The sequence below is a fragment of the Macaca thibetana genome, chromosome 6 (assembly GCF_024542745.1).
Source record: "Macaca thibetana thibetana isolate TM-01 chromosome 6, ASM2454274v1, whole genome shotgun sequence".
In the NCBI taxonomy this organism is placed as follows: Eukaryota; Metazoa; Chordata; class Mammalia; order Primates; family Cercopithecidae; genus Macaca; species Macaca thibetana.
The window spans coordinates 110,315,628-110,455,075 of NC_065583.1; the positions used below are offsets into that span (position 1 = coordinate 110,315,628).

A 139,448-nucleotide genomic window follows, 5' to 3' on the forward strand; every position below is an offset into this window, starting at 1 on the left:
GATATCTATATATCTATATATCTATATATATATATTATATATATATATATATATATATATATATATATAAGCCAGATATGGTAAAGCAAGCCTGTAGTCCCAGGTACTCTGGAGGCTGAGGCAGGAGGCAGAAGGATCACTTGAGCCCAGGAGTTCCAGGTTGCAGTGAGCCATGATCTCACCACTGCACTCCAGCCTGGGCAACAGAGCAAGATCCTGTGAAAGAAAGAAAGAGAGAAAGAGAGACAGAGAGAGAGAGAGAGAGAAAGGAAGAAAGAAAGAGAAAGAAAGAGAAAGAAAGAAAGAGAGAAAGAGAGAGAAAATGAGAACGAGAAAGAGAAAGAAGTACTATACTTTTACATGTATATAGTCCTTAGTCCTTATCCTTTCTTTTTCTTTCTTTCTTTTTTTTTTTTTTTTTGAGACGGAGTCTCGCTCTGTCGCCCAGGCTGGAGTGCAGTGGTGTGATCTCAGGTCACTGCAACCTCCGCCTCCCGGGTTAAATGATTCTCCTGCCTCAGCCTCCTGAGTAGCTGGGACTACAGATGCCCGCCACCATGCCTGGCTAATTTTTTGTATTTTTAGTAGAGACGGGGTTTCACCACGTTGGTCAGGATTGTCTCGATCTCTTGACCTCGTGATCCACCCACCTCAGCCTCCCAAAGTGGGGGGTTACAGGCGTGAGCCACTGTACCCGGCCCTATCCTTTCTTAAATACTTTTACATAGCTCATCTCAGGATTGACAGACCTTGATAGTGCCTTAAATCCTGGCGAGAGAGAATTCCCAAGAGGGTATAGTAGAATGGAATGGTCAGAACATTTCTGAAAAAAAAAAGACCAGATAAGACTGCAACCAGGCATGGTGGTTCATGCCTGTAATACCAGCACTTTGGGAGAACGAGGCGGGAGGATCACTTTAATCCCAGGAGTTCAAGGCTGTGGTGAGCTATGATCACACCACTGTGCTCCAGCCTGGGTGACAGAGTCAGACTCTGTCTCTAAAAAAATAAAAATAAGGCCAAAGCGGGCAGATCACCTGAGTTCAGGAGTTCGAGACCAGCCTGACCAACATGAAGAAACCCTGTCTCTACTAAAAATACAAAATTAGCCAGGTGTGGTAGCACATGCCCATAATCGCAGCTACTCAGGAGGCTGAGGCAGGAGAATCGCTTGAACCTGGAAGGCAGAGGTTGCGGTGAGCTGAGATCATAGCATTGCACTCCAGCCTGGATGACAAGAGCGAAACTCTGTCTCAAAAAATAAAAATAAAAATAAACATAAAAAAATAAAAATAAAAATAGTACAGGGTGGCCGGGCGCGGTGGCTCAAGCCTGTAATCCCAGCACTTTGGGAGGCCGAGGTGGGTGGATCACGAGGTCAGGAGATCGAGACTATCCTGGCTAACATGGTGAAACCCCGTCTCTACTAAAAATACAAAAAACTAGCCGGGCGTGGTGGCGGGCGCCTGTAGTCTCAGCTACTTGGGAGGCTGAGGCGGGAGAATGGCGTGAACCCGGGAGGCGGAGCTTGCAGTGAGCCGAGATCACGCCACTTCACTCCAGCCTGGGAGACACAGCGAGACTCCGTCTCAAAAAAAAAAAAAAAAAAAAAAAAAAAAATAGTACAGGGTGCAGTGGCTCATGCCTGTAATCTCAGCACTTTGGGAGGCCAAGGTGGGTGGATCACCTGAGGCCAGGAGTTCAAGACTAGCCTTCCCAACATGGTGAAACCCTGTCTCTACTAAAAATACAAAAATTAGCCAGGTGTGGTGGCAGGCCCCTGTAATCCCAGCTACTTGGGAGGCTTAGGTGGGAGAATTGCTTGAACCCAGGAGGTAGAGGCTGCAGTGAGCCGAGATCAAGCCACTGCACTCCAGCCTGTGGGTGACAGAGTGAGACCTCGTCAAAAAATAATAATAATATGGCCGGGCGCGGTGGCTCAAGCCTGTAATCCCAGCACTTTGGGAGGCCGAGACGGGCGGATCACGAGGTCAGGAGATCGAGACCATCCTGGCTAACCCGGTGAAACCCCGTCTCTAGTAAAAAAATACAAAAAAATAGCCGGGCGAGGTGGCGGGTGCCTGTAGTCCCAGCTACTCGGGAGGCTGAGGCAGGAGAATGGCGTAAACCCAGGAGGCGGAGCTTGCAGTGAGCCGAGATCCGGCCACTGCACTGCAGTCTCGGGGACAGAGCAAGACTCCGTCTCAAAAAAAAAATAAAAAAATAAAAAAATAATAATAAATAATAATAAATAAAAATAAACATAAACAAATGTCTCATTTAAGTGTACTCTGTTACCTAATATATTAGAAAGTCTTATCTTAAAGTTTTGTTGTCTTGAAGATTTTGTGTGGGGTCATAATTAAAATAAATCTTCCAGCTCCTAAGTAAGTTCATCCTAAGTAAGTTACCTCCTATTGTTCAGGTAAGATAATTTTGAAGTCAACAGATTGTTGCTCTCTTACCTGACACAGCTGGGATCAGTAATTAGAATGTCAATTCGAAAAAGTAGATTAAAGCTGAACATCAAAAAGTGACATATGAATGCCATAGTTTGTCTTAAATTTTTTTCATTTTTCATTTTTAATTAATTAATTTTTTTTAGAGACAGGGTCTCGCTTTGTTACCCAGGCTGCAGTGCAGTGGTGCAAACATGGCTCACTGCAGTCTCAACCTTCTGGGCTGAAGTGATCCTCCCACCTCAGGCTCCTGAGTAGCTGGGACCACAGGTGTGTGCCACCACGCCTGGCTAATTTTTGATTTTTTCATAGAGAAGGGGTGTTGCCATGCTGCCCGGGCTGGTCTCAAACTCCTGGGCTCACAGGATCCTTCAGCCTCAGCCTCCAAAAGTGTTGAGATTACAGGCATGAGCCATCCCACCTAGCCAACAATTTTTTTTTCCAAAGCAACATCATTTTGAGTCTTTTAACAATTAACTTGATTTTTATAGAAACACCTTTTGTTTGTTTGTTTGTTTGGGACTTAGTCTCAGTATGAGTCCCAGGCTAGAGTGCAATGGTGCGATTGCAGCTCACTATAACCTCTGCCTCCCGGGTTCAAACGATTCTCCTGCTTCAGCTTCCTGAGTAGCTGGGATTACAGGTGCATGCCACCACGCCTGGCTAATTTTTCTGTTTTTAGTAGAGACAAGATTTCATCATGTTGGCCAGGCTGGTCTCAAACTCCTGACCTCGTGATCCACCCACCTCACCTCCCAAAGTGCTAGGATTACAGGCATCAGCCACCAAGTCCAGCCTAGAAACACCTTTCTGTTAGGGGTCATCATATTTTATTTTATTTTATTTGTGTGGTTTTTGTTTGTTTGTTTTTATGGGAGGGTTTCACTCTGTAGCCCAGGCTGGAATGCAGTGGCACAATCTCAGCTCATTGCAACCTCCACCTCCCAGGTTCAAGTGATTCTCCTGCCTCAGCCTCCTGAGAAGTTGGGATTACAGGCATGCACCACCATGCCCAGCTAATTTAGTGTTTTTAGTAGAGACGAGGTTTCACCGTGTTGACCAGGCTGGTCTCAAACTCCTTACCTCGAGTGATCCGCGTACCTCGGCCTCCCAGAGTGTTGGGATTATAGGCATGAGCCGCTGAGCCGCCGCGCCTGGCAGTATGGCTATTTATTAAAAGAGAGAAAGAGAAAATAACAAGCGTTGGCAAGGATGTGGAGAAATTGGAGCCCGCATGCATTGCTGGCGGGAATGTCACAAAGAGGAAGAGGACTTTCTACAGTACAGTCATTCAGTACCAATTCCTCCTCTTGAGAACAGGCGGGAATCAAGGAACTGTAGGGAAAGAGTGACTCTCTGAAAGTGACTCATGAGTTACTCACAGACATTTGGCACATTGACATCAAACACCTGCAATAATGTTCTTATAGTATGTAATCTCTCATATTCTCTAATTTCAAACCCTTAGCCCTGAGGGTTTCTTTTTCTTTTTTTTTTTGAAATGGAGTCTTGCTCTGTTGCCCAGGCTGGAGTGCAGTGGCGCGATCTCGGCTCACTGCAAGCTCTGCCTCCTGGGTTCACTCCATTCTCCTGCCTCAGCCTCCCGAGTAGCTGGGACTACAGGCACACCCCACCACACCCGGCTAATTTTTTTGTATTTTCAGTAGAGACGGGGTTTCACCATGTTAGCCAGAATGGTCTCGATCTCCTGACCTTGTGATCCGCCCGCCTCGGCCTCCCAAAGTGCTGGGATTACAGAAGTGAGCCACCGTGCCCGGCCAACCCTGAGGGTTTCTAAGAAAATCCTGGGTATCACTATAAACTCTATGAACAGTGGCAGTTTCCACCGCATTGTTGCATCTGGTCAGCTATATCACATGACATGTACCTTCCAAATACTTGGGAAGCTAGTTCTGAGTAACTTTGTCTTTTAACTTGGCTTTGCCCTTTGGCAATAGCAATCCCCAGAGTACCCTTGAATATTAACACTGGCAGGCTTACTGGTCACAAACAAGATTTAAATTGGGAAGGGCAACTATTGTTCACACATTAACTAACAGCATTTTCCCCACCTGTCATACACCCTTCAGCCTCCTGCCCTATACACAAAGGGAACTCATAGGCTTGAATCCAATGATGTTGAATAAAAGCATTTAAACAGGTATAAATCATCTTTAGGCCCATTCACTTGCAGACTTTTTGCTTTAGAACCACTCATAGGGGAAAAGGGGACAAAATGGTTATATCTACCATCTTAGATGTGGGATTTGGCTTAAACTCATACACACACACACACACACACACACACACACACACACAGGCTTGGGTTTCAAATATGGCTCATGAAACCAATAGTTGTAAGATTTTTGTTTCTCCAGAGCTTTGTGAATGTTTTCCAAAGATCACTAGAACACTACAGGCAGTTCCCAATTTATGAAAGGATTGTATTCTTAAATTTACATTTTCTTTGGCTGGGCGTGGTGGCTCATGCCTGTAATCCCAGCACTTTGGGAGGCTGAGGTAGGTGGATGACCTGAGATCAGGAGTTCGACTACAGCCTGGCCAACATGGTGAAACCTCATCTCTACTAAAAATACAAAAATTAGCCGGGTGTGGTGGCTCACACCTGTAATCTCAGCTACTCAGGAGGCTGAGGCAGGAGAATCACTTGAACGCAGGAGACAGAAGTTGCAGTGAGCCGAGATCACACTCCTGCACTCCAGCCCAGGTGAGGGAGTGAGACGGTGTCTCAAAAACAAAACAAACCAAAACCAAAAACAAAAACAAAAACAAACCCCAAAAAAACAACAACAAAATTACTTAAAAAAACAAACACTGGGAACATACTTTTGTTCAAACATGTATACAGTAAAACTTAGAAATTGAGGGCCAAGCACGGTGGCTCACACCTGTAATCCCAGCACTTGGGAGGCCAAGGAGTTCGAGACCAGCCTGGCCAACATAGTGAAACCCTGTCTCTACTAAAAATACAAAAAATTAGCCAGGCGTGGTGGCGGGCGCCTGTAATCCCAGCTACTTGGGAGGCTGAGGCAGGAGAATCACTTGAACCCGGGAGGCAGAGGTTGCAGTGAGCTGAGATCGTGCCATTGCACTCCAGCCCAGGCAACAGTGCAAAACTCCGTCTCAGAAAAAAACAAACAAGCAAAACAAAACAAAACAAAAAAACCATTGATATATACCAGCCTGGGCAACATGGAAACCCTATCTCTTAAAAAAAAAAAAAAAATTAGCTGGGCGTGGTAACTTGCTCCTGTGGTCCCAGGTGCCCAGCTGCCCAGCTGCTCCAGAGTCTGAGGCTGGAGGGCTGCTTGAGCCTGGGAAGCAGAGGATGCAGTGAGTTGAGATCACATGACTGCACTCCAGCTTGGGAGACAGAGCAAGAACCTGTCCGGGCACAGTGGTTCACACTTGTAATCCCAATACTTTGGGAGGCCGAGGTGGGTGGATCACTTGAGGCTAGGAATTCGACACCAGCCTGACCAATATGGTGAAACCCCGTCACTACTAAAAATACAAAAATTAGCCCGGCATGGTGGCACATGCCTATGATCCCAGCTACTCGGGAGGCTGAGGCAGGAGAGTCACTTGAACTCTGGAGGAGGAGGTTGCAGTGAGGCGAGATCTCGCCAGTGCACTCCAGCCTGTGCCACAGAGAGAGACTCCATCTCAAAAAAGAAAGAAAAAAATTGAGGTAAAATGCATGTATAATATATGTACAGTAAAAGGCACTAGTTTTAAATACTTAGCTTGATGGATTTTAAAATATGTATATATCCTGGTAAGCAATGAACCAGATGAAGGTATAGTACCCAGAAAGCTCCCTCATGCTCCTTCCCAGCCAATAAACATCTCTCACAGGTAACCCCTATTCTGAATTCTATCATCAGAGGTTGGAGTTTTAAAATAACTTTTTTTTTTTTCCCCAAGACTGAGTCTTGCTCTGTTGCGCAGGTTGAAGTGCAATGGTGCAATCTCGGCTCACTGCAACCTCTGCCTACCAGGTTCAAGTAATTCTTTTGCCAGCCTCCCGAGTAGCTGAGATTACAGGTGCGTGCCACCATGCCCGGCTGATTTTTCTATTTTTTAGTAGAGACGAGGTTTCACTTTGTTGGCCAGGCTGGTCTTGAACTCCTGACATCGTGATCCACCTGCCTCGGCCTTCCAAAGTGCTGGGATTACAGGCATGAACCACCGCACCTGACTAAAATAACTATTTTAAAACAAAATAAATCAAATGTAGTTTTATTTATTTATTTATTTATTTATTTGAGACAGGGTCTCACTCTGTTGCCCAGGCTGGAGGGAAGTGGCACAATCACGGCTCACTGCAACCTCAACCTCTTGAGCTCAAGTGAACCTCCCACTTCAGCCCCTCAAGCAGCTGGGACTACAGGCGCATGCAACCACACACAGCTAACTTTTTTTTTTTTTGTAGAGACAGAATCTTCTTACTTTGCCCAGGCTGGTCTTGAACTCCTGGCCTCAAGCAACCCGCCCACCTCAGCCTCCCAAAGTGCTGGGATTAAGGGCATGAGCCACCACCTGATGAGTGTTAAAATATAAACAAAACCTATTTGATCTAGCAAAATCTTTTTATTTAAGATTAACTCAGTTTATTGTTTTAATAAGATGACTCAATGTCTTTCATAAATATGGACATTTATAAATGTGTTCATTGTGCATGTCAAATGCTTGGGTAAAAAAAGTAGAAAAATAGGAAAATAAGGAAAAAGAAAACAAATTAAGTGAACAAACAAAAAAATAAATGTTTTTATTTGAACATAGAAGATGGAGTTTATTTTTCTCAATGTCTTTTTTTTTTTTTTTTTTTTTTTTTTGAGACGGAGTCTCACGCTGTTGCCCAGGCTGGAGTGCAGTGGCGCGATCTCGGCTCACTGCAAGCTCCGCCTCCCGGGTTCCCGCCATTCTCCTGCCTCAGCCTCCTGAGTAGCTGGGACTACAGGCGCCCGCCACCGCGCCCGGCTAATTTTTTGTATTTTTAGTAGAGACGGGGTTTCACTGTGGTCTCGATCTCCTGACCTTGTGATCCGCCCGCCTCGGCCTCCCAAAGTGCTGGGATTACAGGCTTGAGCCACCGCGCCCGGCCTTTTTTTTTTTTTTTGAGACAGGGTCTCCTCTGTCTGTTGCCCAGGCTGGAGTGCAGTGCTGCGATCTCAGCTCACTGCAACTTCTGCCTCCCAGGCTCAAGTGATCTTCCTACCTCAGCCTCCCAAGTAGCTGGGACTATAAGCACACGCCACCACGCCTGGCTAATTTTTGTATTTTTTGTAGAGACAGAGTTTTACCATGTTGCCCAGGCTGGTCTCGGACTCCTGAGATCAAGTGATCTGCCTGTCTCAGCCTCCCCAAGGGCTGGGAATACAGGCATGAGTCACGGTGGCCCACCTAAAATTTAATTATTTTTAAAGACAGCATATATATGCCAGAAAAGTAGGATCCTGAAGTAATAGAAAAATACTTCAAATGCTCCAAATAGCATTTGAAGCACAAGTTACTTGATTAACATATAAATTTATAATGCTTAAACATATTTTCCTTAATATGAGGTATTAAAACATATCTTTAATCATTCAATAGGTTTCTTATATAAAGAGAATGTTTTAAAATACATATTCAATAATTATTTGCTTAATAACTCATATTGTGTTTAAAACACTAATAAAATACTTTGTAATTGATATATAACAGGCACATGTTAAGTGCACAAGGATGCATCTCAAGGATAGAGTTCTACCATGTTTCATATGTATACATCCCGTAGCTGGGCATGGTGGCATGCACCTGTGGTCTCAGCTACTTGGGAGGCTGAGGCAGGAGGATCACTTGAGCCCAGGAGGTTGAGGCTGCAGTGAACCATAATGGCACCACTACACTCCCAGCCTGCACAAAAGAGTGAGACACCCCTCTCAAAAAATAAAAATAAAAAAGTATGCATCCATGTGACTTCCATCCAAAGCAGTATAGAGCCCTAGAGGCTCCGTCATGCAGCTTCCCAGTTCATACTTGCTCTTCCAAAGCAACCTCTATTCTGACGCAAATCGCTATCACTTAATTTTACCTATATGGGGTTTTATATAAATGGAACACTTTCTCTTTTTTCATTGTTTTTGTTTTTGTTTTTCTGAGACAGTCTGGCTGTGTCGCCCAGGCTGGAGTGCGGTGGCACAATCTTGGCTCACTGCAACCTTAAACTACTGGGCTCAAGTGATCCTCTTGCCTCAGCCTCCCCAGTAGCTAGGACTCCCCAGTAGCTCCCCAGTAGTTCAGCCTCCACAGTAGCAGACAAGGCGCCACCACACCCAGCTAATTATTTTATTTTATTTTTGTAGAGACAGGGTCTGGCTATGTTGCTCAGGCTGGTTTCAAACTCTTGGTCTCAAGCAATCTTCCTCCCTTGCCTCCCAAAGCATTGGGATTACAGGTGTGAGCCACTGAGCCCAGCCAAAATGCATTTGTCTAGCTTTTGTTCTAACCAGATTATGTTTAAGACAAAACATGATGTCATAGTTTACATTTAACTGCAGTTCATTCTTTTTTATTGCTCTGTAGTATTCCACAATGTGGCTTTACCAGAATTTATTTATCCTTTCTACCACTCTGCTATTGATGGACATCTGGCTTATTGCCCATTTGGGGTTATCATGAGTATAGCTACTATGAACATTCTTGTGTATGTATTTTGGCAAACAATTGTACTCATTTTAATGAGAAGTACAGGTGTATAAGAGCATATAATAGGAAGATTTTTTAATTTTTGAGACAGCGTCTTGCTTTGTCACCCAGGATGGAGTGCAGTGGCATGAATGGCTCATCACAGCCTCAACCTCCTGGGCTCAAGCGATCCTCCACCTCAGATCCCCAGGTAGCTGAGACTACACGTGTGTCCATCATGTCTGGCTAATTTCTTGTTGTTGTTGACAGGGGGTTTCACCATGTTGTGCAGGCTGTTCTTGAGCTCCTGAGCTCAAGTGATCTGCCTGCCTCAGCCTTCCAAAGTGCTGAGATTACAGCCTCTCCTAAACTGGAGAGGCTGAGAAATTACTGTACTGCAATGCTTTTGGGGTGATAACGTTTTCTGAATCTCAAAGCTGGAGGCCAGAAACACATCTTCTGTATCTATGACATCAGGGGGGACCCTTTCTGCCTTTCCTCTCAGCCCTGGAAGCTTTCAATTTGGGGATGTTCTGGCAGTGGCTGTCATTTATATATCTGACCCATTCATAAATGAATAAGATAATCCCCACCTACACTCATAGTTAGGACAACTAGTATTCTGTAGGAGATATTGGTTATTCTTTTTGGCTGTCAGCATAGAAATCCCGTCATCCTTTTGGGGAGTTCCCTACTGATGAAGCCGATGGGAAGCCCCGCCTAGTAACTGAAGCTATAGAGGCCCTTGCTCCCTGAGCCTCCCTTGCAACCGGAGCATGGCACCTGACCTCCATCCCACCAAGCCATGTCTCACATTGGATCACTCGGAAGCTGAGTCCTGGGGGCTTCCAGGATCCGAGGGAGACAGGAGGCTTGGTGAAGCACTTGGCATACTGGGTAGCAGGAGCAGGGGAGCTGTTTTCATCAGAGGGCCTTTTAGGTATGATTTTGGACATTGCACCTGCTGCATAGTCCCCAACTCAGAACTCCAGCTCTCCCAGCAATTCTGTAAGCTCTATGATGTGTGTTAATAAATTCCTCTTGCCTGGATGCAGCGACTCAGGCCTGTAATCCCAGCACTTTGGGAGTCCGAGGCTGGCAGATCACTTGAGGCCAGGAGTTCAAGAGCAGCCTGGCCAACATGGTGAAACCCCGTCTCTATTAAAAATACAAAAATTAACCGGACATGGTGGCACACGCCTGTGGTCCCAGCTACTTGGGAGGCTGAAGGAAGAGAATCGCTTGGACCTGGGAGGCAAAGGCTGCAGTGAGCCAAGATCGCACCACTGCACTCCAGCCTGGGTGACAGAGTGAGAGACTCTGTCTCAAAAGATAAATAAATAAATAAATACATTCCTTTTTCTTTTTTTTTTGAGACGGAGTCTCGCTCTGTTTTCCAGGCTGGAGTGCAGTGGCGCGATCTCTGCTCACTGCAAGCTCCGCCTCCCGGGTTCACGCCATTCTCCTGCCTCAGCCTCCCCAGTAGCTGGGACTGCAGGCGCCCACCACCACGCCCAGCTAATTTTTTGTATTTTTTAGTAGAGACGGGGTTTCACCATGTTAGCCAGGATGGTCTCTATCTGACCTCGTGATCCGCCCGCCTCGGCGTCCCAAAGTGCTGGGATTACAGGCATGAGTCACTGCGCCCAGCTTTACATTCCTCTTCTTAAATCAACCAACTTTGGTTTCTGTGGTTTAGAACTAAGAACCTCAACAGATAAATCCTCCTACCCAAATTTCCCCATAACTGATTATTACAGATATTTATTGTTTATTGATAGCATAAAAGGGTGCTTTGTGCAAAAAGATCAACACCTTGTATACCACTTACAATTCAAACTGTCTTGGTAAATGCCTATTATGGGTGTAATATCTTGCAATAACTTCAGTTCCTCCATAACCTTTAAGTGGTGGGGTTATCTATTAAACAAATTACAGGGTAAATAGAATTAAGTTTTTAAATACATGCCTGGAGGTAGAGTGCCTGATAAGCTACTTATATTTGGGGGACTTTAAAGAAGAAAGTAAGGTGTCAATTATTTATTTATTTATTTATTTATTTGCCACGGGGGTCTCACTCTGCTGCCCAGGCTGCAGTTCACTGGCACCATCTCAGCTCACTGCCACCTCTGCCTCCTGTGCTCAAGCAATCCTACCCCCTCAGCCTCATATGCCAGCCTCATATGCCACAGACATATGCCACATGCCTGGCTAATTTTCGTATTTTTGGTAGAGATGGGGTTTCAGCATGTGCCACCACACTCCACTGTTTTTTAGTTTTTAGAAGAAATGAGGTCTCCTTATTGTTGCCCAGGCTGGTCATGAACTCCTGAGCTCAAGTGATCCTCCTGCCTCAGCCTCTCAAAGTGTCATAACACGCTTACAGGTGTGAGCCACGGAGTCTGGGTGGTGCCAAATCTTTATTCTGTTTCCCAGCCTTCTCCTCTTTCCTCTTTTCATGCTGGCATATGAAGTTGTGGCTGTGGTCAAGTGAATCAATTGAAATGGGAATGTCATGTGAACGTGTGAATGCCATCATGGATCTAGTAGACTGTACCGGTATGTACAAACATCCAAAGAAGGCCCGATGATGTGATAAACACTCAGGCCATCAGTTATTAATAATGAAGCATACTTCTGTTAATGAAAATGTATCAGTAACATTAGCAAAACAGAAACTGTAAAGCTAAATGTAGGGAATTTCATTGAGTTTTATGGTTTACAGTATGATTTGAGATACTTTTATCTCATGTGATTCCGTTGCATGGAAGAGTTAAGTGACTTACCTGAGGCCACACAGCTTGAACCTAGACCTATCTCCCATTCCCTCCTCTTTCCACCATACAGTATGAACATCATAACTAAAGCAATGATAATACAATGGAATGAAATAAATAGAAAACAAAGACTCAGAATTCAGAAAAATCACATGATCTAGTTTTAGCCAAGGAGAATAAAAACAGAATACAAAATTAGTTTTAGTAATTCTTAATTAAAACACAAAACACAATGTACTATACAATTTCACTTTTGTAAATGCCAAAACTCACTCTTTAAGTGTATTAATGTTTGTATAAATGTAAACATGTTGTTAGAGTTTGGGTGTTTATCCCCCCAAACCTTAGCTGAAATTTCATCCCCAATGTTGGGGATGGGGCCTAACGGGAGGTGTGCGGGTCATGGGGCAGATTCACCATGAGTAGATTCATGCCCTCCCTGGGAAGGGGAAGATTGAGTTCTTGCTCTGTGGGTTCCCTAGAGAGCTGGTTGTTTAAACAAGCCTGGCACCTCCCCCTTGCTCTCTTGCTTCCTCTTACCATGTGGACTCTCCACACCAGCTCCCCTTTACCTTCTGCCGTGAGTGGAGGCAGCCTGAGGCCTCATCACACACAGATGTTGGCGCCATGCTTCTTGTGCAGCCTGCAAAGCTGTGAACCAAATAAACCTCTTTTCTTCATAAATTACCAAGCCTCAGGCATTCCTTTATGGCAACACAAAGCAGACTAAAACAAATGAGGAAGATAAGAATGAAAGGATGTGCTCCAATATGTTAACAGTGACTATTTCTGGGGGGTGAAATTATGGACAATTTTATTTGAGTGTGCTTGGGAGGAGAAGATTAATTCATCTTTGGCCCAGTATGGTGGTACATGCCTGTAATCCCAGCACTTTGGAAGGCTGAGGCAGGGGAATTGCTTTAGTTCAGTCATTTGAGACAAGCCTGGGCAACATAGCGAGACCTTGTCTCTATAAAAAATACAAAATAGGGCCGGCAACGGTGGCTCACGCCTGTAATCCCAGCACTCTGGGAGGCCGAGGTGGGTGGATTAACTGAGGTCAGGAGTTTGAGACCAGCCTGACCAACATGGTGAAACCCTGTCTCTACTAAAAATACAAAAATTAGCTAGGTATGGTGGCAGGCACCTGTAATCCCAGCTACTCAGGAGGCTGAGGCAGGAGAATCACTTGAACCCGGGAGGCAGAGGTTGCACTGCAGCTGGACAACAGAGTAAGACTCCGTCTCAAAAAAAAAAAAAAAAAAAAAATAGGGCCAGGTGCAGTGGCTCATGCCTTAATCCCAGCACTTTGGGATGCTGAAGAGGATGGATCACATGAGGTCAGGAGTTCAAGACCAGCCTGGCCAACACGGAGAAACCTTGTCTCTACTAAAAATACAAAAATTAGCTGGGTGTGGTGGTGCATGCCTGTAATCTCAGCTATTTGGGAGGCTGACACAGAAGAACCACTTGAACCTGGGAGGCGGAGGTTGCAGTGACCCGAGATCGCACTACTGCCCTCCAGCATGGGTGACAGAGGGAGACTCCACCTTAAAAACAAACAAACAAACAAACAAATACAATATAATTAGCCAGGTGTAGTGGTGCACACCTGTGGTCCCAGCTACTTGAGAGACTGAGGTGGGAGGACTGCTTGAACCCAGTAGGCAGAGACTGTAGTGAGCTGAAATTGCACCTCTGCCCTCCAGCCTGGGCAACAGAGTGAGCCTCTGTCTCAAAAATAAAACAAAACAAAACCCAAAAACTTCGTTTTCTAAACCTTCCTTTTAAAAAATTTTTATTATTTTAAAAAATTTATTTATTATTCTAGAGGTAAGGTCTTGCTGTCACCCAGACTGGAGTGCAGTGGTATGATCATAGCTCACTGCAGCCTTGAACTCCTGAGCTCAAATGATCCTCCTGCCTCAGCCTCCCAAGTAGCTGGAACTATAGGTGTGTGCCACCACACCAAGCTAACTAAAAATTTTTTTTTGTAGAGACAGAGTCTCAATATGTTGCTCAGGCTGGTCTCAAACTTTTGGCTTCAAGTGATCCGCCCACCTAGGCCTTCCAAAGTGCTGGGATTACAGGTGTGAGCCAGAGCCACTGTTTCCAGCCTATTTTCTCAATTTTCCCTTCCTTCCTTTCCCTCCCTCCCTCCCTCCCTCCCTCCCTTCCTTCCTTCCTTCTTCCTTCCTTCCTTCCTTCCCTCCCTCCTTCCTTCCTTTTCCCTTTCCTTTTTCTTTCTTTCTCCTTCCTTTCCTTCCTTTCTCTTTCTTTTCTCTTTTCTCTTCCTCTTTCTTTCTCTCTCTCTCCCCTCCCTCTCTCCCCTTCCTTTTTTCTTTCTTTCCTTTCTCCTTCCTTCCTTTTTCTTTCTTTCCTTTCTTTCTCCTTCCTTCCTTTTCTTTTTCTTTCTTCTTTCTCCTTCCTTCCTCTTTCTTTTCTTTCTTTCCTTTCTCTTTCTCTTTCTTTTCTTCTTTCTCTCTCTCTCTCTCACCTCCCTCTCTCTCCTTCCTTCCTTCCTTTATGCAGAGTCTTACTGTGTCACCCAGGCTGCAGTGCAGTGGCATGATCTCGGCTAACTGCAACCTTTACCTCCTGGGTTCAAGCAATTCTCATGCCTCAACCTCTCAAGTAGCTGAGATTACAGGCATGCGCCACCACACCAGGCTAATTTTTGTACTTTTTTTTTTTTTTGAGACAGAGTCTTGCTCTGTCACCCAGGTTGGGGTGCAGTGGCATGATCTCAGCTCACTGCAACCTCCACCTCTGGGGTTCAAGTTGTTCTCGTGCCTCAGCCTCCCGAATAGCTGGGACTACACTGTGCGACAACACGCCCAGCTAATTTTTGTATTTTCAATAGAGATGGAGTTTCACCACGTTGGCCAGGATGGTCTCAAACTCCCGGCTTCAAGTGATCCATCCACCTTAGCCTCCTAAAGGGCTGGGGTTACAGGCATGACCCACTGCCCCTGACCTGATCAATTTTCTATAATAAATATATTACCTATATACTTTTTAAAAAAGCTTTTTGTAACTTATTATTCAAAACAATAGTCACTTTGAGAGTCTATAGCCACCTTATTATTTAACACAATGGAAATATATTTTGAGTATCTAGCCACCAGTTATTGAGCAAGGACCTTTGTGGTGTTTTACATTATTTAATTTTCACAACAATTTCATCAGGTATTATTATCGCCACGTCACAGTTAAGGAGGCTGATGGTTGGAGATGTTAATTTGTCAAGGTCACATAGTAAGAAATGGAGTCTTGGTTGTGATGAGCTCAGAAGTTCACCTTCTCCTTCTGCGGGGCTAAACCATCCCTCCTACCTTCTGCCTACCCCCAGTTTGTCTGTCTATTATAGGACAGGTGGTCTATTACATGCTGGAGCAGATCTGTCATAACCTCCTTTAAAAACCCATTGAAAGCAGCCGGGCACGGTGGTTCACGCCTGTAATCCCAGCACTTTGGGAGGCCAAGGCAGGCAGATCACTTGAGGTCAGGAGTTCAAGACCAGCCTGGCCAGCACGGCGAAACCCTGTCTCTACTAAAAATACAAAATTGGCTGGGCACGGTGGCATGCGCCTGTAATCCCAGCTACTCAGGAGGCTGAGGCAGGAGAATCACTTGAACCCAGGAGGTAGAGGTTGTGGTGAGTGGAGATAGCACCACTACACTCCAGCCTGGGCAACAGAGCAAGACTCCATATCAAAACAATAACAATAAAAATCCCCAAAAAACCCATTGAAAGCATTAAAGTAGACAATTTTAAAGTGATTTTACAGCCAGGTGTGGTGGCTCATGTCTGTAATCCCAGCACTTTGGGAGGCCAAGGTGAGTGGATCACTTGAGGTCAGGAGTTCAAGATCAGCCTGGCCAACATGGCAAAACCGCATCTCTATTAAAAATACGAAAATTAGCTGGGCGTGGTGGTGCGTGTCTGTAGTCCTCACTACTCAGGAGGCTGAGGTGGGAGGGTCACTTGAACTCAGAAGGTGGAGGTTGCAGTGAGCCAAGATCATGCCATTGCACTCCAGCCTGGGTGACAGAGCAACACTTCATCTCAAAAATAAAATAAAATGTCTAAAGCCATTTTTGTAAACAAATAAAGTAATTATACACATCACAAAGGTCTGGGAAGGTATACTCCAAACAGTGTATACTGCCAGGGAGCAGAATTGACACTGGTGGGACATTTGTTTTCTATTTTCTAAGCTTTTATACTCATTTTTTTTTTTTTTTTTTTTTTTTTGAGACGGAGTCTCGCTCTGTCGCCCAGGCTGGAGTGCAGTGGCCGGATCTCAGCTCACTGCAAGCTTCGCCTCCTGGGTTCACGCCATTCTCCTGCCTCAGCCTCCCGAGTAGCTGGGACCACAGGCGCCCGCCACCTCGCCTGGCTAATTTTTTGTATTTTTTAGTAGAGACGGGGTTTCACCGTGTTAGCCAGCATGGTCTCGATCTCCTGACCTCGTGATCCGCCCATCTCGGCCTCCCAAAGTGCTGGGATTACAGGCTTGAGCCACTGCGCCCGGCCTATACTCATTATTTTTAAAAATTATAATAGTTAAAAAAAATGAAGGTTAGAAAAAATTGTAGACTTTTCCTGTGTTGTATCTTTCAAACTTCGATGCATCTCAATATCAGAAACAATTTCTGATATGTATTTCATTAGCATCCCCAAAGTCTCCACCTGTTTCACTGATTTCTGTATCTTTAATGCTAACACATCTGGCACAATAAAAGCATTTGACACGTAACTGGCAAATACTTTTTTCAAGTTTTAGATTTACTGACATATCCTCATGTTAATTTTCAAATTAGAATACATGTTAAAATAATATGGAAGGGCTGGGTGCGGTGGTTCACACCTGTAATCCCAGCACTCTGAAAGGCTGAGGCAGGGGGACTGCTTTGGGAGGCCGAGACGGGCAGATCACTTGAGGTCAGGAGTTCAAGAACAGCCTGGCCAACATAAGATGAAACCCCGTCTCTACTAAAAATATAGAATTTAGCTGGGTGTGGCAGTGGGTGCCTGTAATCCCAGCTACTTGGGAGGCTGAGGCAGGAGAATCGCTTGAACCAAGGAGGCAGAGGTTGCAGTGAGCTGATCACACTACTGTACTCCAGCCAGGGTGACAGAGTGAGATTCCATCTCAAAAAATAAAAGAAAAAATCATATGGAAGAAAGAAAATGTACAGGGAAGTACTTTTCCTTCTGAATCTTGTAACTTGCCAAAGGTAGCTATTGTGGCCTCTCAAAAAGATAATGCTGAAGTTCCTAACCTCCAGTATCTCAGAATGTGACCTTATTTGGAAATAGCATCCTAGCAAATGTAATGAGTTGACAGGAGGTCGTGCTGGAGAAGGTGGGCCTCTTATTCAATATGACTGGTGTGGCCAAGACAGGGAGAAGGCCATGCGAGAATGGAGGATTGGAGAGATGCATCTACAAGCCAAGGAATGTCAAACATGGCCAGCAAACCACCGGAAACTAGAAGAGGACTCCCCTACAGGTTTTCGAGGGAGCATGTCCCAGCTGACACCTTGCTTCCAGACTTCTAGACTGCAGGTCTGTGAGACAACACATTTCGGTTGTTTTGAGTGACTCAGTTTGTAGTACATTGTCATGGCAGCCCTAGGAAACTAATACAGTGGCCTGGACTTTGAATTGTTGCAAATAATGGGGGAAGGGAAACAGTGAGTCACCTGAGCACTGTGACCTACAGGTTTTCAATGACTTTCCAGTTTATTATCTGACAAGTGAAACTATTTTCAAGAACATGCACAGTGAACACAGGAATGCTAGAAAGGCAAACATAAAAGGGCACACACACACGACAGGTGACTGAAACTTTAACGCACCTAAGGAATTGACCACAGCATTTATAAATCAGTGTTACTACACTGGTTTTTCAAAGATTAGCATTTACATTTATAAACTTTATTTTACACGTTTCACAAAATTCAATTTCCTTAACACTTCGACACGAATCTAACTCTACAATCAAAATGGTAATATTTTACCTCTTTTTTTTTTTTTTTTAAAGCACTAGTGCTCTTAAGTGAAATGTTAACACAGGGCTCAATACATAAAAGAGAAAGTGAAGTTGATCCATTTGGGGGGTCCCATAAGGGGCCTCATGCTTCCCTAGGTGTTACCCCTTCAGACACAGTACAGCCTGAGAAGCCATGGAATTAAAATATTAACAATGAATGCGTAAAGATTTCACTGACAAATAAAAACTAGGGAGTGTATTCAGTGACCACAACTTTCTAAGCTTCTGCTTTTCCACATGCTCTTCTTTGGTTTCATCACTTCAGAAAACTCTTTGAACATTAATTGTTTGAATAGCAGCTATATTAGTCAGAAGCTGTAATGCTACACCTGGGAATTTATCTACATGATAGATACTGCTGAATAAAATCCAACAAGAACGATTTTGTTTAAAAAAAAAAAAACTTTGTTAAGTCGGTCTATTGTTCATACTAACAGAAATAAAACATTTCTCATGAATAAAGTCCAAAGCCAAGATAATTCTTAGAAAGATGAAGCATCCCTGCTGGGCATGGTGGCTCACACCTGAATCCCAGCGCTTCGGGAGGCCGAGGTTGGTGGACCATCTGAGGTCAGGAGCTCGAGAACAGCCTGGCCAACATGGTGAAACCCTGTCTCTACTAAAAACACAAAAAATTAGCTGGGCATGGTGGTGGGTGCCTGTAATCCCAGCTACTTGGGAGGCAGAGGCAGAAGAATTGCCTGAACCCAGGAGGCAGAGGTTGCAGTGAGCCGAGATCATACCACTTACTTCAGCCCGGGCAACAAGAGCGAAACTCTGTCTCGAAAGAAAGAAAGAAAAGAAGAAAGAAAGAAAGAAAGAAAAGAAGAAAGAAAGAAAGAAGGAAAAAAGGAAAGGAAAGGAAAGAAGGAAGGAAAGAAGGAAGCAAGGAAGGAAGCAAGGAAGGAAGGAAGGAAGGAAAGAAGCATCCCAAAAATTCAAAGGAAGTTTCCAAGGAAATGCCACATCGTGGGACTGTAGCACATATGTCCAAAGGGGATAGAAAAGGAATAACAGCTGGGCGCGGTGGCTCACGCCTGTAATCCCAGCACTTTGGGAGGCCGAGGGGAGCAGATCATGAGGTCAGGAGATCGAGACCATCCTGGCTAACACGGTGAAACCCCATCTCTACTAAAAATACAAAAAATTAGCCAGGCGTGGTAGCGGGAGCCTGTAGTCCCAGCTACTCGGGAGGCTGAGACAGGAGAATGGCGTGAACCCGGGAGGCGGAGCTTGCAGTGAGCCGAGATGGCGCCACTGCACTCCAGCCTGGGCAACAGAGCGAGACTCTGTCTCAAAAAAAAGAAAAGAAAAGAAAAGCAATACCATTCATACAATTCAATGTGTCCAGGGCAGGCTGGACTATGGGGAGATGGAGAGATGTACAATCACACTGAAGAAAGACAGGGAGGCCATGTGGAACCCCAGGGGCCACAGAGACACAGGGAAGCATCAGGCTAAGGCCATGAGTTAACACCACAAAACAGGAAGGCACCAGACACTTAGGCTCTTGGTTAAGTAAGTTGGGCTTGCTCATTAAGGACCTTTTCTTGAGACTCATTCTTTATAATTTATTCATTTCACAAACACTTCCATAGATTTCACAAACACTAATATAGTTCTTACCATATTAGTAACTCCTTTAATTCTAACAACTCTATGAGGAAGGGACTATTATTAGTCCCATTTTACAGAAGAGGAAACGGGCACAGAGATATTAAGCAATTTGCCCAAGATCAGGATGTCTGAAAATGTTGATGTGGGATTCAAATACCTTTCAAGGAAATAAATAACACCTCTGAAAGATGTCACCCATTTTCCCTTAGAAAAATCCTTTAGAAATCCCCTAGGAATTTCTCTAGGAAGAGAAATTTGTCCTAGAAAAATCCTAGGAACCTGCCTGAGTGAAAAAGGAAAAACTAGCACCAGAATTGATAGTCCACTTGCCCATCACACCGCCAGGATACAATCTCTAAAATGATGACACATTTAAATGCGATAGACGAATATGAAATTGGTCACAGATGAACACAGGATTTTTTCCATTCTTAGTAAAGGCCCTTGGTACATCTGAATGTGTTTAAAAATGTCTGAGTAAAATCGTTAATGTTGCATACTGGTTAAACCAACTGGAAGCTGATTCAGGAAGCACTTGCTTATCTACCACAGAGGCTAGCATCAAAAAGGCAGTAAATAAATAGTAAACCTGCTATTTAAAAAAAAAAAATAGCCTGACCAACACGGTGAAACCCCCTCTCTACTAAAAACACAAAAATTAGCTGGGCGTGGTGGTGCATGCCTGTAATCCCAGCTACTGGGGAGGCTAAGGCAGGAGAATTGCTTGAACCCGGGAGGTGGAGGTTGCAGTGAGCCGAGATCGTGCCACTGCACTCCAGCCTAGGTGACAGAGCGAGAGTTCATCTCAAAATAAAATAAAATAAAATAAAATAAAATAAAATAAAAAGTGGTTTCAAATAAGGGTTAAGAATAACCTTGTACATCCCAATTCATTACTTTATCATATTCTTGAATTCTTTGCTTTATGTGAGAAAGTTTATTCTTTAGGTAATCACAGCGTTCTTTTTTTTCCAGAAATGTAGGATCCTGTAAATGAAATATAAGCATTATTTTGGCTCTTGGCTTCCTCAGTAAAAAAAAACAGAAACATACATTGTCACACAGGAAATGATCATACACAACGAAAGTCTCTATAGCAGATTCCAAACTCAGAGTAATAGTTAAGCTCTTTACACACTTTTTAAATGTACTTTTTTTTTAGAGCAGTTTTAGATTCACAGCAAAATCAAACAGAAGTACAAAGAGCTGAGGCACCTTTCATTTTACTATCTGATGTACATAAAAAAGTAAATAAAGCCAGGTACAGTGGCATGTGCCTGTAGTCCCAGCAACTCAGGAGGCTGAGGTGGAAGGATTGCTTGAGCCCAGGTGTCTGAGGCCAGCTTAGGCAACATGCCAAGACCCCATCTCTTTAAAAAAAGTAATAAGTATAGAAAATATTAACAAATGGTCTCTACAGCCTTGACTGATTTTTTTTTTTCCTTTTGAGACAGGGTTTCACTTTGTTGCCCAGGGTAGAGTAGAGTGGCGTACTCTGTCTCCCAGCGCAACCTCTGCCTCCGAGGCTCAAGTGATCCTCCCATTTCAGCCTCCCAAGTAGGTGGGGCTACAGGCGTGTGCCACCATTACCGGCTAATGTTTGTATTTTTTTGTAGAGACAAGGTTTCGCCATGTTGCCCAGGCTGGTCTCAAACTCCTGGGCTCAGGCGTTCCACTCGCCTTGGCCTCCCAAAGTGCTGAGATTACAGTCCTGAGCCAGTGTCCAGCCACCTCTACTGATTTTGAGATTAAGTTAGAGCTGGAAAGATGTAAAATCAGTTCATCTTTTTGAAGGAACAGGTGGAGAATTCCTGATCAATGCTCATTTCCCTAGGTTGCTAAATCAGGACACAGCAAAATGTATTCAGAACAGACATGACAAGAAATGGCATCCAGCAGCCATTTTCCCTTAAAAGGAGCATCTCACGAAATACAAAAAGGAACTATTATAGCTAACAGAATCTAGAGTCTGTCAATTATCACATATGTACCTGGATAAGAATACAGTTTGAGAAAGAAAACTGTTTTACTCACATTCTTTTTTTTCTTAAACTCTTCATGGATTCTTGAAATTCTCTCATGTTCCTAAAAATAATATATTGTATACTTAAGTTAAAACATTTGCATTTACTCAACTCATATCTCAAAGCACACTGAGAATTAGAACAAAAAACAATTTTAACTAAGAAAATAATGAAAACAGTGACACACAAAAATTCATTTCACAGGCAAATATTTGAGGGCTTACTATCTGCTAGGCCCAGGCAATAAAAGAAAGGGCCCTGACCACATGCAACCAGACCCAAGCCCCAGGCCCTTAGGGAGGATACACAGCTTGCCCAGGGTCACACAGCTGGCAAGCTCAGTTTCCTTATTGGAAAAATGGAAATAAAACCATAATGACCTCAAAGGGTTGTAAGAAGGTTCACTTATTTGAAATGATCCTTATAAAGTGCTTGCCACATAATAACCACATTAGTTATGATTATGTACATCCTTTTTGGAAAGTTCATCCCCTTTGGAAAGTTCTTTTTCGAGTTATTAGGTGTTGGGGTTAAGCAGTTTGACAGTATGTAACTTTTGAAAATAGCTAATATAAGGCTCCTTGTAACTTTTTCCTAAGTTTTATAATAAATATGAACTTTGTTAAGGAATTGAACGGTCTATCCAAAGGGAACAGATTACTACAGCAATGCCCTCATTCATCCATGCACACCTATGCATAGAGATTGTCAGACAAAGCAAACCTAATAAATAAATATAATAACTTATAGGTTTTTTTTTTTTTTTTTTCCCAAGACAGTCTCCCTCTGTCACCCAGGCTGGAGTGCAGTAGCATGATCTCAGCTCACTGCAACCTCCCACGTCTCTGGCTCAAGCTATTATTGAGCCTCAGCCTCCCAAGTAGCTGGAACTACAGGTGTGCGTCACCATGCCCAGCTAATTTTTGTATTTTTAGTAGAGATGGAGTTTTGCCATGTTTCCTAGGGTGGTCTCGAACTCCTGGCCTCAAGTTATCTGCCCACCTTGGCCTCCCAAAGTACTGGGATTACAGGTGTGAGCCACTGTGCCCAGCCAATAATTTATAGTTCTAAAAGCTTGTCCTACACCTGTAATCCCAGCACTTTGGGAGGCTGAGGTGGGTGGGTCACCTGAGATCAGGAGTTCGAGACCAGCCTGGCCAACATGGCAAAACCCCCTCTACTAAAAATACAAAAATTAGCCAAGCATGGTGGCTCACACCTGTAATCTCAGCCACTCAGTAGGCCAAGACAGTAGAATCACTTGAACCCAGGAGGCGGAGGCTGCAGTGAGCCAAGATCACACCACTGCACTCCAGCCTGGGCAACAGAGTGAGACTCTGTCTCAAAAATAAATAAATACAATAATAATAAGGCCGGGCACGGTGGCTCAAGCCTGTAATCCCAGCACTTTGGGAGGCCGAGACGGGTGGATCACGAGGTCAGGAGATCGAGACCATCCTGGCTAACACAGTGAAACCCCGTCTCTACTAAAAAATACAAAAAACTAGCCGGGCGAGGTGGCGGGCGCCTGTAGTCCCAGCTACTCGGGAGGCTGAGGCAGGAGAATGGCGTAAACCCGGGAGGCGGAGCTTGCAGTGAGCTGAGATCTGGCCACTGCACTCCAGCCTGGGCGACAGAGTGAGACTCCGTCTCAAAAAAAAAAAAAAAATAAAATAAAATAAAATAATAATAAAATAAAAGCTTGCCCTGAGAACCTTTTCCATCACTGATCCATATCCTTTTCCCAGTATATTTTCTTTCTTTCTTTTTTCTTTTTTTGAGACAGGGTTTTGTTCTGTTGCCCAAGCTGGAGTGCAGTGGTGCAATAGCTTACTGTAACCAAAACTTCTTGGGTTCAAGTGATCCTGTCTCAGCCTTCCAAGTAGCTGGGATTATACGGCACATCATCAGGCCTGGCTAATTTTTATTTTAATTAATTAATTTATTTATTTATTTTTTATTTATTTTTGAGATGGAGTCTCATTCTGTCGCCCAGACTGAAGTGTAGTGGTGCGATCTTGGCTCACTGCAACCTTCCCCTCCTGGGTTCAAGCGATTCTCCTGCCTCAGCCTCCCAAGTAGCTGGGATTACAGGTGCCCACCACTACACCCAGGTAATTTTTCGTATTTTTAGTAGAGATGGGGTTTCACCACGTTGGCCAGGCTCGTCTTGAACTCCTGACCTTGTGATTCACCCATCTCAGCCTCCCGAAGTGCTGGGATTACAGGTGTGAGCCACCATGCCCGGCTGCTAATTTTTATTTTTTTATGAGTAGACGTGGTCTTGCTATATTGCCCAAGCTCATCTTGAACTCCTGGCTTCAAGCAATCATCCTGCCTTGACTCCCAAAGTGTGGGCATTACAGCCATGAGCCCCCTTGCCCGAACAATTTTAATTCTTCAATCTCTTTTACAGACTGAAATCATCAGTATGTTTGTGTTTTCAATGCTTGCCAGCAGTTTTGAAAATAAACCTGGTGATTTAATTGCAATCTGTAATAACAGATCCTGGACAAGGAATACTTACTGCTGGGGTTAGCACTGCTGTGCTGGAGATGCAGGCAGAGATGAGCTGTAACATCCATCTAGAGTCTGTCACTGAATTTAAGGAGTGGTGAGGACCAGAGGGATTGTTTGGGGCAATATTTCTATTTTATGGGCTCAGAAAAGTCATGTGACTATTTTTCAGGGGTGCACAACCATGTCTGTGAGAGAACTTGCCTCCAAACAGGCCCACTGGACTTTGAAATGCCTCACATGCTTCCATGGGGACATGGTGGGAAAATGAATGAGCCTGTGGACTCCTGCCCAGGACAAAGCTCAGCCTGTGGCCAAGGAGAAGCTAACTTTTGTAATATGGTTAATATTTCTACTTTAGATAAGGACTGGAGGATACACTGATAATAATAACCACGGGCCTGCCATTGGGTTACTTACAAGCCCTGTCTTGTTAAAAATCACAGGTAATGGCTGTTGTTGATACTGGGTGGAAACATCATGGGAAGACTTGGTCTCAGCCTGTACTGTCATCAGGACCCTCTTGATTTCCCAACTGCAGACCACGTGCTGCAGCCCTTGTCCATTTTAAAGCACACAAACCAGATACCACTGGGTGTTGGCTCAAAGATTACAGGTTAAGATTTTCCTTTTTTTTTTTTTTTTTTGGTGAGACGGAGTCTCGCTCTGTCACCCAGGCTGGAGTACGATGGCACAATCTCATCTCACTGCAACCTCTGCCTCCCAGGTTCAAGCCATTCTCCTGCCTCAGCCTCCCGAGTAGCTGGGATTATAGGCACCCTCCACCACGCCTGACTAATTTTTTGTATTTTTAGTAGGGACGGGGTTTCACTATGTTGGCCAGGCAGGTCTCGATCTCCTGACCTAATGATCCACCCGCCTCGGCCTCCCAAAGTGCTGGGATTATAGGCGTGAGCCACCGCACCCCGACTGTTTTTTTTTTCTTTTGAGACACAGTTTCGCTCTTATTGCCCAGGCTGGAGTGCAATGGTGAGATCTTGGCGCGCTGCAACCTCTGCCTCCAGGTTCAAGTGATTCTCCCACCTCAGCCTCCCAAGTAGCTGGGATTACAGGAATGCGCCACCACACCTGGCTAATTTTGTATTTTTAGTTGAGACGGAATTTCTTTTTTTTTTTTTTGAGATGAAGTCTTGCTCTGTCGCCCAGGCTAGAGTGCAGTGGCGCGATCTCGGATCACTGCAACCTACGACTCCCAGGTTCAAGCAATTCTCTTTTCTCTGCCTCCCGAGTAGCTGGAATTACAGGCACGTGCCACCATGCCCGGCTAATTTTTGTATTTTTAGTAGGGACGGGGTTTCACAATGTTGGCCAGGCTGGTCTAGAACTCCTGACCTCAGGTGATCCACCTGCCTTGGCCTCCCAAAGTGCTGGGATTACAGGCATGAGCCACTGCACCTGGCCGAGATGGGGCTTCTCTGTGTTGGTCACGCTGGTCTCAAACTCCCAACCTCAGGTGATCCACCTGCCTCAGCCTCCCAAAGTGCTAGGATTACAGGTGTGAGCCACCACACCCGGACTTGCAGGTCAGGATTTTCTGCATTATTTCTCCCAATAAGCCTGCTCCTCCCAACCTGTGCTGATCCAGATTCCTGGGGCCTCATGGCTTCCTGCACTCCTTTGACGGCCTCTAACCTAGGTCACCCTTCTTAGACCCGTGGGCCTTGCTTATTTTCCAAATGGTACTGACATTCAACCTCAATATTTGCTGAATTTCTCTTGCTTCCTGTACTGGTGTCTCTTAGCCAACACCATTCCATTGCTCCAGGGTTAGGAAAACGTCACTGCAATACACATTTGGCTTAGTTAACTCATAATGATAAGTGATTTAAATGTACACTTAACAGAGTCTGTGGTCGAAACAAAGATACCCAACTTCTCAGGTAAAAAAATTATATGTGTGTGTGTGTGTGTGTGTGTGTGTGTGTGTGTGTGTGTTCCCATACATAAATTTGACATTTAGTTTTTTTGGTTTGGTTTGGTTTGGTTTTGGTTCTGTCGCCCAGGCTGGAGTGCAGTGGCACGATCTCAGTTCACTGCAACCTCTGCCTCCTGGGTTCACGTGACTCTCCTGCCTCAGCCTCCCGAGTAGCTGGCACTATAGCCATGTGCTACCACAGCCAGACCAACATTTAGTTTTTACAAAGTTTTTAAAATTTAATTATACATGTAATAGATTAATACAGCCTCTTTTAAAAAGAGAATATTACACAAATATATTCCCACCAGCATTATTCATAACAGCCAATGAGTGGAAATGTCTATATAGACATTTGGAAAAGACCAAATGTCTATCTCTTGATAAATAGATAAACAAAATGTGGTATATCCATATAGCAGAATATTATTCCACCACAAAAAGGAATAAGTATTGACTTATGCTAAAATATGGATGAACCTTGAAAACATTATGCAAAATGAAGAAGCCAGACACAAAGGATTTATATGAAATGTTCAAACTAGGCAAATCCATTCAGACAGAAAGTAGATTACTGGTTGTCAATGGCTGGACAGAGCTGAGAATGGGAAATAAATGCTAATTATTAGCAGTTATGTAATGGGTAACAGTTTCTTTTCTTTTCTTTTTTTTTTTTTGAGACAGGATCTCGCTCTGGTGCCCAGGCTGGACAACCTTTACCTCCTGGGTTCAAGTGATTCTCCTGCCTCAGTCTCGCAAGTAGCTGAGATTACTCAGCCCGCCAATGCGCCCAACTAATTTCTGTATTTTTAGTAGAGACAGCGTTTCACCATGTTGGCCAGGCTGGTCTCAAATTCCTGACCTCAAGTGATCTGCCTGCCTCAGCATCCCAAAGTGCTGGGATTACAGGCATGAGCCACTGCCCCCCGCCAATACAGGATTTCTTTTTGGAGTGATTAAACTGTTCTGGAATTTGAGTGGTGCTGATTGCACCACTCTGTAACTATACTAAAATTCACCGAATTGTATACTTTAAAAGGGTAGATGTATTATATGTGAATGAGATCTCAATTAAAAAGAGTACATCTAGGCCAGATGCAGGGGCTCACGCCTGTAATACCAACACTTTGGGAGACTGAGGTGGGCGGATCATCTGAGGTCAGGAGTTCAAGACCAGCCTGGCCAAAATGGGGAAACGCTGCCTCTACTAAAAATACAAACATTAGCTGGGCATGCACCTATAGTCCCATTTACTTGGGAAGCTGAGGTAGGAGAATCATGTAACCTGGGAGGGAAAGGTGACAGTGAGCTGAGATTGCGCCACTGCACTCCAGTCTGGGTGACAGAGCAACAGAGCAAGACTCCGTCTCAAAAAAAAAAAAAAAAAAAAAAAAAGAGTACATCTGATTTAAAAATGGCACAGGTGGCCAGGTGCGGTGGCTCACGCCTGTAATCCTAGCACTTTGGGAGGCTGAGGCGGGCAGATCATAAGGTCAGGAGTTCGAGACCAGCCTGACCAACATGGTGAAACCCCATCTCTACTAAAAATACAAAATTAGCTGGGCATGGTGGCACATGCCTGTAATCCCAGCTACTTGGGAGGCTGAGGTGGGAGAATAGCTTGAACCTGGGAGGTGGAGGTTGCAGTGAACTGAGATCATGCCATGGCATTCCAGCCTGGGCAACAAGAGCAAAATTCCATCTCAAAAAATAAATAAAAATAAATTTAAAAATGGCACAGGTTATAAGGCATTCCTATTTCAATAATCCTATTTCAAAATGTGAAAAATGTGGGGGGTGAGGAAGAGCACTACAAAAAAGCTTAAGTCCCCTCTAACTACCATTTCTACTCCTGGTTTTCCTCTATGTCATAATCACAGCTACCAGTCTGATGTGTGTGCCCAGCAGCTCACATCTGTAGCATATCTCATATCTGCTCTTTTTTTTGTTTTGTTTTTTGTTTTTGAGACATGGTCTCACTCTGTCCACCAGGCTGGAGTGTAGTGGCAAAATCACAGCTCACTGCAACCTCGACCTCCTGGGTTCAGGCAATCCTCGCACCTCAGCCTCCTGAGTAGCTGGGTCTACAGGTGCATGCCATCACGCCTGGCTAATTTTTATATTTTTTGTAGAGATGGGGTTTCACCATGTTGTCCAGGGTCTTGCATGCCTGGGTTCAAGCAATCTGCCCGCCTTGGCCTCTCAAAGTGTTGGGATTACAGGCATAAGCCACTGTGCCTGGCCATTTCTGCTCTCCACTCTTACTCAGTGGGTGCTCTGCCTTTGCGCCTGGAGTGCTAACTGCTGGGCTCTGGCTTAGCAGGGGAATGCAATGCCTCTGGTGGCTTCCCTACACTCACTTTCTGAATAAACCTTTGTGAATTATCCTAGTTTGAATGTGCCATCTGTCTCCTTTGGGACCCTGCCTGACTTGGTATGTATCTTAGGCAAATTTATATTTTACTTAAGAAAATAAAATATGGGTAAGCACAGAGTGAAAAACAACAACAAAAAAAAATACTGTTTAATAATTAAAGACAAAAGATATTAAGTTACATAATTTGAATTGTCATCTTGACTAGACACCTTGAGGATCTCAAATGCTTTCCTAGACACAGAAAGCACATGTAAATGGTTATAAATTTTTTTAAAAGCCAAATTTTGGGGGCCAGGCGTGGTAGCTCACGCCTGTAATCCCAGCACTTTGGGAGGCCGAGGCGGATGGATCCCGAGATCAGGAGATCAAGACCATCCTAGCTAACATGGTGAAACCCCGTCTCTACTAAAAATACAAAAAAATTAGCTGGACATGGTGGCGGGCACCTGTAGTCCCAGCTACTCGGGAGGCTGAGGCAAGAGAATGGCATGAACCCAGGAGGTGGAGCTTGCAGTGAGCTGAGATCACGCCACTGCACTCCAGCCTGGGTAACAGAGTAAGACTCCATCTCAAAAAAAAAAAAACCCAGATTTCATGCTGAATGCAGTGGCTCATGCCTGTAATCGCAGCACTCTGGGAGGCCAACGTGGGTGGATTACTTGAGGCCAGGAGTTGAGACCATCCTGGCCAACATGGCGAAACCACATCTCCACTAAAAATACAAAAAAATTAGCTGGGTGTAGCGGCACATGCCTGTAATCCCAACTACTCGGGAGGCTGAGGCAGGAGAATCACTTGAACCCAGGAGGTGGAGGTTGCAGCAAGCCAAGATTGTGCCACTGCACTCCAGCCTGGCAACAGAACAAGACTCTGTCTCACAGAAAAAAAAAAAAAAAGCCAGGTTGTATTCATCCTCTAGATTTCAGTGCTCCTCCTAGGCAGCTGCACACACTAACCTGTCGGCTTTCCGAATGATGGGGCAATCTGCTCATCACTGCATCCAGCTCATCGAACTTCCTCAGGACGGCCTGAACTTCTGCAGACAGCTCTTTGTACTCTGAAAACTGGTCTTGGAACACAGCTTTATAGCGTTCTCGCTCATCATCTGTCTGAATCACAGGGTATTTTCTGGGGGAAAAACATAAACCAAAGATATAATCGTTTCACTAAAAGAAGCTGAATGGGAAATCGGCTTAGCTTATTCCTTACTGATCATATTGTACCTTCAATTCAATACATTACCTCTCAGGTAACAACTATTTACATACATGATTTCAAGCACAGAGTATTAACTTGGAGACAAACTGGAAAATGAAAGGACCAAATGGGGCCCCTCAACTTCTACCTTGAGGAAGAATTCAGACTGATACTCACGCCACATAGTCGGGCATCACGATAGGCTTAGGAATGTGGCCTGGGGGGATGTGTCCACTCAGTAGTTCAGGTTTCATTTTTGCTGTTCTCAATTCCTTGAAATTAACTTCTGAGTCTCTTTGTCTGTCACCACTGGTGGCCATTTCACACTGCAGTTAGGGAGAAAAAGAGGATTTATTAATAAATATAGGTAGAAAAAAATCCTCTGAATTTATTCTTAGAAAATGGGGAGGAAGATCAGGTGAGCTGTCTCAAACCTATAATCCCAGCACTTCCGGAGGCCAAAGCGGGAGGATCACATGAGGCCAGGAGTTCAAGACCAGCCTGGCTATCATGGCAAGACTCTGTCTCTATAAAAAGTTTAAGGCCAGGCACAGTGGCTCACGCCTGTAATCCCAGCACTTTGGGAAACCGAGGTGGGCGGAACACTTGAGGTCAGGAGTTCGAAACCAGCCTGGCCAACATGGTGAAACCCCATCTCTACTAAAAATACAAAAATTAGCTGGGTGTGGTGGTGGGTACCTGTAATCCCAACTCCTTGGGAGGCTGAGGCAGGAGAATTGCTTGGGCCTTGGAGGCGGAGGTTGCAGTGAGCCAAGATTGTAGCACTGCACTCCAGCTTGGGCAACAGACTGAGACTCTGTCCAAAAAAAAAAAAAAAATCTGGCAGGTGCAGTGGTGTGTGCCTGTAGTCCGCTAGTAGCTACTTGGAAGGGTTGGAGGCTGAGGTGGGAGGATTGCTTGAGTCCAGGAGGTAGAGGTTACAGGGAGCTGTGATTGCAGTACTGCACTCCAGCCTGGGTGACAGAGTGAGACTCTGGCTCAAAAAAAAAAAAAAGAAGAAAGAAGAAAGAAGAAAGAAGAAAGAAGAAGGAAGAAGGAAGAAGGAAGAAGGAAGAAGAAGAGGAAGAAGAGGAAGAAGAGGAAGAAGAGGAAGAAGAGGAAGAAGAGGAAGAAGAGGAAGAGGAAGAGGAAGAGGAAGAGGAAGAGGAAGAGGAAGAGGAAGGAAGAGGAAGAGGAGGAAGAGGAGGAAGAGGAGGAAGAGGAAGAGGAAGAGGAAGAGGAAGAAGAAGAAGAAGAAGAAGAAGAAGAAGAAGAAGAAGAAGAAGAAAATGGGGAGCAAGACAGGAGGAAGAAAAGTGGAAATAAGAGTTAACATTTCACATCACAATTACATGTTTTATAGTCACAAAGTTGTTCTGAACGTTTCTATAATAGCTAAGGGAAGCACATTTGGGATATGGTAATACATAGTAGGTAAAACACACTCCAGCCCCAATCATGTACATGTCAAAGGTAGATGATGCAATGCCAGACACGCAGTCTTAAGAACTTACCTATTTGGAATTCACACCCCAACTAACCATAAAAAAATAAAAAATGTAATTCAAAAAAATTCAAGGATAAAAATGGAACAAGGCTACTTAAATAGAAAGAGAAAGTAATGATACTGGCAATTTGGGATGATTTAATTGTAAGTAACCACTGAGTGGATTAGAAAAGGAAATGAGTTGGCCAGGTGCGGTGGCTCACGCCCGGAATCCCAGCACTTTGGCAGGCTGAGGCCAGCAGATCATGAGGTCAGGTGTTCGAGACCAACCCGGCCAGTATGGTGAAACCCCATCTCTACTAAAAATACAAAAATTAGCCAGGCGTGGTGGTGCCTGCCTATAATCCCAACTACTTGGGAGGCTGAGGCAGGAGAATCGCCTGAATCTGGGAGGCAGAGGTTGCAGTGAGCCGAGATTGTGCCACTGCATTCCAGTCTGGGCGACAGAGCGAGACTCCCTCTCAAAAAAAAAACAAAAACCGAAAACCAAAAAAACAGAAAAGGAAACCAGTTACATTGTTTTCATTATATGAAGAGGGAAGCAAACAAATTTACTATCAGAAAGAAACGCTTCCTGATGTTCAGTATTTTTATAGTATTTTCATTTTTTAGTATCTTTCTTTTCTTTTCTTTCTTTTTTTTTTTTGAGATGGAGTCTCGCTCTGTTGCTCAGGCTGGAGTACAGTGGCATGATCTCAGCTCACTGCAGCCACCGCCTCCCGGTTCAAGCAATTCTTGTGCCTCAGTCTCCCAGGTAGCTATGGTTACATACAGGTGTGTGCCACCATGCCTGGCTAATTTTTGTATACATATTTTTTTCTTTGAGATGGAGTCTCGCTCTGTCGCCCAGGCTGGAGTGCAGTGGCGCAATCTCGGCTCACTGCAAGCTCCACCTCCTGGGTTCACGTCATTCTCCCGCCTCAGCCTCCCGAGTAGCTGGGACTATAGGCTCCCGCCACCACGCCTGGCTAATTTTTTGTATTTTTAGTAGAGATGGGTTTTCACCGTGTTAGCCAGGATGGTCTCAATCTCCTGACCTTGGGATCTGCCCGTCTCAGCCTCCCAAAGCGCTGGGATTACAGGTGTGAGTCACCGTGCCCAGCAATTTTTGTACTTTTAGTAGAAACAGGGTTTTGCCATGTTGGCCAGGCTGGTCTCAAACTCCTGACCTCAGGTGATCCGCCCACCTTGGCCTCCCAAAGTGCTGGGATTACAAGCGTGAGTCACTGTGCCAAGTCACGCTGGTTTCTTAACAGCAGAGCTCTTAGAGGCCCTTTTAGTAAAAATTGTGTGTTCAAAAGAGAGAAAGAGAACACAAGGTGAAATGGCCTAGAGAGGAAGTCTCAGACAGAAAGGAGATAGGATTGGAAGATCCAGTGGATTCTACTCTAGAAAGGGCAAAAATGGATGCTCAGCTTTGGGGTTGAGAAAAAACTTTCAGGGACTCCATTGGACAGTGCCTAGAACACCAACCAAGTTGATGACATTGGTGGATGCCAGAAGAGGTGTTTTCATTTTATCCATAAAGAAGTGCCAGGCCCAGTGGCTCACACCTGTAATCCCAGCACTTTGGGAGGCTGAGGTGGGCAGATCACGAGGTCAGGAGATCGAGACCACCCTGGCTAACACAGTGAAACCCTCTCTCTACTAAAAATAGAAAAAATTAGCTGGGCGTGGTGGCGGGTGTCTGTAGTCCCAGCTATTTGGGAGGCTGAGGCAGGAGAACGGCATGAACCCATTAGGCAGAGCTTGCAGTAAGCCGAGATCGCTCCACTGCACTCCGGCCTGGGCAACAAAGCGCGACTCTGTCTTACAAAAAAAAAGAAAGAAAATAAGTGAGGTTGAGGCCAGGTGCAGTGGCTTACATGTATAAGTCTAACATTTTGGGAGGCTGAGGTGGGAGGATCACTTGAGGTTAGGAGTTCAAGGCTGCAGAGTGCTGTGAATGGTCCACTGCACTCCAGCCTGGGCATCAGAGCAAGACCCTGTCTCTTAAAAAAAAAATCAAAAACAGAAGTGAGGTTCAGAGAGGTCAAGTCAATTCTCCAAGGTCACGTAACTATCAAGTAGAAAAGCCACAATTAAAACCCAGAACTGAGCCGGGTGAGGTGGCTCATGCCTGTAATCCCAGCAGTTTGGGAGGCCGAGGCGGGTAGATCATTTAATGTCAGGCATTCAAGACCAGCCTGGCCAACATGGTGAAACCCTGTCTGTACTAAAAATACAAAAATTAGCCGGGTGTGGTGGTGGGCGCCTGTAATCCCAGCTACTCAGGAGGCTGAGGCAGGAGAATCGCTTTAACCTGGGAGGCGGAGGTGGCAAGGAGCTGAGATCGCGCCACTGCACTCCAGCCTGGGTGACAGAGCGAGACTCCGTCTCAAAAATAAATAAATAAATAAATAAATAAATAAATAAATAAAACCCAGAACTAGACCAGGTGCAGTGGCTCATTCCTGTAATCCTAGCACTTTGGGAGGCCAAGGCAGGAGGATTGCTTGAACCCAGATGTTTGAGACCAGCCTGGGCAACATAGGGAGATCCTGTCTCTACAAAAAAAAAAAAAATATATATATATATATATATGTGTGTGTGTGTGTATATATAGTTTTTTCTTGAGACACAGTCTCGTTCTGTTGCCCAGGCTGGAGTGCAGTGGCACGATCTCGGCTCACTGCAACCTCCGCCTCCGGGTTTAAGCAATTCTCCTGCCTCAGCCTCCCGAATAGCTGGGACTACAGGTGTACACCACCATGTCTGGCTAGTTTTTTGTATTTTAGTAGAAATGGGGTTTCACCATGTTTCCCAGTCTGGTCTCGAACTTCTGAGCTCAGGTAATCCACCCACCTCAGCCTCCCAAAGTATGGGATTACACACATGAGCCATCATGCCTGGCCAAAAAATAAAAAATTAACTGGGCATGGTGGCATGCACCTGTGGTGCAGGCTACCTGGGAGTCTGAGGTGGGAGGATCACTTAAACCCAGGAGGTCAAGGCTGCAGTGAAGCCTGGGTGACAGAGTGAGACCCTGTCTCAAAAAAACAAAAAACAAAAAAACCCAGAACTATTTGGTTCATTGATACTTTTTTTTTTTTTTTTTTTTTTTTGAGACAGTCTCGCTCTGCCACCCAGGCTGGAGTGCAGTGGTGAGATCATAGCTCACTGCAGCCTCGAACTCCTGGGCTCAACCTATCCTCCCTCCTTGGCTTCCCAAAGTGCTAAGGTTACAGGTGTGAGCCACGGTGCCTGGCCTGGTTCATTGATACTTTAAATGAATAACATAAAGAAACTTGTTTACTTAAATGTATATTGTTCATATCCTAAAGTTGCCTGAAGTTTTCTAGTAGCACACTAGAAACGAGCTTGTGATGGACAGGGCAAGCAATGCCATACTGCTACTGGAAAGTAAGATCGTGCTTGGGAACACGATTCCTCTTTGGAGCAGTAACCTCCCTCCCCTCTACTGACCCCTTAAGCCTTCGAGAAATGCTTGCTGAACTAAACTGAGAGAGGCTTGGGAGGGCCCCTACTTCACTGCAAATAAAAAACAAAACAGGATTTTAAAACCTTAATCTTCATCTTGCCAGGAAGCTTTAAAAATCTTTTGTTTCCTGATTTCCTTACCCTGAAACTGGCTTTGGTTTAACATTAGCTCATTCTAAAAACCACTAGCACTTAACTCACTATTTAAATAGCACACCCTTTAGATTAGATCAGGTGTGGAGGCTGCTAACCAGCCCTAGGGGAAGGTTATGAAAAGGAAAAGTTCTCCAACCATGGCTCCAGGTGGGACAGAAGCCAGATCACCTAGACGCAGAAAGCGTGCCTCGCCACTCGGTCCCCAAATCTGCAAAAACATGAGTGACAAGCAGAGTACCCTGAGGAAATGAAATTAAGCCAGGATATTTTTAGGGAACACATTTTGAAGTTAGTATTTATTCTGCTGTATTTCTTGCTGATTACGATGCCATTTCTTCATCCTAATGAATTCCTATATATTTAGTCTTGAAAATGAATAATGGCATTAAACATTAGGGGGAGCTTTTTTGGCTTGAATAAATGAATTTCTAGTTCTCTTTAACTTCTGTTTTCTTTTTTTTGACCCCCATATGGACACATGGTTTAACTCCTAAATGTTTAACAATCCAGATCTCATGGCACTGAGGAAGCTGCTATGAGCTTGTTGATCCTCTGGATCTCAGCAGCAGCCCCAGCATCAATCTCAGATCTCCTGGTCAAAGTTGCTTTGGGCAGAGGGTCCATCATTAATTTGTTTTCTACGTAACATTTTTTCAAGGAAGAACTAATCATTTTTCTTACTTGCCCATCCCTAATTCTAAGACTTACCTTTTAATATAGAAAGAGACCCTGAAGAAATCAGAATATTTCCATGTAGACATTTCATCTGCTTTAAATTTATTTTAATTAATTAATTAATTTTTTAGACAGAGTCTCGTGCTATTGCTCAGGCTGGAGTGCAGCGGTAACGATCTCGATCTCGGCTCACTGCAACCTCCGTCTCCTGGGTTCAAGTCATTCTCCTGCCTCAGTCTCCCAAATGGCTGGGATTACAGGCTTGCGCAACCACATCCGGCTATTTTTTTGCATTTTTAGTAGATATGGGATTTCGCCATGTTGCCCAGGCTGGTCTCAAACTCCTGACCCCCGGCGATCCACCCACCTTGGCTTCCAAAAATGCTGGGATTACAAGTGTGAGCTACCATGGCCGGCCTAAATTTTTTTTATTTTTATGGTCTTAACTTTTTCTTCTGCTCTTTTTGGATGAACCTTCCTGATCATCAGTTTGGAAAACTCTTATTGAGAAAAAACTTTTTTTTTTTGAGACAGAGTCTCGCTCTGTTGCCCAGGCTGAAGTGCAGTGGCATGATCGTGGCTCACTGCCACCTCTGGCTCCCAGGTTCAAGCCATTCTCCTGCCTCAGCCTCCTGAGTAGCTGGGATTACAGGTATGCACCACCATGCCTGGCTAATTTTTGTATTTTTAGTAGAGATGGGGTTTCGCCATGTTGGCCAGGCTGGTCCCAAACTCCTGGCCTCAAGAGATCCACCTCCTTTGGCTTCCCAAAGTGCTGGGATTATAGGCGTGAGTCACCGCACCCGTTCTCTATTGGGAAGAAATCTAAAACCACATGAGACAAAGAATTAAATCCTCATTAGGCTTTTGTGGGAAGGCTGCATTAGGCTCCAGAATGGGAAAGTCCACACTTAGACAGTACTCTTGATGACAGACATGTCAAAGGAAAGGGGAAAATGGCCCAGCCCAGTGCCCCAGAGTAACATGAATAGTTCTGCTTCTAGCAAAAACTAGTCTAAATAATGTTATGAATATAATTATTAAACTTTTCAACTTAAAAATGGGCTGAATGAATATCTGTCAGGTTAGAAATAGAGAGAAGTAAGGGAGGCTGAGGCAGGACAATCGCTTGAACCAGGGAGTTGGAGGTTGCAGTGAGCTGAGGTCGTGCCACAGCACTCCAGCCTGGTGACAGCGAGACTCCGTCTCAAACAAACAAACAAACAAACAAACAAAAAAGGGAAAAGAAATAGGGAGAACTAGCTATGTGTTTCAGTATGCATTTATTTCTCCAATTCTTGATTTTCTCTCCCTTTGAGTGTGTAATACAATAATGCACAGGGCCATGACCTCAAACCCATACCATCACGTTCCATGCCCACATTAGATTCTCACTTTTCTAGCTTATAATATAAACCTGCACAGCACTTAAAGCACAGCTTTCAGAATTTGTTGCTGTCTCTATGTGATCTTATCTTCTATTATTTCTTTTAAAAGTGATCTTGGACGGGTGCGGTGGCTCAAGCCTGTAATCCCAGCACTTTGGGAGGCCGAGACAGGCGGATCACGAGGTCAGGAGATCAAGACCATCCTGGTGAACACGGTGAAACCCCGTCTCTACTAAAAAATACAAAAAACTAGTCGGGCGAGGTGGCGGGCGCCTGTAGTCCCAGCTACTCGGGAGGCTGAGGCAGGAGAATGGCGTAAACCCGGGAGGCGGAGCTTGCATTGAGCTGAGATCCGGCCACTGCACTCCAGCCTGGGCGACAGAGCCAGACTCCATCTCAAAAAAAAAAAAAAAAAAAAGAAAAGTGATCTTATTTGCTTTTAAAAAATTACATTAATTAAAACAAAATAAGAAGGCACCCCCTAGTATTAGACCAAACAACAGACAGGAAACTGAAGTTCAGAGAAAGCAAGCAATTTCCCCAGGACCACAGAGCTAGTAAGTAGCTGACCTAGTACTCAAATTTGGATTGTCTGATTCTAAAGTTCACTTGCTGGCTGGGCGAGGTGGCTCACACCTGTAATCCCAGTGCTTTGAGAGGCTGAGGCAGGAGGAGCACTTAAGACCAGCCCGGGCAACATAGTGAGACCTCTTCTTTACTAAAAATTATTTAGAAATTAACTGGCATGGTGGTGCATGCCTGTAATCCCAGCTACTTGGGAGGTTATGGTGGGAGGATTGTTTGAGCCCAGGAGTTTGAGGCTGCCCTCAGCCTGGGTGACAGAGGAAGAACCTGTCTCCCCCTCCAAAAAAATTATATAAATAAAATAAAGTTCGGCCGGGCACGGTGGCTCAAGCCTGTAATCCCAGCACTTTGGGAGGCCGAGACGGGCGGATCACTAGGTCAGGAGATCGAGACCATCCTGGCTAACACGGTGAAACCCCGTCTCTACTAAAAAATACAAAAAACTAGCCGGGCGAGGTGGCGGGCGCCTGTAGTCCCAGCTACTCAGGAGGCTGAGACAGGAGAATGGCCCGAACCCGGGAGGCGGAGCTTGCAGTGAGCTGAGATCCGGCCACTGCACTCCAGCCTGGGCGACAGAGCGAGACTCCGTCTCAAAAAAAAATAAATAAATAAAGTTCATTTCCTCTTTGTCATGCTAGTCTGCCAATTCTTTCCTGCTATGAACTAGGAAGGACGCAGGTGAGAATTACACCCAGTGAAAAGCTGGAGGCCCTGATATTTTCTTTCTTTCTTTTTTTTTTTCTGAGTCAGGGTCTCACTCTGTCACCCAGGCTGGGGTGCGTTGGCATGATATCAGCTCACTGCAACCTCTGCCTGCCAGACTCAAGCCATCCTCCCACCCAAGCCTCCTGAGTAAATGGGACTACAGGTGCGTGCCACCACACCTGGTCCTGATATTTTTGACAAAGTTTCTCATTGGTGAGTCCAATAGAGATTCGTTGATTAAGTCATGAAGTTCCCTCTTATAGAGGTCTTCTTTTAGAGTATCCACAGTGATCCATCTCCAGGAAAAGACACCTCTAAAAGGATGCTCTTTGGTTCAGCTCCTATATCTTGAAAGACCAGAAGTTAACTGGATTGATATGATATCCAGTGGAGTCCTAGGAACGGGAGTTCTTGTATCTGCTAAGGTTATTCCCAATTATTCTGGGACCTCTCAGTATCTGGGAGCCTACAATACACCCTGGACATTCTGAGCACCAACCTTCCAGGACAGCTGGAAGAGGTACCCGGAAAGAGGTACCCTAGAACTGTCTGGCAGATCTTCCTAATCCTGCCCCACCTACGGAGCCTGCATCAGGTACATGCTTACCAAACAATGACCCTGACCACCCTATCATTTGGGGCAACTTCCTCCAACTGATCCAGGCCATTCAGGTTGACTATGTACTAATCCTACCTAGAGGGAATGCCCAGGTAGACCATAAATTCTACTCTGGCCAAAAATGACCTCCATTTCCACATCATTGCCACAATGCAGCCCAGTGAGACAGCCCTGTCCAGCCTAGTGCTGAGCAGTCAACATCTACAAAGTGTAGACTTTTAACCTCCTAAAGCAAACAGATTCTTCTCTTCCAACCCAAGGATGTGTGAAACACACTTTTTAATGTTAGTACTCTGGGCTGGGCATGGTAGCCCATGCCTATAATCCCAGCACTTTGGGAGGCCAAGACAGGCAGATCACTTGAGATCAGGAGTTTGAGACCAGCCTGGCCAACATGGTGGAACCCCATCTCTACTAAAAATACAAAATTAGCCAGGCATGGTGGTGCATGCCTGTAATCCCAGCTACTTGTCAACACATTTTCTAACAAACTGTATTAGTCAGGGTGTGAAGAAACCTGTAGCACTGCTGGAAGTGGAAACTGGTAAAACCTCTACTGGATCGTTTGGCAATCAAAATAAAAAGATACATCCTTTTGATGCAGGAATTCACTTCTCAGGATTTATCTGTCAAGTGTACTTGTACATATATGGAATGAAGTACGTAACAATATGTATTTGTATGTATAAGGTTATTCACTATAGTGTTGTTTTTAATAGTGAAAGACTGGGCCAGGTGTGGTGGCTTATGCCTGTAATCTCAGCACTTTGGGAGGCCAAGGCAAGTGGATCACCTGAGATTAGGAGTTCGAAGACCAACCTGGCCAATATGGTGAAACCCCATCTTTATTAAAAATACAAAAATTGGCCGGGCACGGTGGCTCAAGCCTGTAATCCCAGCACTTTGGGAGGCCGAGACGGGCGGATCACTAGGTCAGGAGATCGAGACCATCCTGGCTAACACGGTGAAACCCCGTCTCTACTAAAAAATACAAAAAATTAGCCGGGCGAGGTGGCGGGCGCCTGTAGTCCCAGCTACTCAGGAGGCTGAGACAGGAGAATGGCCCGAACCCGGGAGGCGGAGCTTGCAGTGAGCTGAGATCCGGCCACTGCACTCCAGCCTGGGCGACAGAGCGAGACTCCGTCTCAAAAAAAAAAAAAAAAAAAAAAAAAAAAATTAGCTGGGTGTGGTGGCGGGTGCCTATAGTCCCAACTACTTGGGAGGCTGAGGCAGGAGAATCGCTTGAACCTGGGAGGTGGATTGCAGAGAGCCGAGATTGAGCCACTGTACTCCAGCCTGGGTGATAGAGCGAGACTCTGTCTCAAAAAAAAAAAAAAAAAAAAAAAAGTGAAAGACTGGAAACAACCTAAATGCTTATCATGGTTAAATAAGTTATGATACATCCACATAATGCAATACTATACAGTTATAAAAAAATACGGAAACTCTTTACATATTATTAAGGAAACATCTTAGAAATGTACTGTTAAGTAAAAGTAAAACAAACAAGGGCTAGAATGTGTGTAGCATACTACCATTTGTGTAAAAGGGAAGGGAGAGCAAGTAACACAGGCAGGGGAACAGGGAAGCTGGGGTGTAGAAATGAGATGATTTTGTATTATAGACCCTTTCGAATTTTCAACCAAGTAAATATGCTCTCTTTTCAGAGAAACAAATCCAAAGATTGAATTCTCAACTCCTTGCTAAGAAATAATGTTTAGTATCTCAAAAAATGAGGGTAAAATTTTCAATGAGGGAAAAATTATGATTATTAAAATAATTACATATATGTAAATAATGATAACAGCATCTCACTGAGTCCTCTCAGCAAATTTGCGAGGTAGGAACTATTACTATTACAATCTCACAGATGAAGAAATGAAGGCATAGAAAGGTTAAATAATTTGTCTACTGCCACACAGCTGGTAAATTATAGAATAGAAATTCCCCGACACTACAAAATTTGGCATCTTTAAAAAAAAGTATTATTGGCCGGGTACGGTAGCTCACGCCTGTAATCCCAGCACTTTGGGAGGCCGAGGCAGGCAGATCATTAAGTCAGGAGATTGAGACTATCCTGGCTAACATGGTGAAACCTTGTCTCTACTAAAAACACAGAAAATTAGCAGGGCATGGTGGCGGGCTCCTGTAGTCCCAGCTACTCCGGAGGCTGAGGCAGGAGAATGGTGTAAATCCAGAAGGCGGAGCTTGCAGTGAGCTGAGATCACACCACTGCACTCCAGCCTGGATGACAGAGCGAGACTCCGTCTCAAAAAAAAAAAAAAAAAAAAAAAAATAATATATATATATGTTATTATCATTAATTTATTTTGTAACTGTCCTGTGACTGTCGTAAAAAAATTTGGCATCTGAAAGCAAGGGGAGAAGGATACAAAGAACAGCACAGAACTTTAAACACAAGTGAAGAAAGTTTGGGAGAATCACTTTCATTTAAAAAACAATTAAATTTCGGCTGGGCACAGTGGCTCACGCCTGTAATCCCAGCACTTTGGGAGGCTGAGGTGGGCGGATCACAAGGTCAGGAGATGGAGACCATCCTGGGTAACATAGTGAAACCCCGTCTCTACTAAAAATAGAAAAAATTAGCCGGGCGTGGTGGCGGGCACCTGTAGTCCCAGCTACTCTGGAGGCTGAGGCAGGAGAATGGCATGAACCCGGGAAGTGGAGCTTGCAGTGAGCCGAGATTGCGCCACTGCACTCCAGCCTGGGCGACAGAGCCAGACTCCGTCTCAAAAAAAAAAAAAAAAAAAAAATTAAATTTCAAACATATGTTGGTTTATGTTGGTTCTCCTGAACCAACTTTGTTAACTTGCATAAATTTTCATCTAACAAAATTAAAAGAAGCTATAGATAATGATTGTTTAATTTGGTCCTTTTAGTATCTGGAAAAAAGCTCAAAGTCCTAATATGAACTTGATGTAATTGCTACACTTCCTTTTCTTTTTTTTTAAAGTCTCACCCTGTCACCCAGGCTGAAGTGCCGGGATGTGATCTCGGCTTACTTAAACCTTCACTTCCCAGATTCAAGTGTTTCTCATGCCTCAGCCTCCTGAGTAGCTGGGATTACAGGCGCATGCCACCATGCCCGGGTAATTTTTGTATTTTTGGTGGAGACAGGGTTTCACCATTTTGGCCAGGCTGGTCTTGAAATCCTGGTCTCAAGTGCTCCGCCCTCCTCAGCCTCCCAAAGTGCTGGGATTACAGGTAGGAGCCACCACGGCTGGCCAATAGTTGCATTTCACAGATGTATGATACTACCATGTAGATAAATAGACCTAAGAGAAAAGTATTAATAAATCTAAAGTATAATGTGAAGTAAACTTTATTCTTACCATTTTCCTTTTCGATGACAATGATGGCTCATTTATCTGGAACAAAAAGAGTTCAAATAGTTTTTCAAAGGCATGTGAAGCTACTTTGCAAATATTTTCATCCATTTGTATTTATAGCTAAATCTCAATTTTAAGAGGTCGATCCTCTACTTGATGGGTGTTTCTCATCCTCTTTTTGCCTAGGTTTTGAAGGGCCAGTGGAGAACTGAGAAGAGGGATAACTGTAATTCCCTGTCAATCAGGGGCATACAGAGGAGTAGGGAATATGGGGTGGTGGAAACTGTTAGATAAACCACTCTGAATTACCCTCAAATTTTATTCATTCTTGCCTCCCATTACTTTGCATGATTAAAGAGTTAGGACAATTACTCTATAAAATTAACAGAAAAAAGCCCTGGGCTATTACATCTTCTAACCTTTAGGAAGTTACAGCAACATACAGACAGGCACAACTTTCAACATCAGGTGACTGAAGTCTAATTAGGCATTATGAAAAGTCTCATAGATGTAAGTTTTTGTTGAGAAAGGAAGAAGAAATAAAAGTATTATGTTGATCATTCTATTCACATAGAATTTTCAAATATTAAGATTTAATAACCTATGCAACTAGCATAAAATTATGAGGAAGTATGTGAGTTTCACTATTTGGATTTCATATTGATTAGAATTAAAATTTTTTATTTTGTACACAGAGATGTACATTTGAGAAATAAATTGTAACTTTAAGAACAAAAATGTAATATATGTGAAGGTTTGCTACATAAAAAAAAGGTAAGAAATATGCTTAATGTGCTAAGACAACTTTTTAGAAATAACTTGAATCTATGTAGAGTTCTAGCAAGATAAATTATTTTGTGACAATCAAGCTAGGCAAGGTGGCTTATGCCTGTAATCCCAGCACTTTGGGAGGCTGAGGGGAGAGGACTGCTTGAGGCCAGGAGTTTGAGACCAGCCTGAGCAACACAGCGAGACCCTGTCTCTACAAAAAAATTAAAATACATATATAGAGAGAGATCACATGGACACATGTCAAAGTTCTTTGTATAACATGTAGCTACTTGTTGTAAAACTATTTTTTTCCACCAAGCACAGTGGCTCATACTTATCATCTCAACACGTTGGGAGGCTGAGGCAGGAGGGTTGCTTGAGCCCAGAAGTTCGAGACCAGCCTGGGTAACATAGTGATACCCTGTCTCTACAAAAAATATTAAAAAATAGCTAGGTGTAGTGGTGTATGCCTGTAGCCCCAGTTGCCTGGGAGGCTGAGGCAGGAAGATTGCTTGAGCCTGGGAGGTCAAAGCTGCAGTGAGCCATGATTGTGCCACCGTATTGCAGGCTGGGTGACAGAGTGAGACACTCCCTCAAAACAAACCATCATCAGCAACAACAAAACGATTTGTTTCCCATTCCACTAGGTGTAAAAAGAAAATTTAAGGCTGGGTGCGGTGGCTCACGCCTATAATCCCAGCACTTTGGGAGGCCAAGGTGGATGGATCACCAGAGGTCAGGAGTTCAAGACCAGCCTGGCCAATATGGCGAAACCCTGTCTCAACTAAAATACAAAAATTAGCTGGGCATGGTGGCGTGTGCCTGTAATCCCAGCTACTTGGGGGGCTGAGGCAGGAGGATTGCTTGAACCTGGGAAGCGGAGGTTACAGTGAGCCGAGATTGTGCCACTGCACTCCAGCCTGGGCAACACAGTGAGACTCCGGCTCAAAAAAAAAAAAAAAGAAAATTAAAAACACCAAAAGACGGGCCAGGCATGGTGGCTCACACCTGTAATCCCAGCACTTTGGGATGCCAAGGCAGGTGGATTACTTGAGTCCAGGAGTTTGAGACCAGCCTGGACAACACGGCAAATACTCATCTTTAAAGAAAAAAAGAAAATTAAAAAAATTTTAAAACCAAAGGGCTACTTGTTGTTATGCATCAGATTCAAGCGAAATATTAAAAACAAAATACATATGTCAGTGTATGCTGTTGTAAGGACAGGATTTAATTTTTATTTATAGTTTTGCCCAATATATACCATGTGCAACTGTATAGTATCTAAGAAGTCTTAGGAAAAGTGGAAAAGCAAAAATTCATAATATAGTTAACTTAAAATTACAAAAGAAATTTAAGGTAAATACTGAAAATTTCAGTGGCATAGGAGAGTCTACTACACACATCTCCTTGGAAGAAAGCAAAGTATCAACTTACTTCAGAGAATAATGTAGCCAGTGGAACATACTCTAACATTTGCTACTGTTCAACCAAAATAATTTTAGGTAGGGCTTTTATATAATCTCATCCTTCAGTGATTATTATTTTATTCTTATTGTTCTCATTATTATTTATTCTCATTATTATCCTATTAAGTTATAGAAATACAAAAACAACATAGGACTTCCATTCTCATTTTGGACCATACGTCTTCCCAAAATAAAGACAAATTATCAAAACCACTGGGCAAGTTTTCAGAGTATGTTCATTACAATTCAATCTCTCAGTACTTAAAAAAATCAAACATGGTTTACCATATTCTTATTTGGCCTTATTCAACTCACTGGGAGAAAGTAAATCATAACATTTAAATGAAAAATTAGGAGTTTTTATTAAGTTTTACCATATTACAGAATTAAGATTGTTCTCAAACTTACTTCAATGATGAGACACTTATTTTACTGACTATATTCTTCTTCTTTGTAAAAATTCAGTAGCTGTGTCTTTTCCTTAAGCTTCAGACAGACATAATAATGCAGCCAACAAACTATATATCACACATCTGGTGTCTACTTGCAATGTTATATAACAGCCAAACACCAGAGTGGGTTATCCCAGTCAAAGCATGTCAGATATTGCACTAGGACTTTTGAATCTCAAACCATTAAAAAAAAGAAAGAAAGAAAGAAAAGAAAAGATTTCTATGAAAGCTTTCTGTTTTGAGCACTATACTTTTTTTTAACAAGCGAGCAAATAACAGAAAAAACAAACATACACACATAAATGAGGGATTACGAAATCACTTACCTCTTGTTGTTCCATATATTCTCTATGTCTCCGAGCTGCCTCATGCCTCCATAACTTCAGGCAAACCAAAGCACTAATGAGATAAACTATCATGGTAACAAATAGGAAGATCATTGCAGCTATCTGTCCTCCTTCTACCCGGCAGAACACTGCGTTCACTGGTGTATTAAATAACGGATAGTAGCAGAGGCCACCTCGGTTGGTATCATTCACATAGACTATGGCTGCGGCCATATACAAAATAAACAAGGCAACGTTAATTCCAAATTCAGTTAGGGGCCACCAATTAGAGTCCAGAAGAATGGTCCGGTAATACATGGACATTCCAAGAACCAGAATAATAATGGTGGTGATCCAAGCTAATCCAGCAACCACAAGTATAAAAGGGGTCTTAGGGCCACTGTAGTAATAGCCCCCATACATACTGCCCAGTCCACCAACGCCTCCCATGCCATACGGTTGTGAATATCCAAACAAGTTGTACCACTCACTGTCCTTGTGAATGTAAGCTGTGACACAAGCAAAGACACCGGCCCCCAAAAGCAGCTCCACCACCCCCAGTATTCTCAGCAGGCCTGCCCACGACTTCATGTAGGAGTACCTGAGGTTATACTCCTCCACCTTCTCACTGTATGTTCGCACTGTTTGTGTGTGTCGGTCTAGAGATCCATAGGGATCCTGGGGAAACACTGCGTCAGCCTCTTTCCGGGAACTAAAGGTTCCTCCTGACCCTCCGTAGGGATCTTTGCAGGAGTTGGGGGGCGAATGGTGGTTTGGTCTTGCTGGAGAGGCTGGTGGTGAACACTCCACTCCATCGGAGATGTATCTGATATCAGACACTGGCTTATCCCATTCGGGGTCCTTTTTCTTCCCTCTGAAGAAGTTCTTCCAGGAGTCGGGGACAAAGCGCCTTACTGGTTTGAGATCTGGCACTACAGCTGGTTCCTCTGTGTCACTTGAGTAGAAGTCTGGCCCAAATGGTGGCTGTAATGGGAGAGGGGGTGGTGGCAAGGGATCAGCGCTCACTGCCCGCTCACTGTCGTGAAGAGTTGGGCGGGTTCTTATGGTGCTATCTTGATAGGGCAGGTCGCTTGGGACCGCATCGTAGTGCCTGTCCCGATTCCTGGATCTTCCATCATTTGATGACATTTGTGATTTTCACACCTGTGGCCAAATTTAAAGTTATCACTTATGATTAGTTACTTATCCTCTCAACGATGCTGATTTTATTCACGTAGTAGCAAAAACTATTTAGGAGACCAACAGGATCATGTCTAATTATTATGATATACAAAAATGATAAATATGAGACTGGGCATGGTGGCTCATGCCTGTAATCCCAGCACTTCGGGAGGCCAAGACAGGCGGATCATTTCAGGTCAGGAGTTTGAGACCAGCCTGACCAACATGGTGAAACACTACCTCTACTGAAAATACAAAAACTAGCCAGGTGTGGTAGCATGCACCTGTGATCCCAGCTACTCGGGAGGTTGAGATATAGATCGCTTGAACCCAGGAGGCAGAGGTTGCCGTGAGCCAAGATTGCGCCGCTGCACTCCAGCCTGGGTGACAGGGCTAGACCTTGTCTCAAAAAAAAAAAAAAGACAAATATGTATATTTTAACACTATAGATTTTCTATATTTCAAACAATTATATTACCTAGGGATACAGTCATCATTCTATGCCATTTTAAATGCAATCAAGATTCGAAACGTTAGGCTGGGCATGATGGCTCATGCCTGTAATCCCAGCACTTTTGAGAGGCCAAGGCAGGAGGATCACTTAAGGCCAGGAGTGGAAGATCAGCCTGGCAACATAGTGAGACCTGTATCTACCCAAAAAATTTTAAAAAATTAGCCATGTGTGGTGCTGTGCCCAGTCTCAGCTACTTGGGAGGCTAAGGTAGAGGAGAGAATCACCTGACCCCAGGAGTCTGAGGTTACAGTGAGCTCTGACTGCACCAGTGCACTCTAGCCTGGGTGACACAGCGAGTCTCTGTCTCTAAAAAGGGGGAAAAAAAAAAAGAAATGAAAACTGAAATATTTATAAATGTAATTTATCTGTGAGACCTATTAAACAATAAAAAAGAACAAAAGTGACAAAACTTTAACAAAACAGAACGCGAACACACTCCCAAGTAGAGTCATTTCCTCAAACATCTAAATCAAAATAGTAAGCGTTTGAGTGTAGCGAAATTTGATGGGTCAGCAAATATTCTTCATTTTCACTTGGAATAGCCTAGGAGAGGCAGTCTGTTAAAACAAAGGGAGTGCACAGCCCTTCCCCTTCCTAAATCAACAAAGTCATTTTAGAGGACTTGCTTCTTCCAGTCTAAAATATTAACAATGGAAACTAGATGTAAAAAAATTGAATCTCAGAGGCAACAATCACCAAAGGCTAAGGCTCCCCCAAGGCACAATAGAGAATGGCAGCAATGACCATTAATATTACTCTTTTCAGAGCAATTCAGGTGATTTACTGTTCCCAAGGAGAGACTCAAGTATCTCAGAAGGTATTTAATCCACTTCAAAAATAAAGCAGAAAATGCACTTTTACTAAGCCTATTGATTCATGAAATCAGTGCTCTGCACCCATACACAGGAAGAAAACCATTTGCGAATTAACTACTAGGGTTAAGGTATGCCGAATTTCTCTCTCAAATTGTTTATAAGTATTTTGCTTGAAGAATTAAAAAATTTTTTTTTCATTCACACCCTGCCAAGTCTCATTATTGAAGACTTAAACTGGGCACATGGTATTGTACTTGATACTACGGTCTCAAAATTAAAATGGATAACCCCATCTTTTTTGTTATTGTTTTACTTATTTATTACTTATTTACTTATTTAATATTTTAAAGACAGGGTCTCACTCTGTTTCCCAGGCCAGAGAGTAGGAGCATAATCATAGCTCACTGCTGCCTCAGCCTCCTGAGTAGCTGGGACTACAGGCGCATGCCACCATACCCAGCTAATTCTTTTTTTTTTTTTGAGACTCGCTCTGTCGCCCAGGCTGGAGTGCAGTGGCTCGATCTCAGCTCACTGCAAGCTCCACCTCCTGGGTTCACGCCATTCTCCTGCCTCAGCCTCCCGAGTAGCTGGGACTACAGGTGCCCACCACCATGTCTGGCTAATGTTTTGTATTTTTAGTAGAGATGGGGTTTCACCGTGTTAGCCAGGATGGTCTTGATCTCCTGACCTTGTGATCCGCCCGCCTCGGCCTCCCAAAGTGCTGGGATTATAGGCGTGAGCCACCACACTCCGCTGCTAATTCTTTAAAATTTTTAATAGACATTAAGTATCACTGTGTTGTCTAGGCTGGTCTTGAACTCCTGGGCTCAAGCGATCCTCCTGCCTTGGCCACCCAAAGTGCTGGGATTACAAGCGTTAGCCACTGCACCTGGTCTGATAACCCCAGCTTTATACTGTTGAACAATTTGGAAATTCCTAAGGCTTTATTTTATTTTACTTTGGAAAACAAAGACCCTTCATTTAACCTGCCTTGCACCAGGCATGCTGAAGGTATACTGGTGGACAAACCAGACTGAAATCCTTGCCTTCATGATGCTTTAACTGGGGGAGTGCCGGGCGGATTGACAGATGATAAATGAAATATACAGTATGCTAAAGAACAAAGTTGAGAAATGGGGTAAAGACTGCAATGGTGACAGGATGTTACAATCTTAAACCGAGTGACCAGGGAAATCTTCATAGAGAAAGGGACATCTGAGTGTAGAACTGAAGGTGAAGGAGGAAGCCCGGCCATTATCAGGGACAAGTGTTCGGGCAGATGGAACAGCTAGCGCAGATGCCCTGAGGCAGGAGTGCCTGGTATGTTCAAGAAATATTCAGGCATGGAGGCTACTGTGGCAGCAGCAAAGTGGGTAAGAAGGTGAATAGTAGAACTGAGGCCATCTGAATCATGTAGGGCCTTGAAAACCACTGGAAAGAAAGGACTTTGTCTTTTGCTGGGAGTGAGATGAGAAGCCACTGGAGAATTCTGAATAGAGGAGTGACATGATTTGACTAATTTTAACAGTATCACTATGGATGCTGTGTTGAGAGTACACTTCAGAAGGCAAGAGGTAAAACAGGAAGACTGGCTAGGCCACTGAAATAATCCAATGGATCTCTGAGATCGTGAGAAGAGGTCAAATGCTAGATAGGTATTTAAAATTTTTATTATAGAAATTTTCAAATATAATAAAAAGTAGAAAGAATAGCATTATGAACCCTTGTGTACCCACATCCAGCTTCTACATTTATCAATTTGTTGCCAAACTTGTTTCATTTATACTCCCCATACTATTTCCTCCGCCGCTGAGTCCTCTGAAGTAAACCCCAGACATCTGATCATTTTATCTGTCTATACTTCATTCTCCACCCCTCCCGCTTAGCCTTGGGGAGCAGCAGACTGAAGAGTGTTTCAGATGCGTTAAAAATCCAGGAAGAGATGTAAGGGGGCAAGCAAGGCACAGAGAATATGTACAGACTGGAGACAAGAGAATGGGGTGGAACCCTAGGGTCTTCTAATAGGGCACTCTGACCTTAAAGGATTAACTCTGATGGACCCAGCAAGGTGCCCAGTGCAAAGCAGTTCTGTATATTATAACAATCATTTATTTTTGTACCTTTCTCTTTTACTTCTTTCTCTAAAAAAAGTGTAAGTTCTAGAAATGCTATTACGACTCTAGTTTTTGAAACACATTCCTAAGAAATGTAGAAGCAAAAGCATAACAAATGATTTTAGCAAGTTTTACACAGCGTTTACAGGATACACCATGCTTAATTCAACTCACTGGTAAAAATAAGATTCACTGTAATGGATTTAACTCTTCACCTGTGAAGTGGCTTATTTGAATCAAATCACCTTATCCATTTTTAAATAAAAAACAAGCAATTATTATAGAGTTGTGGAAAAGCAAGTTAATGTGATTTTTAGAAGGTAATGGTTAGCTGTATTTCATTACATCTTAAATATCTGGATACCCCTAATGTCTTTCAGGATGTCACTGAGAGTCCGTTCTGGTCCCGCAGGCCGCGGCAGCGTGTGTCTTTGTCCCGCTCAGGCCCCGGACTCTTACTTCACTCTCGTACACTCATTTTGGAAAGCCGCGGCAGCGGCAGGAGAAATGGCTCCCCCAGCTAAGTGTCACAGGAATCATGCCTGGTCACCTTTCCACAAACAGAACCACCGGTTTACCTGGCTTAAAAGTTTTGCTGGACCCAAGAAAGGGGTAGATTTCGGATACTTCCGCGCTTCCAAGGGATCGGGAAAAGCTCTGTGGTTCTAACTAACCCACGACTGCCCGGGGGTACCGAGCATTTTCGCTGTGGGGTATCCCCCGCGCCAGCCTCTGGGCGCCCGGTCTCACAAATCTCACTGCGTCCTCGGCTCTGCCCGCGCCGGCTGGGCGTTCGTCTTCGCGTTTCTGGCTGAAACCCACTGTCTTTGGAGATTCCGCCCCAACGAGGCCGAAACTAAGCCGGGAGATCTCCCAGGTCAGGAGCACCGGGATCGCCCCAAGGTGCGCGCCGCGCCCCGCCCCGCCCCGCGCCCGGAAGGACGGCGGCTCGGCCGCACCTGCGTCTGCAGAGCGAAACCCGGCGGGACGCGGGCCTCCCCGATCCCTGGCTCCGGCCTCCCCCGCGGGCTATGGCAGGCTGAGTGCCGCCGAGCGCGGGCACCCTTCGGTCCCCGCACACCTGGGCTGGGGGCCGCCGGGCCCTCCTCTCCCGGTCACGTGGCCCCACTTACCTGCGCAGTCCACCCCGGCCCCACTTACCTGCGCAGTCACCAGGAAAAGCGCGCACGCCGCCCGGGACTCTGAAACCGGTATCTGACTCCGGGGCGGGGGTGGGGCCGGGCGGGACGAGCCCAGCTTTGCCCGCCCAGCTCTGCCCCGCCCGGCTCTATCGGCCCGACTCCCACTCTGGACCCAGGCTGATCGGTGCCACCGGCCGGCACCTCGCGGCAATGACTACACACGGGGCTCTTTTGGAAAGATAGTTACAGTTCTCGTCGCAGCTTTGCCGTCCTCTTCCCTATCTTTTGAAAAGTCTGACACGGGGTGAGGGAGATTCGTGCACTGTGCCTAAGGATCTAAGGCAGACAGTGCATGCTAGGTAATTTACGTTAAAAGACAGGAGAAACAAAATGAAATTCAACATTTTAATTGTGATATAAATTATGTAAATACTTTCCAAAAAGTATCTAAGATATTCCACTGTACAACACATCAAAACTATATATGAGAAGCTGAAGACAATGAAGTGTAAATAAGGCACACAGTTTACACTCATAATTGCATCCTAAACTGTGGTATAGTTCATATTTACAACCCGCCATAACGTTTTTGCATCCTGAATTAGTCCTTCACATTTTGATATTTGGCATAATGTTGAAACACACTTTATACACACTGACCGCTCCTTAAACCACTCACAGATTTAATAAATACTACAGAAAAAATTCAGAGATTTGAAGGCTTGATCTTCTATTTACTTCAAGATGACAGAAGAGTAGGTTTCTTGTGATGAAATACTACAAGAATGAAGAATTAACAAACTGTTGTGTAATTCATCAGAAAAGCATATTAACTCTGCTGAAGTACCACTGAATGAAACAAAAATGAATCTGTGAAGTAGGAATCAGATTAGCAGGCTGGCTTCTATGTCCCATCACTCTCATAGTCTTCTATTATTATGTTTTCTTCCATGTCTCCTTGGGCTGAAAAGGGCTGGGGCTGGCTAGCAGGCAGTTCACTGGCACTATTCTGACTCAAAGGAAGAGACCAGGTTTCCGGCGCAGTGGCTTGAGTGGGTTCACCCAGAGATTCCTCTGTAGAATGTCCTCCATTAAGCTGGGCTTCATCTCCGCTGTCAGGGTCTATCATTCCATGTTCCCTGTCAGTCAGGGCTTCCATTTTCAATCTGTCAGATTCATTGCAGGCATTAACAAGAACCAAAGGGGGAGATTTTTAAATTACACCATGAGTGTGATGATTATGAAGCCATCTTTCATTTACCTACATTGTGCTGTTCAGCTAGTCCCTTTAACTACAAAAACAAAATTACAAGGTAAATGACAAACTGTGAATAAGTTCCTACAACTTAAAATACAAAAAGGAGCTGAACACGGTGGCTCATGCCTATACTATCAGCACTGTGGGAGGCTGAGGGAGGCAGATCACTTGAGGCCAGGAGTTCAAGACCAGCCTGGACAACATGGCAAAAGCCCATCTCTACTGAAAATAGAAAAACTAGCCAGGCATAGTGGCATGTGTCTGTAATCCCAGCTACTCAGGAGGCTGAGGCAGGAGAATTGTTTGAACCCAGGAGGCGGAGGTTGCAGTGAGCCAAGCTAGTGCCACACTGAACTCCAGCCTGGGCGGCAACAGAGCAAGACTCTGCCTCAGGAAAAAAAAAAAAAAAAAAAAAAAAAGAAACCAATCCAAACCACAAGAAAACACCTAAAAATAAAAAGAAATAATGTCTTCAGTAAAGATTTTTTCTTTTTTTTTATTGAGACTGTCTTGCTCTATCGCCCCAGCTGGAGTGCAGTGGTGCAATCTCAGTTTACTGCAACCTCTGCCTCTCAGGTTCAAGCGATTCTCCTGACTCAGCCTCCGGAGTAGCTGGGATTACAGGCAGGCACCACCACGCCCAGCTAGTTTTTGTATTTTTAGTAGAGATGGGGTTTCACCATGTTGGGCAAGGCTGGTCTCGATCTCCTGACCTTAGATGATTCACACACCTCAGTCTCCCAAAGTGCTGGGATTACAGGCATGAGCCACTGCGCCTGGCCTACTACTGTCATCTTCTAAACTGGCAAAGATACTTTTAAAACCCAGTGGTGGCAAGGGTTAGGAGAAAAGAACATACTGATACACTGTAAGTGGATATAAAATTGGAAAAATTTTCTTGCCAACGATTTGGCAATAAAGAAGAAAAGCCCCAAAAGGTATATACTATTGATCCAGCAATTTCATTTGTAGGAATTCATCCTAAGTAAATAGTATTTGAAGTGCATGATAACTTATCTACAAGGCTAGGATAGTAAAAGTTGAAAAGAAGCTAAATGGGCAAAAATAATGTATAGGTTGAATTACAGGAAATTAAACATCTATTAAATATTAAGTACTAATATTTAATAAATACTAAATACTAAACATATGATGGTTTTAAATATGGTCTACATAAATAAAAGAAAGTACCAGTCATTGTAACATACACCATGGAAAATACTGCCTCTCGTGGCCAGACGCAGTGGCTCACGCCTGTAATCCCAGCACTTTGGGACGCCGAGGTGGGCAGATCATGAGGTCAGGAGATCAAGATCATCCTGGCTTACACAGTGAAACCCCGTCTCTACTAAAAATACAAAAAAAAAAAAAAAAATTAGCCGGGCGTGGTAGCAGGTGCCTGTAGTCCCAGCTACTTGGAAGGCTGAGGCAGGAGAATGGCAAGAACCTGGGAGGTGGAGCTTGCAGTGAGCCAAGATCGTGCCACTGCACTCCAGCATGGGCGACAGAGAGAGACTCTGTCTAGGAAAAAAAAGAAAAGAAAATACTGCCTCTGAAGTCACATCAAGTAGGTAGTTGAACCAATAATAAAATAGTGAAGATTCTCATTCAATTTAGGCTTGTGTAAAAGTAATTACTTTTGCAGCAACCCAATACAACTCAGGAGCAAAAATACAATAGAAGATACTTGTCTTTATTTGTCTTTATTTTGATGCCATAAACTTAGGGGGTCAGGGAAAGGAGCCATCAAAGAGATCTGGTCCTGCTTTCATTCAGAGGGATGTGAGAAGAAACACAGTGTTTATGAAATGTATAAGCCCTGATTACATCCCAGTGGGACGATGCTTCAAGATCCATCATGGTCTTTCTGTGATAGGAAAGATGGGCTCCGCATAGCTAAGCCAGTAATCAGAAAAAAACATTAACACTACAAAGGACTTAATGAATCTCTGAGGATAGACGGGGGAAAAACCTCACATCACAAGAGTTTTCCATTTGGGACCAGAAATAGGAGAAAAGGTAGGAGGAGTCAGAGGTGCCATTTCTATCACTTACTTTTGCCCATGCATCCAGTAAGCAAGATTTTTTAAATCTTTTTTTTTTTTTGAGATGGAGTTTTGCTTTTGTGTTGTTGCACCCCAGGCTGGGACGCAATGGTGTTATCTTGGCTCAATGCAACCTCGACCTCCCAGGTTGAAGCGATTCTCCTGCCTCAGCCTCCTGAGTAGCTGGGATTACAGGAATGTGCCACCACACCCAGCTAAATTTTGTATTTTTAGTAGAGATGGGGTTTCACCATGTTGTTCAGGCTGGTCTTGAACTCCTGATCTCAGGTGATCCACCTGCCTCGGGCTCTCAAAGTGCTGGGATTACAGGCATGAGCCACCATGCCCGGCTATTTTTAAAATCTTTAAACAATTCCTGAGCGCTTAATTCAATCTTACAAATAAGCTAAGTCAAACTGAAGTATATGTTTTGTGTTAATCACTGATAATGGCACAGAAGCTACTTTCCAATAAAATGAATCACATATATATATATATATATACACACACACACACACACACACATCTATTTTTTGCTTGTCTAAATTTTCTAAAATAAGAATATATCAAGGACACTGCTCCTTCTGAGGCAGTTCCTAGTCATTGCAGGTCTTCAAGCATAGGCTAAGAACATCTCTCGACAGGAAAGCTGGAAAGGGGTTTCTAGATTTGTTGAATTGGAGGATTTTAAAGATTCCTCTGCCTTTGTGATTCCCTGATTCCATTTAATCTGGTATAGTCCATTGGAAATAGGTGAAAATATGCTTTATATTTAAGAAAAGGGTCTATAATATAATTATGTTTATAAATTACTAGGTACAGTATGTCTTTCTTGGATGTTACAGATAACAGTTATTAATTCATATTGAACATATTCAGTAGACATTTCATTATCAGCTTTTTGGAAATTGAGATGATCAGCTTACCTTCCAAAGTGTCGCTTCAGAGGGAGCCTTCCAATATCTTGGATAAAAGAAATCTGAGCTGAAACAGATTTTTTAAAAGTTGTAAACAATTTTCCAAAGAAAATATACAAATGGCCAATAAGCACATGAAAAGATGTGCTTATTCTAATCTTTAGAGAAATGCAAATCCAAGCCATAGTGAGATGCCAATTCACATCTATTAAGGATGACTGTTATAAAAAACCAGAAAACAAGAAGTATGGGTAAGGATGTGGAGAAAATGGAACCCTTGTGCATTGCTCATGGGAATGTAAAATGGTGTAGCCGCTGTGGAAACCAGTATAGTGGGTCCTCAAAAAATTAAAAATAGAATTACTGTATGATCTAACAATTCCACTTCTGGGTATATACCCCAAAGAATTAAAAGCAGAGTCTCCAAAAGATATTTGTATGCCCATGTTCGTATCAGCATTAACAATAATCAATGGGTGGAAGCAACCCAAGTGTCCGTCAACAGATGAATGGATAACCAAATGTGGTAGATACATCTAATTGAGTATTACTCAGCTTTAAAAAGGACACATGCTGTAACACAAATGAACTGTGATAACATCATTCTAAGTGAGACCAGTCACAAAAGAACAAATATTGTATGATTCCACTTATATGAAGTATTTAGAGTCATAAATTCATAGAGACAGAAAGTAGAATGGTGGCTGCCAGGGGGAAGGGAAAAGGGGAATTAATGCTAATAGTTATAGAATTTCAGTTTTACAAGAAGCAAAAGTTTCGCAAACTGGTTGCAGAACAAGGTGGATATACTTAACACTACTGCACTGTAAAATTCAAAATGGTTAAGGTGATAAACTTTATGCTTTGTATACTTTATCACAATTAAAAATTCATAAAGAAAAAGAATGACATAGTCAACTTTCAGGATGACAGCATAAGCTCTTGTGTACCCACTCCCAGACATAAGCAAAATTGGTGAAAAATTTAAAAAATCAATCATTTAAAGTCTCTGGAAATTGTCCTAATAGCATACAGCAAATGAGAAGAGATCTATTCAAGGAAATCAAACAGGAAGAATCCCAGGCATCTGAGCCACTCCCATTCTCTCCCTCCTATTCCCAATCCTGAGCTGAGAGGGCTCAGCTTGATGAACATTTTATTCCAGGTGGGTGTAGCCAAGAACTAACGACTCCTTCCTACTGGAGTATAGCAGGGTGATTGGGGCTTCCTTTCTCCACCCAGCCCTACTCACAGGATAAGAGGTTCTAACCCAAAGGCACTGTCCCCTGTCCCAACTGCAGTCTCCCTTATCCCAGTTTGTTACACAGCAGATGGTACACACTGGGAGAGGCAAGCCAAAATAATCAGAGGCTACCTCTGCAGCTGGGCACCCAACCAGAATAAGTGGCTTAGAGATTTTGCCCAGAGGAGAGGCAGTCCATAGGAAAAAGCTCTGAAGCTTTCCCCAAAGGAACTGACATTATTTGAAACATAGTGTGGGGAAATTCAAGCCTAAAGGGCACCCCTGAAACCAGCTCCTCTTAAGTAAGAACAAGCTAAACATAAGCCAACTAGTTCATAAGAAACAACCAGGGAAAGAGACAACTAAGAAGAGCCTTCCTGGTTTCAGAACAACCCTCAGAAACTGGCTTGAAAGCCTACAACTGCCCAAATTAAATTGGATCAGACTGTGGAGAAATTTTTGTCCTAGAGCACTGCTGAAAACACGGCAATTAGATAGTAATTAGGGAGTAGTCAGGCTCACGTCTGTAATCCCAGCACTGTCGGAGGCCAAGGTGGGTGGATCACTTGAGGTCAGGAGTTCAAGACCAGCTTGGCTAACATGGTGAAATGCCATGTCTACTAAAAATAGAAAAATTAGCTGCGGATGGTGGCATGCGCCTGTAGTCCCAGCTACTCAGGAGGCTGACGCATAAGAATTGCTTGAGCCCGGGAAGCGGAGGTTGCAGTGAGCCATCGTGCCACTGCACTCCAGTCTAGGTAATAGAGTGAGACCCTTCCCCCACCCTCCAAAAAAAAAAAGTAATTAGGGGAGCCAACAGCATGATACCAAAGGAAGCAGAGAGCTATACAGAGATATCAGGAAAAGACACAAAGTGAGCTCTGCTAAAACCACCATCATCCCAAGTAAACTGTGGGCACAGCCAAGGATGAGCTCTCTGAAGAAAGAGGGAGGAAGGCTTCATATTGCAAAAGACAGCCTTCATTACATGAGTTTAGCCAAGTCACTAAACAAATAAACAAGCACACAACAATAAAAACAAGCCCCAGAGGAGGAGAATCAATATTCTCCAAAATTGCTACAATATGTTCCCTAAAACATCTAGTTTTCAACAAAAAATTATGACATGTAAAGAAACAGGAAAGTGTGACCTACACACAAGAAAAATATGGGCAAAAGAAACTGCTTTTGTGAGGGCTCAGACATTAAATTCAACAGAAAAATACTTCAGTAAGCCATTATAAGTATTTTCAAAGTAGAAAAGGAAATCACACTTAAAGTAGTAAAGAAAGCTGTGATGACAATGTCTCATGAAAAAGAGTATCAACAAAAAGACAAAAATTATAAAAAGAACCAAATGAAAATTCTGGAGTCAAAAAGTACAATAACTAAAATGAAAAATTCACTAAAGGGACTCAACAGTAGATCTGAACCAGAATCAAACTTGGACATAGGCCAGGCATGGTGTTCATGCTTGTAATCCCAGCACTTTGGGCGGCTGAGGCAGGTAGATCATCTGAGGTCAGGAGTTCAAGGCCAGCCTGGTCAACATGGCGAAACCCCATCTCCACTAAAAGTACGAAAATTAGCCAGACATAGTGGCATGTGCCTGTAATCCCAGCTACTCAGGGGGTTGAGGCAGGAGAACTGCTTGAATCCAGGAAGTGGAGACTGCAGTGAGCTGAGATGGTGCTACTGCACTCCAGCCTAAGCAACAGAGGGAGACTCTGTCTCAAAAAAAAAACAAAAAAACGATTTGGACATAGATTGACATAGAGAAAACAGAAGAAATATGAACAAAATCTCAGAAAAATGTAGAGCACTTTCAAGTGAACATAACCTAATGAAGGACTAGAAGGACAGAAAGAGGCAGAAAAATATTTAAAGAAATAATGGCTGAAAATGACATAGTAAATAAAAGCGGAAGAAACAGTATAAAAATTTGTAAGAAAAACCAAAACATCTTACTTTTACTAATTTTTATAAACTTTTTAAAGTTTGCACATCTAACACTATGAGGACCTTTGGATACTTACCTGTTAAAAATTCTACTACACAGGCTGAAGCAGGCGGATCACCTGAGGTCAGGAGTTTGAGACCAGCCTGGCCAACACAGTAAAACCCCATCTTTACTAAAAATACAAAAATTAGCTGGGTGTGGTGGTGTGTGCCTGTAATCCAAGCTACTCAGGAGGCTGAGGTAGGAGAATCACTTGAACCCGGGAAGCAGAGGTTGCAGTGAGCCAACATGGTGCCACTGCACTCCAGCCTAGGAGATACAGCAAGACTCCATCTCAAAAAAAGAAAAAAAAAAAGCTACTACAATCAGAGTTATTTTAATTAACAAACAAAATTGTATATATTTACTGTGGGCAACATATTGTTTTAATACATACATTGTAGAATGACGAACTATAGCTAATTAACATATATATTACCTCACAGAGTTATTATTTTTGTGGCAAAGTGGCAAAGACACTTTACATTCACTCTCAGCATTTTTCAAGAATACAATATATTGGTTGGGTGTGGTGGCTCACACCTGTAGTCCCAGCACTTTGGGAGGCTGAGGTGGGAGGATTGCTTGAATCCAGGAGTTCAAGACCAGCCTGTGTAACACGGCAAAACCCCATCTTTAGAAAAAAAAATACAAAAATTAGCCAAGTGTGGTGGTGTGCACCTGTGGTTACCAGCTACTCAGGAGGCTGAGGTGGGAGGATCACTTGGGCCAAGGAGGTTTAGGCTGCAGTGAGCCGTGATCACACCACCACAATCCAGCCTGGGTGATAAGAGTGATACTCTGACTCAAAAAAAGAAACAAACCCCCCCACACACACAAAATACTACTTATAGTCACCATGTTGTAAAACAGAACTCTTGAATTTACTCCTCCTACGTAACAAAATTTTGTATTCTTTGATCAACATCTCCCCTATCACCCAAGCCATGGTAATCCCATTGTGTGCACTACTACTATGAGATCAACTTTTTTAGCTCCTATATAAGTGAGAATATGCAATAGTTGTCTTTCTGTGCCTGGCTTATTTCATTTCAAATAAGGTCTTCCAGGTTCATCCATGTTGTTGCAAATGACAAAATTTTGTTCTTTTTTATGGCCAAATAATATTCCATTGTGTATATATACCACATTTTCTTCATCCAATGGACAATTAGACTGACTCCATACCTTGGTTATTGTGAATAATGCTGCAATAAAACATGGGAGGGAGGGCAGATATCTCTTCAACATATTGACTTCATATATATATATATTTTTTGAGATGGAGTCTGGCTCTGTCACCTAGGCTGGAGTGCAGTGACATGATCTCAGCTCACTGTTATAACCTCCAACACCTGGATTCAAGCAATTCTTCTGCCTCAGCCTCCAGAGTAGCTGAGACTACAGGAGTGTACCACCACACCTGGCTAATTTTTTATATTTCTGGTAGAGACGGGGTCTCACCACGTTTGCCAGGCTGGTCTCAAACTCCTGGCCTCAAGTGATCTGCCTGCCTCGCCTCCCAAAGTGCTGGGATTATAGGCATGAGCCACTGTGCCTGGCCTCGACTTCATATTCTTTGGATATATGTCCAGTAGTGGGACTGCTGGATCATATGGTAGTTCTATTTTTAGGGTTTGTTTTTTGAGACAAGAGTTTTGCTCTTGTTGCCAGGCTGGAGTGCAATGGCGTGATCTTGGCTCACCACAACCTCTGCCTCCCAGGGTCAAGCGATTCTCCTGCCTCAGCCTCCCAAATAGCTGGGATTACAGGCATGCACCACCATGCCCGGCTAATTTTTGTATTTTTAGTAGAGGCAGGGCTTCACCATGTTGGTCAGGCTAGTCTCGAACTCCTAACCTCAGGTGATCTGCCCACCTTGGCCTCCTAAAGTGCTGGGATTACAGGTGTGAGTCACCATGCCCAGCCTATTTTTAGTTGTTTTTTTGTTTTGTTTTGTACTTTCAGTAGAGACGGGGTTTCACTATGTTGCCAGGCTGCTCTCAAACTCCTGACTTCGTGATCCGCCTGCCTTGGCCTCCCAAAGTGCTGGGATTATAGGCGTGAGCCACCGTGCCCGGCCTATTTTCAGTTTTTTAAGGAACCTCCATACTGTTCCTCAAAACAGCTGTGCTAATTTACATTCTTACTAACTCTGTAAGGATTCCCTTTTCGCCACACCCTGGCCAACACTTGTTATCATTTGTCTTTTTGATAACAGCCATTCTAACTGGTGTAATATGAAATCTCATTGTGGTTTTAAAGTGTTTCCCTGATCATTAGTGTTAAGTTTTAATGTTAAGCAGTTTTTCATTTACCTATTGGCCATCTGTATGTCTTCTTTTAAGAAATGTCTATCCTGTCCTTTGCCTTCTAAGACAGCATCTCACTCTGTGCCCCAGGCTGGAATGTAGTAGCATGATCTCGGCTCACTGCAACCTTCCCTTTCCAGGCTCAAACCATCCGCCCACCTCAGCCTCCAAGTAGCTGGGACTATAGGTGTGTGCCACTACACCTGGCTATTTTTATCTTTTTTTTTTTTTAAAAACAGAATTTTGCTCTTGTTGCCCAGGCTGGAGTGCAATGGTGCAATCTTGGCTCACAGAAACCTCCGCCTCCCAGGTTCAAGCAATTCTCCTGCCTTAGCCTCCTGAGTAGCTGGGATTACAGACGCCTGCCACTGCACTAAGCTAATTTTTTGTATTTTCAGTACAGGTGGGGTTTTGCCATGTTGGCCAGGCTGGTCTCGATCTCCTGACCTCAGGCGATCCACCCACCTCGGCCGACCAAAGTGCTGGGGTTACAGGCGTGAGCCACCGCGCCTGGCCAATTTTATCTATTTTTTTGTAGAGACAGGGTTTCACCATGTTGCCCAGGCTGGAATTGCCTGTTTTTTAATTGGGTTGTTTTCTTACTATTGCATTGAGTTCCTTATATATTTTGATTATTAACCCCAATCAGATGTATAATTTACAAATATTTTCTCCCACTATGTAGGTTAGCTCTTCATTCTGTTGTTTCCTTTGCTGTGCAAAGGTTTTCCAGTTTTGAGGTAATCCTATTTGTTTATTTTTGCTTTTGTTGCCTATAATCAGGATCTTTAAAAAATAGCTCTTTGATATGAACAGCTTAGAGATGTGATCCCCGAATCAGAATTTTTAATTAGTGAATAAATGATAAAAGTTAACTTCACCAGCAATTTTACCATCAGTTTCTCTTTTGTAATGTGTATTTTAAGGGCCATATTTCATTAATGATCACCTGTCTGTGGTGCTAATCTTCAAAAGAGAAAACAGAATTTGTGTCATATTAAAAATATTAGTAATATACCATATAACTTACCAAAACATCTCAGAAATTTTATTTTATTTTTTTGGAGAGGGTCTCGCCCTGTCACCCAAGCTAGACAGGCTAGAGTGCAGTGGGGTGATCACAGCTCACTACACCCTTCACTTCCCGGGCTCAAGTGATTCCCCTACTCCAGCCTCCCGAGTAGCTGGGACTACAGGTGCAAGCCACCACACCCAGCTAATTTTTAAATTTTTTTGTAGAGACAAGGTATCACTGTGTTGCCTAAGCTGGTCTCAAACTCCTGGGCTCAAGCGATCTTCCCACCTTGGCCACCCAAAGTGCTGGGATTATAGGCATGAGCCACCATGCCTGGCACAGAAATTTTAAACAGAGTTGACCTTATCAGTGATCAGAAGAAAGGATTAAAGAGTAAATATCTACTTCGATACAATGAAGCGTTTTATCTTATAGCTTTTGTGAGTATTGATACTTAAAGTGTTTAAAATGTTGTGTATTCATAGGCAAAAATAACGTTTATGCAGTGGACATGATGAATCTGTTGGTCAGAATCCAGATATCTTTCCTCTCCTTGCCATTTTTTTTAAGATCACTTCTGTGGTATTTCTGCCAAAAAAATACATATCCTGAATCCAGTCATGAGGAATCACCAGACAAATCCAAATTGAGGGATAGTATACACCGTAACTGTCCTGTATGCCTCTAAAATGTCATGGACAAAGACAGACTAAAAAACTGTTCAGATGAAGGGAGACTAAAAACACATGGAAACTGAATCACTAAATGCACGAGGTTATCTTTCATTGGATTCTGGACAAGAAATGGGGAGTTATCATTTTACAAAGGATATTATTAGGGCTGGGTGCGGTGGCCTGTGCCTATAATCCTAGCACTTTGGGAGGATGAGGCCAGAGGATTGCTTGAGGTCAGGAGTTCAAGACCAACCTGGTCAACATAGCGAGATCCCGTCTCTATTAATTAAAAAAGGACATTATTAGGACAACTGGCAAAATTTGAATGGGGACTATAAAATAAATGGTATTAATGCTAATTTCCTGATTTGATGTGCATACTGTGGTTATGCAGGAAAATATCCTTGCTTTTTAGCAAGGGCAGACTTAAGTTTTTAAGAATAATGGGATATCATGCCTGCAATTTACTCAAAACTAGTTTAGCAAAATAATACATATATGTGCATGCTTATAAAGAGAGAGAATATAATTAGGCAAATATGGTAAAAAATGTAACAATGAGGAAACTTAGTGAAGGATATACAAGAATTTTTTTGTACTATTCTTGCATCTTTACGTTTAAAATAATTTCTTTTTTTTTTTTTTTTGAGATGGAGTCTCGCCCTGTTGCCCAGACTGGAGTGCAGTGGCGCCATCTCGGCTCACTGCAAGCTCCGCCTTCTGGGTTCTTGCCATTCTCCTGCCTCAGCCTCTCGAGTAGCTGGGACTACAGGCACCCGCCACCACGCCCAGCTAATTTTTTCTATTTTTAGTAGAGACGGGATTTCACCGTGTTAACCAGGATGGTCTCGATCTCCTGACCTCAGGATCCACCTGCCTCGGCCTCCCAAAGTGCTGGGATTATAGGCGTGAGCCACCGCGCCCAGCCTAAAATTTCAAAATAAAGTTTAAAAACTAGTGGTCGGGTGTGGTGGCTCATGCCTGTAATTCTGCACTTTGGGAGTCCAATGTGGGCAGATCACTTAAGGCCAGGAGTTCGAAACCAGCCTGGCCAACATGGTGACACCCCACCTCTACTAAAAATACAAAAAAAAATTAGCCAGGTGTTGTGGCACATGCCTGTAATCCCAGCTACTTTGAAGGCTGAGGCAGAAGAATCACTTGAACCTGGGAGGCGGAGGTTGCGGTAAGTTGAGATCATGCCATTGCACTCCAGCCTCGGCAACAAGAGTGAAACTCCGTCTCAAAAAAATAATAATAAAAAGTTTAAAAACTAGTATAATCTTTTGTTTCTTTTTTTTTTTTTCGAGCTGGAGACTCGCTCTGTCGCGCGATCTTCGCTCACTGTAAGCTCTGCCTCCCAGGTTCACGCCATTCTCCTACCTCAGCCTCCCAAGCAGCTGGGACTAGGACTACAGGCGCCCGCCACCAGGCCCAGCTAATTTTATTTATTTATTTATTTTGTATTTTTACTAGAGATGGGGTTTTACCATGTTAGCTAGGATGGTCTCGATCTCCTGACCTCGTGATCTGCCCGTCTCGGCCTCCCAAAGTGCTGGGATCACAGGCGTGAGCCACTGCACCCAGCCAAAAACTAGTGTACTCTTAAAGCAATTGGCAAAGAGAAGGGAAATCTCTGGATTCTGATCAACAGATTTATCATGACCACTGCCCAAAAATTATCCCATTTTTGCCTATGAATGCACAACATTTTCAAAATGTATCCAGGTGTATACTGCCACAGGCATAGTAATGTTTGTAGCATTATAATTTCATAACATAGAAACATAATGAAAATATACTATTAATAGGCATTTTTGTAATACTGAAATCAACCAAAATACATATCATAAGGTTAAATAAAATGTTTATAAATTTGGAAAAAATGAGTTAGATTTCAATACACTTTAGCATTACTGCTCTGACATTAACTTATAAGATATGAAAGGCTATCCACAGTAAGTGATATAAGCAAATGAAAGCTTGCCTCATTCTGCATGTCTCTACATTCACAGAAGAGTATCTGGAAGAGTTTACATTAATCTGTCAAAGCAATGTCAAAGCAACCTGTGGTTGTAGGGGAAGTACTTTCAATTTTTACTTTAGGAAGTTCTTTTTTTTTTTTTTGAGACAGAGTCTTGCTCTGTCGCCCAGGCTGGAGTGCAATGGCCCGATCTCGACTCACTGCAACCTCTGCCTCCCGGGTTCAAGATTCTCCTGCCTCAGCCTCCCGAGTAGCTGGGATTACACACGCGTGCCACCACACCCGGCTAATTTTTTGTTTTTTTTTTAGTAGAAATGGAGTTTCCCAGTCTTGGCCTCCCAAAGTGCTAGGATTACAGGCGTAAGCCACTGTGTCCAGCCTTTTATATATTTCTATATCGTTTGATGCTTTTTGTTTTTTTGAGACAGACCTCACTTTGTCACCCAGCCTGGAGTGCAGGTATGCGATCTCGGCTCACTGCAGCCTCCACCTCCTGGATTCCAGTGATTCTCCTGCCTCAGTCTCCTGAGTAGCTGGGATTACAAGCACGTGCCACCGCACCTGGCTAATTTTTGTATTTTTAGTAGAGACAGAGTTTCGCCATGTTGGCCAGGCTAGTCTCGAACTCCTAACCTCCAGGGATCTGCCTGTCTTGCCCTTCCAAAGTGCTGGGATTACAGGCATGAGCCACCGCAGCTGGCCTGTTTGATGCTTTTTTTAAAAAAACATAAAGGATGCAGAATTATCTGGATCAAAAAACAAAAGGAAAAAAAGTATCTCACTGCATATAGCAATAAGTTGGCCCACAAAAATATACTGATATAAAACCCTAGTTCTGGCCATGCGCGGTGGCTCACGCCTGTAATCCCAGCACTCTGGGGGGCCGAGGCAGGTGGATCACAAGGTCAGGAGATCGAGACCATCCTGGCTAATATGGTGAAACCCCGTCTCTACTAAAAATACAAAAATTAGCCAGGTGTGGGGGCACGCACCTGTGGTCCCAGCTACTCCGGAGGCTGAGGCAGGAGAATCGCTTGAATCCAGGAGGCAGAGGTTGCAGTGAGCCAAGATCACGCCACTGCACTCCAGCCTGGGCGATAGAGCGAGACTCCATCTAAAAAAATAAAATAGGCCGGGTGCAGTGGCTCAAGACTGTAATCCCAGCACTTTGGGAGGCCGAGACGGGTGGATCACGAGGTCAGGAGATGGAGAGCATCCTGGCTAACACGGTGAAACCCCGTCTCTACTAAAAAAAAATACAAAAAACTAGTCAGGCGCGGTGGCGGGCGCCTGTAGTCCCAGCTACTCAGGAGGCTGAGGCAGGAGAATGGCATGAACCCAGGAGGCGGAGCTTGTAGTGAGCCGAGATCCGGCCACTGCACTCCAGCCTGGGCGACAGAGCGAGACTCCGTCTCAAAAATAAAAAATAAAAAATAAAATAAAATAAAATAAATTAATGAAGAACCCTACTTCTTAAAAGAAAAAAAAAACTTATGTTATTACCTTGATTTCTCATTGGAATGGTTAGTAGAGCAAGGTATGGCAATAGCTGAGTTTGGAGGCATAAAGCTGGCAGGCAGAAATCAGGAAAAAGTGCTTTTGCTGCCAGGCAATTTTCCCGATACTGTATAGAAAAGAAAAAAAAAGATGAAAGGAAAAACGAAATTAAAAATATGTATTCCTAGACAAACTAAGTTTACTATATAAACGTACACAGTAAGTTTATATTAACTTGTAGGTTTATATACCACAAATATACTTTTAATAGCTTATATAAGTAGTCCTTTATAGTTTGTCTAACATTGTCTAATAGAGTATTTTACCTACGTAACTATTTCACATTTGATAAACAAGAATTTTTAAAAGACATTGAATGTATAAGAAAACCAAATTTAAAACTCAAAGGAATTATTTATGAGCACACACACATCACAAATTACATGAAAATATTATTTTTAATGAAATAATTTGTTTTCTGTAGTCAACATAATGTTACGCTGAGCAAGAGAAAAGCACAATCCCTGCCTTCCAGAAGCTAACAGTCTCAGATAATTTATATGTAGCTACAAGGCAAAATTAATATATATGCTATAAAAGACAAAGCAGGCCAGGCATGGTGGCTCACACCTGTAATCCCAGCACTTTGGGAGGCTGAGGCAGACAGATCACGAGGTCAGGAAATCGAGACCATCATGGCTAACATGGTGAAACTCTGTCTCTACTAACAATATAAAAAATTAGCCCAGCCGGGCGCAGTGGCTCAAGCCTGTAATCCCAGCACTTTGGGAGGCCGAGACGGGCGGATCACAAGGTCAGGAGATCAAGACCATACTGGCTAACACGGTGAAACCCCGTCTCTACTAAAACTACAAAAAAATTAGCCGGGCGAGGTGGCGGACACCTGTAGTCCCAGCTACTTGGGAGGCTGAGGCAGGAGAATGGTGTGAACCCGGGAGGCGGAGCTTGCAGTGAGCTGAGATCCGGCCACTGCACTCCAGCCTGGGAGACAGAGCGAGACTCCGTCTCAAAAAAAAAAAAAAAAAAAAAAATTAGCCGGGCGTGGTGGCATGCGCCTGTAGTCCCAGTTACTCGGGAGGCTGAGGCAGGAGAATTGCTTGAACCTGGGAGGTAGAGCTTGCAGTGAGCCGAGATTGCGCCACTGCACTCCAGCCTGGGCGACACGGCGAGACTCTGTCTCAAAAAAAAAAAAAGACAAAGCAAGTCAATGAGATATAAATTGCTTAAAAATGATTAAATTCTCGAAGAAATCTGTTGGAAAAAATGTCCTAGGTAATAAATTATAGGGTAATTTTCAGCTGTATAACTTTAGAATCAGAAGACATCTCAGAGACGACCCAGTCCAGGGGTCATGAATTCAGATATTACAGAATTCAAGCAGGCAATATAAGTGAATGAACCAGCTGGGGACAGTGGTACCTACTACTCTCATCTCAAAGGGGCAGATGCTACATGGCGAGGTGATTGCTGCCATGCAGAAATATGAGCCAGTGTTATACTTCACTTTCCTTTTGTTTTTTTGAGAGATGGGGGTCTCCCTCTGTTGCCCAGGCTGGAATGCAGTGGCACAATCATTGTTCACTGCAAACTCTGCCTCCCAGGCTTAATCAATCCTTCCAATTCACCCTCTCAAGTAGCTGGCACTAGGTAGGAAAAACAAAAAAAAATTTTGTTTTTCTTTTTCCTGTAGATTTGGGATCTCACTATGTTGCCCAGGCTGGTCTCAAACTCCTGGTGTGTGCCACCACACCCAGCTAATTGTTTTATTTTTTTTTTATAGAGATGGGATTTTACCATATTGCCCACGCAGGTCTCAAACTCCTGGGCTCCAGTGATCCTTCCACATCAGCTTTCCAAAGTGCTTGGAATACAGGTGTGAGCCACTGCACCTGGCCTTTTTTTTTTTTTTTTTTTTTTTTTTTTCCTACCAGGAGATTCCAGAAATTCTGAAGCTAGAAATTCATATCTAACTTTTTTTTTTCCTGAGACAGAGTCTTGTTATGTCACCCAGGATGGAGTGCAGTGCTGTGGCATGATCTTGGCTCACTACAACCTCCGCCTCCTGGGTTCACGCGATTCTCCTGCTTCAGCCTCCTGAGTAGCTGGGATTACAGGAGCGCACCACCGCACCCGGCTAACTTTTGTATTTTTAGTAGAGATGGGGTTTCACCATGTTGGTCAGGCTGGTCTGGAACTCCTGACCTCGTGTTCTGCCCGCCTTGGCCTCCAAAAAGTGCTGGGATTATAGGCGTGAGCCACCACGCCCAGTCGAAATTTGTATCTTTTAATCATTAGTCTGATTTTTAAAGATTGGCAATTCATTTTGAAAACTTTGTTGTGTATTTTGTCTTCAACTTGTGTGCCACCCATTTTTTACCTCTAAATAATTCAATCATCTACATTTTTTGCTGTGGAGAGTAAGAACACATTAGGTAAATACCTTGTCCACATAGAGGCAAGGCCAAGATTTCCTCTCCTTTCTTTGATTAATTTAAATTGACAAGCTCTCTATTTATAGTATACAATATGATGTTCTGAAATATGTATATATGGTAGAATGGCTAAATCAAGCCAATTAACATATGCATTACCTTACATACATATATTTTTGTGTGTGTGGTGAGAACACTTAAAATCTACTGTTTTAGTGATTTTCTTTCTTTTTTTCTTTTTGAGACGGAGTCTTGCTCTGTCTCCCAGGCTAGAGTGCAGTGGCGCGATGTCAGCTCACTGCAAGCTCCACCTCCTGGGTTCACGCCATTCTCCGGCCTCAGCCTCCAGAGTAGCTGGGATTACAGGCGCCCGCTGCCACGTCCAACTAAATTTTTGTATTTTTAGTACAGACAGGGTTTCACTGTGTTAGCCAGGATGGTCTTGATCTTCTGACCTTATGATATGCCCACTTTGGCCTCCCAAAGTGCTGGGATTACAGGCGTGAGCCACCACACCCGGCAGTGATTTTCAAATACATGATACATTGTTATTAATAGTCACAATGTTATACAACATACCTCTTGAACTTAAAACTTATTCCTCCTGGCCGGGCACTGGTATGGTGGCTCATACCTGTAATCCCAGCACTCTGGGGGGCCGAGGCACGTGGATCATGAGGTCAAGAGATCTAGACTATCCAGGCTAACATGCTGAAACTCTGTCTCTACTAAAAATACAAAAATTAGCTAGGTAAGGTGGCGCACACCTCTAGTCCCAGTTACTAGGGAGGCTGAGGCAGAATTGCTTTAACCTGGGAGGCGGAGGTTGCAGTGAGCCAAGATTGCGCCACTGCACTCCAGCTTGGCGCAGAGCGAGGCTCAGTCTCAAAAACAAAAAACAAAAAAAAACTTATTCTGCCTGCCTAACTGAAATTTTATATACTAGGGATTTCTATTTTCCAGTCAGCATTCTCAGGTTGAACTAGGGTTTATTTATTTATAATTTTTTTCTTTTTCTTGTAGATATGGGATCTCACTATGTTGCCCAGGCTGGTCTCAAACTCCTGGGCTCAAGTGATCCTCTTGTTTTGGCCTTCCACAGTGCTGGGATTACAGGTGTGAGCCACCATGCCTGGCCCTAAAGTTTGTTTTTAATTGAAACTAAAATATAACTATGCAGCTGGGCGCAGTGGCTCACGCCTGTAATCCTAGCACTTTGAGAGGCCAAGGCAGGTGGACCACTTGAGGTCAGGAGTTCAAGAAGAGCCTGGCCAACATGGCGAAACCCTGTCTCTACTAAAAATACAAAACTTAGCTGGGCATGGAGGCACATGCCTGTAATCCTAGCTACTCGGGAGGCTGAGGTGAGAGAATTGCTTGAACCTAGGAGGCAGAGGTTACAATGAGCCGAGATGGCACCACTGCACTCCAGCCTGGTGACAGAATGACTCTGCCTCAATTAAAAAAATAAATAAATAATAAAATATGGCCCGGCACAGTGGCTCACATTTGTAATCCCAGCACTTTGAGAGGCCGAGGCGGGAGGATCACGAGGTCAAGAGATCGAGACCATCCTGGCCAACATGGTGAAACCCTGTCTCTACTAAAAATACAAAAAATTAGTCGGGCGTGGTGGCTGTCGCCTGTAATCCCAGCTACTTGGGAGGTTGAGGCAGGAGAACTGCTTGAACCTGGGAGGCGGAGGTTGCAGTGAGCCGAGATCGTGCCATCGCACTCCAGCCTGGGCAAAAAGAGTGAAACTCCGTTTCAAAAAATAAAAAAATAAAAAATAAAATAAAATGTAACTATGCTTTGATTCCAATAAAACTGAACTAATAAAATATGTATATGTTTTCAAATTTTGATGGTCTTTTTTCCCTTAAAAAATTGTACAAGCATTTAAGAGTAACCTTTTTATGTTTAATAAAAACTCAGAATCTAATTGTGGACCTTAGCAACTATTTCATTAAAAATGACACATTTTTTCCTTTGTTATGTTTTAAAGAAAATAACTGCTTTGAGTTATAATTCATATACTATAAAGTTCACATATTCAAAGTATACAATTTTTTTTTTTTACCTTTTTATATATTAGAAACCACTGAGGTTTGTGCAAGGGTCGAAAACTTGATCCTCCTCCTTGGCAATGAGCATATCCTCGGGCTTTGTTGGAATGTATCACACCTCTCGTAGCTATAGATGTGCTATATTCCCTGAGTAAAGAGCATGTCTAACAAATGAGACAAGATGTGAAAGAAAATAGATTTATAAAAGAGCATTACTGGTATTCCCGATACATACAAAATACTAACCGTATTTAGTTTCTATGTGTTCACTTTCTTCAACATCACTACAGCCTTATAAATAACGGCACTATAAATTTATCTAAAGCAAATTCCACTGGGACATATCAATCAAATTAAATGTGTAAACCCTGAGTGGATCTTGGACAGGGGTAGGGGAAACAACTTTGAATACATTTTTTAGGCAAATGAGGAAATCTGAATAGGGAGAATATATTGCTAGATTAGTGTTAACTTTCTTTGGAAAGTTAATTATATAACTTATTAGTTAACGTAATTAGTTAATATAATTAAAATATAATTAAAACTAAAATATGACTATGCAGCCGGGCACAGTGGCTCATGCCTGTAATCCCAGCACTTTGGGAGGCCAGTTATATTAACTAGTTATAGTTTAGTTTCAGTTGGGTATGATAATGCTATGGTAGCTGTAATAGAACAATGTTCTTATGTTGCTTAAGTATTAAGTGCCATGATGTTCACAATTATTAACACTTTCCAATTATTCAGCCAGAAATAAATATGTAAATATACAGGTTAAGAAAAAGTGGCAAAATATGCAAACTGCCAAACAAAAGTTAAGGATATGCAGCTATTCATTGAACTATCATTATTTTTTCCAATTTTTAATTTGTGAGGGTACCTAGTAGCTGTATATTTATGAGTTACAGGAATTATTTTGATACAATGCATAATAATTACCTCCAGGTAAATGGGGTATCCACTACCTCAAGCATTTATCCTTGGTGTCACAAACAAGTCAATTATACTCTTTTCGTTATTTTGTATTATTATTTAAAACAGGGTCTCGGTCTGTTGCCCAGTCTGGAGTGCGGTGGCACGATCACAGCTCACTGTAACCTCAAAATCCTGGGCTCAAGTGATTCTCCCACCTCACCCTCCCAAATAGCTAGGACTACAGGTGCCTGCCACCATACCTAGCTAATTTTTAAAATCTCTTCTAGAGATGCGGTCTGGCTGTGTTTCCCAGGCTGTTCTCAAACTTCTGACCTCAAGTGATCTTCCTGCCTTGGACTCCCAAAGTGCAGAATTAGTGGCAGGAATCACTGCTCCTGGTTCACTGTACTATCCTTTTAATTTATTTATAGGTTGGAAAATTTCAAAATAAAAAAGAAACAATTATTTTAAACGTTAAGCAAATGCAACTGCTGAGTAATGAAGCTCTATATCATAAATGGTTTTTCTGTGTCTTTCCTAATTTTACTTATTACTGTTATTTCAATGTTTTAATTTTTTGAGACAAGGTCCAGATCTATTGCCCAGGCTGGAGTGCAGTGGTGTGATCTCAACTCACTGCAGCCTCTGCCTCTCGGGCTCAAGCCATCCTCCCACCTCAGCCTCCTGAGTAGCTGGGACCACTACACCCAAGCAATCTTCTTGGCATTTTTTGTAGAGATAGGGTTTCGTCATGTTTCCCCAGCTGGTCTCAAACTCATAAGCTCAAGTGATCCACCTGCCTCGGCCTCGTTAAGTGCTGGGTTTACAGGTGTGACCCACTGAGCCCAGCCTTATTTTAGTATTTATAACACACAGAAATATTAGCATATCAAAACAGTGTTGTCCAACAGAACTTCCTGCAATGATGGAAATGTTTTGTATCTGGGCTGTTCAATAAAGTAGCCATCAGCCACATGCAGTTACCAAGTACTGGAGATGTGGCTAGTATGACTGAGGAACTGAATTTTTAAGTAAATTTAAATAGCTACTTGTGGCTGGTGGCTATTGTACTGGTAAGGGCAGTTTTAAGACGTTAAGAACAAAATACAAATTTTATAGTAAATAGTTTAAAATATGTAAAAGAAATAAATTTTAAAAACTAGCAGAAAGTGTAGCAACATGTACAGTTCCTTCTCTTGTATCTACTTTTTAATGGTTGTCATATTTTGAGTATGTATTAATTTTAAAATCAGAAAATAAGCTGGGGCCACGCATGGTGGGTCACGCCTGTAATCCCAGCACTTTGAGAGGCCAGGGCAGGCAGATCACTTGAGCTTAGGAGTTCGAGACCAGTATGGGTAACATGGTGAAACCCTGTCTCTACCCAAAAAAAAAAAAAAAAACCAGCTAGGGATAGTGGTGCTTGCCTGTAATCCCAGCTACTGGATGGGGGAGTGCCTGAGGTTGGAGGATAGCTTGAGCCCAGAAGGTCAAGGTTGCAGTGAGCAACCACTTTGTACCACTGGACTCCAGCATGGGCAAAAAAGTAAGATACTGTCTCGAAAAAAAAAAGAAAATAAGCTGGGCATGGTAGTGTGTATCTGTATTTCTAGCTACTTGGAAGGCAGAGAGGAGAGGATCCCCTAAGCCCAGTAGTTCAAGACCAGCCTGGGTAACATAGCTATAGCTAGAGCCTCTTCTCCAAAAAAAAAAAAAAAAAAAAACCATAACCACAAAACCAGAAAATTTAGAGACAGGAGTGGTGGTTCACGCTTGTAATCCCAGCACCCAGCACTTTGGGAGGCTCAGGCGAAAGGACTGTTTGAGCCCAGGAATTTGAGACCAGCCTGAGCTGATCTAGTGAGACCCTGTCTACACACACACACACACACACACACACACACACACACACACAGAAAATAACTTTAGAAACAATTGGTACTATATTATCAGCAGAAAAATCAGATTTGCTACTGAAGCTTCATTATAAACACTGAGTTGGATACATTAACTTTAGCATAGTTATGAAGAAGAGTCACATAAAATAATGTCAGGCAATTAGGGATAAAAGTAAACTTTCTTTTCTTAATTCTAAGGAAATACCTATAAGCATTTTAAGTCAAATGTCAAATGGTCTTACATTCCAGTCACCACTGAGGATATCTGCAAAACTTAGAAATTCACTGGCTCTCACAATATCATCAATATCCATGAAGAAATCTATGTAGTTTTGGTGAAGATATAAATTAAATAAGTCTCCAGGCATGTGTGACATTTCTACTATCTCCTATAAAAACAAGCATATATACTTAAATTTGGCAAAAATGCAATGGTCAAATATATATGCACACAAATAATATATCCTTTGTAACCTGTACTAAGTGTCATTAAAGAACTTACCTCAGGTTCAACAAGTAATGTATCCCGTTCATATTCTGATAAATGAGAGGGCAACCGAGGTGAGTCTAATTCTGTTAAAGATGCTCCTATAAAAAATTGCTGAAATTATTAAAGATAATACCTTCTTTATAATTATATAGCACCAGTCATTTGAAGAGTCTGAAAATTTTAGACATACAATACCAACATAGTAAGCAAACTGTTCAAAAATAATAAATAAAAACAACTGGAAGCAAGCATCTATTTTATCCATATTAGCAAGAACTAAATTAAGAATTCTGATGCTTAGATTACGGCTTTTCTAGACTTAAAATATTCCACTTCCTAATGCACTCCCATTTCACCTTTTCCAGCTTTGGGTTGCTTTCTTCCCTTGATCTCTCATCTCAATACAGTGGTCTTTACTCTTATCTACTATGTACGAAGATGTTGCTCTCTACATGAAAGAATACGAACTCCATTTGCTAATGCAAGAGACGATGAACGTATGTTGGAGAGGAAAAGAAAGGAGAGAAAGAAAAGAATCAGGTGGGAATAGTCACTCAAGTTCAAAGTAAGAGGATCCAGTGACAGAGGAATGTCCTCACTGCCATCTAAGTGATGCCCATTTTCCTCAGATGGTATGGAGGTTTCCATTTAGAAATCCCAATTTCTTTCCTTCAGGATCATCAGACTGAATACAGGCATTTGCTATCAAAAGGAGGGACTATTTGGGACACTAAAATGGGCAATAGGGAGTGAAAGAACTGAGAGGGAGCAGTCATCAAAAAAGACAGAAAAGGCAATAAACATCTCTGGTTGGGGAGTCAGAAAGCTTGTAAACTAGAGAAATACAAGAGGATTGAAAGAAACCTTAAGCTACCTGGTAATTTGTCTAAGGCTCTGTTGGCTGGAGCCCAGTATTAAGAGGGCTTTAGGCTACCAACACTTGCCACAAAAGTCTAGATGATCTGCTGTCTTATCTTCTGCAAACTATAAAGATTTACACACATGGATATGGCCTGCAATAGCATGTTTTTACTTTTAATCCTGCTCATGGTCAGAAAATATTCTATTTTCCTACTATGTCTTAGGCCTAGGCAAACAGTATCTGACCTAGCTCTAACTCTTAGAGCAGAACCAAAATACATGACATTTTTTTAGAAGTGACATTTTATTTCCATTTTAAGACTACATGATATCCAACAGATTTAAAAAATGTAAAAATTTCTTACTTTTACAATACAGAATTTTCCCCAAAGCTCTGAAGAGAAACAGAGAAACATCTTTGCCACCAATAGCTTGGACCTCTTGATTTTCAAAAACCCTATCAGGTTTTTTTCTTCGTTTTGATTTTGACAGCACAGCATCCGATTTTAAAGACATTCCTTTTTTCCTTGGCCATAAGTTGTTTTCTCCTGAATAATATACACCCAAGTGACAATATTTAAATTAAAACATGAAAATTAAAACTAAGAACACTTCAGATATAGTTACACTAAGTATTCTAATTAAAATATGTTTTCCTAATAAACAAAAATTACAAATGACATTAACCGAGTCAGAATCCTTTTTGGGTTACAAACATTAAAATGGAATAAAATGTTATCTGCAAGTTATTTCATAATGCAGATTTCAAACTTTCACATGCACAACAGCACAATCTCCAATATAGGTTGACATTCATGATCCAAAAATTCAAACTCCAAAATGCTCCAAAATATGAAACTTGCAGTGCCAACAAGATGCTCAAAGGCAATGGTCATTGGAGCACTTTGTATTTCAGATTTTCAGACGAGGGATTTTCAATTGGTATAATGCAAATATTCCAAAATCTAAAAAAAAATCTGCAATCCTTCTATTCCCAAAAATTTCAAATAAAGGATATTCAACCTGTACTGTCATATCGCCTTGGTTTCTCATCGTGTTATGTGCAAGACACTGTCCCTGGCATGTGATACATTTGAATTTAATCTTCATAACAACCCGGTGAAGGGAGAATTTTTTTTTTTTTTTTTTTGAGATGGGGGTCTCACTATGTTGCCCAGGCTGGAGTGCAGTGGTGCCATCTCGGCTTACCACACCCTCTGCCTCCTGGGTTCAAGCAATTCTCCTGCTTCAGCCTCCCAAGCAGCTGGGATTACAGGCATATGCCCGGCTAAATTTTTGTATTTTCAGCAGAGATGGAGTTTCACCATGTTGGCCAGGCTGGTCACGACCTCCCAACCACCCGACTTAGCCTCCCCAAGTGCTGGGATTACAGGCGTGACCCACCATACCTGGCCTTTTCTTTTTGACACAGGGTCTGGCTCTATCACCCAGTCTGGAGTACAGTGGCGCAATCATAGCTCACTGAAGCCTCAACCTTCAGGTTCAAGTGATCCTCCCACCTCAGCCTCTCAAGTATCCGGGACTACAGGTATGCACCACTATGCTGGCTATATATATATTTTTATAATTAGAGATGAGGTCTCGCTATGTTGGGCTGGTATCAGACTCTTGAGGTTGAAGCTTCCTTCTACCTCAGTCTCCTATAGTGTTGGGATAACAGGTGAGAGCCACTGCACCTGACCAATTATTATTAGACAGTTAATGAAATGAGATACAAAGAGGTGAAGTAATTGGCTCAAGGTCATCAGTGAGTGAATGACTGGAATCCAGGCAGTCTGGTTCTGCAGTGTATGTTTAACAACCTCTCTACTGATGTTGAGAGTATCCAATTTATGAATACGCATGTGATCAAATTTCTCGGGTTTTTAATTTTTTTTCTTAATTTTTTTGTAGAGACAAGGTCTTGTTATGTTGCCCAGGCTTGTTTCAAACTCCTAGGCTCAAGTGATCCACCCACCTTGGCTTCAGGCATGAGTCACCATGCTTGCCCCAAGTTTCATTTTTAAGTCTACTATTTAGAACTCAAGAGTGCATGACTTAAAAGCTACCTCGAACAGCAGAAAGAGCACAGGATCTGAATTTGAATCAAAGTACTGTCTATCTCATTAGGTTGATATGAGAATTAAATGAAAAAAAACATAATTGCTAACATAGTTCTTGGCCCACTCTTTAATGTCAATTTGTCAATGTTAAGCATTAAGTAAGTAGTCTGCTAAATGTCTTCTGAAGGACTATGCAGTAAACTATGATCATTACAGTAAAAATGTAACTCACTGCCATTAGTGAAACTATCTTTTTACTACATCTTTTTACATATTAACAGGAAATTTATTAAACATCTCATAAATTTACATGTTTCAATATTAACAGGAAATAAATTTACTAAACATGTCTCATAAATTATTATAAAAATAATTTCAGGCCGGGCACGGTGGCTCATGCCTATAATCCCAGCACTTTGAGGGGCCGAGGAGGGCGGATCTTGAGGTTAGGAGATCGCAACCATCCTGGCTAAGACAGTGAAACCCCAACTCTATTTAAAATACAAAATTAGCCGGGCCCAGTGGCAGGTGACTGTAGTCCCAGCTACTCAGGAGGCTGAGGCAGAATGGCGTGAAACCGGGAGGCAGAGCTTGCAGTGAGCCAAGATCACACCACTGCACTCCAGCCTGGGCGGCAGAGTGAGACTCCGTCTCAAAATAAATAATAATAATTTCAAAAGTATTATTAAACTGATTAATGGCTGGCCATTTATTGAGCACTTAATATGAATCAAGCACTGTAAGAAGCACTCTGGAAGTATCACCTCACATATTCTTCATAGGACCCTAAGAAGTAAGTGCTCACATGAAAGGTGAGAAAACAGAGGCATAGAAACATAGAGTCACCTGCATAGGACTATATAACTGGTAAGTGGCAGAGGCAGAATTTTTATCCAGGAAATCTCGTTCTAAATTAACTTTGAAAGGTAAACTATCTCAAACAGAAACAAGGATATATACTACAACATATTCATAGAAGGGTATATATGCATGAGTATATATTTAATTTTAAGCCACTGTCTCAATAACAAAGAAGGATAAATAGGTATAGACCAAATATAAGTTAAAATGTTTGATTACATTGAATGAATTAAGAGAAAGTCACCTATATAATGCCACATGACTGTATCTTCCATAGTTACCTTTTGAAGAAGAAAACTGGAGGCTGTTTATTGCACTTCTGATATCACCAGAACATCCTTGACAGAGCAACTCTAGAGAAGTTTTGTCAGGGACAGTAATTTTTCCTCCATTCTAAAACAAGAAAATTAAATTTTTAAAAAAGTATTTTCTTAAAAATAACAATAAAAAAAAACCCCAACCTATTTTCTCAACTTAATTAAAGTAAATTAGATTCTTTTAAACTTAAATACTAAAAAGGGCTGGGAACGGTGGCACATTCCCATAATCTCAGCAATTTAGGAGGCTGAGGTAGGAGGATCACTTGAGCTCAGGAGTTTGAGACCAGCCTAGGCAAGGTAGTAAGACCTCATGTCTACAAAAAATCAAAACAATTAGCTGGGCATGGTGGCATGCGCCTGTATTCCCTGCTACTCGGGAGGCTGAAGTGGGAGGATCACTTGAGCCCTGGAGATGAAGGCTGCAGTGAGCTATGATCTTGCCACTGCACTCTAGCCTGGGCTATAGAGCCAGAAAAAAAAACTTATCTTAAAATAATAATAAAAAACTAAAAAGCCTCCATGTTAAACACTGGTCTATGAATGGTACAAGCTTCAATGACTTATTACAGTTTAAGGTATACTTTCAGGAAATATTAAATAATGTATTGTTTTACTTTTTCACTTTGACCAGGTTGTATTTTGAAGTTTTTACTCTCTCACTATATACACACAAATATGTAACATATATATGTACACACACACACACACACACACACAAACCCTCAAAATGCAATAGAATGTGATAAAACTAAATATACACAAAATAATCTGACAAATTTATGAAATTTACATGAAAATTCTTTTACTCAGGTTTTCAACACATTATACAGTCTGGTGAGGATGAAAAAGCCACAATTACACCAATTATTTCTTCTTCTTCTTCTTTTTTAAACCGGAGCCACTTGAACTAATCAATTCACTAAAAAAAAAAAAATTTTTGTTTTGACACAAGGTGTTACTATATCACACCTGGGCTGGTCTTGAGCTCCCTGGCTCAACTAATCCTCCCACCGCTGTCAGCCTTTGTAGCTGGGACTACAGGCATGCACCATGGCTCAATTTGCAGTTCTCACGCTTATAGTAGAGAATGTAGATTTTCTTTTAGAGACAGGGTCTAGGTCTGTCCACGACAGACTACAGTCATGTCATCTAGATCACTGCAGTCGCAAACTCCTAGGCTCCAGTGACCATCCTGCCTCAGGCTTCTGAGTAGCTGGGACTACAGGAGCATACCACCATGACCAGGTAATTTTTTTTTCTTTTTTTTGGGTGGGGGATACGGAGTTTCGCTCTTGTTGCCCAGGACGGAGTGAAGTAGTGCAATCTTGGCTCACTGCAACCTCCACCCCCTGGGTTCAAGAGATTCTCCTGCCTCAGCCTCCTGAGTAGCCGAGATTATAGGCACCTGCCACTACACCCAGCTAATTTTTATATTTTTATTAGAGATGAGGTTTCACCTGTTGGCCAGGATGGTCATGAACTCCTGACCTCAGGTGATACACCCACCTCGGCCTCCCAAAGTGCTAGGATTACAGGCGTGAGCCACTGCACCTGACCCATTAAATATTTTCAAAACACTAATGGCATAATAATTCATCACAGTAATTGCTTCCTGTATTACAGGACTCAGTTTGTTTCTCATTTTTCACTATTAATATCTGTTATTTATTCAGTTAGGTGCTCTACACTAACGTGTTTAATCCTCAAAACAACCTCTCCCTTGGAGACTTCCCTCAGTTCCTGTGGTCCTAGCAGTGCAACAAAAATTATGTTTCATGCAAGATTTGGTTGATTTATACCAGTAGGATTCCCTAGAACCATGATGCTGAGAGCAGAAGGTCCATCAGTTTTTTTTTAACATCATCTTGATTTGAGATATAGAAAAAAATGACGTACTAAAATTGAAACAAGGCCGGGCACATGGGCTCATGCCTGAAATCTCAGCACTTTCAGAGGCTGAGGAGGGAGGATCACTTGAGCCAGGAATTCAAGACTAGCCTGGGCAATAGAGGGAGACCTTGTCTCTAAAAAAAAAGTTAAAAAATTAGCCAGGCATGGTGGTACCAGCCTGCAGTCCCAGCTGCTTGTGAGGTTGAGGTGGGAGGAACACTTGAGCCCAAGAGGTCGAGGCTGCAGTGAGCAATGATTATGCCACTATAGTCCAGCCTGAGCAAAAGAGTGAGACCCTGTCTCAAAAAAAAAAAAAAGTGACAACAGCTGTATATGAATGTAAATATACTTTACTGAACTGTATCTTTGAAAATGGTTAAGCTGATAAATTTTATGACACATGTTTTTCACTACAATTTAAAAAAATGTCAAAATTAAAAAGTGACAATAGGATAACAGGAAGAGTTGAATTGTTGGTAACTACCACACCTACATGCCAGAAAACATTTTCTTGATGATAAGACACAATTTAGAACAGTAAACCAAGCAAAAGAAAAATTTACCTCAATGTGAAAGTGAAAGTTTAATAGAAAAATATTAAAGATTTTGAAAATCAGTATTTCCTACATTTGCTAAAATGACATGTATGCCTTATGAATATAATAAAATGCTTTTATTCTAAAAAATTAAAATAATACATGTTTCCAACTCCTTCAGTTTACATAACACTATTTAAGCTGGGCTTTCTATAGTTATCAAGTGAGGTTTAATTAATCAGAGACTTACCTTGTTAGCTTCTATAGTCACTATTCGATTAAGAAATTTCATCATAATTGTTGGTGCCACAGGGTTGAAACTAAAAGTTTTATAAAGAAAGACAGCAGTTAAATGATTAATTTAAAAATATAATACGTATGTGACCTTTATAAGCAGAAATTTCTTTCTTACCTAATATTTGAGATAGAACACTCTTCCTGAATTTCTTTGGGAAACAATAACCTTTGATTATTATCTCCACTGAGACTGTCCGAGATTACAAATATAAGAGGACATCGACCAATCCTCACATACTTCCTAAAATAACAAAATACAGCAATGTTGAAATTTAAGCCACTTCTCATTTAATTTGGAGTTTTAGAATACTTCACTGAAACCTACCTTAGAACTTCATGTAAAGTATGAGAATCCCGATAAAACTGGTTAGGTAAATCCTATTGAAAATAAAAAATAAATAATAGTATAGTTTTATTCCATTGCAAATTTATTTTTCAGATTCATATTTATTGAGATAGGCAAAAAAATATTTATTCAATGTATTTTAAACAGAACTTTCATAGAAGTGAAGGGAAACATGAAATAGATGATACCCCAGGAATGATACCCTCAGGAATGCAAGAGCAGCCTGGGCAACATGGTGAAACCCGGTCTCTACAAAAAAACACAAACATTAGCCAGACGTGGAGGCTTGTGCCTGTAGTCCCAGCTACTTGCGGGGCTGAGGCGGGGGGAATAGCTTGAGCCCAAGAGGTAGAGGTTGCAGTGAGCCGAGATTGTGTCCAGCCTGGGTGACAGAGTGAGACCCTGTGTAATATACATCAAAGGGGATCCCAATTTTTAGACCAAATTTCTTACTGTTGCTTTCCAGTTACAGTATTTTCACTAGGAAGTAATTTTCCAAACTTTTCTTTTGTTTTTCTATGCTTAAACCATTAAAATTTTAACGTTCCTTATCCTACAGCTATTCCATTCAAGTTTACTAAAAAAGACTTTAGGTTTCTATTACAAAGCCTTTGTGTTGTATTTTACCAATATCACTACTATAGAGACAATTAACATTATCATGTAAGATATATCTCACAATTGTTTAGTCAATACCTACAGCAAGATTTTAAAAGTTGGCTGGGTGCAGTGGCTCACATGTGTAATCCCAGCACTCGGGAGGCCAAGGCAGGCAGATTACCTTGAGGTCAGGAGTTCGCGACCAGCCTGGCCAACATGGCAAAACTCCATCTCTACTAAATATACAAAAATTAGGCTGGCATGGTGGCAGGTTCCTGTAATCCCTGCTACTCGGGGAGGCTGAGGCATGAGAATTGTTTCAACCCAGGAGGCGGAGGTTGTAGTGAGCCAAGACTGCACCACCGCACTCCAACCTAGGAGTTAAAGCAAGACTGTCTCAAAAAAAAAAAAAGATTTTAGGCTGAGCACAATGGCTCACGCCTATAATCCCAGCACTTTGGGAGGCCATGGCGGGCAGATCATGAGGTGTCAGGAGATCGACATCATCCTAGCTAACATGGTGAAACCCGTCTCTACTAAAAAATAGAAAAAATTAGCCGGGCATGGTGGCGGGCGCCTGTAGTCCCAGCTACTGGGGAGGCTGAGGCAGGAGAATGGCGTAAACCTGGGAGGTGGAGCTTGCAGTGAGCCAACATTGCGCCACTGCACTCCAGCCTGGGTGACACTGACAGAGCAAGACTCCGTCTCAAATAAAAAATAAAATAAAATAAAATAAAGATTTTAAAAGTTGTCCTTACTTCAACCAGAATTATCTTCTTATCAGTTCTCAGATCATCTCCAAACATTTGTAACTTGTTATACTTTGTCGCTCTTAGTAGAAACTCTTTGAAAACTGCTATCTGAGACTGATAGGGAAACATATGGAAGCTTGATTCTGAAAGGAAACACATAACCACTTTTATTTTCAACAAATTATATACATTAATATTAAACAACTGTATGCACACACACACATTTGATGCATCTCACAATACTGTAGACTGTTTCCTAATTAGGAAAAATCATTTAAATTTAAAATAGGATATTCCTTTCAAAAGACAAGAGTCAACATGTAGCCAGGTGCAGTGGCTCACGCCTGTAATCCCAGCACTTTGGGAGGCTGAGGCAGGTGGATCGCTTGACCTCAGGAATGCAAGAGCAGCCTGGGCAACATGGTGAAACCCAGTCTCTACAAAAAAATACAAAAATTAGCCAGGCATGGAGGCTTGTGCCTGTAGTCCCAGCTACTTGCGGGGCTGAGGCGGGGGGAAAGCTTGAGCCCAGGAGGTAGAGGTTGCAGTGAGCCGAGATTGTGTCCAGCCTGGGTGACAGAGTGAGACCCTGTGTAATATGGAGTTAACTGACCTAAGAACATAGCCGTCAGCATAACATTCATACAATTGGTAAAAATATTTATGACTTTGGCCTACCCAATGAAGAATCTCTAAAGGAATTCAAGCCTATTAATGAATTACCTTCAGTGATAAGGGTTTGGTTTGTTTGTTTGTTTGTTTGAGACAGAATCTCACTCTGTCGCCCAGACTGAAGTGCAGTGGCACAATCTTGGGTCACTGCAACCTCCGCCTCCCGGGTTCAAGCGATTCTCCCGCCTCAGCCTCCTGAGTAGCTGGGACTACAGGAACACATTGCCATGCCTGGCTAATTATTGAATTTTTAGTAGAGACGGGGTTTCACCATGTTGGCCAGACTGGAGTGATAAAGGTTTAACAACAAAAACAGAATGACTGATTAGTGAACTTGAGAATGAGGGAAGCTCTCTGAAGGCATGTTTCACATGGAAGACTGTTTAAATTAAGGCTTATCAGACTGTCAAAAGTAATGCTACTATTTAGAAAGCAGTAAAAGCCAGGTGCAGGAACACACGTCTGTAGTCCCAGCTACTCCAGAGGCTGGGTCATGAGAATCCCTTAAGCGCTTAAGAAGTTCAAGTTCATTCTGGACAACATAGTAAGACTTTGTCTCTTAAAAAAATAATAATAATAATGGGCCGGGTGTGGTGGCTCACGCCTGTAATTCCAGCACTTTGGGAGGCCGAGGCAGTTGGATCACCTGAGGTCAGGGGTTCAAAAACAGCCTGATCAACATGGTGAAACCCCATCTCTACTAAAAAAAATACAAAAATAAGCCGGGCATAGTGGTGGGCGCCTGTAATCCCAGCTACTTGGGAGGCTGAGGCAGGAGAATTGCTTGAACCCAGGACGTGGAGCTTGCAGTGAGCCAAATCACTGCACTCCAGCCTGGGTGACAGAGTAAGACTTTGTCTCAAAATTAATAATAATAATAATAAGAAGGAAAAGAAAACAGCAAAAGCACCAGCAGGAAGGAATACTAGTAGCACAAGGGAGTGCATTAAAGAGTCCAGACAAGGGATTTTGAGGAACACTCCACATTAAAATAAAATTATCCTTCCACAAGTCGGCCGGGCACGGTGGCTCATGCCTGTAATCCCAACACTTTGGGAGGCCAAGGTGGGCGGATCACGAGGTCAAGAGATCGAGACCATTCTGGCCAACATGGTGAAACCCCATCTCTGCTAAAAGTACAAAAAAAATTAGCTGGGTGTGGTGGTCTGCAGTCCCAGCTACTTGGAGGCTGAGTCAGGAGAACTGTTTGAACCCGGGAGGCAGAGGTTGCAGTGAGCCAACATCGCGCCACTGCACTCCAGCCTGGCAACAGAGCAAGACCCCATCTCAAAAAAAAAAAAAAATTATCCTTCTACAGAAACCTTTCCCTTCAAAATGGCCTAGGAGATCTGGCTGTCCCTAGTTTCACCACCTAGAGTTGCAATATGAAAAACTATGAAAGACAAAATGATAGTGCTAAAGTACATAAGCATATGCATGAACTTATAACGTATTACATCTTTAAACTGGTACTATTGCCGGGCATGGTGGCTCACGCCTACAATCCCAGCACTTTGGGAGGTAGAGGCGGGTGGATTGCTTGAGGTCAGGAGTTCGAGACCAGCCTGGCTAACATGGCAAAAACCCCATCTCTACTAAAAATACAAAAATTATCTGGTTGCGGTGGCCTGTAATCCCAGCTACTCAGGAGGCTAAGGTATGAGAACAGCTTGAGTCTGGGAGGTAGAGGTTGCACTCCAGACTGGGTGACAGAGTGAGACTCTGTCTCAATAAATAAATAAATAAGATTGTTACTATTATCAATTTTTAAATCGTTATCTTAAGGCCTCCTTCCAAATTCCAAAGACATCTCTGTTCTTTTGCTTTCATTTGATATTGTTCTAACAGGTATTTACTGATCTAAGCTATCTTCTTGGGGGGCAAGTTCTTTTTAACACATCTTAAGGCTTGATTTAACAAATAAAATACCTTAGTTAATACTGTCTAACCTCCTAGCCAGATCTTAGTAAAAAGTAGATAAATAATGCAAACGGAACATGTTAACAAAACAGTTAAGACTTAATCTTCAAAAAATTCCATTCTCTTCCACTGGAGACATGCTTTCTTTCCTTCTCCTGAAATAACTTTTATTTATTTATTTTTTGGGACAGTGTCTCACTCTGTTGCCCAGGCTGGAGCACGATGGCACAATTATAGCTCACTGCAACCCTGAACTCATAGGCTCAACTGATCCTCCCACCTCCCACCTCAGCCCTTCAGTAGTTAGAACTACAGGTGCACAACACTATACCTAGCTAATTTTTTTATTTTTGCAGACAGGCCTTTGTATGTTGCCCAGCCTGGTCTTTAACTCCTGGCCTGAAGCAATCCTCCTGCCTCAGCCTCCCATGTGAAAGCCATCGCATCTGGCCTGTGAAATTCCATCCCTCTGAAAGTGGGAAGTACGGGAAAAAATGCACTCATAGAAGTTTATCTGAAAGCTCCCTTAAGCATGGGTTTTTCCCATTACTTCCACTACCTTCACAGCCAATCTTACCAGTATTAAATATCTCCCTGAAATCATCTTTTTGGAAATCTGGTAAAACTGGATTAATCCACTCTTGTACTTGAATACCATGCTCCTTTGATAGTACTTTTATGGTCGTTGTCTTTCCACATCCAGGAGGACCTGTTATTAATAAAATAGATCCACCCTAAAATCAAATACAAATTATTATTAAAAACCAAAATCACTGGAATGCTAGAATATTATTTCTGACTTTTCATTCTAAATATCATTTACTTCTATAAATATTTGCTGAATGTCTCATATAAGCAATTAAAATTTCATAATAATGCTTGCTGGAATAAACCAACTTTATTTTTTCTTTTTTTAATTGTTTTTTCCCCCATTTTCCATACAAAAACATCTGCAAATATGGAAATAAGAGAATCGTAATTCTTCAACTCTAAATTCTGCTTCTGATAATTTCTCAATTTTTGCATTATGTCCCTCCCAAGGACTACTTAGTAGCCAAATTAAAACCACCACACTTTGGCTAAATTAGGGAGGTGATGTCTAAAACAAAGATTTTTAGAGGTTACCTGAACTTTTTTTTTTTTGAGACGGAGTCTTGCTCTGTCACCCAGGCTGCAGTGCAGCGGCGCAATCTTGGCTCACTGCAAGCTCCACCTCCTCGGTTCACGCCATTCTCCTGCCTCAGCCACCCGAGTAGCTGGGACTACAGGCGCCCACCACCACGCCCGGCTAATTTTTTTGTATTTTCAGTAAAGACAGGGTTTCACTGTGTTGGCCAGGATGGTCTCAATCTCCTGACCTCATTATTTGCCCACCTCAGCCTCCCAAAGTGCTGGGATTACAGGAGTGAGCCACCGTGCCCAGCAAAATTTCTTTTTTTTTTTTTTTTGTTGAGACGGAGTCTCCCTGTGTCGCCCAGACTGGAGTGCAGTGGCCGGATCTCAGCTCACTGCAAGCTCCGCCTCCCGGGTTCACGCCATTCTCCTGCCTCAGCCTCCCGAGTAGCTGGGACTACAGGCGTCCGCCACCTCGCCCGGCTAGTTTTTGTATTTTTTTAGTAGAGACGGGGTTTCACCGTGTTAGCCAGGATGGTCTCGATCTCCTGACCTTGTGATCCGCCCGTCTCGGCCTCCCAAAGTGCTGGGATTACAGGCTTGAGCCACCGCGCCCGGCCAAAATTTATTCTTAATATAGACATCTCATTGGATGATATAATTTACTGTTATACAAATACAATATTCTCATGGAAAGACTTCAGTTTGGTTACTAAATTCTTTAAGAAATGCATATTAAGATACATATTCGGGAAGAGCATGGTGGCTCACACCTGTAATCCCAGCATTTTGGGAGGCTGAGGCAGGTGGATTCTTTTGAGCCCAGGAATTTCAGACCAGTCTGTTCAACATGGCAAAACCCTGTCTCTACAAAAAACATACAAAAATTAGCCGGGCATGGTGTGCGCCTATAGTCCCACTTGGTCAGGAGGCTGAGGTGGAAGAATCGCTTCAGCCTGGGAGGTGGAGGCTGCAATGAGCCAAGATTGTGCCACTGCACTCCATCCTGGGCATTAAAGTGAGATCCTGTCTCAAAAAAAAAAGAAAAGTAAAGTAAAGAGAAAAGAAAAGAAAACAAACGTATTTACTAGAGATAGGACTCTAATGAGAGACTAGAGATTGTTAATCCCAGTAACATTCCCTGATACTGTAAATTTGATTTTTTTAAAAAAAGTTAAAGCTACAGAAATATCAAAAGATTTTCTACATACTATGGCAGGCTATAATTCTTATTTGTTTTCCTTTAATAAGAACCTATGTACCTTGGACAAAGAGAGCCTGTTCCACTTTTGAAAAGGGCAGTGTGTGAGTTATAGTGCTGTTCACTATGAGTTCAAATTATATGGATCAACAATATACAGTCAGGTGCCAGATAATCAACTTTCAGTCAATCATGGACCACATATGAACAGTAGTCCCATAAAATTATAGTGGAGTTGAAAAATTCCTAGTAATAATAATGCAAAACATCACTCACGTTTGTGGTAATGCTGGTGTACACACACCTACTGTGCTGTATAAAAGTGTAACACATATATCTCATTATGTGTAATATATAATGCTTGATAATTATAATAAACAACTATGTTACTGGTTTATATATTTACAGTGTCATATCTTTATTATTAAAATCTACTTGTTCTTATTAAAAAAAAAAAAAACAAAGTTGGCCGGGCATGGTGGCTCACGCCTATAATCCCAGCACTTTGGGAGGCTGAAGCAGGTGGATCATCTGAGGTCAGGAGTTCAAGACCAGTGTGGCCAATATGGTGAAACCCTGTCTCTACTAAAAATACAAGAACTACTCGGGCGTGGTGGCGCACTCCTGTAATCCCAGCTACTCAGGAGGCTGAGGCAAGAGAATCGCTTGAACCAGGGAGGCGGAGGCTGCAGTGAGCCGAAATCACGCCACTGAACTCCAGCCTGGGCAACAAGAGTGAAACTCTGTCTCAAACAAAACAAAACAAAACAAAAAGTTAACTATAAAACAGCCTCAGGCAAGTCCTTCAGGAGGTACTGCAGAAGAAGGCACTGTTGTCATAAGAGACGACAGCTCCTTACATGTTGCTGCCTCTGAAGACCTTCCAGTGGACAAGATGTAGAGGTGGAAGACAGTGCTATTAATGACCCCAACCCTGTGTAGGCCTAGGCTAATATGTATGTTTGTGTCTTCATTTTTAATTTTAAAAGAAGCTTAAAATTTTTTTTAATACAAAAAAGTTTATAAAGATATAAAGACAGAAAATATTTTTGTACAGCCGTACCATTTATTTGTGTTTTAAGCTAAGTGTTATTATGAAGGAATCTAAAAGTTTAAGTAAAAAAGTTACATAAAGTCCTTAACATGGCATTTACAAAAAGTTCCAGTAAGTGAAGGTTTATTAAATAAAAAAATTTTTAAGTTTAGTGTAGCCTAAGTGTACAATGTTTATAAAAGTCTACAGTAGTGTGCAGTAATGTCCTTAGACTGTCACTAACCACTCACACTCACTGACTTAACCATCTTCCAGTCCAAGCTCCATTCATGGTAAGTTCCCTATATAAATCTATAATAGCATTTTTTATCTTTTATAACCATGTTTTTACCAAATTTTTTTTATTTTTTTGAGACACAGTTTCGTTCTGTTGCCCAGGCTGGGGTGCAGTGGCACTATCTTCAGCTCACTGCAACTTCCGCCACCCGGTTTCAAGTGATTCTTGTGCCTCCCGTGTAGCTGGGATTACAGGCACACACCACCATGCCTGGCTAATTTTTGTATTTTTAGTAGAGATGGGGTTTCACCATGTTGGTCAGGCTGGTCTTGAATTCCTTACCTCAGGTAATCCACCCGCCTTGACCTCCCAAAGTGCTGGATTATAGGCATGAGCCACCGAGCCTGGCCTTTTTACTGTACTTTTTAATGGTATGGTTTAGGTATGTTTATTTACACATATAGTTCCCACTGTGTTATAATTGCCTACAGTATTTAATACAGTAACACGCTATACGAGTTTGTAGCACAGGAGCAAAATATAGCCTAGGTGGAGAGCAGGCTATAGGCTATACCACAGGTTTGTGTAAGTACACTCTATGATATTCTCACAACAATGAAATCACCTAATGACGCATTTCCCAGAATGTATCCCCATCATTAACTGAAGCATGACTGAACATTAAATAACTTTAAACAAAAACACATATACAACAAGGCTATATATTGATGGGTTGACAAAAATGTTGTAACCAGAGGTTTGCAGAAACCTAATTTAGTGTTTTTCTTAGAAATAATGGTTCAGTATTTGCTAATTCAGCAACTTTACAGAACATAACTACCTTGAATAATGATAACTATAATACCAGACAGATCACTTCTTTACAAAGAAAAAGAAGCCTATGCACAAGTACTATACATTTTTCTCATGTAATAATATACTTACGTGTCTGTTTTCTGACAGAGTGGGTATAGGCACATAGCAAGTTTCCCTTTCAGTAAGAGAACTAGTAGGTAGTTTCTTATCAGCACATTATAATGTGAAGTCTTTTGTTAATCCCATTTGTCTACACTGTAACAGAGTTTTACTGAATTCTGAAGGAAAGAAGTTGTCCTGAAAAATTAAACGCTGCAAATATTTGGTATATTGTACTTAAAATAAATTTTGAAAAGTAAATTTAGTTTGCCCATTGATAAATCTAGATCTTCCCAATTTTTTTGAACAAAACCGTTTTCTAATTACTGACATCACTGAAACTTCTGTAAAATAAAGGGTAAGTGATTTGGGCCAGGCATGGTGTGGCTCATGCCTATTAATTCTGGCACTGTGGGATGCCAAGGTGGGAGGTCTACTGGAGGCCAGGAATTCAAGACCAGCATGGGCAACACCGTAAGACCCCATCTCTACAAAACTGTTTTTAAAAATTAGCCAGATGTGGTGGCACACGCTTGTAGTCCCCAGCTACTCGGGAAGCTGAGGTGGGAGGACTGCTTGAGCCCAGGAGTTCAAGGCTGCAGTGAGCTATGACAGCACCTCTGCAATCCAGTGTAGGCAACTGTCTTTAGCAAGACCCTGTGTCTAAAAAGTTAAATAAACAAATAAATAGAGTATATGATTAAACTCCAACTCCTTAGGGGGAAAACTTTTGAAATCATAAAATACTTTTCCCAATACATATATATATATACACACACACACACATATATATATGTACGTAAGTTTATCCAACTGGTAGAATAGTAATAGTAACACCAACTGGTAGAATAGTAATAGTAACACCAACGTAGGTTTATGACATGATAATGTTTATACTGACAGAGTATTGCTAAGTGAGAAAACACAATGGACACTGAAAAATAAAAACTATTAGCTGAGCTGACCAAAAACAAATCAATGAGGAAAAGCTTGGATGTAAGAGGTGTGTCACAGAGACTGCCCAAAAATCTGTATTCGGAGAGGAGAGATGAGATTTCTATGAATCAGAGGAATACCAATGCTGACACTTAAAATCCATCTTGAATTCATGATCTCAGCTCTAAACCAAAAGGTTTAGATCCACAGGCCAGAGAGAAAGGAGCTTGGTTCAAGAGAGAAGGATCGGCTGGGTGTGATGACTCATGCCTGCAATCCCAACACTTAGGGAAGCCAAGGCAGGTAGATCACCTGAGGTCAGAAGTTTGAGACCAGCCTGGCCAACATGGTGAAACCCTGTCTCTATTAAAAATGCAAAAATTAGCTGGGTGTGGTGGTGCACACCTGTAATTCCAGCTACTCCGAAGGCTGAGGTAGGAGAAATGCTTGAACTCAGGAGGCACAGGCTGCAGTGAGTCAAGATCACACCACTGCACTCCAGCCTGTGCGACAAAGCGAGACTCTGTCTCAAAAAAAAAAAAAGAAAGAGAAGGATCTGTTACCATCAAAGTAACTAAAACAGCAACTCCTTCATCTCAAGGTTGAAAACTAAAGGAAAAACCTAACGTAAACAACGGACTCTAGGTATTAGTGATGTGTCAATGTAGGTTCATCAATTTTAACCAATGTACTACTCTGGTAGGGGAAGGTTAGTAAACGGAGAAGGCTATGCATGTGCCGGGGCAGGGCATATGTGGGATATCTCTGTACCTTCTACTCAATTTGGTTGTGAACCTAAAACTGCTCCAAAAATAAAAGCCTATTTTTTAAAAAAGAAAAAGATATAAAACTCATCCTACCTTTCTAGTTGGAAATGTATTTCAAGGTAACTAAACAACCCTAGCTAGTGATGGCAAACTTTTCTTTGTAGAAAAATGTCAGTAGTAACTGTAGAAATAACAGAACTACAAGAAAGTCACTGTTTTACAACTCTAATAAAATAAGTGATTCAGGCAAGGGTTGAAAATTGAAGCTACAGCACTTAGGTAGACGACTGATGGAGAACTGGGCATTCACATGCTGCCATGGTATCTCCCCGTGGATTATGTGCCAGTTGTGAGGGAAAGTTACTCTACAATGAAGATTTTTGACGGTCACCTCTTCAATCTAGTGACCAAACTTAAGACAGCAGGAGAACCACAAATACTTTCCAACTTGACACACTATACAACATACACCATGACCTTTATTCTTCCAAAAATGTTCAACTTGAGTCTAATCAAGCCCTTGATTCAAAATTTCAGGTTATAGGACATGCAGGATAGAAGAACAAGTTAATCATCATTAGGAGGAAACAACCTAACAAATGCAGCGTGAGACTTCCACAAGTCAACCGGCCTGGTCTCCTTCATAAGTCAGTGCCTTGGAGAAAAAGAAAGGGTTAGTAAACTATTACTAGATTCAGGGGGGAAAAAAGGCCTAAGAGATATAACAACCAAACGCAAGGTTTGATCCTTGATTACAACCTGTTCGAAACAAACCAGCTACAAAAGACATTTTGGGGACAAATGCAGAAACGTGAATATGAATTGATCATTAGATAGCATTAGGGCATCCTGGTTAATTTTGTTAGAGAGAATAATGGTATGCATAATTAATTAGGAAAATAATTTTTTTTTTAAAACACAGAGACATACTGAAGTCTCTAAAAGTCTAACTGAAATGTCACAATGTTTATAATTTACTTTAAAATACTTAAGTGGGAAAGAATGAGTATATTCTGTATATATGAATATTTTTATTATTCTATTTTCTTTTATGCTTGAAAAATCTCAAAATAAAAACATTTAAAAAGAGAGATAGGGCCGGGCGCGGTGGCTCAAGCCTGTAATCCCAGCACTTTGGGAGGCTGAGACGGGCGGATCACAAGGTCAGCAGATCGAGACCATCCTGGCTAACATAGTGAAACCCCGTCTCTACTAAAAAACACAAAAAACTAGCCGGGCGAGGTGGAGGGTGCCTGTAGTCCCAGCTACTTGGGAGGCTGAGGCAGGAGAATGGCATCAACTCGGGAGGCGGAGCTTGCAGTGAGCTGAGATCCGGCCACTGCAGTCCAGCCTGGGCGACAGAGCGAGACTCCGTCTCAAAAAAAAAAAAAAAAAAGAAAAGAGAGAGAGAGAGATTGATGGAAGGAGAGAATATTTTACCTTGGAGGTTCAGGGTAATTGTACAGTAAGGAAGTGAAACAAAAAATATCAGTCTAAAATAAATAATGACTGTTTTGGGCTATATTTAGTAGAGAAACTAATATGTAATTTGCCTGCTTTCCTCAGCCTGAGATAATCTGATGTGCTAAATACACTAGTACCCTAATTGGTTTACTGATTCTTTATGCTAACAATAAGACATAAAGAAAAAGAGTTACAAATAAAGGGGAAAATTCAAAGTCTCTGAGTCTTTTAGTCAAGTTGGAAGTAGTAAAGTCAGGAAGCTTTTTTTTTTGTTTTTTGTTTTGTTTTGTTTTTTTATGGTTTTTGGTATTGCTCTGTTGCCCAGGCTAGAGTGTACTAGTGTGATCACAGCTCACTGCAGCTTCCACTTCCTGGGCTCAGGCGATCCTCCCACCTCAGCCTCCCAGGTAGCTGAGACCAGTGGCATGCACAATGCCCAGCTAATTAGCTGTAGAGACAGAGTCTCCCTATGTTGCCCAGGCTGCTCTTGAACTCCTGGGCTCAAGTGATCCTCCCGCCTTGGCCTCCCAAAGTGCCGGGATTACAGGCATGAGTCACCACGCCCCAATAGGGAGCTTTCCACTGGAGGAGATCTAGACTTGTTTTGAGCAAAATCATCATAAAACTTTAACTTCTTTTTTTTTTTTTTTTTTTTTTTGAGACGGAGTCTTGCTCTGTCACCCAGGCTGGAGTGCAGTGGCCGGATCTCAGCTCACTGCAAGCTCCGCCTCCCGGGTTTACGCCATTCTCCTGCCTCAGCCTCCCGAGTAGTTGGGACTACAGGCGCCCGCCACCGCGCCCGGCTAGTTTTTTGTATTTTTAGTAGAGACGGGGTTTCACCGTGTTAGCCAGGATGGTCTCGATCTCCTGACCTCGTGATCCGCCCGCCTCGGCCTCCCAAAGTGCTGGGATTACAGGCTTGAGCCACCGCGCCCGGCCATAAAACTTTAACTTCTAACAACACACTGTAAGAAAAATATTTGATGTTAAATATTTAAAAACACATTTCTTACCTGTTTTGGTTGCCTTTCTAAGACTTGAGCTTTTAACCAGGTTTCAACTTCTTCAATTTTCTTTTTATGCACAGCAAGTTCATGCTACAACAAAAATTTCAAATTTAAAACAAAACTTCTTAACTGAAGATTTTTTTGGTACATCAGCACATATGAACCTAAGCATTATTAACGAAAAGAAGTAGCAAATCAGTAACAATCTATATAATAAAATGGTCCTTTTGATTATACTTGAATTTTTATACTATTATGGAAAAATTATATTCTTAAGTTGATAACTCTGTATGATAATTTTGGCAAGTTTGTTGTTATAACATTTTTTAAAATTCAGAAATACATTTTGAGAAGACAGTAGAGAGGAGTATTACATTTAGTACAAAAACTTTTAAAAAGATCAATTCTATGTTGGGATTAAATTAAATCTAAGATAACTAATAATACAACTTTAGAGTAACTATTGAGAAAAATCTGAGCCTTGGAAAATAAAAAAATCCAGAATTTTTTCTAACCCTTAGAAAGATTCCTGAGTAAAAAATCTGAAAATATACATCTCTCTGCTTCCCATCCACCCTTATGCACCCTGAAATTAAATTATGTAGACATGTCTGCATGCTTTTCAGTACCTGAGTTTCTGGTTTATATTTATCCACCCATGGTTCATTTTCAGACAGAGATTCTTTTGAATTTTCTAAACCATAAATCTGTTCTAAGGAAGACAGATTTCCTCTTTTTCTCGCTGGAAATTTACTACTTTCTAATGTAGAAGGTCCATTTTTTCTTCTATGACTTGAGTTATTCACACCTAATGACGTGGCAGTAATAGTAGAGATGTCTCTACACTCTAGAAAATCATCAAATGATGGGTCGACCCAGTCTGTTACCTGAAAAAAAAAAGAAATCCTGTAAATATAATCACATTTTCTCCCATCTATTCGCCCAAATAACTGAACTACTCGAAACAGCATACTCATAAATTTATAACCTTTAAAACGAAAAAAAAAAAAATTTTTTTTTTTGAGACAGGGTCTCGCTTTGTCGCCCAGGCTGGAGTGCAGTGGTACAATCTCAGCTCAAGCAATCCTCCAGCCTCAGCCTCTTGAGTAACTGGGACTATAGGCATGCACCACCATGCCCAACTATTTTTTTGTACTTTTTGTAGAGATGGGTTTTTGCCATGTTGCCCAGGCTGGTCTCAAACAATTCTTGGGCTCAAGTGATCCTCTCACCTCAGCCTCCCAAAGAGCTGGGATTACAGGTATGAGCCAAGACACCCGGCCTAAAAATCTTACAAATTAACTCTTTTTAAATAAAACTCTCTCTGTAATAGTTGTTTTTCTACTTTACAGTAAGTGCAAGTGCATACTTGTCTACTTGACCTTAAAGGAGTAAAGAACACAAACTTATTTTTATTAATTGTAATCTTCCCAGCATAAAGACTAGAATGACTTTTTTAACTCTCTGTAGGATTGAAACATAAATATTAAAATTACCTATTAAAAAAAGCAAAACAAAAGAAAAAAATGATAATATTTTAACAGAAATCGCAATAAGAGTAACACATCTGCCTTGGCCAGGTTAATACATTCACAAACTAAGAACCATTTCATATATCCAAATAATCCATATCAGCTTTAAGACTTAGTGAAGATATAGACCAAGGATCATAACGTTGCAATCTGTAATTATGACTGAATTATATTTTTCTTCAGTGCAAGAAGCAACTAATATTTTTATAATTGAGACAGGCTTTTCATGGGGGAACTGTCACTCAGAAACGCCTAGTAATGGTTGGGTGTAGTGACTCACACCTATAATTCCAGCATATTCAGAGATAGAAGCAGTAGGATTGCTGAGCCCAGGAGTTTGAGAACAGCTAGCATAACACAGGGAGACCCCAACCCTACAAAAAATAAAAAATTAGCCAGGCATGGTGGCGCACACCTGTATTCCCAGCTACTTGGGGTGCTAAGGTGGGAGAATCACTTGAGCCTGGGAGGTCAAGGTTGCAGTGAACCATGGTCACCCCACTGCACTCCAGCCTGGGCAACAGAGTGAGACCCTGTTTTTTTTTTTTTTTCTTGCTAAAATTTAGAAATTATTAGTTAATTATTACAAATAATTAGAAATTAGAAAGTTTTACCAGATTTTTTAACACTCTAATAGCATTAATCTAGAAAAACATAGCTTCAGATCTGGTTGTAGAATCTACTGCCTGGCTAACAAAAAGAAACCAAGTTATGTTTTCCTTCAAGAATACTCAGCCATAGTTGTGAGCTACCAATTAGACAATGTTCCTCTCTTGAAGAAAACGAACCAGAAGTTGGAGCTGAAAGTAGGCTTAGAGGAGGTAATTTAGGGCTTACAAATACTTTACAAATGCTAAGTCACACTTCACTCTTCTTTTAAGACAGAGAGTTAGGAATATTATTGGCAGTGGATTAAAAAAGGAAGACCACTGGAAAAAATTTCAGTCATAGCTACCTGATTCATTTCGTCCTCATCAAAAGATTGTGACTGGTACTATAATTTTGGCCCCTTTCCTCTATATTTTTGAGTGTATGAAAATATCTTTCATTATAAACCTTTCGACAGCAATTCTGATTTGCAAATTATTTATACATTTTATAGTTTCATTTCTTACATAAATGTGGACTCCCATATACTAGAAAAAAGAGAAAGATAAACAGCAAAGTTAAGTAATTTACTTAACATCAAAGAAAATTTAGAGCCATCACTTAGGGAAATAGCTACCCTGCATGCACGAAACTGTCTGACCCCCATCCCACTTTAACCCCTATCTTGCTGAGAACTGACACACTGAATCACATTACTTCTAAGAAGTAGGGCTTTTATAAGCTATAACACCAACTACCACTCTTATTTCTCTCTTCTATGTTCTTCCATTCAAATGTTTTCAGCCTTTGTGACTGGGACTGTAAAACACTTTTTCAAAATTAAGGTTGTACTTTTAGAGAACATTTGTTTCACAACTTATTACCAGACTTGCTGAAATCATTAATTACAATAGATACTGGACTCTATTACTTTGATAGCAGTAATAAGTTATTAAGAATATGTATAAAAATTTATAATTATTTTAAGGCAATTATTACATGGCCATTCTAGTGTATCATACCTTTGTGGAAGATACCTTTGGTCTAAGAAAAGTTTTTGACATTATAAACTGTAATAGTTCCCATCCGTAGTTCAGGACCTGTAGTACATTAAACTATAATTCACCTAGGGGGGAAAAAAAAGAAGCCCTCAAATGAAGAAAAACTGTAATTGCAGAATTATAGTAATAAATGTATACTGATATAATCAACAACACAATAAAGGCTCAAGAACTAGTGAAAAGGAAGAGTAAATTTAAGTGATACAAGAAATCAAAATTCTAAAATAATTTTACTTTTAATGACTATAACTGTATTAAATAATCTACTTGTGGTGTTACTATCGGAGTTTTTCACATGAACTCAATGATGTATCAGAGGAAAAACAGAAAAAAACCACACATACTATGTACTTACCTTTTGTCATTAAAATTAGGCAATTTTATTTGAGCAATTTTTATACTGAAAATTAAAGTTTTCCTAATTTCAAATTACAGTTGCAGTTCTTCATTTCCAATATTTCCCAAAAAAGTAAAATACCATGAATTCACTTGCTGTGGACGAAGAATTTAAGTCTTACTGTAAAATTTTTGTTTTCATTTGAACACGTTATTAGAACATTTCTTGGTAACACTGTGGTTTTCAACCGTGTTTTCAAATGCTTAAACGTTTATGCAAAACTAGTGAATTCAACAATTTTAAGTTAGCCAGAAGAAAATTTTAAGGCCTACAAACTTATACACCGGAAAGTATACCGGACTATTTTACAGTTTGGAGGCACACATAGCCTATAAGCACCCCGACACACTAGAAAACACATTGTTCAGCCCTCCGCCCCAAATCGTTCGGGATTAGAGACTGTGACGTTTCAACAGGTACACAAGTGGAAAAAAACCACCTATTTGAGTAAATATAGTTTGCAGCTCAAAATAAAAGATGCAGACCAGGGGCCGGGCGCGGTGGCTCACGCCTGTAATCCCAGCACTGTGGGAGGCCACGGCGGGAGGATCACCTGAGGTCAGGAGTTCGAGACCAGCCCGGCCAAAACATGGTGAAACCCCATCTCTACTAAAAATGCAAAAATTAGCCGGGCGTGGTGGTGGGCGCCTGTAATCCCAGCCCTTCCGGAGGCTAAGGCAGGAGAATCACTTGAACCCGGGAGGCGGAGGTTGCACTCCAGCCTGGGCGACAAGAGTGAGACTCCGCACCCCCCACCAAAAGAAAAGAAGACTACTGTCACGGTCAGGGCTCTATTCACCCTTGAAAACAAGATTGACAATTACCTCCTTTAAAAAGCAAGTAACTGTCCCTGAAGATGCCAGGTTCCTGAAATGAGATGTCAGAGGCAGACCTTCAAGACTATTCCTAGCTGACCCACCACCACCCCACACAGTGAACAGGGTATACCAAGCTCAAATATTCGTTCAACGTAATCCTATAATCAGTGGGGTGCCGGGTTGAGCTCGCAAATCCCCGCTGCAGGACAGGGCTTTGCACCCTCAATCTTCTCATCCCCAGATGGGATGGGCGGGTCGGGAGGAGGAGCGACGCGAGCCCAGGAAAGCTCGAAGGCAGAGATAGACTCGCGTCTCTAAGACATACACGTAATATAGCCGCAACCGCGGCGGCCTTACTTTCCCGGAGTTGCATCCCCTTTTGGGCAAAGAGCTGAGGCGACCGGGGTCTAACCTACGTGAAAGGGCAGCCACCTGGCCCTACCCGGGCTCAACGCCGAGCCTCTCGGAGGTACGGCCTCCCGGGGACCTTCCAGACTGGTCGGCGCATCAGCGACGCAAGCGAAGGGCGGGGACCTCCGAAGGAGTGTGTTACTTAGACATCCAGCGCACTGCCTGACCCGAAGTACCGACCCGAGTTACGCCCACTCTCCAACTTTGCGATGGAAATGTGTCATCGAAAGCCAGGTAACCAGTGGGCCGCGGCTGGGTCGCAGGGACAGGCTAGGGGCGCCGCGGTGGGCCTCGAGGCCCTTGGGGCCGTGGGCTTTTGCTGTCGCCCGCCCCTTCCGGCTCCTCCCCGTAGAGCAAAGGGCACGTGAGCTAGGCGCCCGGAGCCGTCGCCGCGGGGACCATGTTGCTTCCGAACATCCTGCTCACCGGTCAGGGCGCGCGGCCGGGAGGGGATGGGCGGGGGCAGGTGAGGGGCGCGGAGTGTTCTGGGCATCGGGCGCCCAGGTAGGAGTTTCTCAGTGCCGTCTTCGGAGGCCTGCAGAGGGCCACGAGGCGGTTGTCAGCGTCCCGGGAGCCGACCCTCACGGGCGTTGCGGCAGGCGGGGGAGGGGACGCGGAACGTTATTTCCGTTGGCCCGAGGCTCCCGGGGGAGGTGAAGAGAGGTCGGCAGATCCAGCTCTTCTGCTTAGCAACCTGCTTAGTCTTTCGGAATCTGGTATTTCGTTTGTAAAATGGATTGTTAATTCTTTGGCAGGGTAGGCTTTGAAATTTTCAGGGAAATAAGGCCATATCTGCTTCCCAGTAGTGCCATTAATGGTGGATTCCTCACTCCTTAGGCCTCCGTGGGCCGTATTTTATTTTTTCCTTTGCTTCTGATAAACGCCTCAGATTAGATTTCGGTAAATGAGTTCAGATGTTTGTGGCGTGACGAAATTACTGTATGCTTTTGTTGAGTTACATCAGAGGCTCCCCCCGCCCCTTAAAAAGAAGGCATCTAGTGAGCATTTCGGGTCGTTTCTCGCGTAGGAGTGGGTCTTTGAAGCCATACTCAGGGTGCGTGTTATCAGTAAAGGGAACTAAAATGCTGCAAAACGACTTCAACGAATATTTTTGCTAGCCGTTCAGTCCTGAAAGTGTTTATTAAATTGTAGGCCATTCGTGGAAAAATCTAATGCATGTAGATTTTATTGTAGCGTACAGAAAAATTAAGACTCTGTGGAAACAGTACAGTTACATCATTCACCCAAACGTAAGATTGTTGGCAGCGCACAAGACATGTCTGTTTCTGAGAGATGCAGATTAACCACCCCACAAATAATGTTTAGCATTTTAGATTCCTTAAGCAGAAGATTTTACATCTTTTTGTATGGATCAAACATAGTGCCCTGGTTATTAAGTCATTGTCAAAACATTTTATTGAAAATGTTTTGACAATAAAAGTGAGCATTTTATTGAAAACATGTTGAGTCCAGACTTCAGACTTGGTGTATTATAGTGGACTTGGGGTGGCTGTTATTCTCCTAGATAAGGGAACTGGATTATCCCTGTTATCTTTATGCTCAAGTTTAATTTCAGGGATGTTAAACCTGAATAGCTGAAAATTATGAATTTGATGATCTTGAAATGTAATTATAATAGGTATCATAAGAGGAAGGTAAAGAACAATGTATATAGTATTGTCATTTATGTACAAGGGAATATATATTGTATTTATTACAAAGAGTATGTACATACATACATGTACATTTATATGCAAACATAAATAGGGTTTTTTTGGGAATATATACCTGTATAGGAAACTGGTTTACAGTGGTTATCTCTAGGGAAGGGTGCAAGGGGTCAGTAGAGGTAATACGGTGTCTTTCAGACTGCTTAAATTTTAACATGAACAGTTTTTGTTTTTGTTTTTGTTTGAGACAGTCTCATGTTGGCCAGGCTGGTGTCGAACTCCTGAGCTTAAGTGATCCTCCCACCTTGTCCTCCCAAATTGTTGGGATTACACGCGTGAGCCACCACACCTGGCCATGAACAGTTTTTAAATCTTTTTAAATTAAAGCAAATAGGCCAAGCAAACGAGCCTGTAAATTAAAGCTCATGCCCGTAAATCCCAGCACTTTGGGAAGTGGAGGTGGGGGGATGGCTTGAGCTCAGGGGTTTGAGCTTAGCTTAGGCAATATAGCCAAATCCCGTCTCTACAAAAATTAACCAGGGCATGTTGGTGCATACCTGTGGTCCTAGCTACTGGACAGGCTGAGATAGGATTTGAGCCCAGGAGGTGGAGGCTCCAGTGAGCCAAGTTCCACTGCACTCCGGCCTGGGTAACAAAGAGATATCTTGACTTTAAAAGAAGAAAAAGGTTGCCGGGCGCGGTGGCTCAAGCCTGTAATCCCAGCACTTTGGGAGGCCGAGGCGGGCGGATCACGAGGTCAGGAGATCGAGGCCATCCTGGCTAACACGGTGAAACCCCGTCTCTACTAAAAAATACAAAAAACTAGCCGGGCGAGGTGGCGGCGCCTGTAGTCCCAGCTACTCGGGAGGCTGAGGCAGGAGAATGGCGTAAACCCGGGAGGCGGAGCTTGCAGTGAGCTGAGATCCGGCCACCGCACTCCAGCCTGGGCGACAGAGCCAGACTCCGTCTCAAAAAAAAAAATAAAATAAAAAGAAGAAAAAGGTAAATAAATTATTGTAATTGATTCGAGGTGGCTAATTTTTTTTTTTTTTTTTTTTTGGAGACGGAGTCTCTGTCACCACGCTGGAGTGCTGTGGCGCGTCCTCGGCTCACTGCATCCTCCAACCACCCGGTTCAAGGGATTCTCCTGCCTCAGCCTCCTGAGTAGCTGGGATTACTGGCATGTGCCACCACGCCTGGCTAATTTTTGTATTTTCATAGAGATGGAGTTTCACTATGTCGGCCAGGATGGTCTCGATCTCCTGACCTCATGATCTTCCCGCCTCGGCCTCCCAAAGTGCAGTGATTACAGGCATGAGCCACTGCGCCCAGCACGAGGTGGCTAATTTTATTCTGAGTAGTTCCATGGTAGCAGCAGGCAGTTTGAATTGGCGTCAGAATTTGCTGAGCCCCACCCCTGGAGAATCAATACACTGGGTAATATTCTGACATTCAATTAGCTTTGGAAAATTTTTATTAGATCGTAGTACATGCTGATTTACATATGGCCAGGCATGGTGGCTCACGCCTGTAATCCCAGCACTTTAGGAGGCCTAGGCGGGCAGATGACATGAGGTTAGGAGTTTGAGACCAGCCTGGCCAATATGGTGAAACCCTGTCTCTACTAAAAATACAAAAATTAGCTGGGCATGGTGGTGGGCACCTGTAATTCCAGCTACTCAGGAGACTGAGGCAGGAGACTCGCTTGATCCTGGGAGGTGGAGATTGCAGTGAGCCAAGATCGCACCACTGCACTCCAGCCTGGGTGACAAGAGCGAAATTCCGTCTCAAAAAAAAAATTTTTTTTACATGTTATTGCTAATTAGGAAATTTTTCATTTCAGTCTTCAAGATCTTTAAGGGCAGAGGCCAGGTGAGACTCTGCCTCAGAAATAAAAAAAGGAAGGGCACAAGGTGGGCTGCAGTGTGATAAGTAGTATTTCACAAACAGTATTTTTCTGTGGCTTGTCTTACAGGTACACCAGGGGTTGGAAAAACTACACTAGGCAAAGAACTTGCGTCAAAATCGGGACTGAAATACATTAATGTTGGTGATTTAGCTCGAGAAGGTAAGGGACACTTTGGTGTTAGATTTGTTTTGTTTTGTTTTGTTTTAAGTCTGATAGTGGAGTGTTAGTGCTGGGTATTGTCAGAAGGTACAAAAAACAGATTGCCATTAAAGAATATATACTCTTGCCTGTAATCCCAGCACTTTGGGAGGCCGAGACGGGCGGATCACGAGGTCAGGAGATCGAGACCATCCTGGCTAACACAATGAAACCCCGTCTCTACTAAAAACACAAAAAAATTAGCCGGGCGAGGTGGCGGGCGCCTGTAGTCCCAGCTACTCGGGAGGCTGAGGCAGGAGAATGGCGTAAACCCGGGAGGCGGAGCTTGCAGTGAGCCGAGATGGCGCCACTGCACTCCAGCCTGGGCGACAGAGCGAGACTCCGTCTCAAAAAAAAAAAAAAAAAAAAAAAGAATATATACTCTTTTAGGGAATCCACAGAAATATTAAGTGTCTAATGCTATGTCTTGGTTATTTTGAGCATTTTCCCTTCCTCCTTGAAAATGGCTAGCAATTCTTGTGAATAGTTGGGAAGGCTCCTATGAAGAGACTGGATTTCGGAGAGGTAGAATGTGAATAAGGAGAATGTTTTCAAGTTGAGCAAACAAAGGTTTGGACTGCTGAACATATATATGAGCACAGTGAGTGTATTGGTCTCACTGGAAAGAGATTGTTTTGAGCTCAGGTGTAGGACATGACTATGCTATGGTATCTTAGTGTGAGGTTTGCATGCAACTGCATATATTCTAAGATGATAGATGTTTTTATTTATTTTACCCTGTTTTCCCCTAATCTTTTGTCACTCCCTTATTTGTGTCTTCATCTTTTTATAGTTGACAATGATTTGTACATGGTAGGAACTCAATAAATTAAAGGGATTTTAAGTATGCCTCATTAAAATTAAGAAAACATATGGTTTAAATTTAAAAAATTTTTTTACAGTTTAACATAGATTAAAAAATTTTTTAAGTTCCTGACAGTTGCTACTAAAGTAACTATTTCAGATTGATCTAATGTACATATTTTTTTCAAATGATCTAAAGTCTGATCATCGGATATCATGGAGTCTGGCAAGATGGCTTCTCCCAAGAGCATGCCGAAAGATGCACAGATGATGGCACAAATCCTGAAGGATATGGGGATTACAGAATATGAGCCAAGAGTTATAAATCAGATGTTGGAGTTTGCCTTCCGATATGTGACCACAATTCTAGATGATGCAAAAATTTATTCAAGCCATGCTAAGAAAGCTACCGTTGATGCAGATGATGTGCGATTGGCAATCCAGTGCCGCGCTGACCAGTCTTTTACCTCTCCTCCCCCAAGAGATTTTTTATTAGATATCGCAAGGCAAAGAAATCAAACCCCTTTGCCACTGATCAAGCCATATTCAGGTCCTAGGTTGCCACCTGATAGATACTGCTTAACAGCTCCAAACTATAGGCTGAAATCTTTACAGAAAAAGGCATCAACTTCTGCGGGAAGAATAACAGTCCCGCGGTTAAGTGTTGGTTCAGTTACTAGCAGACCAAGTACTCCCACACTAGGCACACCAACCCCACAGACCATGTCTGTTTCAACTAAAGTAGGGACTCCCATGTCCCTCACAGGTCAAAGGTTTACAGTACAGATGCCTACTTCGCAGTCTCCAGCTGTAAAAGCTTCAATTCCTGCAACCTCAGCAGTTCAGAATGTTCTGATTAATCCATCATTAATTGGGTCCAAAAACATTCTTATTACCACTAATATGGTGTCATCACAAAATGCTGCCAATGAATCATCAAATGCATTGAAAAGAAAACGTGAAGATGATGATGATGACGATGATGATGACGATGACTATGATAATTTGTAATCTAGCTTTGCTGCATGTAACATGTATACTTGGTCTTGAATTCATTGTACTGATATTAAACATGCATGCTGGATGTTTTCAAGTTGTGTTTTAGAAAACTTTAATAATAATTAATGAGTAAATACAGTTACCATACTTTTCAATTGAAATGAAGGTTTTTCATCAGCCTTAAAAGTGTAAGAAAAATAAAGTTGTCATTCATTACTTTGATTGTTGGTGCTTTGGCAGTTATGTTTTTAAAAGCAATTTTCTCCCTGTTGTCACCAAGGGGAGTAACAGTTGACAGTTGCAGCAACTTGCAGTACTGTAGTCTATTGTTGACCACTAGAATGTCACCTCAAGTGTCTTCAGATATATAGATCACAGTATGATCTCTGGTGTACGTCACTCTTGTGATCTGTTCTCTCAGTTGCTGAAGTATAACCATGACTCCTCTTTGGAGAGACTAGTTGGTCAGGATTTTTATTCATAGTGAATTCTTAACCTGCTTTGATTATCTTCCTCAAGTGTCCAACTTCCTAGGTCCCATTTTTCTGTCCCTTTGGTTATATTAAGGACCCTTAGTGTCTCCCAGTATGTCTCCACTTTTTAAAAAAAAATTTATCAGTGTCTCTTTTTGCAGGTTAATTTTGAGCATCTTTGTTTTTCATATTCCTGATACTATAAGCCAGTATCATGTTCATTTTTGATCCAGGGCTGATGATTAGGTTATAGTTTATATTTTTTTAATTTTTAAAATTTTTTTGTCCAAAAGAACATCAATTTATCAAGGTTATAGTTTCTGAAACCTAGATCTTTATTTGCTATCATACAAATACTCATTTTCCATTTCATTTTATTTCCTGAAACAGAATCTCATTCTGTTGCCCAGGCTGGAGTACAGTGGCACAATCTCAGCTCACTGCAACCTCCATGTCCCAGGTTCCAGCGATCTTCACACCTCAGCTTCCCAGTAATTCCAGTAGCTGGAATTACAGGTATGCACCACCACACCTGGCTCATTTTTATATTTTTAGTAGAGATGGGCGTTTGCCATGTTGTCCAGGCTGGTCTTGAACTCCAGGCCTCAAGTGATCTGCCCACCTCGGCCTCCCAAAGTACTAGGATTACAGGTGTGAGCTACCGCACCTGGCCTTCCTTTCTTTCTTTTTTTTGAGACAGAGTCTCACTCTGTTGCCCAGGCTGGAGTGCAGTGGTGCAATCTCAGCTCACTGCAAGCTCCACCTCCCGGGTTCATACCATTCTCCCGCCTCAGCCTCCCTAGTAGCTGGGACTACAGGTGCCTACTACCACGCCCAGCTAAGTTGTATTTTTAGTAGAGATGGGATTTCACCGCGTTAGTCAGGATGGTCTCAATCTCCTGACCTCGTGATCCACCCGCCTTGGCCTCCCAAAGTGCTGGGATTACAGGTATGAGCCACTGTGCCCAGCCCAGCCTTTACGTTTTATATCTATGAAATCTGGTTTTGTTCCTCATTGTTGAACACCACCATTTTGACAAGTGATTTCTGAGTCACATAATAGTCAATTTCATTCATGCATTCTAATGTTACTTTCACTTAATTTAACACTTCTAAGCTAATTAGAGCATTAATAGCATTGAGAGCAATGGTTACACTAGACCAAGGAAAATCCAGTATAAGGCACTTGTCTTCCTCTTCTTTAGGTCCTCTCCTACCAGTACTCACACCATTTCATTTGGTTAAGACAGAGTCTTGCTCTGTTGCCCAGGCTGGAGTGTGGTGGCCTGATCATAGCTCATTGCATCCTTGAACTCCTGGGCTCAAGTGATCATCCTGCCTCAGCCTCCCTTGTAGCTGGGACTACAGGCACACACCATCTTTCCTGGCTAATTTAAAATTTTATTTGCAGAAGGCCGGGCGCGGTGGCTCACGCCTGTAATCCCAGCACTTTGGGAGGCCGAGACGGGCGGATCACAAGGTCAGGAGATCGAGACCATCCTGGCGAACCCGGTGAAACCCCGTCTCTACTAAAAAATACAAAAAACTAGCCAGGTGAGGTGGCAGGCGCCTGTAGTCCCAGCTACTCGGGAGGCTGAGGCAGGAGAATGGCGTAAACCCGGGAGGTGGAGCTTGCAGTGAGCTGAGATCCGGCCACTGCACTCCAGCCTGGGTGACAGAGCGAGACCCCGTCTCAAAAAAAAAAATAAAAATAAAAATAAAATTTTATTTGCAGAGACAGGATCTGGCGTTGTTCCCCAGGCTGGTTTATTCCTTGGCTCAAGTTGTCCTTCTGCCTTAGCCTCCCAAAGTGCTGAGATTACAGACAAGAGCCTCTGTACCTCGAGTACTCAACACCATTTTAGTCAGTTGTGTATAGTCCCAACCGTTCTCTTTGTTATTAGGGAGATTATTTCATGAAATGGGATCTAAGTCTTAAAGGAAAAGTGTGGGGTTTTTTTCCCGCCTATAATGCCAGATAAAAGATTTCTGGTCTGACTTGACATGGAGTTTGATGGAGGTACTTTGTGGGGTTTTTTTGTTTGTTTGTTTGAGACAGGGTCTTGCTCTGTGGCCCAGGCTGGAGTGCAATGGCACAATTTCCCTTCACTGCAACCTCAGCCTCTGGGGCTCAAGTGATCCTCCCACTTCAGCTTCCCCAGTAGCTGGGACTACAGACACAAGGCCTCACTGTGTTGCCCAGACTGGTCTCTAATTCCCAGGCTCAAGTGATCCTCCCACTGTCGCCTCCCAAAAGTGCTGGGATTACCCACGTTAGCCATCGCGCCTGGCCTGATGAGGTACTTTGTAAAGTTTGACATCCCAGATTTTTTAACCCAAATCTTGTTTGAATATATCTGGAAATATTCTGAGGCAGCCAACCTCATTTTTGTTTCAAGTGGTGATATATTTTAAGGGAAACCAGGCAATCATCTATAATGCAGTGATTCTCAACTAGGTAATTTTTGCGCTTTGTGGGTATAGCAGTGTGTGAAGACATTTTGGGTTGTCACATGGAGGGGGAGGTGATGGCCAGGTTTACTACTAGCATCTAGTGATCAGTGACCAAGGATTCTACTAAAGATCCTATAGTTCACAGGACAGTTCCCTGTCTCCCCTAATAACAATTACCAGATTCAAAATGTCATTAGTAACAAGGTTGAGAAACCTTGCTGTAAAGAAATGAGGCTTATTCTGATGCTCACTAAAGTCAGAAAGAAAGAAACAAGGCTTTAAGAAAACCCTAGTTTTAAACATTTCTGAAAGTTTAGTATCCTAGTGATCATGTGGAATTGCAGTAGTAATTGAGAGAGGTCATCTTTACTCCCAAAACCAAGGCAAAAAAAAAAAATTAGGTGGGGAAGTAAGTTTAAGAAAACTGGCCGGGCATGGTGGCTCATGCCTGTAAATTCCAGCACTTTGGCCTAGCACGGTGGCTCATGCCTGTAATCCCAGCACTTTGGGAGGCCGAGGCGGGTGGATCACCTAAAGGTCAGGAGTTCAAGACCAGCCTGTCCAACATGGTAAAACCCCATCTCAACTAAAAATACAAAAAATTAGCCACGTATGGTGGTGGGCCCCTGTAATCCCAGGTACTTGGGAGGCTGAGACAAGAGAATCACTTGAACCTATGAGGCAGAGGCTGCAGTGACCTGAGATCACACCACTGCACTCCAGCCTAAGCAAGACGGAGCGAGACTCCGTCTCAAAAAAAAAAAAAAAATCAGCTCAGCGTTGCTGAGGGCGCCTGTAATCCCAGCTACTCGGGAGGCTGAGGCAGGAGAATCACTTGAATCTGGGAGGCAGAGGTTGCAGTGAGCCGAGATCACATCACTGTACTCCAGCCTGGGTGACAGAGAGATTCCGTCTCAAAAAAAAAAAAAAAAAAAGAAAAACTATTAGGAGTCTTACTGTGGGCCGGGCGCGGTGGCTCAAGCCTATAATCCCAGCACTTTGAGAGGCCGAGGTGGGCAGATCACGAGGTCAGGAGGTTGAGACCATCCTGGCTAACATGGTGAAACCCTGTCTCTACTAAAAACACAAAAAATTAGCTGGGTGTGGTGGCGGGCGCCTGTAGTCCCAGCTACTTGGGAGACAGAGCTTGCAGTGAGCTGAGATCACACCACTGCACTCCAGCCTGGATGACAGAGCAAGACTCCATCTCAAAAACAAAAACAAAAACCATGAGTCTTACTGTGGTATGACTATAAGAATGCTTCTCTTATCCCTATTCTCCTAGTCTCAAGACTCCTCCTCATTTGACATCCTTTCCTATATGCAATCATTTTTTATACTCTTACTAGCATCCTTAATTTTCCTGGCAGCAGTTTTTCAGTCTTCAGCCTCTTCCTAACTGCAGGATACCCATAGGTCTAGACAAAGTAATATATTGACATTGGATCCATTTCCAGTAGAAACTGTAAAGCATAGCTTGGCTTTGAACACTTAGGATCTTGATATATCTTTAACCTAGGGGTTGGCAAGCTACTGTTGTTTTTGTATGACTTCTGAGCTAAAGACTAGCTTGCAAAGTGTGAGGTATTTATGATCTGGCCCTTTACAGGAAAAAAAAAAAAGATGCTGATCCCTGTTCTATCCTTTTCTGAATCCCATTTTTCTCTCCCCTTATCAACTCCCGCTGGAAGCCTTGGAAACTAACTCCTCTATTGGCCTCTCTGACACTGCTCTCTCCCCATCTTTGCCTCTGATCCTTCCCCTTCCACTCATTTCCCCCGTGATTTCATTGCAGTCATATTGTGATTCTGCCCCTCCCACTAGTAATCTCACTCATTCAGGACTATTCACTCCCCTTGTGCTGATGACTTAAATTTACAATTAAAACAGCCCAATTTCTAGACACCTATTAGACATAACCATGTGGATAGTTCCCAGATGTTTACACCTCTAAAGTAATATGTTTAAAGCACATGCTCTGACGTCATCCTTGACTGTACTTGCCCACTCTGATTTCTACATCCCAAGCATATAAATACACATTCACTCTCTCACAAAGATCCACTTGGCCTTTGAATCTTGATGGTTTCTCCAACACATCCCTGCAGTACCCCTATTTCATCAAGACCACTGGTGCTATGCCTAGAATCCTACCTAGAATCTCTTATTTGACCTCTTCAGTAACTCTTTCCTCCCTCTTCTACACTATCATTTTCTTAAAAGCAGGGAAGGAGAATGACATGATTTGAATTTTTTACTCACATAGTCCATCCTCCTTAAGGAAATATAGCAGACTCTTTATAAAATGGCCACAGTTTACCTGCAGCCATTCCCCTGTGTCCCCTTCAGTGTAGCCATTATACCCTGTTGTTCTCAAACACTAGGAATTTTCCACCTCGAGTATTTATGCATGCTGTTCTCTTTATCTGTAGGTTTCCTTATCTTCCTTGCAACTCCTTAGCGGCCCAACTCCAATGTCATATCTTTAGCTTTCTAACTTCACTATGCAGAATTAATTGCCCTTTTCTTTTTGCATAAAAAAACAGGTATTTTATTTTATTTTTGAGACGGAGTCTCGCTCTGTCGCCCAGGCTGGAGTGCAGTGGCGAGATCTCAGCTCACTGCAAGCTCCGCCTCCTGGGTTCATGCCATTCTCCTGCCTCAGCCTCCTGAGTAGCTGGGACTACAGGCGCCCGCCACCACACCCGGCTATTTTTTGTATTTTTAGTAGAGACGGGGTTTCACCGTGTTAGCCAGGATGGTCTCGATCTCCTGACCTCGTGATCCGCCTGCCTCGGCCTCCCAAAGTGCTGGGATTACAGGCGTGAGCCACCGCGCCCAGCCAAAAACAGGTATTTTAAAGGCACCCAATCACTTTAAACCAGTTAATGTCTTGTTCTAATTGCTTTAGCGTTACCAGCTTCTTGTTGAGTTGAGGTAAATGTGGTGAATATGTTTCAAAAAGAAGAAATACGAAAATAAAAATTTTAAGTATTGGCAGCAGTATCAAAATAACTAGCATCCCAATATGATTAAAGAACAGCTTTCACTTGAGTGCATATAAGTTCTAGGATGGCAGTTAAACATAATGTCATGATTTTACAGTTTGACAAACAGCAGCAGCTGGGAAGGTTTTTTAAGGTAAGAATGAGCTTTAAAAAAATTTTTGGTGGGGCCTGGTGCAGTGGCTCACGCCTGTAAACCCAGCACTTTGGGAGGCTGAGGCAGGCGAATCACCTGAGGTCAGGAGTTCAAAACCAGCCTGGCCAACATGGTGAAACCCCATCACTAAACATACAAAAATTAGCCAGGCTTGGTGGCGAGCGCCTGTAATCCCAGCTACTTGGGAGGCTGAGGCGGGAGAATCGCTTGAACCCAGGAGATGGAGGTTGCAGTGAACCAGGATCATGCCATTGCACTCCAGCCTGGGTGACGAGTGAAACTCTGTCTCAAAATAAAAAAAATAAAAATAAATTTAAAAAAAGGTTTTTTTTGAGACAGGGAATCAATGTCACCCTAACTGGAATACAGTGGTGCAATCGTGGCCCACTCCAACCTCAAGCAGTCCTCCCACCTCAACCTCCAGAGTAGCTGAGACTATAGGCTGGCACCACCATGCTGGGCTAATTTTTTTTTCTTTTGGTAGAGGTCAGGTGTTGCTGTGTTATCCAGGGTGATCTCGAATTCCTAGGCTCAAGCGATCCTCCCACCTTGACCTCTGAAAGTGCTGGGATTATAAGCGCAAACCGCCATGCTAAGCTTTTTAACTCTGGTCCCACAGTTGATTTTTTTTAGAAAGTAATATATCTGTACCTAGAATTTTAACCGCAAAACTTTCTTTAGAAAATTGATTTAATTTTCTAATTTCTCAGTCATTTAAGCAAATCAACCTTTTTGATCTTTGCTTCAGATCCTATGTATAGGCAAGTATAAATTTGGCTTCCAATTGAAACTTTCTAAAGTAGCATAAAATTTATTCTTTTTTTGAAATTTGAAATGAAGTTTAGGATCCGTTCATTTCTCTGGTACAGGCTACAATCATCACTTACCTAAAAATCTGTGGTAGACTTGATAAGAAGTCCCTGCTTCTGGATTTGGTTCCTTCCAACTCATTCTGCATTAAAAAAAAAAAAAAAAATGATTTTTTTGAATTTGGAATTCATCATGTCATTTAATGCTGAAAATCCTTTAATGATTTTCCTTGGCCTTGGGATAAAGTCTAAACTCCTTCATGCAGCCTTCAAGGCCCTTTTTGATCTGGCCTCAGCTTACCTGACCCCTTACCACTTATTTTCTCATTGTTCTGACTTTCCCTCACTTGAAAGGGCCTGCTCCTTCCTAGTCTCTACCTTTGAATATCTTGTTTTCTCTATTTAGAAGAGTCTTCCCTAGTGTTTTTTTTTTTTTTATGTATCTACTGCAAGTCTATGCTTAGAGGTCGCTTCCTCCAGGAAGCCTCCCTTAATATCCCAAGTTTATGTTAGGTGCCCATCCTTATTGCTCCCATATCACCATGAACCGTAACATTAAAATATTATATTTCCAGGTGCCTTGTCTGTCCTCTCCCATTTTATTTTAAACTCTTTGAGGGAAGGATTATTTGTCTACTTGCTCACTTTATAAATTATGTGCTCATTATCCCTTAGGTCACTGGTATATGGTGTTTGATAAATGTTTTTTGGAATGAGTGTTTAAAAGTTTGGATTACAGCCAGGCACGGTGGCTCATGCCTGCAGTCCCAGCACTTTAGAAGGCCAAGGCGGGCAGATTGCTTGAACTTAGGAGTTCGATTCAGCCTGAGCAACATGGTGAGGCCGTTTCTCTACAAAAAGTACAAAAATTAGCCAGACATGGTGGGACACACCTGTAGTCCCAAATACTGGGGGGAACTGAGACAGGAGGATCACCTGAACCCAGGAGGCTGAGGCTGCAGTGAGCTGAAATCGTGCCACTGCACTCCAGCTTGGGTGACAAAGTGAAACCCTGTCTCAAAAATAAAAAAGTAAAAGTTTAGATTACACTGTTTTATTAAAATACATTAACATGGCTGGGTGCAGTAGCTCACGCCTGTAATCCCAACACTTTGGGAGGCTGAGGCGGGCGGATCATTTGAGGTCAGGAGTTTGAACCCAGCCTGGTCACAATGGTGAAACTCCATCTCTATTTTAAAAATTGGCTGGACGTGGTGGCTCTCGCCTGTAATCCCAGCACTTTGGGAGACTGAGGCAGGCGGATCACAAGGTCAGGAGATCGAGACCATCCTGGCTGACACGGTGAAACCCCGTCTCTACTAAAAATACAAATAATTAGCCAGGCATGGTGGTGGGCACCTGTAGTCCCAACTACTAAGGAGACTGAGGCAGGAGAATGGCGTGAACCCGGGAGGCGAAGCTTGCAGTGAGCCCAGATGGCACCACTGCACTCCAGCCTGGGCGACAGAGCAAGACTCGGTCTCAAAAAAAAAAAAAAAAAAAAAAAATTAGCCAAGCATGATGGCACGCACCTGTAATTCCAGCTACTTGGGAGGCTGAGGCTGAGGCAGGAGAATCACTTGAGCCCAGGAGGCAGAGGTTGCAGTGAGCCAAGATTGCACCACTACACTCCAGCCTGGGCGACAGAGCAAGACTGTCTCAAAAATGAATGAATGAATGAATAATATATTAACATGATTTAAGAAATTCTGCACTTCAGCATTAGTATAAAGACTTTAATCCTGTCTGGGCATGGTGGCTCACACCTGTAATCTCAGCACTTTGGGAGGCCGAGGCAGAAGGATTACTTGAGCCCAGGAGTTCAAGACCAGCTTGGGCAACATAAGGAGACCTCGTCTCTATAAAAAATATAAAAATTCACCTCTACAAAGAACGGAACAATTAGCCAAGTGTGGCGGCACACGCCTGTAGTCCCAACTACACGGGAGGCTGAGATGGGAGGATCACTTGAGCCCAGGAGGTCGAGGCTGCAGTGAGCTGTGATTGTGCCACTGCACTCCAGCCTGGGCCACAGACTGAGACCCTGTCCGTATACAAATAAAAACTTGACTTTGGGAGGCCGAGGCAGGCAGATCACAAGGTCAGGAGATTGAGACCATCCTGGCTAACACGGTGGAACCCCGTCTCTACTAAAAATATAAAAAAATAGCCGGGTGCGGTTGCGGGCACCTGTAGTCCCAGCTACTAGGGAGGCTGAGGCAGGAGAACGGCGTGAACCCGGGAGGCGGAGCTTGCAGTGAGCGGAGATCGCGCCACCGCACTCTATCCTGGGCGGCAGAGCGAGAATCCGTCTAAATAAATAAATAAATAAATAAAATAAAGACTTTAATCCTGAAAGTTAACACATCTATTTTAGACAGCATAATATATTGGTTCAAGTCTTTTTTTTTTTTTTTTTTTTCCTGAGACAGAGTCTTGCTTTGTCACCCAGGCTGGAGTGCAGTGGCATGATTTCGGCTCACTGCAACCTCCGCCTCCCGGGTTCAAGCAATTCTGCCTCAGCCTCCCAAATAGCTGGGATTACAGGCGCCCGCCACCACGCCTGGCTAACTTTTGTATTTTTAGTAGAGACGGGGTTTCACCATGTTGGCCAGGCTGGTTTCAACTCTTGACCTTGGGTGATCCACCCGCCTCAGCCTCACAAAGTGCTGGAATTACAGGCATGAGCCACCGCGCCCGGCCAGAGCCATCTTTTAAAAGGCAAAGATTTAAAATATAAAGGAACCTCCATGTTTATCTATTCAAGATTACCACATAGTACAGAATCAGCTATAGGTATTCTTAGATTTTGTGGTACTGTTTAAAAAAATACAATATTGTAAAAATAGTATATGGAAAAATACTCCAAATCTTTTTTCTTCTAATCTTTATCCCTAGTAAAGACAACTTTGAATTCTGCTTTTTATGTTTTACACTTGTATATGTGAGCATTTATGTTGCTGTCTAGTCTATACTACATGGTTTTTAAAACTATATTAACTATAATACTATAATACATATTTAATTTTAATTACATAATTATTACAAAATTAATTACATAATTTATAAAGTTGGTAAATCAAGATTTAACTATTTTCTTATTTGGCATTTTTTATTATTTTCTAATTTTATCCATTAGAAATTAAATGGTAGTGTAAATTTCTGAATGAATTGAACATATAACAGGCATAAATACAGACTCATTTTAATTTGCATCTCTTTAATAGCTAGGAAAGTTCAATATCTTTTCATGTGTGTTTACTGATTTTTTTCTACTTTTTCATCTTGTGTGAATTATTTTCTTGTTTATTGAACAATTTATTGTTATTTTGGTTTTAAGGTCTTTTATATTATCTACATTTCAGTCCTTTGTTATTTCTACCATTCTGTTACTTTTCTTAGAATTTTATTATTTCTCAAGGAACAGAGAGTCAACATTTTAAATGACTGGATCAGTCTTTATTTCTTCTGCCACTCAACAAACTCAAATGGCCGGGCGCGGGTGGCTCAAGCCTGTAATCCCAGCACTTTGGGAGTCCGAGGCGGGCGGATCACGAGGTCAGGAAATCGAGACCATCCTGGCTAACACGGTGAAACCCCGTCTCTACTAAAAATACAAAAAATTAGCCGGGCGTGGTGGTGCACGCCTGTAATCCCAGCTACTCGGAGGCTGAGGCAGGAGAATGGCGTGAACCCGGGAGGCGGAGCTTGCAGTGAGCCAAGATCAGGCCACTGCACTCCAGCCTGGGTAACACAGCAAGACTCCGTCTCAAAAAAAAACAACAACAACAAACTCAAATGAATCATTCCTTTGTAGCTCCATCTGGAGTTTGTAGTATAAAGTAAGGATTTAGATTGTTTTCTAAAATGTTAACCAGTTTTCTTCACACCAAGACAGTTTAATTGTTTAGGTTGATAGAGTTTCTGGTAGGTGAGCAATAGCCCAAGGAGGCAGAGGCCACACTAGGGTGCTAGAAAGGTGGTTTATGTGCCCAGAATCAGTCCACAGACCCTCCAGGCAAGACAAGGAGTTACAACTGCTTCTGTGCCCCCCAGTGACCATCAGACTACTCCTGTGTCCCTTCAGAATTTATGTTCACTTTAACCTCATTTCAACCTGTACCAAAATATTAAGGGGAAAGAGGTGGGAAGACTGCTATGTAACATGCTTTCAGAGATGGTGAGTGGATGATCTAAGCCTGCCTTAGATTAATACCTCCTAGGGGCCGGGGCTAAGGGTAAGATGGGGTGTGTCTTACCTCCTGAAAGAAAACTTATTTTGAAAGCCAGCTGTGATTTATTGGAAAGTTCTATTAAATTTAAATTTGCCTCCCTTGTAACTTTGAACGTTATTTTTGTTTTGTCTTCTGAAATAAGACTATTTGACTTTTATGAGGAATGGCAGTTTGGGATGCTGGAAATCTAGAAGTAAAGATACTGTTCAGAAGCATCTGGGTCCTGACCCTTCTCAGTCCCCATTGAGGATGTGAGCTCAGTGACAGAGGGTTCATTTCTGAAATCAAGAATCTGTTGCTGCTTTTTTCTTCCTTTTTTTTTTTTTTTTCTCGAGACAGGGTCCTACTCTGTCGCCCAGCCTGGAGTATAGTGGTGTGATCTCAGCTCATTGTAACCTCCGCCTTAAGCAATCCTCCCACCTCAGCCTCCCAAGTAACTGGGACTACAGGTGTGCACCACCATGCCTGGCTAATTTTTTTTTTTTTTTTTTTTGTAGAGACAGGGTCTCAACATGTTGCCCAGGCTGTCTTGAACTCCTGGGCTCAAGAGATCCTCCTACCTCATACTGCCAAAATGCTGGGATTACAAGCACGAAGCCACCACACCTGGCCTGTTACTGCTTTTGATACATTAATCTGCTTTTAAATGTATGTGAGTGTGTTTGTATCTGTTCAGGTATTTCCTCTTTCCACCAATCTGTAGTTCAACAAAAATAGTGTAGTCCTCTTCTAATAACCCCACAAATTCTGAAGTTGGCTATTCACTCTTTTTAGTTGGTTTCAGTTTTGATATTTAAAACAGTTTCAGAGATATTACTATCCAAGTTTCCCTCTAGACAAAATTCCAATTTATCAGTTAGTATGACTCCTTTGTATTTGGTGTCTATATGACATTTATTTTGTTAGTACACACCCTTGTATCTGAAAGAATAATTGATGATACATTTCCTTTCCTAAAGTCTAGAATTAATTGAAAATTACTTAAAGTTACTTAGAAAATATTATTTCAACAAGCAATTCTCAATCTCTTTTAGAGCAATTGTATGATGGCTATGATGAAGAGTATGATTGTCCCATTTTAGATGAAGACAGAGTAAGTATGACTTTTTCATAAAGTATGCATTTGTTGAATTTCATAGGAAAGTTGACTTCAGTTTTCTTAAGAAGCATTTTATTTTTTTAACTTTTCTTGCAGGTAGTTGATGAGTTAGATAACCAAATGAGAGAAGGTGGAGTTATTGTTGATTACCATGGTTGTGATTTCTTCCCTGAACGCTGGTTTCATATAGTTTTTGTGCTGAGAACAGATACCAATGTATTGTACGAAAGACTTGAAACAAGGTAAGAAAGGAGAAACATCAGATTCTTAAAGCATAATATTAACTTTTATTCAGATTCCTGAAATTGGCCAGTAGTACCATGATAAAGGGTTTTTGGTTTTTGGGTTTTTTTATTGTTGTTTTGAGACAGAGTCTTGCTCTGTCACCCATGCTGGAGGGCAGTGGTGTGATCTCGGCTCACTGCAACCTCCACCTCCCTGGTTCAAGCAATTCTCGTGCCTCAGCCTCCTGACTAACTGAGACCACAGGCACATGCCACTATGCCTGGCTAATTTTTATATTTTTTGTAGAGATGGAGTCTCGCCATGTTGCCCACGCTGGTCTCAAACTCCTGGGCTCAAGCAATCTGCCCACCTTGGCCTCCCAAAGTGCTGGGGTTACAGGTGTGAGTCATAGCACCCAGCTAATAAAGGGTTTTGTTTGAAAATATGACTGCTTTAAAATATGGGCAGTACTTTTTGAGTAAATTGATATCTCAACTGACAGTCTGATTGAGTAAAATGTACTGTGTAGAAATCCAATTTAGCCGGCCAGGCGCGGTGGCTCAGGCCTGTAATCCCAACACTTTGGGAGGCCAAGGTGGGCGGATCATGAGGTCAGGAGTTCAAGACCATCCTGGCTAACATGGTGAAATCCCATCTCTACTAAAAATACAAAACAAAATTAGCTGGGCATGGTGGTGGGTGCTACTCGGGAGGCTGAGGCAGGAGAATGGTGTGAAGTCAGCGGGCGGCGGCAGGGGGCGCAGAGCTTGCAGTGAGCTGAGATCGCGCTACAGCACTCCAGCCTGGGCGACAGAGCGAGACCCTATTTAGCCATGCCTTTTTTTTTTTTTTTTTTTTTTTTTTTTAATGTAAACCTTTGCTAGGAAAACAGTCAAGCCCCTAACATATTATTTGCTTACTGACTGAACACTACCCACTCAAATTATCCCTGCATCAGGAATAGGAAAGCTTATGAAAAACTAACAAAATAAACCAGCATCTCACAGTCTTTAACAGATACCCAAGTTAAACCCACAAATAGAGCATCAGATTTAATGCGGAAGAACCAGTAAAGAGAAACTTTCAGGAAAGTCTTTTTTCCCCAGTGTCTTTTGATCAAAGCTGTGGGAGTATGGGGATCCTAGAGAAATTAGAGGGCAATCTCAGAAAGGAAAGCTCCAGAATTTTGCTTAAGGTCGCGGTCAGAATTCGTGGTTTTCACTGATTATAGTCAACTCTGACTAACCAGTCTTGTTTGGGATACTTGTAAATCCTTGCACGGACTAGTATGGCACCAAATATACACATAGAAAAAGTAAAATTGGGGCTAGACCTAAAACTTTTTTTTAGGCAGTGAAAAGCCATTTAAAGTTTTGGGGCAGAGAAGTAATAGGGACTATATGGTACATATGCTTTTTTTCAATCAAGGCAATTTAAAATTTTGATTTAAAGATTACTGTTTTACATATATAGCCAAGTCATACCAAGTATGACTAAGGTATGAAAAAACTATGAGAGAGCTAGTTAGTATTTTTAACTATTGAAAAGGTTATAAAAAAGTAACAGCTTTAGGCTGGGCATGGTTGGGTGGTGAGGGGGAGGCAGGACGGCTCATACCTCACACCTGTAATCCCAGCAATTTGGGAGGCTGAGGCAAGGTGATTGCTTGAGCCTAGGAGTTTGAGACCAGCCTGGGCAACATAGCAAGATCCTGGTCTCTACAAAAATAAAAATAAAAAATTTAGCCAAGAGTAGTGGCATGCACCTGTGGTCCCAGCTACTTTGGAGGCTGATGTGGGAGGAATGCTTGAGCCTGGGAGGTTGAGGCTGCTGTGAGCTGTGATTGCACCACTGCACTCCAGCCTGGTGCCAAAGCAAGACCCTGTCTCAAAAGCAACCTAAAAACAAAAATATCCTCTTTATTGAAATGTAATTTACATTCACCCATTTAAAGTACATAATTCAGGTTTTTTTTCCAGTTTTGTGGGTACATAGTAAGTGTATATATCAGTTGCTCATTTGTGTTTTTTTTAGCATATCAAAAAGTTGTACAGTCATTACCACAACCAATTTTAGAGACTCTTGGGGCCAGGCACGGTGGCTCACGCCTATAATTCCAGCACTTTGGGAGGCTGAGTTGGGCGGATTATGAGGTCAGGAGCTGGAGACCAGACTGACCAACATGGTGAAACCCTGTCTCTACTAAGAATACAAAAATTAGCTGGGCATGGTGACGCGTTCCTGTAATCCCAGCTACTGAGGAGACTGAAGCAGGAGAATTGCTTGAACCCAGGAGGCGGAGGTTGCAGTGAGCCAAGATCACTCCAGTGCACTCCAGCCTGGGTGACAGAGCGAGATTCTGTCTCAAAAAAAAATAAAATTTTTGTCACCCCAAAAAGAAACCCCATACCCAGTAGTAGTCACTCCCCATTTACCCTCAGTTCCCCAGCCCTAGGCAACCAATAATCTACTTTCTATCTTTATGGATTTGTCTATACTAGACATTTCATATAAATGAAATCATACAGGATGTGGACTTTTATGCCTATCTCCTGTCCATTAGTTTGTTTTCAAGGTTCATTCGTATTGTAGCATATACCAGTACTTCATTTCTTTTTATTGCCAAATAATATTCCATTGTATGGATATATCATTTTTAAATACATTTATCAGGTTGTGGACATTTGGGTTGTTTCTACTTTTTGGCTGATATGAATTGAATATTTGGTTATGAGAGTTTTCCTAATTTACTAATTCACTGGGAATTTATTGAGTAGCTGACAAATTGTGGGCAGAAAAATTCAAACCTAAATGCTGGTCTCGTGATCTTTAGTTTAACCCTAGTGTCAAGAAACTGTCATATAAACAGGTACCAGTCATTCCTCTCTAGGTGAAGAGACCATTTCTGTAATTTTTCACGTATTGAAAAGTGTCCAGTTTTCTGGTATGTTTCTAAAACTCCAGTTAATGCCATTTATTTTGCTTTTTGTTTGGTTAACCTCCCTGCCTTCTAGGGGTTATAATGAGAAGAAACTAACAGACAATATTCAGTGTGAGATTTTTCAAGTTCTTTATGAAGAAGCCACAGCATCCTACAAGGAAGAAATCGTGCATCAGCTGCCCAGTAATAAACCAGAAGAGCTAGAAAATAATGTAGATCAGATCTTGAAATGGATTGAGCAGTGGATCAAAGATCATAACTCTTGACTTATAAGGCTAGCTACTTTATAATCACTCTTGTTGATATCTCTGCTGACATCATAGAAATTGTTCAAGTATCAGTAACACTTGATTAAAATCATGTTGCAGGACCAGCAGGTGGATAGTGTATAGGTTTATGCCTGTGTTTCTTTTTCTCCATGAGAAAGCTAAACATCTGAAATATAATGAATATAGTATTATTAAGGATTGAGACAAAACCTGTGATTTTGATACTTAAATTGCTAAAGAATAAATAAATCTAACAAAATGGGTGGATATCTTTTAAGTTTATTACAGAAAAAAATGCAGATGATCTCTTCAAATAAAACTAAAGAAAAAGCAACAGAGTATTCCTTTTCTCTTTCTTTAAATTAGAAAAAAAGTTAAGTGTTGTACTCGATACGAAGTTCAAAAGGTACAAAAAAGCACGCTGAAAAGTTAGGTCTCCCTTCCGGACCACCCTATCCCCAGGCACCCCAGGTTCCTTCCTTTTAGGAAATAATGTTACTGGTTTCCCATGTCTTTTTAGAGGTTTTATGCCTGCACAGTGTATATATATGTGTGTACATTTTTTAAAGAATATAATAGTATATTGTGCACACTATTCTGTACCTTTCTTTTTTCACTTAATATATTTGGAGATTATATCATCTCAGTACAGCTCTCCCTGTTCTTTTTTTTAGTTGAGATATACCTATCATACAATAAAATTGACTATTTTGAAGTATATAATCAGAAGCGAGTATGGTGGCTTATGCCTGTACTCCCAGCAACTGGGGAGGCTGAGGTGGAGAACCGCTTGAGGCAGGAATTCAAGACTAACCTGGGCAACATAGTAAGACCTTAGACTCTAAAAATAAACATAAATGAAATTTATAATCCATTGGTTTTTAGCTTATTAACAAGGTTATGTAACTGTCACCACTGTGGGGGAAGCAGTGATGATAAAGGGAAATCCTATACCCTTTAGCAGTCACTTGCTATTCTTTCCTCCTCATCCCCTTGCAGTCACTAGTCTACTTTCTGTCTCTATGGATTTGCATATTCTGGATATTTCATATAAATGGGATTATACAATATGTGGCTTTTTGTGTCCAATTTCTTTCACTTAGCATAATGTTTTCAAGGTTCATTTAAGTTGTAGCATGTACCAATATCTCATTCCTTTTTATGGTTGAATAATATTCCATTATATGCATATACCACATTTTGCTTATGTTTTCTGTCACTTGCACAATTGGGTTGTATCCACTTTGGGTGTTGTGAAGTTGAATACATAACAGTAGCATACTGTGAGCATTCATGTACAAGAATCCATGTGAATGTATGTTTTCAGTTTTCTTAGGCATATACCTGGGAGGGGAATTGCTGGGTCATAGGGCAACCATGTTTAACTTTTTGAGGAAATGCCAAACTGGTTTCCAAAGTGGTTGCAGCATTTTATATTCCCACCATCAATGTATTAGGGACTCAGTTTCTTCACATTCTTGCCAACACTTGTTACCATCTATCTTTGTTGATTTTTACCATTTTAACGATTTTTATTAGGGTAAGTGTGTGTATGTTCTGTAACTTACTTCACTTGCAGGCATGACGGGGTGAGGTCTCTGTCTCTACATGGGCCACTCCGGGGTCTGGTCACAGTATACCACCACAGGGGGCAAAGCGTCAGTCGTAGACCACCAGGTAGGATTTCTTCCTCCCGGCTTTCCCTCTGCAGTTTCTTCCACTGCTCTCTCTTGGCTAAGTAATCAGGGTACATTGCCTTCTCAGAAGGATTCCAGTCATCTAAGCAGCACTCCAGAGACTTGTAGCATATCACTCGGATCTCTCATAGGAAGTACCCCCAGAGAGTCAGGGAAGAGAGTGGCTCTGAATGCTGACGATACCGGAATTCCTCTGCCTCCCTCAGCAGCGGGGTACCTCCATCATATCCTTTTTTTTCCTATGCTCTTCAAACCAGGCTCTCATCAAACAGACAAAATAAACCATTATTTATCTCTGGATGCATCGTGGCTTGAGGTGGTGCAGCACCTGGTTACAAAGCAGCAACACTAGGCCGGGCGCGGTGGCTCAAGCCTGTAATCCCAGCACTTTGGGAGGCCGAGGCGGGCGGATCACGAGGTCAGGAGATCGAGACCATCCTTGCTAACCCAGTGAAACCCCGTCTCTACTAAAAAATACAAAAAAACTAGCCGGGCGAGGTGGCGGGCGCCTGTAGTCCCAGCTGCTCGGGAGGCTGAGGCAGGAGAATGGCGTGAACCTGGGAGGCGGAGCTTGCAGTGAGCTGAGATCCGGCCACTGCACTCCAGCCTGGGCGACAGAGCGAGACTCCGTCTCAAAAAAAAAAAAAAAAAGCAGCAACACCTTCTGGTGATGGGTCAAGTAGGCCCTCCAGTATCGAGAACACCATGACTGCCTGCTCCCATTTTTTTTTTTTTTTTTTTGAGACAGAGTCTTGCTCTGTTGCCCAGGCTGGAGTGCAGTGGCACAATCTCGGCTCACTGCAAGCTCCTGGGTTCACGCCATTCTCCTGCCTCAACCTCCCAAGTAGCTGGGACTACAGGCGCCCGCCACCATGCCCGGCTAGTTTTTGTATTTTTAGTAGAGATGGGGTTTCACCATGTTAGGCAGGATGGTCTCGATCTCCTGACCTCATGATCCGCCCACCTCAGCCTCCCTAAGTGCTGGGATTACAGGTGTGAGCCACCGCTCCCGGCCCTTTTGTTTTTTTTTGTTTTTTTTTTTGAGACAGAGTCTTGCTCTTGTTGCCCAGGTTGGAGTGCAATGGTGCGATCTCAGCTCACTGCAGGTTCAAGACTTCAACCTCCACCTCCCAGGTTCAAGTGATTCTCCTGCCTCAGCCTCCCAAGTAGCTGGGGTTACAGGCATGTGCCACCATACCTGGCTAATTTTGTATTTTTAGTAAAGACAGGGTTTCTCCGTGTTGGTCAGACTGGTCTCGACTTGCAACGTCAGGTAATCTGCCCGCCTTGGCCTCCCAAAGTGCTGGGATTACAGTCGTGAGCCACCTCACCCAGCAACTCCCATCTTTTTTATTATAACCATACTAGTGGGTGAGTAGTATATCACATTTTGGTTTTGATTTACATTTCTCTAATGATTTATGATGAGCATCTTTTTTTTTTTTTTTGAGACAGAGTCTTGCTCTGTCGCCCAGGCTGGAGTGCAGTGGCCGGATCTCAGCTCACTGCAAGCTCCGCCTCCCGGGTTTACGCCATTCTCCGGCCTCAGCCTCCCGAGTAGCTGGGACTACAGGCGCCCGCCACCTCGCCCGGCTAGTTTTTTTTGTATTTCTTAATAGAGACGGGGTTTCACCGTGTTAGCCAGGATGGTCTCGATCTCCTGACCTCGTGATCCGCCCGTCTCGGCCTCCCAAAGTGCTGGGATTACAGGCTTGAGCCACCGCGCCCGGCAGATCCCTCATCTTTTTAATGTTTGCATAAAATGCCATTAATGAGGCTGGGCCCAGTGGTTCACACCTGTAATCCCAACACTTTGGGAGGCCGAGGCGGGTAGATCACCTGAGGTCAGGAGTTTGAGACCAGCCTAACTAACATGGTGAAACCTGGTCTCTACTAAAATACAAAAATTAGCCGGGAGTGGTGGCAGGTGCCTGTAATCTCAGCTACTTGGGAGGCTGAGGCAGGAGAATCACTTGAACCGAGGAGGTGGAGGTTGCAATAAGCTGAGACTGCACCATTGCACTCCAGCCTGAGCAATAAGAGTGAAATGCCCATCTGAAAAAAAAAAAAAAAAATGCCATGCCATTAACGATATGCCAAGTACCCAGGCACTGTGGCTCACACTTGTAATCCTAGCACTTTGGGAGGCCAAGGCGGGCGGATGGCTTGAGCCCAGGAGTTTGAGACCAACCTGGCCAACATGGTGAAACTCTGTTTCTAAAAAAAATAATAGTAATAAATAGGCCAGGCCGGGCACGGTGGCTCATGCCTGTAATCCCAACACTTTGGGAGGCCGAGGTGGGTGGATCATGAACTCAGGAGATCAAGACCATCCTGGCTAACACAGTGAAACCCCGTCTCTACTAAAAATACAAAAAATTAGCCAGGCGTGTTGGCGGGCGCCTGTAGTCCCAGCTACTCGGGAGACTGAGGCAGGAGAATGGCGTGAACCCGGGAGGCGGAGCTTGCAGTGAGCCGAGATGGCACCACTGCACTCCAGCCTGGGCGACAGAGCATCGCGGAAACAACAACAACAACAACAACAACAAAAAACATAGGCGCGGTGGCTCACTCCTGTAATCTCAGCACTTTGGGAGGCTGAGGTGGGAGGATCACTTGAGCTCAGAAGTTCAAGACCAGCCTGGGCAACATAGTGAGACCTTGTCTCTATTTAAAAAAAGAAAAAAGGCTGGGCACAGTTGCTCATGCCTGTAATCCCTGCACTTTGGGAGGCTAAGGCAGGTGGATCACTTGAGATTAGGAGTTCAAGACCAGCCTGGCCAACATGGTGAAATCCCATCTCTACTAAAAATACAAAAACTAGCCAGGCATGGTGGAGCATACCTGTAATCCCAGCTACTCAGGAGGCTGAGGCAGGAGAATCGCTTGAACCCAGGCAGTGGAGGTTGCAGTGAGCTCAGATCATGCCACTGCACTTCAGCCTAGGCAACAAAGTGAGACACTGTCTCCAAATAAATAAATAAATAAATAATAAAATAATAGCCAGGCGTGGTGGCATGTGCCTGTCGTCCCAGCTACTCAGGAGGCTGAGGCAGGAGGATCACCTGAGCCTGAGGAGGTCGAGGCTGCAGTGAGCCGTGATTGAACCACTGCACTCCATCCTGGGCGGACAGAGTGAGAACTTGTCTCAAAAAAAAGACATGCCAAGTTTGATTTCATCAGTCCTCTACTGATGGACATTTAGGTTGTTTCCAGGTTTTTACTATTACAATGATGCAAGAATAATAAAGAGTAAATATATTACTATGCCACAAACTTCTAAACACATTTCGAAAGTGAATTCTTTATCCACATGACCACTCTCTGAGGTAGGCATTATTATTATTTCCATTACAGGAACCAAGGCACAGGTGAGTAAAGTGGCTTATCCAAGATAATAGCTAAAATGTATTAGCTTCAGGGTTCTATCTTAGGCAGGCTTTCACCCACTAAGTTGTGTTCCCTAATGCATATGCAGTCATGCATATGAGCAAGTTTATCTGTTGATTGAGCAAATTCTCAAAGACAAATTGTACGCAAACTTGCCATTTAGTAGACTCTTTTTTTTTTTTTTTAAGACAGGCTCTTGCTGTGTCACCCAGGCTGGAGTGCAGTGGTGCCATCATAGCTCACTGCAGCCTTCACCTCCTGGGCTCAAGGGATCCTCCGACCTCAGCCTCCCAAGTAGTTAGTGAAACCTTGTCTGTACAAAAGATACAAAAATTAGGCCAGTGATTCGTGCCACTGCACTACAATGTGGGCAACAGAGCGAGACTCCATCTCAAAGAAAAAAAAAAGAAAACCCAACAAAAATTAGCTGCGTGTGGTGGCATATGGCTGTAATCCCAGCAACTCAGGAGACTGAAGCGGGAGAAGCGCTTACACCCAGGAACTCAAGGCTGCAGTGAGCTGAGATTGCACCACTGCACTCCAGCCTGGGCAACAGAGACAGACCCTGTCTTAAAAAAAAAAAGAAAGAAAGAAAGAAAAAAGAAACAAAGAAATCCACATATATGGGCACATTTTTTTTTCTAATGTTTTCTTTTTAAAGTTTTTTCTTTTTCCCCCACGAACCTGAGAGTAGTTGATGGGCCTTTTATTTTGAGACAGGGTCTTGCTCTGTCTCCCATGCTGGAATGCCATGGCATGCTGTTTGCTCACTGCAGCCTCAATCTCCCCACGCTCAGGTGATCCTCCCACCTCAACCTCCAAGTAGCTGGAACTACAGGCACTCACCAGTACACCTGGCTAATTTTTGAATTTTGTGTAGAGACGAGGTTTCACCACATTGTCCAGCCTGGTCGGGAACTCCTGGCATCAATCAATCCTCCTGCCTCAGCTTCCCAAAGTGTTAGGGTTACTGGCGACTGAGTAAGTAACCCTTAGGGTTACAGCCACTGAGCCCTGCGGCAATTTTTGATGGAAGTCCAAAGGCAAATCAATGGGGGAAAGAATAATCTTTCAAAAAGTGAAAAATTTTAGTGCCTTGGATTAGGCAAAATTTTTCTGATAGGACATAAAAAGCACAAATCATAAAGGGATTGATACACAGGACTTCAGCAAAATTCATAACTCTTTCTCTCTTCAAAAGACAACGTTAAGAAAATGAAAGCACGGCCGGGCGCGGTGGCTCACGCCTGTAATCCCAGCACTTTGGGAGGCCGAGACGGGCAGATCACGAGGTCAGGAGATCGAGACCATCCTGGCTAACACGGTGAAACACCATCTCTACTAAAAAACACACACAAAAAAACTAGCCGAGCGTGGTGGCGGGCGCCTGTAGTCCCAGCTAGTCGGGAGGCTGAGGCAGGAGAATGGCGTAAACCCAGGAGGCGGAGCTTGCAGTGAGCTGAGATCTCGCCACTGTACTCCAGCCCGGGTGACAGAGCGAGACTCCGTCTCAAAAAAAAAAAAAAAAAAAAAAAACGAAAATGAAAGCACAAAGATCCAGGGCAGTGGTGCTCACCCTAGTCCCAACTACTCCCAGCTACTAGGGAGGCTGAGGTAGGAGGATCACTTGATCCCAGGAGTTGAAGGTTGTAGTGAGGTATGACTGTGCCTGCGAATAGCTACTGCATGCCAGCCTGGGCAACATAGCAAGACTCCATCTCTACAAATTTTCAAAAAGAGAAAGAAAATGAAAGCACAAACCACAGATAGGAGAAAATGCAAAATGAATATCTGATATCAGGTATGTATCTAGAATATGTACAGAATTATCAAAATAATAAGAAAACAACTTGATTTTTAAAAATCAACAACATTGGCAAACCTTAATCTAGATTAACGAAAAAGAGAAGAGAGGGGCTTTGCCTACTGACTACGGAAATCAAATGGATTATAAAGGAAAACTATGAACTGTATGCCAACAAATTAGATAATTTATATTAAATGGACACATTCCTAGAAATTCACAAACCTCTGAAACTGATTCAAGAAAAAATACAAATTATGAATAGACCTATAACAAGAAAAGATAATAAATTAGGGCCGGGCGCGGTGGCTCAAGCCTGTAATCCCAGCACTTTGGGAGGCCGAGACGGGCGGATCACGAGGTCAGGAGATCGAGACCATCCTGGCTAACACGGTGAAACCCCGTCTCTACTAAAAAAAAAATACAAAAAACTAGCCGGGCGCGGTGGCGGGCGCCTGTAGTCCCAACTACTCGGGAGGCTGAGGCAGGAGAATGGCGTGAACCCGGGAGGCGGAGCGTGCAGTGAGCTGAGATCCGGCCACTGCACTCCAGCCCGGGCGACAGAGCCAGACTCCGTCTCAAAAAAAAAAAAAAAAAAAAAAAAAAAAAAAAAAAAAAAAAAAAAAAGATAATAAATTAGTAATTTTAAAACTTCCTACACAGAAAAGTCCAGACACAGATGGCTTTACTAGTGATTTTCTTAAATTAATTAATTAATTATTATTATTATTATTTTAGATGGAGTTTCGCTCTTGTTGCCCAGGCTGGAGTGCAATGGCACCATCTCAGCTCACTGCAACCTCTGCCTCCCAGGTTCAAGCAATTCTCCTGCCTCAGACTCCCGAGTAGCTGGGTGCAGGCTCTCGCCACCACACACAGCTAATTTTTTTCTATTTTTAGTAGAGATAGGGTTTTACCATGTTGGCCAGGCTGATCTTGAACTCCCGACCTCAGGTGATCCACCCGCCTTGGCCTCCCAAAGTGCTGGGATTACAGGTGTGAGCCACCACACCTGGCGATTTTTTTTTAATTTATAAAGAAAAGAGGTTTGATTGGCTCATGGTTCCACAGGTTATATAGGAAGCAAGGCTGGGGAGGCCTGAGGGAACTTATAATCATGGTAGAAGGCCAAGGAGAAGCAGGCACATCTTACATGCCTAGAGCAGGAAAAAGAGCCACTAGCAAATTTTATTAAACGTTTAAAAAAGAGCCAATACCAATTATTTTTAAATTTCTCCCAACACATAGAAGATGAGGGAATAATTCCCAACACGTATTGAAAAGTTCCCATTAAGGATGAATTGCTGTTGGCCGGGTGCGGTGCCTCATGCCTGTAATCCCAGCACTTTGGGAGGCCAAGGCGGGCAGATAACCTGAGGTCAGGAGTTCGAGACCAGCCTGGCCAACATGGTGAAACCCTGTCTCCACTAAAAATACAAAAATCAGCCAGGCATGGTGGCGGGTGCCTGTAATCTCAGCTACTCTGGAGTCTGAGGCAGGAGAATTGCTTGAACCCGGGAGGTGGAGTTTGCAGTGAGCTGAGATCGTGCCACTGCACTCTAGCCTGGGCGACAGAGCAAGACTCCATCTCAAAAAAAAAAAAAAGGATGAATTGCTGTTAGGTTGAAAAATAAACAAATAAATAAATAAGGCTGGGCGCGGTGGCTCATGCCTGGAATCCCAGCACTTTGGGAGGCTGAGGTGGGCAGATCACCTGAGGTTAGGAGTTTGAGACCAGCCTGGCCAATGTGGCAAAACCCCATCTCTACTAAAAATACAAAAATTACCTGGGTATGGTGGTGGGAGCTTGTAATCCCAGCTAGTTAGGAGGCTGATCCAGGAGAATTGCTTCAATCCAGGAGGTGGATGTTGCAGTGAGCCGAGATTGCCCCCACTGCACTCCAGCCAGGTGACAGAATGACACTAGGTCTTAAAAAAAAAAAAAAAGACCCAGCCGGCGCAGTGGCTCACGCCTTTAATCCCAGCACTTTGGGAGGCTGGCTGAGATGGGTGGATCACGAGGTTAGGAGTTCAAGACCAGCCTGACCAACATGGTGAAACCCCGTCTGTACTAAAAATACAAAAATTAGCTGGGTGTGGTGGCGCATGCCTGTAATCCCAGCTACTCAGGAGGCTGAGGCAGGAGTATTGCTTGAACCTGAGAGGTGGAGGTTGCAATGAGCCGAGATTGCACCACTACACTCCAGTCTGGGCAACACAGTGAGACTCTGTCTCAAAATAAAAGAAAAGAAATTAGCTGAACGTGGTGGTGCATGCCTGTAATCCCACCTACTCAGGAGGCTGAGGCAGGAGAATTGCTTGAACCCAGGAGGCAGAGGTTGCACTGAGCCAAGATTTCACCACTGCACTCCAGCATGGGCAACAGAGCAAGAATCCATCTCACACACAAAAAAGAAAGCTATCCCATCTTCATGGATCAGAAAACTTAATATTGCTAAAATGGCAATACTTGCCAATTGATGTATAGTATTAGCACAATCCATATCATAATTCCCAGCTGGCTTCCTTGTAGAAACTGACAAGCTAATCCTAAAATACATATGGAAATTCAAGGGACTCAGAACTGCCAAAACAAAGTTGCAGGACTCACATTACTTGATTTTCAAACTTACTACTAACGCCCCATTAAGACAAGGTAGTACTGGCATAAGAATAGACATATAGATGAATGGAATATGATTAAGAGACCAAAAATAAGCCCTTATATTTATGGCCAATTAATTTTCATAAGCCAGGCTGGGTACGGTGGCCCACGCCTGTAATCCCAGCACTTTGGGAGGCCGAAGTGGGCGGATCACAAGGTCAGGAGATGGAGACCATCCTGGCTCACATGGTGAAACCCCATCTCTACTAAAAAAAAAAATACAAAACACTAGCCGGGCATGGTGGCAGGCGCCTGTAGTCCCAGCCGCTCGGGAGGCTGAGGCAGGACAATGGCGTGAATCTGGGAGGCAGAGCTTGCAGTGAGCTGAGATCACGCCACTGCACTCCAGCCTGGGTGACAGAGTGAGACTCTGTCTCAAAAAAAAAAAAAAAAAAAAAAATCATAAGCTTGTCAAAACAACGGAATGTAGAAAGAACAATATTTTTTGTTCATTTGTTTTGTTTTGTTTTTGTTTTTTGTATGTCTTTTTTTTTTTAATTATACTTTAAGTTTCAGGATACATGTGCAGAACGTGCAGGTTTGTTACATAGGCATACATGTGCCATGGTGGTTTGCTGCACCCATCAACCCATCATCTACATTAGGTATTTTTCCTAATGCTATGAAAGAACAATCTTTTAAACAAATAGTGCTGAAACAATTGGATAACTACACACAAAAGAATAAAGATGACGCGGGGTGCGGTGGCTCACGCCTGTAATCCCAGCACTTTAGGAGGCTGAAGCAGGCGGATCACCCGAGGTCGGGAGTTCAAGACTAGCCTGACCAACATGGAGAAACTCTGTCTCTACTAAAAATACAAAATTAGCTGGGCATGGTGACACATACCTGTAATTCCAGCTACTCGTGAGGCTGAGGCAGGAGAATGGCTTGAACCCGGGGGGCGGAGGTTGTGGTGAGCCGAGAGTGCACCACTGCACTCCAGCCTGGGCAACCAGATCAAAACTCTCAAAAAAAAAAAAAAAAAAAAGATTCCTGTCCTCACACATACAGAAAAAGTAACTCTAAAGGATCACAGATCTAAATGTAACAGCTAAAACAATAAACTCTTAGAAGAACACATAGGAGTAAACCTTCATCACCCTTTGTGAGGCAAAGCCTTCTTAGGTATGACACCAAAAGCATAAGCAACTAACGAAAAAAACAGACAAATCAGACTTCATCAAAATTTAAAAACTTTTGTGCTTCAACAGACACCATTAAGACCGTGATGAGACAACCTACAGAATGGTAGAAAATATTTGCAAATTGTATCTGATTAGAATCTAGTAGTAGTAAGAACTCTTACAACTCAATCATAAAAAGATAAATAACCTTACAGAAAAATGGACAATGAAATGTAATGGACATTTCTTCAAAGAAGATATGCAAATTGCCAATAAGCACATAAAAAATGCTCAACATCATTAGTAATTAGGGAAATGCAAATTAAAACCATCATGAGAGATTGTTTCATACCCACTAGAATGACTAAAAGCAAAAAGACAAACAATAACAGGTGTTGGTGAAGATGTGGATAAACTGGAACCCTTATACATAACTAGTGTTAATATGCAATGGTGCAGCCACTTTGAAAAACCACTTGGCAGTTCCTCATATTGTTAAATATAGAGTACTATGTGGCCCAGCAATTTCACTCCTAGTTCTATACCCATGAGAAATGAAAACATACACCCATACAAAAACTTGTCCATGACTGTTTATAGCATTATTCGTAATTGCCCCAAATGGGAAACAATTCAAATGTTCATCAACTGATGAATGGTACAATTCTTTTTTTTTTTTTGAGATGGAGTCTCGCTCTGTCGCCCAGGCTGGAGTGCAGTGGCGTGATCTCAGCTCACTGCGAGCTCCACCTCCTGGGTTCAAGCGATTCTTCCACCACAGTCTCCTGAGTAGCTGGGACTACAGGCGCTCGTCCACACCCAGCTAATTTTTGTACTTTTAGTGGAGACGGGGGTTTCACCGTGTTAGCCAAGATGGTCTCAAACTCCTGACCTCGTGATCTGCCTGTCTTGGCCTCCCAAAGTGCTGGGATTACAGGCGTGAGCCACCGCAGCCGGCCTGAATGGTGTAAGTTAATTGTGGTATGTCCATAAAATTAAATATTATTTGGCCATAAAAATAATACAGTATTGACTGGGTGCTGTGGCTCACACCTGTAATCCCAGCACTTTGGGAGGCCAGGGTGGGCGGATCACCTGAGGTCAGGAGTTTGAGACCAGCCTGACCAACATGGAGAAACCCATCTCTACTAAAAATACAAAATTAGCCAGACGTGGTGACACATGCCTGTAATCCCAGCTACTCAGGAGGCTGAGGCAGGAGAATTGCTTGAACCCGGGAGGCAGAGGTTGCGGTGAGCCGAGATTGTGCCACTGCACTCCAGCCTAGGCAACAAGAGCAAAACTCTTGTCTAAAAAAAAAAGAAAGAAAGAAAGAAAAAAGAAAAAAGAATGCAGTACTGATATATGCTACAACATAGATAACCCTTGAAAACATTATACTAAGTAAAATAAGCCAGTCACGAAAGACCATATATTGTACAATTCTACTTATATCAGTGGTCCCCAACCTTTTTGACACTAGGGGCCTGATTTGTGGAAGACAATTGTTCCACAGACAGGATGGGGGTTTGGCGGGGAGATGGTTTCAGGATGAAACTGTTCCACCTCAGATCATCAGGCATTAGATTCTCATAAGGAGTGTGTAACCTAGATCTCTCACATGTGCAGTTCACAATAGGGTTTGCTCCTATGAGAATCTGCCGCTGCCGCTGATCTGACAGGAGGCAGAGCTCAGGCAGTAATGCTCACTCACCAGTTGCTCACCTCCTGCTGTGCGGCCCAATTCTTAACAGGCCATGGACTGGTACCGGTCTGTGACCCTGGGACTGGGGACCCTTGATTTGTATGAAATTTCAAATATATATAAATATACACAGATGACAGTAACGACTCATCTTGGGTTGGGGCCGTTGAGGGGAAACAATTATGGCTGCTAATGGATAGGGGGTTGCTTTTTGGGAGGATAAAAACGTTCTAAAATTGCTAGTGTGATGGTTGCACAGCTCTGTGATTATACTAAAAAACATACTTTAAATTGTGTGCTATGTGGATGGTATCTTGATTAAGCTGTTAAAAACATACCAGGTTTGAAACGTACTTAAATTGTACATACAGCTTTTAAAGACTTTCAGTATATATTTGTTAAGTAATAGTTTAGCAGCACTGTACATGCATTTTTTTTTGTTACCTGCGCACATGTTTTTTAAAAATAAATTTTATTTTATTCTAATTTTTTTTGAGACAGAGTTTCGGTCTGTTACCCAGGCTGGAGTGCAATGGCGTGATCTTAGCTCACTGCAACTTCCACCTCCCAAGTTCAAATTCTCCTGCCTCAGCCTCCCAAGTAGCTAGGATTACAGGCACCTACCACCATGCCTGGCTAATTTTGTATTTTTAGTAGAGACAGGGTTTCACCATGTTGGTCAGACTGGTCTTGAACTCCTGACCTCAGGTGATCCATCCACCTCAGCCTCCCAAAGTGCTGGGATTACATGCGTGAGCACCACACCCGGCCCAAAAATACATTTTATATCCATGCCTTCGCAGTTCTACATTTTGGAAAAATTCTGACAAAGAAAATAGGATTATCTTAAAGTTTTTTTAGGGGGGACAGGTGGGAGTAAGCATTGAAGTATTTTTAGGGTAAAGATTGCTGTTTTAAATACTTGTCAGAGTTTAAGTGAAGAAAAATTATTTTTGGTTTGCAAAAGCTATTTAATGTGCCTACTCTAACATAATAGATATTAGGCAAACTGACTTTAAAGTTACAAATGTATCAATCTTCTTTTTTTTTTTTCCTGAGACAGAGTCTAGCTCTGTCACCCAGGCTGGAGTGCAGTGGTGCGATCTTGGCTTACTGCAACCTCCGCCTCCCGGGTTCAGCCTCCTGAGTAGCTGCGATTACAGGCACCTGCCACCACGCCCAGCTAATTTTTGTATTTTTAGTAAAGACGGGGTTTCACTGTGTTGGCTAGGCTGGTCTTGAACTCCTGACTTTGTGATCCACCTGCCTTGGCCTCCCAAAGTGCTGGGATTACAAGCGTGAGCCACTGCGCGCAGTCTATGTATTAATCTTTTAAAATAATCTTAAATCCTTGAGTATCTAATGTGCACATAGCATTGATCTTATTTATAATCAGGGGAAATTTTAGAGCCTCAATTTTAAGTTTCGTATATTTCCCAGCATATCTAGATATGTTTACTTTTGGGGTATAAGTGGGTAAAGCATAAGTGGTTAAGGTATAAGTGAATCTGGAGAAGAGAAAGAATAAAGAAGTTTGCCACTGCGAGAAAAGTGTTGATTACTTGTCTTTGTCCTTAATGCAGAGTGGTCTTTAGACCCAGCAGATTTTTGACCACTACCACGTCCCTTCAGTTATTCTAAGGTTGTGGGATATTAGGAAATAAAACCAAAATTATTTCACCAAGGTAATGAAGTTACGATGAAGCATGTTTTCATGGGGTTATAGGTAGGTAGCACGCATCTCAGAAAACCACCAGGAATAGGTAACAGTCCCCAGTAGTAGCTTTCTAAGCCCACAGGGCCATTCCCTCTTGTTGTTTTCCACTTCCATGCCTTCGCTCCAGGAATTCCGTTGGCCTACAATGCCTGCTTGATTTCTCAGTACTGAAGGCCTGCTTTTCTTTTGTTCTTTTTTTTTTTTTTTTAATTGTCAGGGATTTTATTGATTTTACAAAGGATGAAGTAGTTTCACTGAATTCCAGTATAAGAAATATAACAGCAAAAAGATACTGCCTCCTACCTCCCCCAACCCTGAGAACTTTCAGTAATGGAATTTCAGACTAAACCTTTCCTTTTCTTATTTTCTCTTCCCTTCTCTTTTCTTTCTTTCTTTCTTTCTTTCTTTCTTTCTTTCTTTCTTTCTTTCTTTCTTTCTTTCTTTCTTTCTTTCTTTCTTTCTTTCTTTCTTTCTTTCTTTCTTTCTTTTTTGGGGGGGATACAGTCTCACTCTGTCGCCCAGGCTGGAGTGCAGTGGTGCAATCTTGGCTCACTGCAACCTCCAACTCCCAGAGTGATTCCAGCGATTCTCCTGCCTCAGCCTTCCGAGTAGCTGGGACTACAGGTGCGTGCCACAATGCCCAGCTAATTTTTGTATTTTTAGTAGAGACGGGATTTCACCACGTTGGCCAGGCTGGTCTCAAACTCCTAACCTCAGGTGATCAACTCACCTTGGCCTCCCACGGTTCTGGGATTACATGAGTGAGCCACCGTGCTCATCCAGACTAAACTTTTCTAAATGTCATGTGGAGGATAAAATTATTTGTACAAATGTTGTCATAACTATGTTAAAGCATTTCAACACCTAGTAATCCACTACTAAAGACATTAATTTTTAAAAAATTATTGTGATATTTGGTGCCATTATATGATGGAAAATAAGGTAAACATGCAGACTGTAGCCTAATTCAATTAACAAATATAAGGAAAACCTACTAGCTCAATTTCTGGCATTTTTGAAGAAACCAAATCAAGTTAATAGCACCCCATGGTCTCAGTGTAACAGGAAAGGGAAGGGGTTGCTAAAACCCACCTCCTTTGATAAACTCCAAGTAGATGATCAACTGGTTTGATTTGCCTGGGACTAAGGGTTATCAGGATGTGGGACATTTAGTGTTAAAACCAGGGCAGTCCTGGCCCAGTACGGACAGCTGGTCCTCTTCACCCCTCCAGTTCTTTTAAAAATATGTGGAGTGGGGTCGGGCGCGATGGCTCAAGCCGGTAATCCCAGCACTTTGGGAGGCCGAGACGGGCGGATCACGAGGTCAGGAGATCGACCTGGCTAACACGGTGAAACACCGTCTCTACTAAAAACTACAAAAAAACTAGCTGGGCGAGGTGGCGGGCGCCTGTAGTCCCAGCTACACGGGAGGCAGAGGCAGGAGAATGGCGTAAACCTGGGAGGCGGAGCTTGCAGTGAGCTGAGGTGCGGCCACTGCGCTCCAGCCGGGGCGACAGAGCAAGACTCCGTCTCAAAAAAAAAAAAAAAAAAAAAAGTGTGGAGTATCCACATTGCTTTATCCTGGGACTTTTCTGCTTGCATGTAAGGCTCTCCAGGAAGTCACAAAGCTGCACGATGGCAGGGCTGGAGGAATCAGCCACGTCTCCAGGGCATCCACCTCTTGCATTAGAGGTGTCTTCAACTCTTATCTTTAGGTGTCCAGGCTGCCACCAGGTAGCTAACAAAGAACTATCCTGGGTGACTTTTGTCTTTGGTACTCTGTGTTTTCCCTGTTGACATCCTCAGCTCCTACCTCCACAGGTCTTGCACTGTATTCCCTGTGGCTCATGCCCGTGGACACTCACTACAGGGACTTGCTCTCAGCACACTGTTAACTAATTGACAAAAATGCCAGCTATTGGCTGGGCACGGTGGCTCACGCCTGTAATCCTACCAATTTGAGAGGCTGAGGCGGGCAGATCACCTGAGGTCAGGAGTTTGAGACCAGTCTGGCCAACATGGTGAAACACTGTTTCTACTGAAAATACAAAAATTAGCCAGGCGTGGTGGCGGGTGCCTATAACCCCAGCTACTTGGAAGGCTGAGGCAGGAGAATTGCTTGAACCCAGGGCGCTGAGGAATCAGTGAGCCGAGATCGCGCCACTTCACTCCAGCTTGGGCAAAAGAGCGAAACTCTGTCTCAGAAAAAAAAAAAAAAAAAAAGGCAGTTATTGAAGCTCAAAGTGTGACCTCTTCCAAGAGTGTTGAGGTTTTAAAAGGGCATTCTTAGACCTCAAAAATCTTTCAAAGACACAAAGCTAGACAGTAAAAATTGTTAGCTCTGTGAAAACCATTAGCTCTGTGAAAACCAAAGAGCAAAGCACTTAATAATAGCAATAGTTCTTTCTTACTGTGAACCATGTGTCAGGCATCATGCTAAATATTTCACAAACATTAATTCATACAGCAGCCCTGTGTGGTAGGTACTGAATCAAGCCCATTTCACAGCTAGAGACGCTGAGGCTGAGTTTGGTGATGGTCAGAGCTTGATTTGAACCCAATGTCGTGCTTATATACCTCCAAAGTCAGGCTCTTTTTTACTTCACGATGAACAGTGTTTTTTTTTTTTTTCTGATATCACACACACATACACACACACACACTAAACATATATATATAGAGATATGATTTTTGTAGAGAGAGACAGGGCTCACTCCATTGCCCAGGCTGGATTGCAGTGGTGCAATCATAGCTCACTCTAACCTCAAACTCCTGGGGTCCAGCAGTCCTCCTGCCTTAGCCTCCCAAGCAGCTAGGACTATAACTATGCCCAGCTAATTTTCTTTTTAAGAGACAGGGTCTCACTATGTTGCCCAGGCTGGTGTTGAACTCCTGGGCTCAAGCAATCTTCCAGCCTCAGCCTCCCAAAGTGCTGGGATTACAAGTCTGAGCCACCGTGCCGGGACTCACATGTTAGGTTTTAATGAGGTCTCTTAGTTTGCAGCGAGGATCAAGTCCTCTCTCTTTTTGTACTTTTTTTTTTTTTTTGAGACGGAGTCTCCCACTGTTGCCCAGGCTGGAGTGCAGTGGTGCGATCTCAGCTCACTGCAACCTCCGTCATGCAAGTTCCAGCGATTCTCTTGCCTCAGCCTCCCAAGTAGCTGGGATTACAGGCACATGCCACCATGCCCGACTAATGTTTTGTGTTTTTAGTAGAGACGGGGTTTCACCGTGTTAGCCAGGATTGTCTCCATCTCCTGACCTGGTGATTTGCCCGCCTCGGCCTCCCAAAGTGCTGGGATTACAGTCATGAGCCACCGTGCCTGGCCTGAACTCCTTTTACCTCTTACTGATTCAGCCATGTACAAATATTTTGATCACCTGCTATGCACCCATGGTATTCTTGGCACTAGGAATCCTGCTGTGAGCGAAGTTGAGCTCCTGCCTGTGTAGAGCCTGGGCCACATAGGTCTCCCAGCTTTGCTTTGAAGTCACTGTCAAAAGTCCTGACACTGGAGAGTTTCATGTGTCTGATGCTAGGGCAAGATGCCAAATTCCACATTTGCTTCCAACTGGAACAAATGTCAGTTTCCACCAAGCCCCACCCTGTTCAGGTGACTCCTCTTGTGAGTCTTTTCATACCATCTCCCCTTCACCCACAAGTGCCATCAACAGGCAGAGGTGGGGAGCTGGGTTTGGAAGCACTGGTCTGATCCTTAGGCGAACTCCTCTCCCCTGATGTTGCAGGAGAATGGGTGCTCAGATGGAGAATCAGCACTGTTCTCAGGATTGGAAGGTGCTGTGGCTGGGGGTGTCTACATTATATTCTGGGCTGTGAGCTTTTCCAGAATTCTGCTCCACAGGCATACGTCCGTGTGTATGTATTTCTTGGTATAAATTAGATGTCCCTGACTTCTCTAGTCTTGAATGTCTATGTAAAAAGTGTCTAGCCCCATCTGAGGATGCTGGAAGTCTAGTCTGTTAGGAGGCCCCTGAATATGTGCTTGTCCCAGTGACCTTCCAGGAGGTGGTGTAACATCTCAGTTCTCTTTTGTTCTGTGTTTCTTGCTCTAGGCTATTGCTCCATTTTTTTTGTAGGTCATCTCCTGCCACCTCTTCTCTAGGGTAATGCTGTTTGCATTACACAGTTCCTGGTCTTGGTTTCCCAAGCATCTTAGTTCTGAAGGTGAGATACTGGCTTGTCTGGGACTTGGGGAACAAAGACCAGGTGCCTCCACAAGTGACTCTCCGCAGCCCCCAGCCAGCTGACAACTGCATGAACTGACGGTCTCTTTCTTTCCTTATCTGCATGCTGATTTCCAGGCCTTTGCTCACCCTGAAGGAGCCTCATATGACCCAGTAGTCTCACTCCTAGGCAGCTTTTATGTCTTTTATCATTTTTCTAAGCTTAAGACACCTTTGGTTGGGCACAGTGGCTCATGCCTGTAATCCCAGCATTTTGGAAGGCCAAGGCGGGTGAATCATCTGAGGTCAGGAGTTTGAGACCAGCCTGACCAACATGGAGAAACCCCCTTTCTACTAAAAATACAAACTTAACTGAGCGTGGTGAGGCAGGAGAATCACTTGAACCCGGGAGGCAGAGGTTGCAGTGAGCTGAGATCCTGCCATTGCACTGCAGCCTGGGCAACAAGAGCAAAACTGTCTCAAACAAAACAAAACAAAACAAAAACTCCTTTTCTTTCTTCATTGATTTGCGACCACGTCTGTCCAGAACTTGTGGGACATCTTTGTCTTCATCAGGTTGGCAGATACTCCAGCATGGCCTGCTGGCTACGGAGGCCACCATCCACAGGCTCAATGGCTCCGTGGTGGCTCCTTCGGGCTCCCACTTCCAGAGGGAGCCAGACAGCCGCATCTTTGCAGTGGACGCTGCCCGCCCCCCAAAGTCTGTTTTTCAATGACAGGCTCTACCTCTGAACCTCAGCTTAGATCCACCTTTCTCTCCCCGCTCACCTCTTTTTTTTTTTTTTTTTTTTTTTTTAAGACAAAGTCTCACTCTGTCATCCAGGCTGGAGTGTCGTGGCGCGATCTCGGCTCACGGGGAATTCCACTTCCCGGGTTCAAGCGATTCTCCTGCCTCAGCCACCCGAGCAGCTGGGAATACAGGCACCTGCCATCACGGCCGGCTAATTTTTGCATTTTTAGTGGAGATGGGTTTCACCATGTTGGCCAGGCTGGTCTCAAACACCTGACCTCAGGTGATTCACCCACCTCGGCCTCCCAAAGTGCTGGGTTAACAGGCGTGAGCCACCGCGCCCGGCCCGATCTACCTTTCTCTGACAGGATTCCTAGAGACTTAATATTTGTTTTTTTTTTTTTTTTTTTTTTTTTGAGACGGTCTCCGCTCCGTCGCCCAGGCTGGAGTGCAGTGGTTACTGTAGCTTCGATCTCCCAGGCTCACGGGATCCTCCCACCTGACGGCCTCCTGGCCTCCCCAGTAGCTGGGAGTACAGGCACGCACCACATCCGCTACTTTTTAATTTTTTTTTTTTTTTTGAGATGGAGACTGCTCTGTTGCCCAGGCTGGAGTGCAGTGGCGAGATCTCGACTCACGGCAAGCTCCGCCTCCCGGGTTCACGCCATTCTCCTGCCTCAGCTTCCCGAGTAGCTGGGACTATAGGCGCCCTCCACCATGCCCAGCTAATTTTTTTTATTTTCAGTAGAGATGGGGTTTCACTGTGTTAGCCAGGATGGTCTCGATCTCCTGATCTCGTGAACCGCCCGCCTCGGCCTCCTAAAGTGCTGGGATTACAGGCGCGAGCCACCGCGCCCTGCCCTACTTTTTAAATTTTTGGTAGAGTGGG

The 139,448-nt window shown here is 42.9% G+C and overlaps 4 protein-coding genes across 14 annotated transcripts; 2 read left to right on the top strand and 2 right to left on the bottom strand.

Annotated features, from left to right (window-relative positions):
• Positions 1–17,660: 17,660 nt before the first annotated feature.
• On the bottom strand, positions 17,661–50,996 carry MARVELD2 (MARVEL domain containing 2). 3 transcript variants are annotated; one of them, XM_050793560.1, is made up of 7 exons: positions 50,926–50,996; positions 45,140–46,303; positions 42,128–42,163; positions 29,837–29,985; positions 29,419–29,590; positions 21,643–21,693; positions 17,661–20,595 (listed from the first exon to the last, which is right to left on the bottom strand). In XM_050793560.1, the coding sequence occupies exons 2-7, from the start codon at positions 46,286–46,288 to the stop codon at positions 20,473–20,475; spliced, it is 1,680 nt and encodes a 559-aa protein (XP_050649517.1). In that variant the 5' UTR covers positions 46,289–46,303; positions 50,926–50,996; the 3' UTR covers positions 17,661–20,472. The 3 variants fall into 3 exon arrangements, with proteins under 3 accessions (XP_050649517.1, XP_050649518.1, XP_050649516.1); XM_050793561.1 differs by lacking the exon at positions 50,926–50,996 and adding an exon at positions 50,724–50,850; XM_050793559.1 differs by lacking the exon at positions 50,926–50,996 and adding an exon at positions 50,343–50,682.
• Positions 50,997–51,299: 303 nt separating this feature from the next.
• Positions 51,300–98,588, bottom strand: RAD17 (RAD17 checkpoint clamp loader component). Of its 9 annotated transcripts, XM_050793554.1 has the most exons (19): positions 98,277–98,588; positions 97,867–97,909; positions 97,001–97,137; positions 96,607–96,710; positions 94,094–94,351; positions 93,471–93,554; positions 85,368–85,524; positions 82,205–82,341; positions 80,826–80,878; positions 80,616–80,741; positions 80,454–80,523; positions 77,739–77,850; positions 74,899–75,081; positions 73,685–73,770; positions 73,425–73,571; positions 70,384–70,533; positions 65,857–65,977; positions 55,136–55,193; positions 51,300–52,072 (listed from the first exon to the last, which is right to left on the bottom strand). In XM_050793554.1, the coding sequence occupies exons 4-19, from the start codon at positions 96,646–96,648 to the stop codon at positions 51,811–51,813; spliced, it is 2,046 nt and encodes a 681-aa protein (XP_050649511.1). In that variant the 5' UTR covers positions 96,649–96,710; positions 97,001–97,137; positions 97,867–97,909; positions 98,277–98,588; the 3' UTR covers positions 51,300–51,810. The 9 variants fall into 9 exon arrangements, with proteins under 9 accessions (XP_050649511.1, XP_050649510.1, XP_050649507.1 ...); XM_050793553.1 differs by lacking the exon at positions 97,001–97,137 and having other exon boundaries at positions 98,303–98,588; XM_050793550.1 differs by lacking the exon at positions 97,001–97,137.
• A 59-nt stretch (positions 98,589–98,647) lies between these two features.
• On the top strand, positions 98,648–119,852 carry AK6 (adenylate kinase 6). The gene is made up of 5 exons (XM_050793595.1): positions 98,648–98,699; positions 101,917–102,009; positions 116,019–116,077; positions 116,180–116,325; positions 119,323–119,852. Exons 1-5 carry the CDS (start codon positions 98,672–98,674, stop codon positions 119,513–119,515), a joined length of 519 nt encoding a protein of 172 aa, XP_050649552.1. The 5' UTR covers positions 98,648–98,671; the 3' UTR covers positions 119,516–119,852.
• On the top strand, positions 98,725–104,066 carry TAF9 (TATA-box binding protein associated factor 9). Its single transcript, XM_050793592.1, has 3 exons — positions 98,725–98,737; positions 101,917–102,009; positions 103,052–104,066. Exon 3 carries the CDS (start codon positions 103,069–103,071, stop codon positions 103,861–103,863), a length of 795 nt encoding a protein of 264 aa, XP_050649549.1. The 5' UTR covers positions 98,725–98,737; positions 101,917–102,009; positions 103,052–103,068; the 3' UTR covers positions 103,864–104,066.
• Positions 119,853–139,448: the final 19,596 nt, after the last annotated feature.

Excerpts from the sequence above, each read along its gene's own strand:
- AK6 (XM_050793595.1), top strand. The coding sequence starts at position 98,672 with ATGTTGCTTCCGAACATCCTGCTCACCG. Across the intron at positions 102,010-116,018 it reads TGGTGATTTAGCTCGAGAAG|AGCAATTGTATGATGGCTAT; the intron begins GTAAGGGACACT and ends AATCTCTTTTAG. Across the intron at positions 116,326-119,322 it reads TACGAAAGACTTGAAACAAG|GGGTTATAATGAGAAGAAAC; the intron begins GTAAGAAAGGAG and ends CCTGCCTTCTAG.
- RAD17 (XM_050793556.1), bottom strand. The coding sequence starts at position 96,648 with ATGTCAAAAACTTTTCTTAGACCAAAGGTATCTTCCACAAAG. Across the intron at positions 80,742-80,825 it reads ACTTTACATGAAGTTCTAAG|GAAGTATGTGAGGATTGGTC; the intron begins GTAGGTTTCAGT and ends TTGTTATTTTAG. Across the intron at positions 73,572-73,684 it reads CATTACTTGTTGAACCTGAG|GAGATAGTAGAAATGTCACA; the intron begins GTAAGTTCTTTA and ends TTGTTTTTATAG.
- TAF9 (XM_050793592.1), top strand. The coding sequence starts at position 103,069 with ATGGAGTCTGGCAAGATGGCTTCTCCCAAGAGCATGCCGAAAGATGCA.
- MARVELD2 (XM_050793560.1), bottom strand. The coding sequence starts at position 46,288 with ATGTCATCAAATGATGGAAGATCCAGGAATCGGGACAGGCACTACGAT. Across the intron at positions 29,986-42,127 it reads TGTCATCGAAAAGGAAAATG|TGTGAAATGGCCACCAGTGG; the intron begins GTAAGAATAAAG and ends CCCTAACTGCAG. Across the intron at positions 29,591-29,836 it reads GTGATGCCCGACTATGTGGC|AAAATACCCTGTGATTCAGA; the intron begins GTGAGTATCAGT and ends TTTTTCCCCCAG.